At 45.1% G+C, this 143,460-nt stretch overlaps 3 protein-coding genes across 3 annotated transcripts; 2 read left to right on the top strand and 1 right to left on the bottom strand.

The window, feature by feature from the left end:
* Positions 1 to 44,625: 44,625 nt before the first annotated feature.
* LOC116625462 (oncomodulin) lies at positions 44,626 to 47,826 on the top strand. The gene is made up of 4 exons (XM_032394009.1): positions 44,626 to 44,686; positions 45,449 to 45,581; positions 46,257 to 46,366; positions 47,801 to 47,826. Exons 1-4 carry the CDS (start codon positions 44,626 to 44,628, stop codon positions 47,824 to 47,826), a joined length of 330 nt encoding a protein of 109 aa, XP_032249900.1.
* Positions 47,827 to 58,135: 10,309 nt separating this feature from the next.
* Positions 58,136 to 89,727, top strand: CCZ1 (CCZ1 homolog, vacuolar protein trafficking and biogenesis associated). Its single transcript, XM_032394086.1, has 15 exons — positions 58,136 to 58,337; positions 59,270 to 59,367; positions 59,467 to 59,560; positions 59,846 to 59,923; positions 60,288 to 60,335; positions 61,243 to 61,326; positions 62,402 to 62,577; positions 70,436 to 70,517; positions 72,363 to 72,424; positions 72,731 to 72,842; positions 78,944 to 78,977; positions 79,620 to 79,737; positions 86,859 to 87,017; positions 87,290 to 87,417; positions 88,519 to 89,727. The coding sequence occupies exons 1-15, from the start codon at positions 58,224 to 58,226 to the stop codon at positions 88,572 to 88,574; spliced, it is 1,443 nt and encodes a 480-aa protein (XP_032249977.1). The 5' UTR covers positions 58,136 to 58,223; the 3' UTR covers positions 88,575 to 89,727.
* A 2-nt stretch (positions 89,728 to 89,729) lies between these two features.
* Positions 89,730 to 142,569, bottom strand: RSPH10B (radial spoke head 10 homolog B). Its single transcript, XM_032394085.1, has 20 exons — positions 142,434 to 142,569; positions 140,966 to 141,277; positions 134,089 to 134,164; positions 133,212 to 133,280; positions 131,360 to 131,533; positions 130,275 to 130,360; positions 128,612 to 128,732; positions 122,438 to 122,614; positions 121,396 to 121,555; positions 120,952 to 121,073; positions 117,226 to 117,415; positions 115,433 to 115,547; positions 114,361 to 114,440; positions 114,114 to 114,262; positions 111,854 to 111,961; positions 109,679 to 109,819; positions 107,687 to 107,812; positions 106,214 to 106,307; positions 91,815 to 92,013; positions 89,730 to 90,963 (listed from the first exon to the last, which is right to left on the bottom strand). Exons 2-20 carry the CDS (start codon positions 141,220 to 141,222, stop codon positions 90,789 to 90,791), a joined length of 2,619 nt encoding a protein of 872 aa, XP_032249976.1. The 5' UTR covers positions 141,223 to 141,277; positions 142,434 to 142,569; the 3' UTR covers positions 89,730 to 90,788.
* Positions 142,570 to 143,460: the final 891 nt, after the last annotated feature.

Here is a 143,460-nt window from a genome sequence, read left to right as displayed (position 1 = left end):
GCGAGGGCAGTCTGCGGGTTTGGAAGAGGGGCTTTGGGAGTTTCTGGCCGAAGGTTCTAAGGACCTTTGTGAAGTGGGAGGTGAAGCCACTCGCTGAGTGGGAGGGGACAGGAATCAGAGGTTGGGGGAGAGAAGGCAGAGTTTTAAATAGTTATTGCAGAGTGTGGGGGGAGTGACGAGACTTCAGGGTTGCCCCAAAGTGCGGAGAGCCCTTGAGGATGGCCGTGGTGGATGACTCTCCAGCTCCCCCCACCCTGCCCCCCTCCCCAGCTGCGCAGGGCCTGACCCAGGAGAGAGCACATTGTCTTTGCTCCTGAAACCCCTACTCCCACCCCACCCCCACCCCCAAATCAGCCGGCCACTTACCAGCATCACGAAGTGGTACTGATTTAGCAGAGAGGGCACATGTATTGAAATCCCAATTTAAAGAGATGCCAGTCTACAAACGACCAAAATCTCAGCCCAGGGAAACAGAAAGGAACTGTGGGGTGTGTTTTCAAGGCCCAGGGCTACCGGCAAGTGGCTTTAAAAGGAACTTTGCGGTCAGCTCTTTCTGCTTTGGAAGGATGGCCGGGAAGTTGGCTTTGGTCCCACGGTGCAGGTGGAAGGGAACCAGGGCGCTCTCGTCTCTGCTGTGGGCTCCATCTGTGCTTGAGAGCAGCTCTCCCCACGTGGCTGGCTCTGCTCCTGAGAATGAGCCAGGGGATGAAGCATCTCTGATGTGGAACGCACAGGAGCCCCACATATATGAAGCCAACAGACGAAAAAAGGCAGTTCAAAATAGATTCTGTCTACGGCGGAAAATGATTAAATGCCAGAATGGAAAAGATTGGCCAAAATGAGCCATTTTCAAGGCTCCCCCTCCCCGCCCCCCCCAGAGAGAATATGCATGTAGGGAACCGTGAGCCCAGAATCGAGAGCCAGCAGAAGAGGATCAAGAGGCCTTTTCTGGAGCTTTCTCTGCCTTGGTTGGGGTGATATTGGGGTTCTGAACGTCTGTCCTGGGTTGGTCTTAGTGCGAAGCCCATCTCCCAGGCCTCCGTGCCTGAGCACAGTCCAGGAGCCATGGTCCTAGGAACAGACTGCCTTTTTCCAACAGGCCCTACCCCAGAACAGTGATGAACTGGGAAATTTCAGGATCGATGTGGGCCACGGGGTGGGGTGCAGGCGAGCTGCCACCTTAGTGGGGAAGCTTGTATATGCACCGGCCCCTTCCGTGCAGGCCACCGACTCGGTCTCCCAGGATGGACAGAAGGCAGACCCATGGGAATCCCTCAGAAGGAAGACTTTCCTAGGAGAACACAGTGACATGCACGTCAGAACGTCCCAAAGCACCCTAGGGGAAAAACTGTGGTGGTTTCCAAGGAAGTGGCTTTTTAAAAATTAAGGCAATGAAGGGAAAAATAGATAAATTGGACCACCTCAAAATTAAAAACTGTTGTGCATTAAACAGAGTGAAAAAGCAACCCATGAAACGGAGGGAAATATTTGCAAACCATATGTCTGATAAGGGGTTAATATCCAGAATATATAAAGAACTACCACGATTCAATAACAATAAGGACCAAACCCCAAATGATCTGATTTAAAAAAGGACAAAGGACTTGAACAGAGGCTTCTCCAAAGAAGACATACAGGATGGCTCAGTTGGTTAAGCATCTACCTTTGGCTCAGGTCATGGTCCCAGAGTCCTGGGATCGAGTCCCTCATCAGGCTCCCTGCTCAGCAGGGAGTCTGCTTCTCCCTCTCCCTCTGCTCCTCTCCCCTGCTTGTGCTCTCTCCTCTCTCAAATAAATAAATATTTTTTAAAAAAGAAAAAGAAAAATGTTCAAAATGGTAAAATTTATGGTTTGTGTATTTTAATGCAATTTAAAAATAAGAAAAAAATTTAAATAAAAAAAAGCCAAAAAGCTATCAACCTAAAAAAAAAAAAAATTAAGCACAAGATTCCCTTCATTAATTTGGAGGAAATCTCCCAAGGCAAAAGTCAGTGAGTAGCTTTAGGGGCAGACATGGGGGGTGGTATCTCCTAGTGCTCAGGAGACAGGAGCCCGTCTACTGACAAGAAAGGAACAAACCAGGGAATCCCATCCTCTTTTCCTGCGTCAAACATGTGAGTCGACAGTGTTCCTGTTCATTTGCCCTAAAACAGACCACGAGCTGCATGGTGCAGGAATAATGTCTTTCCCAGACGCCGGCCAGGTGGGCCTTGACCCTGGCTCTGTTTGCACACAGCAGGGACAGGTTAGCACATTTCAGTGACTCCCCACTCCCTTCTGCCGCCCGCTTGTCAGCTTGGCTCACCCTGCGTCCTAGGGCGCAGCCCAGCCCTTGTCTTTGCCCTTGGCTCTGGGCTCGTGAAGTTTACACTTTCTGCTTAAATCGTAGGAAATTCGATCTGGCCGAGCACCTCCCCGAGACCGAGCCATTTATCTTGTTTTGTTTGCAAATATCATATGCATTTTTTTTCCTCAAGATAAAAATAGCAAGAGGTGCTTATTCGGAGGGTCCATCTGATGCCGGCCCCATTTGGACGCCAGACCTGGGGTCTGTACTGTGGGGACTCAGCTTAGGGTGTATACATGGGGGAAACCCCGCAGGAGGCAGCACCCCGCTTCCCGGACACCCCTGGGGCCCCAGCCAGGAGTAGCCAGGAGCACCTCCAAGGGCCCTTTCCTGGGGGGCTCACAAGCCTCTTTCCGACCAGACCCCGGGGATGAGCAGATAGGAAGGGGCACCCGTAGGTGCCGTACGCACAGGTGCAACTGCTTCTCTCCACTCCTCAGCACCACATGCCCACCGGGCACTCAAGAAACCCACCTTGAAAGAACACTAAGCTCCCAGATCCATCTTTAGGACCAGCAAGCTTGTTCTTGTGATAGCGTGGCTGGTGGTGAAGAGCCAGATTCCGGAGTCTGTGACTGAGTTTAACTACTGGCCCCGTGACCTTGTGTCCTCGTCTGTAAGATGGGGGACAGCGATGGAATATTCCTTCCTGGGGTCTGTTGTGATGTTTCCGTGGTTTAATTTACATACCAAGCACTTAAAAGTCTGCCTGGTGCAGGGTCATTTCTATAGGATGCGATTATGGTTGCATCCTAATAAATGGAGATGGACTTCCCCCCAAAAGGAAACCAACACGTGAGATAATTTCAAGGACATGATGTCTATGAAGAAAAGCAAACAGAGAAGGAAGACCTTAATTTGAGAACACAATAACATGCAGATCAGGACGTTTCCAAACGCTGCAGGAGAAAAACCATGGTGATTTCCATTTGAGGGGCTTTTTAAAAATTAAAATTTGATTACCCAAGTAATATATAGAATACCTTCCCCCATATAAAAATTGGAAATATCGCACATAAGGCTTATCTGGAGCAGTTCCAGAGAGGGGGTGGGACACACGCAAGACCCCCCACCTTTCATCCCAGGCACCTATTTTGAATCTGTTCCTGCCTACATCATTCTGCCTCCCTGGGAAAGGTGTTAGTTCATGGTAGAAGAGAAAGCTTGTCCTGGCCCAACACAAAGGGATTTATAAGTTCTCTGACCTGTTATTTAGATGGGTTCTTTTGAGTTCCTCCAAAAGACCACATTGAGACCTTCTCCCTGGGGGACCCCTGCCATTCCCAGACAGAACCCTCTTGCCAGCATGGCTATTTCTGGCTTCCTTTGGAAAGAGTCATAATGACAAGGCAAAAAGGCTTTTCCTTACCATCCTCCATGACTGCAAACCTAACACCTACTTCCAAAGCATTAGCTCAGCGTGGTGGTGGCAAGGTCCAGGGATCCACTTTCCTTGATTAAACAGAGAACACATTTGCCAACCAGAAGTTATGGATTGCAGACTTGGGGTTGGGCTAGATTCAGAGTCTGTGGGGCCCCCAGTGCAAGCCAGCCTCTGGGATGGTGACCAAGAGTGCATTTCCGGTCCCCAGACCATGTATGGATCGGCCAGCACAGAGATAGACCCAGAACAAGGGACCCCCCTCCTCCCCCTCCTTCCTATGCCCATTTCTGAGGGCACGTCCTTCATCACCAGACCCCAAACTCTTAGGCTTGGCTTTGGTTTCAAGCGTTAGCAGAGGGAGAGTGGGCGCTCCAGGACAGAGCCTCACTCTTGCGTGTTACTTCTTAGTGCAGCCATGGCCATGACAGATACTATCTCGCCAAAGAACATCAAGGTTGTTCTATCCAGCTGCAGAGGTGACAGATTCTGCTCTCTTCCCCAAATGGGAAGAGTCCTAGGGTGTCAGAGCACATCACTCAGTCCACTCCTCTTGCTTTCACGTGAGGAAATTGAGCCTCAGAGGGGGATGGGTTTATCCAGGGCCATTGCCAGGCTTCCAGAATCCCAACTCCTCCTCCTGGCATGGATACCATGGCTCTTCCTGTACCATCTGGGATGTAAGGGAGCAGAATACCTCAGGAAACCGCACAGGGTCATGGTTAAGGGCACAGGCCCTGGGCTCAGACTGCCCAGGCTCAGCTTCTGCTGGGCTACTTACCAATTTTGGGACACCAAACCATCATTTAATTCCCATTTAATAGCCATTTAGTTTCAGGGAGTTCATTTATAAAATGAAGATAGAAATAGAAGCTGTTTCATACAATAGATGCCCAGTAGCTGACATGTGGTCAGGCAGTCAATAAATTCTAGATATTATTGTTATTAATTTTGACATCTTTCACTGAGGCCTCTTGGTGAATTAGAGAAAGTTTATAATCAGGGGAAGGAAATGAGGGCATTCCTTTGCTATCTGTGGCCAGGTCCGTAAATCAGAAGTATTGCTTTGGGTTGCACTAACATCCAATCATGCCTAGAGACCATATATAAATTTAAAAAGTCTAGGGGTGCCTGGGTGGCTCAGTCGGTTAAGCATCTGACTCTTTTTTTTCTCTTTTTTTTTTTTAATTTTTTTATTTTTTTTTTAATCCCCATACATTACATCATTAGTTTTAGATATAGTGTTCCATGATTCATTGTTTGTGCATAACACCCAGTGCTCCATGCAGAACGTGCCCTCCTCAATACCCATCACCAGGCTAATCCATCCTCCCACCCCCCTCCCCTCTAGAACCCTCAGTTTGTTTTTCAGAGTCCATCGTCTCTCAAAGCATCTGACTCTTGATTTCAGCTCAGGTCATGATCTCAAGGTCTTGAGATCAAGCCCCTCTTTGCACTCCGTGCTGAACTTGGAGCCTGCTTAAGAATCTCTCTCTCCCTCTCCCTCAGCCCCTCCCCCCTCACTCTCTCTCAAAAAATGTAAATTTAGAAAGTCTATTTGTAATAACCGCTTCTAGCCGTAGATACTTTGAATCCTCTAGAAGAGGCTATTTGATTTCCTTAATTAAAATATGCCAAATATATCCCATAAAAGCCCCAAATCCTGGGGCACCTGGCTGGCTCAGTTGGTAGCACCTGTGTCTCTTGATCCCAAGGTCATGAGTTTGAGCCCCACATGTGGTATAGAGTTTACTTAAAATAAAAAATAATTAAAAAAAAACAAACCCTCAAATCCCTTCACACCCACTAGGATGGCTATAACTTAAAAAAGATAACAGGTGTTGGCAAGGATATGGACATAGGACCGCCCCCCCATGCACTTCTCGGGGAAACATAAAATGGTGCGGCCACTGTGCAAAACAGTATGGCGGCGCCTCAGAAAGTTAAACATAGAATTGCCATATGACCCAGCAACCCGACTTCTAGGTATATGACCAAAAGAACTGAGAACAGGTCCTCAAACACTTGTACGCAAATGCTCAGAGCAGAATTGTTCACAAGAACTCGAAGGTAGAAACAACTCAAATGCCCACTATTGGACAAACGAATTCACAAAATGTGGCATACACAGACCGTGGAATATCACGCGGCCATGGTAAGGAGTGATGGACAGATACATGTTACAATGGATGAACCTTGACGATATCATGCTCGGTGAAATAAGCCAGACACAAAAGGACAGATATTGTATAATCTCATTTGCATAAAATATTCGTAGTAGGGAAATCCATAGAGAGAGAAAGTAGGCTGGTGGTTGACAGAAGAGAGAGGAGGGGGTTACGGGTAGCAATGGCTTACCAGTATGGGGTTTCCCTGGGGGGTGATGAACGTGTTTTGGAGCTAGACAGAGGTGGTGGTTGTACAATATTGTGAATGTGCTTGATGTCACAGAATTGTTCGCTTTAAAATGGTTCATGTTAGGGGTGCCTGGGTGTCCAACTCTTGGTTTTGGCTCAGGTCATGGTCTCATGGTTGTGAGATCGAGCCCCAAGTCGGGCTCCGCACTCAGCGCAGAGTCCACTTGAGATTCTTTCTCTCTCCCTCTTCTTCTCCCTCTACTCCTCCCCCCTGCTCTCGCTCTCTCTCTAAAATAAATAAATAAATAAATAAAATGATTCACGTTATGTTAAGTAAATTTCACCTCCATGAACGCATACACGCGTGCACACACCCCCATAACCTAGCCATAAGGAATTTTCATGGAGATGGCAAATCAGGGCCCTAATCACTGATTTAGGCTGGACCACACAGCAAGTTAAAAACAAAAGAAAAAATGACCTTTAAGGGTCTCTGTGTCCCCCAGAACGTGGCAGCTTCAACCACAAAGACTTCTCCTCCCGGGTGGGCTTATCCAGAAAGAACCCCGATGGTGTCAGGAAAGCGTTTACAAGCCTAGACCAGGATAGGCATGGCCTCGTTGAAGAGGAGCTTAGGTAAGAATTCTCCAATATGCTAGTTTGGGGTGGGGGCTGAAAGGATGAACCCAGAGTTAAAGGTCCCTGGAGCTGTAGCTCCTGCATAGATTGAGGACAGCTCCCCAGGGCAGGTGACCTGTCTTTCCAAGCCCCCCTCAGCACCTCTGGGCCTCCCTCCTGGCCCCCAAACCATGCCATGTTCTTATGGGCTCTTCCTGCAGAACTTTTTCCATTCTTCCTGGGGCCTGACCCACAAGGAAACAAAGAGCTTCCTCAAGGGGATTGATCAGATGGATACAGCAGTGTGGGAGTGGGCAGCAAGTGGGCTGTGACTCCCTCCTCCTGGAGCCCATGTACCCATCCGCACCTGCCCTCGGGTGCTTCTCACACCCACCTGCCCTGTCTACCCAGACCCCCCTCCTGGCTCCCCACAGTGGCAGGCAACAGTCCCTGCCAAACCCAGCCCCCCCTTTATTATTATTATTTATTGTTATAGAAGCCTCAGTCTGATTTATTTAAAGATCTTTATTTTCTGGGGCGCCTGGGTGGCTCAGTCGGTTAAGCGTCTGCCTTCAGCTCAGGTTGGGATCCCAGGGTCCTGGGATCGAGCCCAGCATTGGGCTCCCTGCTCAGCAGGGAGCCTGCTTCTCCTTCTGCTTCTCCCCCTGCTCATGCTTTCTCTCTCTCTCTCAAATAAATAAAATCTTAAAAAAAAAAAAAAAGATCTTTAATTTCTCCAGAACTAAGTCTGCCTAAGCAGGGCTGTGATTCTCAGCCAGAGGCAATGGTGGCCCCATTTGTACGCGTCACAACCAGGGGGAGACGGTGCTATGGGCATCTGGCGGGCAGAGGCCAGGTACCCTGTTAGACCTCCTACAACAGCCCCCCCACAATAAAGAACGATCCTGCCCCAAATGTCAGCGGTGCTAAGATGCGAAGCCCTGTACCGGGCTGGTGACCCGTGTGTGTTGGGAGAGAAGATCCAGGCCCAGGGTTCTCCAACCCTGACTAACCTTCAAACCGTTTTGAAGGGAGAGTCTTGGCTGGGACCCCTGAGAAGATACTCACAGAGTCTGAAGGCTCCGCAGATCTCTGTTGGAGAAGGAATGACTTGACAACCTAAACTCTTATTCGACGAAGATCTATCCATTGCGAAGTATTGTTAGAATCAAGGCTGGATGTTGAAACTGCTAAAATAACTGTTTAAAAGACTGGAAAGGGGCCCCAGGGAAGTTTCTGGGGTGATGGAATTGTTCTATAGCTCAGTCTGGGTAGTGTATGCATGAAAAAAATATTCCTCAAGATTTATGCATCTCAACTAAAAACCAACAGCTGAGGAAATTATAGTAGCAGAATGGGATGTGAACCGAATAAGCTTTCTCAAGTAAAAACTGTGGAGAATTCTTGGGATCTCCAGGACACTCTGAAATTCCAAGGATTTCTACTGTTTGGAAAAAGTGGCCGTGGGCTCCACGCCCTGCTACTCCCCCAGGCCTCCAGGACCTGGTGTGTTCATCTGTAGCTGGGGTGAGTGGTCCCTACTTGCTGAATCGCTGTGAGGACTGAATTGTGATGGGCATGTGGGAGGCAGTAGATCACGGTTTAGGGGAGGAACAGGGACGGGGATCCGGCTGCCAGGGTTGATCCCAGCTCCGTGACCGGGGCCCACGACTCTCTGAGCTTTGCTTTCCATCCAGGCGAAACAGTCAACAGTACTCCCTGCCTTGGGGGAATGAATAATTTGCCAATCAACCTAATCAATTAACAAGCTCGAGTGGCTGTCTTGAGCCACCGCCCTCGGGCATCCACGTGCCCCGGAGGGACCTGCATCTACCCTTCCTGTCAGCGGCTTCTACCTTCCGTGTGGAGCCCAGAGGCAGAGGCAATGGTCTGGACTGACAGGCAGAGGATGGACGGAGAGAACGTGAATCAGACGAGGACAGGGACGTGCTACCAGGGTGACGCTCTAGATGCAGAAATGTGGACATGTAGTGACACATCACGAACGCAGGAGCCATCGAAGAACCGAGTATGGAACTTGATGTCTGAAACCCTGGGTTCCCGTCCCCCTTCTGCCTTTTCCAACCGTGGTAACTCCACACAGGCCATTCCGTGTCTCTGAGCCGGACTCGATGTAGCTGTCTGTAAAATGGGCGGCATGGTAGCACCTCTCTCGAAAGGTGGTCTTGGGCATTCCACCTTGCAGCCTACATCCCGTTTTTATCAGAAAGGTTTTGTGTGCAGCTCGGGATGAGATACAGAGCTGTGAGCCCAGGGGTCTGAAAGATGAAGCTGGGGAGGTTCTTCTCCCTCCAGCGACCAGAACATCCGTTTCTCACCCCAGCCTGGAGCTAGCCGGGCACCTGCGCAGAGACATGATTGTATCCCGGCTGGGGGGAACAGTAACTTTTTTCCTAGTCGGTGGCCCCACAACCTGGAGATGATTATACTGATGTTTCTGCAGGTACTTTGTTTCTCTCTCTCTCTCTCTGGAGCTTGAACACTGTGTCCTCATGCGATAGAGTTTGGGGGTTTGGGCACAGGGGGAGAAATGAGATGTTGAGAGGGTAGGCATCGCACACGGGCTCCTCCACACCCCCACTCCCCGCCCGCCCTTTGTGCCCTGGAGGCTGGCAAATATGCTTGTCTTTATGGGATTTTCAGGGACAGACTTCCCGGGGGACAACGCGCTCGAGGGGCAATGCTACGCCTGTGATCCACGGCCCAAATAGGACGTCAGATTATGTAAAACGTCAGCTTATGTAAAACAGATTATAAAACCCACCCCCCCCCTGCCCCCTGCCCCCTGCGTCCCCCACCAGAGCTCGGGCTATAGCGGGGGACACAGCGCCGCAGTCCCTCTGGAGATAGCTCAGGGCCCAAAGACAAACAGCCCGGATCTCAGTCCCATCTATGGGGTGTCACTCACAAGGGAGCGCCTCCTAAACTGCACCCCATCCTTACCATTCTGAGCTCCGTGATTCTGACACCAGGCAAAGACCCTCCGGCTGCCCATGCCTTTGCCAGGCAATCCCCCAGAAGCGCTCGGCTTAGAGGAACCTGTCTTACAGGAGGCGGGAAAGTGCCACAGGCCTAGGGAGCTGGCAGCTGCGGCTGGGGGTCCCCATCGGAGCGAGAGCACAGAAGCCGGGTGGTTGCTGCTTTCTCCCAGGCGCATTAGTCACCTGATCTACCCCCGGGTCTTGCCTGGCTTCCCGGTAATGACCTCCTCCCACAGGTATTTTTAATGGACCACTGCTTCTCTCCCTAGAACTCTAAACGCTGCTAAAGGCTTGGCGGGCTTCCGACGCAAGCATGACCTCAGCATCGGCCCTGCGCCCCTCACGCTTCTGGGCACAGCCGTCCACTCCTTGCTGTCGCTATCGTGCATTGGTCAAAAGTCTGGATATTCTCCCACTCCCCCTGCTTGTGTTCCCTCTCTCGCTGTGTCTCTTTCTGTCAAATAAATAAATAAAATCTTTTAAAAAATAAAAAATGAAATTAAAAAAAATGGGAAACTATGGTTTGTTTTTTTTTTTTTTAAGATTTTGTCTGTTTGAGAGAGCGAGAGAGAGTGAGAGAAAGCATGAGAGCAGGGCGAGAGGGAGTGGGAGAAGCAGGCTCCCAGCTGACCAGGGAGCCCGACGTGGGGCTCAATCCCAGGACACCGGGATCATGACCTGAACTGAAGGCAGACGCTTAACCGACTGAGCCACCCAGGAGCCCCAGAAATCCTGATTTTTAGGTGAAGTCAGGTGGGAGTGATTTCAAAAGGTTTAAAAAATGCTTTGTAATCTAACACTGTGCAGGCCATTAAATAAAACCCATTTGCCAGTTAAAAAAAAAAAAGTCCATTGAGGCTGGACCCATGGATATGAGCTTGAACTAAAGCTATGAAGTTATGAATTCACTTTCACTTCTGACAGTATTTTGTCTACTCTGTTCGAAAATAGAACTAAGTTGTCCGTTGTCACGGCTGCTCCCGCAGCATGTATGGGGAGAAATGGTGCTCTTTGCCCATGTTTTGGGATCTCACCTGCTGTAGCTCTGTCCCTGTGGGGACGAGTCTGTCTGTACTTGGTATAAAACTTTATAACTTGGTGTGAAGATGATCGGGACCCACCTAGACCTGGCTCAGCCTGAGCTCCCCGGCCCATCCCCAGCACACTTCCTATGCCCTTTGCCCTACCACTGAAAGCAGGAATGCATGTCTGTGTAGATACATGCAGGAATAAAGAGGATTTCCTGCCCACATGGTGGTCAGTCACCTGGGCTCCTAAACAGCCTCATTCAGCTCCCGGTCCTTTCTCCTCCCTCTGTCCATGCCCACAACAAGCTCTTCCCTGCAAACCCCTTTCCCTTTCTTTGCTCCCTTGTCTCACATTCTCTCCTCCCTCCTCTGACTCTTTAGCTCCCCTACACAGAACTCCTTCATTCTCCTTAGGCTTTACCCCAAATCAAATGGCCTCATGCATCTCGGGTCTTGCAAACCGAGGCTGGGAAATAGGAGTGTGCCCAGATTTTCCTGCAGAAGCATCAGACACACGACAGCTAGCTCATCCACAGAAGAGGAACGACTTTAAGCTTGAAACCAACAGAATCAGCCATGATGGAAAATAGCAGTTGGTAAGGAAACGCTAGGAAAAAAAAATTTTTTTAAGATTTTATTTATTTATTTGTCAGAGAGAGAGAGAGGAAGAGAGAGAGGGCACAAGCAGGGGGAGTGGCAGGCGGAGGGAGAAGCAGGCTCCCTGCTGAGGAGGGATCCCGATGCGGGGCTCGATCCCAGGACCCTGGGATCATCACCTGAGTCGAAGGCAGACACTCAACCGACTGAGTCACCCAGGCGCCCCTGGGATAAAACTCTTAAATTAAAAAAATACACATATTTTTTGGTCTGTGAACATGTGTATACAGAAAAACACAGAAAAGGAGTACAAACATTTTTAGTGGGTTTTCTTTGTTGTTGTTAGTGTTGTTTGCAATGAGAAGTTTCAAGAATTACTCCCTTAGCAACTGTCCAAAATACAATACATTATTATTAACTATGGTCACCACGCTGTACATTATATCCCCATGACTTACTGATTTCATAACTGGAAGGTTGTTATAAGCTTTATAAACTATGAAAGTTACTTTATAACTGAAAGTTTGTTATAAAATTTTGTAACTGGAAGTTTGTCACTCATTTCATGGGCGTCCCCACCCCCTGCCTCTGGCAACCAGCAGCCTGTTCTCTATACCTATGAGCTTGGTTTTTGTCTTCGCTTCTTAGATTCCACATATAACTGAGATCGTATGGTATTTGTCTTTCTCTGTCACTTCTTTCACTCTTCACTCTCTTTCACTACTTCACTAAGCATAATGCCCTCAAAGTGCATCCATGTGGTCACAAATGGCAAGATTTCATTCTTTTTTTTATGGCAGAATAATATCTCGTTTTATACACACAACACACACACACACACACACACCCCGCATCTTCTTCATCCTTTCATTTGTCGATGGACACGTTGTTTCCGTGTCTTGGTTGTTGTGAATGATGCTGTGGTGAGCATGGGTGTGCACGTATCTTTTTGAGTTAGTGTTTTCAGTTTCTTTGGATAAGTCCCCAGCAATGGAGTTGCTGGATCACAGGGTCATCCTTTTTTTGAGAAACCTTCATACTGTTTTCCACAGTGGCTGCACAAACTTACATTCCCACCAGCAGTGCATGAGGGCTCCACTTTCTCCACATCCTCACCAACACCTGTTGTTTCTTATCTTTTTGATGATAGCCGTCCTGACAGATGTGAGGAGACATCTCATTGTGTTTTGATTTGCATTTCTGGTGAGGAGCGATGTTGAGCCTCTTTTCCTGTATTTGTTGGCCATCTGGATGTCTTCTTTGGAAAAATGTCTATTCAGATCCTCTGCCCAATTTAATTGTTTTATTTTGTTTTATTTTATTTTATTTTATTTTACTGTTGAGTTGCATGAGTTCTTTATATCTTTTGGATATTAACCCCCTGTCAGATATATGATTTGCAAATATATTCTCCCACTCCATAGGTTGCCATTTCATTTTGTGGATGGTTTCCTTTGCCGTACAGAAGCTTTTTAGTTTGATGTAGTCCCACTTGTTTATTTGTGCTTTTGTTGCCTTCGCTTTTGGTGTCAAATCCAAAAAATCATTGCCACCACTAATGTCCAAGAGCTCACCACCTAAGTTTTGTTCTAGGGGTATTATCATTTCAGGTGTTTACATTCAAGTCTTTAATCATTCTGAATTAATTTTTGTGTGTGGTATAAGACAGCGGTCCAGTTTCGTTCTTTTGCATGTGGCTGTTCAGGTTTCCTGATACCATTTATTGAAGAGACTGTCCTTTCCCCACTGTATACTCTTGGGTCTTTGTCATAAATTAATTGACCATATATGCGCATCTTTATTTTTGGGCTCTCTATTCTGTTCCATTGATCTATGTGTCTGTTTTTATGCCAATACCATACTGTTTTGATAATTATAGCTTTGCAATATAGTTTGAAACCAGGGCGCATGATGTTTCCAGCTTTATTCTTCTTTCTCAAGATTGCTTTAGCTATTTGGGGTCTTTTGCGAGTCCATGCAAATTTTAGGATTGTTTGTTCTATTTCTGTAAAGTAAACACCATTGGAATTTTGATAGGGATTGCACTGAATCTGTAGATTGCTTTGGGTAGTGTGGATATTTTAAAGATTTTATTTATTTATTTACTTACTTACTTATTTATTTGAGAGAGACAGAAAGCAAGCAGGGGGAGGAGCAGAAGGGAAGGGAGAAGGAGAGGGAAAGAATCCCAGGCACACTCCATGCTGAGCACGGAGCCCATCGTGGGGCTTGATCTCATAACCCTGAGATCACGATCTGAGTGGAAACCAAGAGTCAGAGGCTTAGCTGACTGAGCCACCGAGGCACCGAGGGTAGAGTGGATATTTTAACAATATAAATTCTTCCACTCCATGAGCATCTTTCCATTCATTTGTGTCTTCTTTAATTTCTTTCATCAATGTCTTGTAGTTTTCATTGTACACGTCTTTCATCTCTTTGGTTGAACTGATTTCTAGGTGTTTTATTCTTTTTGATGCAATTGCATATAGTGGTTTTATCTAGTCAGAAGAATTATGATAATTATTTTTCTTTTTATGTTTTCCTATAATTCCCCCCACCATGCATCTACATTTCCTCAGTAACCAGAAAAAAGATATTTTTTTTTTTTTTAAAGATTTTATTTATTTATTTGATAGAGAATGAGAGACAGAGAGCATGAGAGGGAGGAGGGTCAGAGGGAGAAGCAGACTCCCTGCCAAGCAGGGTGCCCGATGCGGGACTCGATCCCAGGACTCCAGGATCATGACCTGAGCCGAAGGCAGTTGCTTAACCAACTGAGCCACCCAGGCGCCCTAGAAAAAAGATATTTTTTAAAGGAAGGGAAAAGAAAGGAACGACTAGACCCATGTAGGCATGCATAGACACACCTTCATTTGCACACTCAAGCCAGGGCCATGGGGAAACAGGGAGAGCTGAGGATGAAGAGTCTCAAGCAATATTCCCCCAAACACAAAGACTTTCGACAACTTTGAGAGCTAGTTCTGTGACTCCAGGCAAGTTATTTAATCCCTTGGAGACTTGGTTTCTTTATCTGTAAAATGGGTGAATAATACCAGTGCTTCTAAGCCTGCAGTGAGGATCTGAAGCTGTCACGCCCAATGTGATAGCCACTAGCCCCATGTGACTGTTTAAAGGTAAAGGTATTAAAATTAAACTCAGTCCTTCAGTTGCACTGGGCACATTTCAAGGGCTCAATAGCCACGTGTGGCTAGTGGCCGGAGCCGACACAGGACACGTCCATCATGGCAGAGGTTCTATTGGACGTGCCGGCCTGAGCCACATACAGCGCCCAGCCCGTGGTCAGGAGCCAAGAAGGCCAGCTGTGATTATGACTATGATTCTTTGTGAACTCTCACAGCTAGGCCCACTGTAGTGGGGAGGGAAATGAGAAGAGAACCTCTTGCTTAGAACTTAGGAAAAAGAAAAAGAGAAACAAGGTTGGAGTTTTTGCTGGTGAGGACAAAGATCACTACTTCAGCTCCCCTTCGGAACTGACGCCGCTCAGATCCCCGCCTCGCATCAGCAAAAAGAGACCTCGGGGACCAACTTCGAGCTTCTCCCTTCCCCGGACCCACAGGCTCCTTGCCACGAGGAGGCGGCGTGGGCAGGAACTCTGTGGTTAGCTTCACCTCTCTGGAGTGGCGAGGCGAACAGCCTTCTCCTGATTGGATATCAAATTTCTGAATCATGGAGAATGTTCCTGTGATGAACCTCAGCTGTTTCAAGCAGTTGTGTGTGTGTGTGTGTGTGTGTGTGTGGTCAGTTCTTTGGGGAGCTATTGAAAGAGAGAGAGAGAGAGAGGGAGAGAAAGAGAACCAGAATTATCTTGCCCTCGGCTGCATCATCTTTGCTAAAATTTGACTTTGTCACATTCCATAAAAGTTAAGCCTGGGCCAGGGGGTGTGGAATAGCTGCATTCAGCATCCGGCCCTTTAACTTTTCCCAAATTAGGGAAATGGGTCACCTCCTGTGGCGCTTGATCTAGCTGCCTGTTTTGGGGTCAGACACAAAAACAAACTGGGCCCCCCCCCGAGAAGTCTCGTCCCCCGGATGCACGTGGCAGGGGGAGCAGAGCGTCTGGCTTCTCCTTGCATACACATATCAGCCCGCCGTGTGAAATTTCATTTCAGCACCTTAAGAGGCCCTCTGCCAAGCACATCTATTTCGATCCCACAGCCGTGATCACACTCACTGAGTGGGTGTGAAGAGCTGAGCATCAGGACTTTCCAACTGAACCCACAGGGCCACTCTTTCCTCCCAGCCCTAGCCTCTGGCTCCCATGGTTGGGGCTGCAAGGACAAGCCCTCCTTCCCTCCATTCAGAAGGACCATTTGCGCTACCCATGGGTGTCACGGGGTTGACCTTTCTTGGGATGGTTGGGCCATTCCTGTGTAATTAGCAGTTGATGTTTCCTGGGGGGTTTAGGATGCCTTCCTTGTGCGTACCCAGAAATGCCATCCTCATGACAGAGAGGGGACTGTGATGCTCCTTGTTTGTAAGAGCCTGGTGCGGATGCTCTGATTGGGTTATCAAGTGTCTCTCGGAAGAAGGAAGTGAAGCTGGACAGCTCAGGGGAACAGGGCTTCTCGAATCTCTAGGTCACTGGTTTGGCTTGGGTCCTGGGGAAGACAGCCAAAGGGCACTCCCGTCCACCTCCCTGTAGGAGAAGCCAGGAGTCCCAGTTCATCCCTGACCAGTGAGCACCAAACAGCCCCTGGACAGCTTAAAACCCAGGTCATCCCCCTGGTCAGTGTCATGTGGCATTGACCATCATGGGATTCACTGACCACTGTCTCCAACAGGACTCCATCAGAGGCTGCAAAGTGGCTCCCACAGAGGCCAAGACCAGCCTGCAGAGTGTTTTTACTGGCCCACTCCGAGTTTGAAAAAAAATTATAACTAACTGCCAATATTGGGAATTTGGGAGATTTCGTGTAGGGAAAAAAAAAGATGGGCCGCCAAGAGACCCTGGGCTGACCTTCAGGAGCGGTTGGCTGCCCTCCTACAGTGAGCCAAGGTGCCCACTGGCCTCTCACCAGGCCACCTCTGCTCAGGCCCCGAGAACCCTTCAAGGCGCCACACCTGCTCAGAAACTGCAATTATTCCAGAAGGTTGCTCTGACCAGAGAGGACTCCTCGGGGCCCCAGGCCCGAAACTCACTTCAGCTGTCCCAAATGTTTATGATGTACTTTCCCCACACATGACCTCACCTGACCCTCCTAAAGCGGGACATGGTAATTACCTGCAGCCACAGATCATTGCGGCCTGATAAATATGCCCGCGTGCTGACCTGAAATGTATGCAGAAGGGAGTGTCCCCCTGCGGAGGGGGGGGTGGGGTGGGCACAGGTGATCTGGCCTGGATAACTGGGGAACTCCTGCTCGGTTAGGAAGACACAAAGAACTGTAGAGCAGAGACGACTGGGTGAACGGAGCGAGCCCCAGGGCGGCGTGGCCCAGCCACGGACCCGACACCGTGGACAGTGGCGACCCCTGGTGGACGTGCCGAGGAGTGCGCTCCTTCTCTGAATTTTACCAACAACATGATTGACAGCTGGGTAGGCCACGGGCTGCAGTCAGTACACAAAATTTGTGATTTTTACTCTTACGACTATAGTTATCCCTTTTCAGAGTTGAGGAAATCCTTGTCCGGAGAAGTAAAGTAACTTTTTTTTTTTTTTTTTTTTTTTTTTTAAGTAGGCTCCCTGCCCAACGCGGGGGCTTGAACTGAGCTGCAATTAAGAGCCGGCTGCTTCACCAACTGAGCCACCCAGGCGCCCCTAAAGTGACTTCTTATCACATCCCAGCCCTCGGCCGGGATTAGAGCTGAGACAGCCTGGCCCCCCGCACACCATGGACCCGCCTCAAAAACAAAAGGACATCTAGCCGCTCCACCTCTCGGGAGACACCCAAAAGAATGAAAATCAAAACTCGGGGTGCCTGGGTGGCTCAGTCATTAAACGTCTGCCTTCGGCTCAGGTCATGATCCCAGGGGCCTGGGATCGAGCCCCGCATCGGGCTCCCTGCTCCGTGGGAAGCCTGCTTCTCCCTCTCCCACTCCCCCTGCTTGTGTTCCCTCTCTCGCTGTGTCTCTCTCTGTCAAATAAATAAAATCTTAAAAAAAAAGAAAAGAAAACCAAAACTCAAACAGGTATTTGTACACCTGTGTTTATAGAGCATTATTCACAGGAGCCAAAAGGTGGAAGCAACCCAAGTGTCCGTCAATGGATGAACTGATAAAATATGGCCCATGCATACAATGGGAGATGATCCAGCCTTAAAAAGGAAGGAATTCTGACACCTGCCACAACGTGGATGAACCTTGAGGACATGATGCTGAATGAAATAAGCCAGTTACAAAAAGGAAATTCTGTATGATTGCACTTATATGAGGTCCCCAGAGCTGTTAAACTCATACAGACCGAGAGTAGAAAGTGGTTGCAGGGCTGGGGGAGGGAAAAGGGGGTGAGTGTTTAACAGGGACATAGTCTCGGTGTGGGAGGATGAGAATGTTCTGGAGAAGGGTGGTGGGGACGGCTGCACAACAGTGGGAATGTGCTTAATGCCCCTGAACTGTTTGCTTAAAAATGGTGAAGATGCTCAATTTCACATTATGTATATTTGCCACAATTTCTAAAAAGATAAAAAAAAAATAGGGTCACCTCTCTGCCAGGCCTCTGTCCCTGGCCTGGCCCCGCAGGGGAGGAAGGTGGTTCTCTCTGAGGAAAGACCCGGCCCGAGGCCGCCCTCCCTGTACCCACTTATCTCTCTGAAACCCCCACCCGGATCCCCTGTGCCTCAGCCTCACCTCCTCGGGCAGCGGACACACGCTGTCCAGGACTCGGACCTTGTCACGCTCCCTCTCTTGGCTCTGGCCCCTGGACCCTCTGGGTCACCCCACCTCCCTCTTCTCTGAGTGACTGGTTTTTTGGCCAAAATTGTTTGTTTTCTCTCTCACTTTACTGAGCAAGTATCAGATGTCCAGCCTCTCTTTTCTCTCTCCTCTCAACCTTCCTTGCCCCACGACACATATAGAGGCAAAGACTTCTGCTGCTGGGCCTTGTGTTACAATGCAGGTTTTATAATCAGTCAGGTGTGGTGAGCAGCCAGCAGATCGGGAGATGACTGCCATTGAAAAGATAGTTTGGGGGCACCTGGGTGGCGCAGTTGGTTGAGCATCTGCCTTCGGCTCAGGTCATGATCCCAGGGTCCTGGGATCGAGCCCCGTGTCGGGCTCCGGGCTCAGCCAGGAGCGGTCTTCTCCCTCTGTCCCTCCCCCTTCTTGTGCTCTCTCTCTCTCAAATAAGTAAGTAAAATCTTAAAAGAAAAAAAAAATCAGGAAAAAATAAAATGAAAACATCATTAATAGAGGCTCAAGTCAAAGTTCACACTCTAGGCAGCCCTTTCTCCAGCATAGACCCTACTCTGCTGTCATTCCAGGCTCAGGCGCAAGGAGGCTCAGGCTTGGGAGCCTCCTCCCGGCTTGCTGGTCAGCCTCTGACCGGCGTCACAGCAATGAAACAACGTGTCCATACTTACCACCTTCCCTTCATCCCCCTCTCCCGAGAGCGGTGGGGCCCTTCCAGCCCTGCGAGGGCTCAGCGTGGACCTGGGGCGAGGTCTCCTCTGAGCAGGGAGAGCATGACTGAGGGGTTCTCCAGGGCGGCAGGGCGTCGGGCCCTGGTCCCAGATGCATTCACGACTGAAGAGAGGAGACTCTTCACAGCTTCTCAAATATCCAGGCACCGACCTGATAGCTTGATCCAAGAATTCCCTGCAAAGTCTATAAAAATACCTCCTCGGTCTTGCCTGCTCCGATGACAGTCTTTCGTATTTTTGCCTTCACGTGCTTCTCCTCCACCTGATTTGCAAAAGTACTGGCAACTTCTAACACGTCCGACAGCCAAAGCTCCCGTCACCCAGACAAAACTTTTCCCAAGAGAGTCGCGCACGCCCCCACGCCAGCCGACTGAGAACCGCATGCAAAGGGCAGCTACACTGACTTCAGAAAATAATGACGATTTATTGAAACACCAATTCCTGTCTTGTTCCTGCTGCTGGAGCCAAAAGAGTGAGCCGGGTCCCGTTTCCTTTCCATCCCTCACACCTGCCTGGAGGCAGGCAGCCTCCGGGGGTTCTGAGCCCCCTTGTCTCCAGAGGGTAAAGATAAGTATGCTAGGGTCAGAAGGCTGCAGACCAAGCTCCAAGTCTATCATGTACTAACTTTGAGTCAGTCCCCCTGGCCTCAGTTTCCCCATCTGCAAAACAATGGTGTAATGGTGTTAATGATGGTGATTCTCTCCCTCTCCCTTTGCCTCTCCCCCTTGGCTCTCTCTAAGATAAATAAATAAATCTTACAAAAAAAAAAAAAGACAACAGGACAAAGGTAGAGACTATGAAGGGATATCGAGTGAAAAGACCCGGCAGATGGGACCACACCGACTCCTCTCTCTGTTCTGTTGACGCTCCCCCTATTCTTTGCTGACGCTTGAAAGGCTTGAGTTTGGGCCACACTGAAGCCACACTGTTTTGACTCGGTTCCTGGCTCCACTGCTTCCTGCTAAGCCACCTGCCTTGGTTTCCTCATGTGAAAAACAGGGACAAAGCCAGCACCAGCTTTGACGGAGGGTTACGGACGTTCATGCAGGTGAAGTGCTCAGAACGGTGCCGGTCAGTGTAAGAAGCAGCCGATTAAATTTAGCTGTTGTTACTGTAGTTTGAGATACTGACGGCTACTCTGGGCCTTAGTGTGATCATCTGTAAAATGGGAATATTCAGCGGCCTGGCAAGGGACAGAGAGTCGGTCTAGGGTCTTAGCGCTGCCGGATTTGCTAAACAGCTGACTTATTTATGGCTCAGCTGTGTTCAGCAGTGGATTCCCAATGTCTTGTAGCCTACAGCAAGATCACGGGAACTGGAAGTGAAGAGGAAAATGGAAAACAAAGGCATAAAACGGACCCAAGAACGAGGATACAAGAGAACTGGTTGTAAGGTCATCTCTATCCCCCCGGAGTTCAGCTCCAGGTAGAACTTCCCACAGATGGACTCAGTCTGCCATTCAGAATCACCGGGCTCCGAATATGAGCAAGACTGCGGCAAACCTCTCCTTTGAGTAACGCGTCTGTCTTTTCAAGTGAGTGCTACAAGGAAGACGTTCTCCTGTTCCTCGTTTTCCAGCCATGTCCTTGTCACCGTTCCTGGTATTGAAGAGTCACCTGTGTTCTAAGAAAATCAGCTCTTTCGTGGAGAACCAACCGACTGTGGGAGGCTTTCAGCAAGTCGCCCCACTGCTCTGGACCTGTGCTGAGAGCAGGAATCTGCCCGCTCTCTCCGGGGGACCTTTCCAGCCCCTACTGTGCTGAGCAGATTAACCACTGGTCACAGCTTTTTGGCCACTCTGCTCGAGATAGAGTGACCATTACCGCCGCTCTGCTCGAGATAGAGTGACCATTACCGCCACCTAAGGGGCAAAGGAGAGGGTGGGGGAAAATATTCTCTCGGTTGAAGTTACAGTGGTCAGAATACTACTACTTAATCAAAGGGGAACACAGTGGCCCTTGGGCAGCAATGTCGACCCTCACCCCTATGGAAAGAACATCTTATTGTTCTCTTTTATTTTTTTTAAAGATTATTTATTTATTTGAGAGAGAGAAAGAGAGAGCGAGAGCATGAGCAAGGGGAGGGGCTCGATCCCAGGACCCCGAGATCTTGACCCGAGCCGAAGGCAGACGCTCAACCGCTCAACCGACTGAGCCACCCAGTCTCCCCCTTACTGTACTAACTCTTAAAGGCTCTTCCCCAATTGTCTTTCAATGACCCGCAGCAGGTACATCCCATTCCTTGCTCCTCACATCTCCCCTGGAATGCCTTCACTTCCTCCCTGAGGCTAATCGAGAGGCAGTGTAGTGATGAAAGGCTCAGCAAACTCTGGGTGCACCACTTACTAGCATATGGTCCAAGGCAGGGTACCGGACCGTGGCCTGGCCTCCGTGTCCTGATCTGTAAAATGGGATGATACTAACTCACAGCACTGTCCTCGGAGGGTTGTCGTAAACACTGATGATTTCCTACACGCAGGTGGTTTCCGAGCAGTCCCTGTCACGCGATGTACTCACTCGCTGGGCTGCCGTAACAAAACACCTCATCCCCCCCCCCCCCCCCCCCCCCCCGCCCCGGTGGCTGAAACAACAAAAAAGTATTGTTTCACAGTTCTGGAAGCCGGAAACCCGAGATCAAGGTGGGGCAAGGTGTGTTCTTTCTGAGGCTGAGGGAGAATCTGCTCCAGGCTTCCCCCCAGCCCACCCTCGGCTTCTAGGGTTTGCCATCGATCTTTGGCTTGTAGATGCATCACCCCCACCCCGATCTCTGCCTTCCTCTGCACGTGGCCTCCTCCCTGCGGTGTGTGTATGTCTAAACTTCCCCTTTCTAGAAGGACACCGGTCATATTGGGTTAGGGCCCACCCTGACGACCTTCTTTTAACTTGATGACCTCTGCAAAGGTCTATTTCCAAATAAGGTCATATTCTAAGGTATTGAGGGTTAAGACTTCAACATACGTTGTTTTTTTTTTTTTTTTTGAGGAAGAACATAATTCAACCCACACCATGTGGTAGGAATTACATATTCACTAGGATGAGGGGGAGGATAAATACAAATAAATAACGCAGACTATTGATACCTCCCTCTGCCTTTGCCAATGTCATTTGCACCTGTTGACGAGAGCCGGTAAGTTATGTTTTCTTCATAAATGGTTCTATTTCTTGGGGTGCCTGGGTGGCTCAGTCATTTGGGCATCCGACTCTTGATTTCAGCTCAGTCCGTGATCTCAGGGTCATAAGATCGTGCCCTGCGTTGGACTCTGCACTCAGCGTGGAGTCTGCTTGAGATTCTCTCTTCCCCTCGGCCCCTCTCCCTGCTCGTGAGCTCTGTCTCTCTCTCTGAATAAATAAAAAAATAAATAAATCTTTTGAAAAAATGGTAATTTTTTTAATGGAAACCCTTACCATTGTATTTTAAGCAGCTCGAGGACAGGAACCGCATCTTCTAGTTCTTGGGGTTCCCTCCACAGAACTCACACTTAGGACCTTCCAGGAAGTCGGTTCTTAACAGCCTCAGTGCAAACCAAGTCCTTGAGGAACCCTTCATGGTGCCCTCGCTTTTCCAGCCATTTCTGCTCCCGAGCTTCATGGAAGCTTCTTTGGGGTTTGGGGGGGTACTTGTTGAAGCTTCAGTTTCGAGAAACACGTGTTTGTGTACTACTTTCGTGGTGGTTAATTGCCACCACCCACCTTCGGGAGATTTTTTTTTTTTTAAAGATTTTATTTATTTATTTGACAGAGAGATAGAGAGAGACCACAAGTAGGCAGAGAGGCAGGCAGAGGGAGAGGGAGAAGCAGGCTCCTCGCTGAGCAAGGAGCCTGATGCGGGACTCGATCCCAGGACCCTGGGACCATGACCTGAGCCGAAGGCAGAGCCACCCAGGCGCCCCAGGAGATTATTAATATTTAAAACCAGATGTAGCATTTTATAAATCTTTTACGATTCACAGATGGCGGATGCATACACGTGACTGATCACTGTCTGTTCTGAGAATCACGTGAAGTGGGCAGTGCCCTCAGCCCCCCCCCCCCCCACCAAACACGTGCTTCAGAACGATCTTTCTCTCCTCAGATCCGAAGTGACTGGTTTCTGTGCGCACGTCTGCCAATTCTCAGTTGTTCACACTTATGTATTCTTGTCCTTTTCTGAATGATTCTGAGACATTTAAACATTTGTTCGGTGGATATGACAATGAATAAGGAAAGAAAATACTTGACTCTTCCTGTGGAATTAATTTTTAAAGGGGGGGGAAGAAAATGCAGAATGTCCCTAAAGTCTGGAAATACGGATAATATTTTTTAACAGATTGATGTTCTCGATGACATTATGTAGACTTGCCGATGTTGTCAGATGTCATGGACAAAAAAAGGCATCATCTGAAGGAAAGAGTATGTGGTTGCTTTTTTTTTAAATCGCGTGAATTCTTGGAATCCTACATCTTATCCTTGTGAACTTCTTTTTAGCATGGACTTGGCTCCCAACACTATGACATTTAGCCCCAGATTGGGGTTTCAGTCCAGCTCTACCCATCAGAAACTGAATGCGGTGGGAGAAGTAAATAAAAAGTAGAGAACACGGGGTGGCGGGTGAGAGGCTGCTGAACCAGTGGAACTGTCTAGAAGCTGATCAGCCCCATGTGAAGAGCAAGGCTTTTGCCCCCACAGACTGGCCTAGGCTTGGAGCACCCAGGCCTTTCTGTATGGGCACCCCCGAATCTGTTTCCTTGGGAGAAGCCGGCATGAGTGAGATAGAGAAGAGCAGAACGGATGACCCCCAAATCCCCTCTGCAATATTCACAGACAGCGGCAGCCAGGACCAGTCATTGCTTGTGGTTGCCTCAAATTCTGAAATAGCACATGCATCCAGAGTGGCCAGGTGGTCACCAGGCCCCAGCCTAAGGACCCCGCAGTGGTGACGGTGCTCCCAGCCCCACGCCCTGCCAGGACATTCTGCCTTCACCCCTGCCATCCATACTGCATGGCCCCCAGCACCCAGGAAGATAGGGCGCTGGCCCTCAGGACACCAGGAGCTTGGCCCACGACAGAGTCATGGTCCCCAGGGCCCACCTTCACTTCTGACACCCATTACAAGTTTGAGAGGCTCCCCCCAAACCCCCTCGGGTTTGATGTCTCTAGAAGGACTCACAAGACTCACCGAGAGCAAAGGAGGTAGACTAAAGTCCCCCAAGGGAGCCTTCCTTGTCGGAGCTTCCACCGTCCCCTGGAGGCAGACTCCTCGGAGCCCCCCTCGCCACCAGGCCTCAGCCTTGGCCTGTGAGAACTGCAACCTTCCCGCACAATCGATTCTGTCTGCCTCCCGCATGAAGAGACTTGAGCAAACACCAGCCTGATTTCTAACAGCTCCGGGTCACATCCTTGGGATGCCGGAGCCCCCCTTCAAGTTCCTGCCTGGAAAAACTCCCAACTGACAAGGGATTTGCTGCTTGGGACACACCCTGGACTGACCCCCGCCTTGCCTGTCATAAAACAGCCCCCACCCACCCTGGTGGTCTTGCGCTCCCCAACTCTGCTGAGGCCCCGAGCACTCCGTCCTTCCTCCACCTCCTCATCCTCCCTCTGAAAGGCCCAGTGGCCTCTGCGCAGATCAGAGCTGCCCTCACTTTATACGGAAGCCCCTCCTGCAGGAGCCTGAACATTGTCTGTCTTGTCACTGTAACAAATGTCCGGCTCTGTTTCTCTCTGGCATAAATAAACATCAATCACGTGGTTAGACTGTCCGGTGGCCAAAGGCCCGGCAAACAGACACTCCCATCGAGGGGGGCATTCCAGGAGCCTAGAGATCACCCCCTAGGAGCCAAGGGCAAAGGTCGGGCCTCTCCCAGGTAGGGTTACTTCTTCACTGCCCCTGAGGGTGCTGCTCGGGGCTCTGGGAGACCGCGGGGAGAGGAGCTTGGGGTGAGTAGAAGCCATTGAGGGGGCAGCAGGGAGGGGCCAAGAGGGGCAGTGGCGCTCCCAAGTCAGCCAGGAAAGAGTGAGGTCTCCCACTGGGGACCAGGAGGGTCTGGGATGCCACAATTACAAGCAGATACCACCGGCTGGGTTGATGTCTGGTGCTTCTGGGGTAAAAACACCTTATTATTATTATTATTATTATTGTGGTAAGAACGCTTATCACGAGATCTACGTGACAGCGTGCAACACGATGTTGTTAACTACAGACCCCGGGTTGTACAGCAGCCTTCTAGAACTTAGGGAAACACTCCTTCTTTTTAAAAATTTTTTAAAGATTTTATTTATTTATTTGAGAGAGAGAGAGAGAAGAGAGAGAAAGACAGAAAGCTGCAGGGAGGAGCAGAGGGAGAGGGAGAGGGAGAAGCAGACTCCACACCGAGCACAAAGCCTGACGCGGGGCTCCATCTCAGGACCCTGAGATCACGACTTGAGCTGAAATCAAGAGTCAGAGGCTCAATGGACTGAGCCACCCAGGCGCCCCAGGGAAACACTTCTTAGGACCCCCTTCAAAGAGGAGAAAACAGGTTTGGAGCGGGTACTTCGTCTGCTCACGACAGGAAAGTAAAAGAAAAGAATAAAACTCTGTCCTACAAGCACCGCAATGTAGAGTTAATCCAACTGGATTGGTGTTCCAGTTGGATACCCAACTGGAAAGAACAAGTGCTTTCAGAATAGGCCAACTTGAGCTGGGTAGTCCCAAGCCCTGTAACCCTATGACCTCACTGCTCTGCATCTCTCTGCTCTAATAAAATTTCAACACCCTTAAAAAAGAAAAAAAAGTAAATCAATGGTTACAGAGATAAACAGGTAGGTGTGCATGAAGTCGCATGGCGAGCGTTACTTTGTGTGCTCCTTATGAATATCTTGTGGGGTTCTGAGGGGCAAGATCTTGTCACGACCTCCAACCCCCATAGCTGAGGAAACCCAGGCTCAGAGAGGCAGCGGGGCTCATCCAAGATCACACAGCTTGTCGACAGCTGAGCGGGATGGACCCCAGGTCTCCCTGGGGGTGGCCTGGCGCTGCCTGAGTGAAGCAACTGTGCCCGCTCCAAAGTACATCACAGAGGATGAGGCTGGAACCACAGACCCCACCTGGCGAGTCGTCATTCCCGCACAGACACGGGGTTGCTGCGATCACCACATCTCCCTCTGCATTTGTTGGTTGGCTTTTAGGTTGGAAAGAAACTCATTCTCTTTCGCTCTCTCTTTTTTTTTTAATATTTTATTTATTTATTTGAGAGAGAGAGACAGATAGTGACAGAGATAGTGAGAGAGCACAAGCAGCAGGGAGGAGAGAGAGAAGCAGGCTCCCGCTGAGGAGGGAGCCCGATGTGGGGCTTGATCCCGGGACCTCGGGATCATGATCCAAGCCAAAGGCAGACACCTAACTGACTGAGCCAACCAGATGCCCCTTACTCTCTTTTTCTTAGTTAATTTATTTAATTAAGATATTTATTTAATAAATTAATCTTATTTATTTTAAGCAATCTCTGTGCCCAGCATTGGGCTCGAACTCACAACCCCGAGATCAAGAGTCACATGCTCTACCTACTGAGCCAGCCAGGCGCTCCAAGAAACTCATTCTCTTCAACAAGAAACATGTCAAACTGCTTTGCCAAAAGAGATTCAGACACTTATATTATTAAATCTCCAAACTGCTTCCCTAGTGACGAGCATGTGATGTCGTGAGAACGCGAGCTCTTAAGGCAGGAACAGTGAGCCCCTCCACTCGCTGTCTTATTTTCATGTTAGTGTTTATTCTCGCTTATGTGTTTGTTTATTGTCCCTCTTCACGGCAGTGGGGATCTTGTGTCTTGATCAACACTGTATCCTCAGCATCTTGAATAATGGAGCTGTGATAAAGTAATGATATCCCACTCACCAGAACAGATACACAAAGGACCCTCTACTAGATACATGCCCTTAAGCTCCAGCCCGAGGCCCAGCTTTTGAAAAAAATTTGATAAAATTTGACCTCGATTAAACTGGTCCAAATCAGAATGCCTGGGTGGCTCAGTCAGTTAAGCGTCTGCATTCAGCTCAGGTCATGATCCCAGGGTCCTGGAATCGAGTCCCGCTTCGGGCTCCCTGCTCCGCGGGGAGCCTGCTTCTCCCTCTGCCTGCCGTTCCCCCTGCTTGTGCTCTCTCTCTCTCTGACAAATAAGTAAATAAAACCTTAAAAAAAATAAACTTGTCCAAATCCCCGAACATAACCAAATCTTTCCTCATTTGCTCTTCACTTGGACAATATTTTATTTGGTTGCTGATAATATTTGTTTTAATAAGGATTTCACTATATCCTTGTTAAAAATTTTGGTTTTGTGGACTGAATTTCCTGATTTAAAACACAACTCTCTTCCCTGTTTGACATGGAAGCTTCCTGTTCATTATTTGCCCTCTGCTGTAGCAGGTAAGGTTTTCTCTCTGGGACTTTGTCCCCCCTGACTTGCCTTCCTTTGGTGACATCTATAGGCAGCTACAAAGTGTATGCCTGTTACCAGAGAAGGGGTCTGGAGAACTCAGAGCTCCTCTGGAAATAAATATTCTGGTGCCTGCACAACACACACATAATTTTTTTAAGATTTATTTATTCAGGGGCGCCTGGGTGGCTCAGTCAGTTAAATGTCTGCCTTCGGCTCAGGTCATGATCTCGGGGTCCTGGGATCGAGCCCCGCATCAGGCTCCCTGCTCTGCGGGAAGCCTGCTTCTCCCTCTCGCACTCCCCCTGCTTGTGTTCCCTCTCTCGCTGTGTCTCTCTCTGTCAAATAAATAAATAAAATCTGTTTTAAAAAGATTTATTTATTCATTAAAGAGAGAGAGCAGGGGGAGGGGCAGAGGGAGAGAGAGAATCCTTAAGCTGACTCCCCGCTATTACCGGTGAACGGTACATTTAAAAATGGTTACGAAGGTAAATTTTATGTTTTGTGTATTTTAGCACAATAGAAAAGGAGTAAAAACCAAGATGAAGACAAAAATCAAAATATCCCACTTGACTAGCAGAATGAATGGCCAATGTTCTAATAACCTAAGACTTGCACTCTTTTTCAAGATATTTAGCGTTCATTCATTCATAAGTATCTTTTGAGCGCCAACTACATGCAACACACTTCTTTCTCAGTAGTGGGGATGTGGTTGACTGGGGAGACATATATTCACAGTCTGCTTGTCCCTCTCCCTTTGTCCCTCCCGCCACTTGTGTGCGTGCTCTCTCTCTCTCTCAAATAAAATCTTTAAAAATAAAGAAGTGGAGAGAATAATATAACTGCTGTGCATCCATCAACCACAAATATGTTTCTAGTCGTGTTCTATTCTTGCTACCCATCCTCTTTTTTGCTGGACAATAAAGTAAAATCCAAGACAAAAATGTCATTTCGCCTGTAAATGCTTCGGTATGCATACAATGCTCTTTTAATAATACCCAATATCCTTAGACGTTCTTGAGTACAAATCAGGAAAGCCCAGTGTTAGAAAATTTTAGCCCTGGAATTTTGCACAAATACATATAATATTCAGGAATAGCCTTTAAATTGCCCTGTAGTTTGGGAATGCTTTAAAATGTTTATCTACATGGAGAGAAAAAATAGATAACTATACCATTATTAAAAGATCGGCACATCTAGATGTGTGTATTAATTTTGTTTTCCAAAAATGAATAACAGAACTAAAGATTTCAGGATTGTCATTACCTACTTATTTGCATTTATAGCTAGACTCGCTTTCTCTAAATGCACAGGGTATGTGTTGCCCAAGTGCCAAATTGTTCTCACGGGCTCCCAGGGCACTGCCGAGTATGTTTTGTTTCCTGAATTTAATTTTCTTCTGTTAGCATCACCATCTTTCATCTGGGGAGAAACTGTGACTCATCAGTAAAGTCTCGACTCCCTTAAGAAGCAAAACGGGCAAGAAAATTCACTGTGTCCCGGTTTTCTAGACACATGCTGCAAGATCACACCTGGGTGCTTAATAATTTAGCCTTTTGGGCAAAAGTTCTCGTTAGAATAGGTCAAAAACATGAATAATTCAGGCGTTTGCCAATCAAACTGCTCAGTTGTGCTGACACTGGCCAAAATACACCGTAAGCGCTCACAAAGAGGCTCCAGGTGAGCAGATCAGGTGACTGGGTCACGATGACACCAAATTTGGTTAATGGGAATCCCAGGTCAGATCCAGTTGGTATCAAACTACAGACAGGGCATGTCACATTCTGTAGGTCCTCGAAGTCTGCCGTGTGTCCTGCAAGTGACAATTCCTGTCGGGAAACCGTGCTCTACACCTCCCTCCCTTCCTCTCCAACACACTCCCAGATCACCCCAACACTCCTCAAACCTCTTCATTCTCCGCAGATGGGCTTGCTTCCTTCTTAACTGAGAACACAGAAACCATCAGAAGAGAGCTTTTTGCCCTCCACCAGACCCCAGCATCTGCAACCCACACACCTGCCTTTGTACCTCACCTGTAAGATGAACTAGCTACATCCTCTCTAAGCCAGTCTGTCCAGGCGCACATCGGACCCCATCCCCTCTTGCCCATGCAAGGACATCTCTCCACTCCCTGCCCCCTCGCCTCTCCTCCATCACTGATTTTTTCACACAAACATGCTGTCATTGATCCTATCTTTAAAACCAATTCTCAATATGGATGGCAAATAAACTGTCCTATTCAGATTGCTGTAACAGAATACCACAGACCAGGGGGCTTAAACAACAGAAACTTATTTCTCATAGTTCTGGAGGCTGGAAGTCAAAGATCAAGGCGCTGGCAGATCCGATGTCTGGTGAGAGCCCTCTTCCTGGGTCATAGCCAGTCCCTTGTCGCTGCGTCCCCATGAGGCAGAACGGGGAAGAGAGCTCTCTGGGGTCTCTTTTATAATGGCATGGCACTAATCCCGATCACGGGGGTTCCACTCTCATGACCTAAGGAATCACCCCTCAACAGCCCTGCCTCCAAATACCATCACATTTGGGGATTCGTTTTCAACATTTGAATTCGGGGGAAGATACAAACATTCAATCCACAGCATAAGCACATGAAAAGATGCTTACCATCATTAGTTACTAGGGAAATGCAGATTAAAACCGCAACAAAGATGCCACCACACACCAATGAGAATGCCCCAAATTAAGAAGACCGGCCATGCCAAGCAGTGGTGAGGGCATGGAGGGACTAGGACTTCCTGCTGAACTCTTTCTCTGAGTGAATAGGAATGTGTTGCCCAAGCGATAATAGGTTCTCTTGGGCTCTTAGGTTCCTTTTCTATATGTTTTCTCTCCTGAATTTAATATTCTTGAAAAACAGGCTGGTGACGGCTATCTTATGACCCAGCTACTCCATTCCAGCCTCCTCCATTGAAGAACTGGGGTTCTCGAAGCATCCTGTTAAACACCAGCAACAACCAGGACAAGCACCCCCACCTCCTCAGTATGTTTCCTGACAGCGCTGGGGACCAGCCCCAGGGCTCCCACATCTGGGGACTTCTCACCAAGAAGTTCCTGAGCATTTTTCACTAAAAACCTGTCCTTGGAGTTTTTGCCATCCGACCAACTCTGTGGATTATTTGATCAGTTTATTGATTTTTGACCAAGAGCAAAATATTATATATATATAAAATATTATATATATATATATATATATATATATATATATATATATATATATATATATATTAGGAGAGCCCCAAAGTGCTCAGGCGTGTATGAAATGTTAGAGGAGAAGAGAAACAAAATGCTTTCAAAGGCTGATTTTTTCATGAACAAGAAATGTGAGCATCTCCGTCTCCACTTACCGCTGGGCTGGAGGTAAGGTTTAATGAAGACTAAGTGAGTTAATTAAGGAGAAATCGCAACCAAACCCAACATAATGAGAGAGGGGCTGTGTCCCTTGCCCTAGGGCACACGTTCTTCCCGCCGTGATGCAGGTGTTCTGGGGAGCTTCCTTGAATTGGTCAGACATCCCCCCTGAGAATCAGATCCCCAGGAAAACAATCCAATAAGACACACTTGAGGGAGACGGAATTGTCATCCGAAGGTGCTAAAGACCTCAGAGGTCAGAGGCGGGTTCCAATATAGGAGATGGTTCTAAAGCCTCAAGAGCCTCCTCCTGTCCTTATCTAGACATGGTCTTGAATAGAACGATGATCAGAGGATGCGGGAGCCCATCCTCACCCTGATTTTTCCAGCTGTCTGACCTTGGGGTGTCCACCTAAGTTCTTAGAACATCAGCTTACTTGTTTACTTGATAAATTTTTAGGGAGTGCCTATTAGGTGCCTGGCATTAGGAATTAAAGTTATTAGTTAATTGATTGGCTCATCAATTAAATGGCTATCCGTATAGTGTAGAAATAAGAACTATAAATATAAAATGCGTATGTGCATCACAGAGGCCCTAAGGTCTCACCAGGTAGATCTTAGAAAATACATACCGGTCTCTGCCCCCGATTCCAGGGACAGACCTAAAACCCTTGTAAATTCCTAAGTGACAAGAGCCCTAGAAGCATCCTCTGTTCTAATATTTGTCTTTGACCCTGGTTCCTGACACTGAGCTCCTAAATCCTTTGGAATTTCCTGGGTGATAAGAATGTCTTTTGTTCTAACTGAGGTGACTGTGACTGGGCTCCTGGATGGGGCTTGCTCAGCAGAAAGACCAAGCCATTGTTAGAAGCTTGGAATTTGCAGCACCCCACCCCTCCACCCCAATTCTCCGGAGAAGGGAGAGGGGCTGGAAACGGGTTAATGATGGATCATGCCTACATGAGGAAACCTCCATAAGATCCCAATAGTGTGGGGTTCAGAGAGCTTCCGGGTCGGCAAACGCTCAGAGATTTGGGGACAGGGGCGTACCTGGAGAGGGCACGGAAGCTCTGTGCCCCTCCCCCAGACCCTGTCCTGTGCATCTCTTCCATCTGGCTGTTCCTGAGCTATATCTTTTCATAACCAACTGGCCATCTAGGAAGTAAAAAGTTTCTCTGAGTTCTGTGAGCCGCTCTAGCAAATTAGTCAAACCCAAGGAGGGGGGAACCTCTGATTTAAGCCAGTGGGTCAGAAGCACAGGTGACAACTTGTGACTGGCACCCGAAGCGGGGGTGGGGTGGGGAGGTGGAGCAGCCTTGGGGACGGAGCCCTTAACCCGTGGGATCTGACGCTACATCCAGGTAGACCGTGTCAAAATTGCGTTAAATTACAGGGCGCCCAGCTGGTGCTGCCCAGAATTGTTTGGGGCGGGGAACCTCCCCCCTCCACCACCACCGCCGTTGTCAGAAGCATTGTGTATCCTGGTGGGACAGCAAGGGCCACATGGGGGAACTGAGGTTTGTCCTATATGGTGGGGGCTCCAAAGGCGGTACACTGAGCCTGTTGAAGCCGAGAGCAGAAGCTGATCCATCCGAAGCCTTCCCCACATCTTCGCGTCAGCCCTGCAGCCCGCCAAGGCACGGTCAGCTGAAGGTTTATGTCCTAACACACTCATATGCATTTGCCATCAACTCCACTGAGTAATTAAAGCAAATTTCTAAGAGGAAGAAAAAGACACAGATGCTCTAATCTCGCGGATGCCTTTCAGGCATTAGAAGGGAAGGCAGAGAGAAAGAACTGTCCTCTCTCCAGCAACATTTGCCTAAGAAATGGTATGGCTAATGATTTGCTCTGAGTGCCCATGGGAAGGCTGGGGTTTGGGGTGGGGGTGGGGGTACAGCGTGGGGTGAGACCTGAAGCCCGTTAGGAATCCAGAGATACCCAGAAGGCCTGCGGGGCCATTCCTGGAACCAGGAGTGACTGATCCAAGTTCCAAACAGTTGGCAGATCTTGGACCGTTAGCATTCAGACTCTCTGGTCCTTAGAGAAAGCTGGAGGAAGAACAGAGAGGAACTAAAAAACCCAGGGAGCATTAATGTTCCCGCAAGTGGGGTGCTGGGCCCTCTCAGATCCTCTCCTGAACCCTCGCTTCCTGCAAGGTCACAGGCAGCTGGGGTCTCCCCAGATCCTTGCAGCTCCGCATCCCACATCCCTCCCACTGCTCACCACGGTCACCCCCCGCCCACCGCCCCCACCTGCATTACCCGGAAACACACTTGGCATCCCCAACTGCTAAACCTCCCAGATAGCCTCAGGCCTCATCTACACCCCTCGGATGCAGTCGACCCTGCCGATCTACCCTTCCTTCTCTAAATACTCTTACCTTTGCCCCTGACGTTTGCTGGCCCAGGGTAAGAGCACTCACAACACACATGTAAAGGGCCAGCAAGGCTAAGGAGCTGTGGAAAAGTACTTCGGTGCTAGCATCCCACCTGGACAGATACGTTCTCATAGACCAAAACCATACCTACAGCTTCTTTGTTTCTTAGTATTTTGGCAGGCTGATGTTTGCAGAATTCCTTACATACTCTAATGATAGTCTCTCCATTGGCAGAGACCAGGACGGGCTGAGCACATAAGACTTAACACTGGTTTGTAAGTGTATAGGCTATTGGGTGGCTTTTTTTTTTTTCTTTTTAGAGAGAGAGAGATTGAGAGAGAGAGAGCATGTGTGCAGGGAAGGCAGGGGCAGAGGGAGAGGGAGAGAGAGAATCTTAAGCAGACTCCACACCCAGTGCAGAGCCCGAGGTTGGGCTCGATCTCAGTGACCTGAGCCCAAATCAAAAGTGGGATGGTTAACCGACTGAGCCACTCAGGCGCCCCAGGATGGCTGCTTTGCATGAGTGAAATAGGCAGAATATCAAAGATGACTAAACTTTATTATTTTACATGTCTGGTATTGTGTTGCTGGGTCAGCAACGTTTGAATTAATAAAACAAAGACAGATATAATCCATACATTGTTATATGTCGTATCCACACAATTTTTCTTCCCTTAATGTTAGCAAAACCAAATTTATGTAATATGATAATAAAATCATCACGTAATTAATGTTCTACTGTCAAGAATGATCTCAAAGACTAAAAAAGAGAATACGGTTATATTCAAAGTATATGACATTCGAATATATTTTCATCAAAAATGTGTATGAAAGGTAAAAAAATTTAAAAATCAAAATTATCCTTATGCTTTCACAAGATTGTTTTTCTTCCAAAAATTCAAAATCGGCTACCAAAATTAAAAGGTAAAATAGGAGTTATACTTAGGGAATACCAAACGTTTTGACCAAAATTATTTAAATAAAACTAAAATGTTTAATGTTTTAAAATGCCTATGTAATTTTATTAAACTTTTATTTTTCTAAAACTAAGATGATTCATAATCCTAATATTCAATGTTCAACTATCTGCCAATGTAAAAAAATCAATACTGTGCTTCTCCCCCATTACATATATGTACATGCCTACCTGTAAACAAAATTAGAATAACATGAGTCGTTTGATCTTGCAGATTTTCCTAAGCCACACGTGCAACTGTTGTAAATAAGCTAATTTGTGCATACCTCTGGAACTGCACATTAAAACACCGAGAGAAGGGAAAAAACATATTGAGCACGACGGGGAAACAATACTTTGTTATAGGAGAATCTGTCATATTCAATGTGTCTGAGAGAAAGGATTTGATGACTTAGATTTGATGTCTTCCCCTCCCCCGCCCAAGGTTCCCGTCACTCAAATTTTCTCCTGCTTCCCTGTCTCTGAGGTCAGGAGAGCACAGCCTCCACATCCTCACACGCTGTCATCTTTCATTCCGAGGACATGGAGCAAGAGATGTTAAGAAGCATTTCCCTGGGGCCTGAGCAATGTCAGCGTGACCGCGGATGCTCACTCACGGGCTGCACGGGGTCTCAAGGGACAGGAGGGCCCTCTTGTCCTTCAGTACGTTTCAGTGTGTGCTTATGATATTGTCGTGCAAGGGGCTCCCTCCCCGCCTACCCGGAGGGCACGCAGCTCCCTGGGCGTGTCAGCCTGCTCCGGGCACCATCACAAAACACCCCACGCTGGGCGGCGTGAACAATGGACGTTTATTCTCTCACCGTCTGGAGGCTCAAGTTCAAGGTCAAGGTGTCAGCAGGGCTGCTTTCTCCAGAGGCCTCCTCGGTGGCTTACCGTGGCTACCTTCTCTCTGTGTCCTGGTGTGGTCTTCCTTCTGTGCACACCAATTCCTGGTGTCCCTCTGTATGTCCCGACCTCCTTTTTTTTTTAAGATTTTATTTATTTATTTGAGAGAGAGAGAGAGAGAGAGAGAGAGATCATGAGCTGGGGGAGGGGCAGAGGGAGCGGGGAAGCGGACTCCCCGCTGAGCAGGGAGCCTGACATGGGGCTCGATCCCAGGATCCCGGGATCATGACCTGAGCCGAAGGCAGATGCTTAACGACTGAGCCACCCAGGCGCCCCCCAATCTCCTCTTCTTATAAGGACACCAGTCAGATTGGATTGGGGCCCATCCTAATGGCTTCATTTTAATGTAATTACCTCTTTAAAGGCCCCATCTCCAAATACACACTCTGAGGTTCTGGGGGTTAGAGTTTCAACATATGAATTGGGGGAGGGGCTTGCTCGGCCCATAATACCTGTTCTGCTTATTACAGCCCTCTCCCTCCTTCTCTCTCTCTCTCTCTCTCTGGTGGCTCCTCTTTGTCTTTTGTTCAGGTTCACTGTCCTCTTCCAAGACGTCCTCAAGATTCAGGCCTGAGCCCCCCAACATCCCCGCTTCCATCCCGGTGGGCGGAGCCATACCCGTGGTTTCAATTGCCAGCTATTCAACAATGACTTAAAAATGTGCACACCGTGCCTACACGTCTCCTCCGAGCTCCAGATGCACACATGCACGTGGTTGTCTCCCTTCAACCTGGCCAAACCCTGGGCGCCCCGCCTCTGTGAGGGGCAAGGCCCGTCCTCCCGGACCTGTCCCTGACACCTCTCTCCCTCCCTGCCCTGAGCCATGACCAAATTCAGTCCACTTACCCTCCTGATGCCTCTCAACTCCACCTACTCCTCTTCACCTAGCTCTCTCTCTAAAATAAATAAATAAATATTTAAAAAAAAAAAAAGAAATACAAATCTAATTCAGTCCCTCCCTCCTCAGAATCTTTCAATGGATCCCTTTTGCTCTGAATGCCAAGCCCTTAAGGAGGCCAACAAGGTCTTGTGAATAATTCCTCATTTTGTAAGTATACATTCATTAGTGATCAGTGTGATTATGTTTTTCCTCTTTTTTTTTTTTTTAACAGTCCCATGCCCGGGCATTAGGGTATGTGGGCTCTTGAGGGCCATCCCTGGAAATTCTGCCAACCACACCAACCCCTGATCGTGACATTAGATGAACCTAACCGGGCAATCGCTCAGTCGCTCAATCGCTCGTTGTTTAAAACCCAACATCTAGCACAATGCTTGGCCTGTAGAAGGCACTTAACAAATATTGGCTGAATAAATGAGTATCATAAGACATTTCTGGGAATGTAAAAGAAAAAATAACTAAGGATGGACTCACAGATTTTGCTACGGGGATGTTCATCCCTGCACTTGTAATAGTAAAGATGTGAAAAAACCTAGAGGCCTAGTAAGTGGGGGTTGATGATATTAGAGCCCTCCCACCCCCTTACAGGAGAATTATACATAGCTGCTAAAAATCATGGTATATAGATTTATACTTACTGATGGGGAAAATGTTCACAATATATTAAGTGAAAAAGCAGGTTACTGAGGTCATGGCTCCATTTCAATGTTTAAAATATTTTTCAAAATCAATATATGTTAAAGGATCACTGAAATATTAGCATTGTTGTTTCTAGTGGTGAGTTACATCCATTTCTCTTCTCTTTACTCTTTTTCCTTCTCTCTTTTTTTTTTTTTGCTTCTCTGTATTTTCTACAAAAAGCAGGTATTATATTTTTAATAATACTTTCAAAATTACTTAACCTTCACACACACACACACACACACACACACACACACGGAGAGAGAGAGAGAGAGAGAGAGAGAGAGATACTGCATATAAACCAGGCTAGAAGCCTGTTCACTCATTTGCTGAATGTGTCCCAGCCTCGCCATGTGCTGTGTTAACACTTGCAATCGTAACTGTACATGGTAGTCTAGATACATGTTATGCTTAAGTCAAGTTATCCTATTGTTAAAGTACGGTACCCTATCTTGCCCTTACACATTCCCCCTGAGGAAGCAGGTCCAGCACATGCATGATCCTGGATCTGAAGTGAATCATCAAGGGGAACAGGTGGGTTTATGCCCAACTTTCCAAACAACCACCAGCTCCCTAGCTGGAAATGATGCTTCAGGACCACCCTCCCCCAGGGCAGCAGGAGTTAAGGGGGTGGATTGAGGTGATGATTCACCCATGCCAGAGAGCCCATTGTGCTTTGTCTGGTGGCTTGAAAACAAACTCGAGCCTTTTTTTTTTTTCCTAAGGGGAAGAAGGGCTAGTGGAAATCCAGAAGCCTGGGTGTCTTGGGAATTTTTCAGTTGGCACCAGGGAAAATCCTGAGGATGAGTTCAGGCCCTGCCACTTAAGCAGCTAATGGGCCTGGAGTATCTCTTAACCTCCCTTTTCCTCATAGGGATAATAATATTTCACAGATTGTTGCAATGACTAATGGCACAACATCATGTTGGTAAACCAGGCAGTGTTGAACAAACATTAAGTCATGAGCCAGGCCGGCTTTGTGTGTACGACCTGTACTTGGAAGGGCCCCATGCTTGATTTAAAGCTCTGCTGCCGCCATATTGAAATTCTTAATTTGTGAACAAGGGAACTTGCATTTTAACTTTCCACTGGGTCCCACAGATTATGTAGCTGGTGTTGGTTATGAACCTTATTTCATGGCCATACCCATAGGAGGTCACAAGGGATGTATCCTATCCAAGGTTTTGTAAAAACTCTAAATCCAGGGGAGGTCAATCCTTGTAGACACAGACGGTGTCCTGCCATACCTTTGTTACTCATGTTGTTGTGAAACCTGCAAGCTGTCCTTTTCATTCAGCCCTAAGACACTGTATAGATCTTAGTTAGCAAACAGCACTATCTTCTCACTAAGGAGCTTGTTCTAAGCTCCCATGTGAAACCTTATTTAACAAATTTTTGCCAAGTCTCTTTGAGTGGGAAAGGAAATCCTTCACTAGAGAAACATCTCATTTATAAGTAAACATACTCCAGTAACTCTAGATGTCTCCCCATATCAACGTACAGATGCATCAGCTAGATGTTAAAATTCAGATTTTGGGGGGTTTCCTACCTTGTCAGTCAGGAGTTGCTTTACCATGCTCCTTGCTTTTTCATCACTGACATTTAAGAATCTCTGCTCTTAATGTTCTCAAATAATTTGCTATAGTCCTGTAAGACATTTGAGAATCTTTTGCAATTTAAAAAAAATTTTTTTTAAGATTTTATTTTTAAGCAATCTCTCTTCCCAATGTGGGGCTTGAACTCACAACCCTAAGATCAGGAGTCACACGCTCTTCCAACTGAGCCAACCAGGCACCCCTGAGACTCTTTCAGAATAGATGGGGAACAACAAAGCATGGGGAATGGTTTTAATTGTACTAGTCATTGTTTCAGTAAGATTTCAGACTCCCACCAGGTCCACGTTATGACTAGTCATTGCCTCTCAGGTGAGGCCAGGCCCTCTCATCTCCACTGCTGGAGCCTCTGGTGCTAGTAAATGACAAGCCTTGGGGACTGAGGGTGAACATGACACACACAGTCCTTACTTTCCAGGAGCTTCCAGCTGGGTGGAAGGAGACAGACAATAAGCAAGCAAACAAACAAACAAACAAAAAACAAAAAACCCAGATCATTTCACATCCTGGTAAGTGCTCTGGAGAAAAAATTACAGAGGGATGAGATTGATGGGACAGACAGGGAGGTCTCTCTGTGATGGAGCTGTAGGGGAGGAAGAAACTTTTCCTTTAATCTCTTGGGTTCTGTTACTGGGACCTGCTAATTAAACCAACAAAAAAGATAGAGTAACAGGAGAAAAGGTACAATTTTATTTTATTTGCATAGAGTTCCCAGGAAAGAAGTGAAACTCAAAAGAGCAACTAGACTTAGGGGTTAATATACCATTTTAACAAAGAGCAGTAAATTGTGGAGAAGTGGCTAGACCAAGGAAAGGGGATTTGGGCTCTTAGGGGGGTAAGCCATGGGGAAGTGACTAGGAAATATATGGGGGACTAATGGAAGATAAGGGGTATTTTAGAAAGGTCTGTTTATGCAGACTCCTCCCGGCATCAACCCTCCATCCTCCATCCCCAGAGATGGGTTGGCCTCCCCTCCTGGTACAGGGAAGGCACTTTCCTCTTGGGAAATTTATGCCCTACTTTTAGGAAGAGAAGAAGAGAGCAGAGAACTCTTCTTGCATTTTTTTGTTTCTCAGTTTGGCTCAAAATAGTTCAAGTGGCAAATTTTGGAGTGGCAGAGTGTGAAACCCCTCAGGGCCAGAGTGGCTTCTCCTTCTGAGCTGTGAGGTCATTTCCCTCAGTCACAGGGCACAGCCACCTAATGGCTCCTGTGAAACATCTCTTTCTCAGCCCTGCTGTGAATGCCGGCAGCACCACGGCAATGTGTCTGGGTCTCACCTGCTGAAAGTCCTGAGAGCCCTGTGATAATTCGGCCCGGAGGACAGAGAAAGAGGCTGCAGCTGGCCAGTGCCTGGTCCCATGGCCTCCACTCCCCCACACCACAGAGTAGGGCCCTCCTCCATCTTTCTGTGCTCAACCATTTTTTAAAAGTCAACTTTCTAGAGAAGTAAAACACCCATCCAGAAAAGCACCCACTAAAGCTTCATAAAAATGTAAGCAGCACCCAGATCAAGAAATAAAACATTACCAATACAGCAGGACCTCCTCACCCCCAGTGGCCACCCTCCCGTCAAGGGTAACCACTATGCCCTTCGATCACTTTAGATGAGCTTTACCTGGAATATCTTTGTTTTTAAAAGGCTGTAAGCCAACAGCAACAACAATGGCCACCATTTCTTGCTTGCTCACCGCGTGCTTGGCTCAATGCCAGGTGCTTCCCTGGGATTAGCCGTCAACAATCCTATGGAACAGGTTGTACTATTATCTCCAGTGTGAAAGGGGAAAGGTGGGGCTCGGGAGAAGAGACCTGTCCAAGATCACCTGTGCTACAAGTGCAGCTACTGAATTTACAATGTAACAAGGAACGTGGTAGTGAGAGGCTGAGTATAAAAATGGACAATCAGGGGGGCGCCTGGGTGGCTCCGTCGGTTAAGCATCTGACTCTCAGTTTCGGCTCAGGTCGTGATCTCAGAGTCCTGAGATTGAGCCCCGAGTCAGCCTCCACGCTCAGTGCAGAGTCTGCTGGAGATTCTCTCTCCCTCTGCCCCGCCCACTCATGCTCGCTCGCTCTCTCTAAAATAAACAAGTAAATCTTAAAACAAACCAAACAATGGATAAAGGTCAGACCGTATGCAAAAACCGAGCTCTGACCCGCTCTCTGCACAACCAGCCCAGAAGCCAGCCTGCTGTATGTAAGTCAGGCTTGTAGGGAGTCGGACCCCTGTCCCTAGCAAGCCATCCAAGAAGCCAAACACCAATTTCTGTAATGACTGGCCCAAAACAGCAGGGACTTAAATCGTAACTGACAGCTCCCTTCATTTTTATTCCTGCTTTCAACGCAGGACCAAACAGAGGAAGACGATTATGCTCCCTTGCTCAATCACGGAGCATGTTCAGCTTCTATTAGCCTGCCTCCAGCTTTCCCGGGTGGACAGCCCCCTATCAGCGCATATGCGAACCCTCTCTTCTTTCCACTCTAAAGCTTTCCCGCTCCTCTGCCTGCCTTTGAGTCTCTGCCAAACACGGTGACGGTGGCTCACTCCCTTGCCTGAGTTAATAGCCTTTGCCTGTTCTCATTTGGTTGGTCTTCATTCATGTCCACACTGGGGGTGCAGAGTTGTGAAAACACAGACCTCAACCTGCCCTCATGGGTCTCACTGTCCAGTGAGCAGAGAGACACACTATTCAAGCAATCACAGCAAGTGGGCCCGTGCAGCTGTGATTTTGCTGTAAGGGAGAAGCATAGGGTTCAAACGCCATTGTTCATCCAGCGAAGTGGGGGCCTGACTAGTCTGGGAGTCAGGGAAGTCTTCCTGGAAAAAGTGACACCTGAGCAGAGATGCAAAGCCTATGTGTGAGACCCCGAAGTCAAGAGGAAGGAGAATATTCCAGGCAAAGGAAACAGTACAAGGAGACATGGCTGGAGAAAGGGTGGGTAAATCAAGGGGCTGACGGACTTTCCGGGTGGGAGGACGGTGTGAGATGAGGCTGGAGGAGTCCACAGGGGACAGATCACACAGGGCCTTTAAGACCATGGGAAGGACTTTTGTCTTTACTGTAAGAACAAGTGGAAGCCAGTGACAGACTTGTAGGATGGCAGTGGGAGGAGACCGGAGCCTATGCTTGGTGTTATGGGTTGATGACATCTAGGACAGGCCAGTGGGTGAGGAGAGGGGTCGGGCCCTCATGGCTGGAGAGACGTCACGGGGCTGGGCAGCAAGTGAGCAGCGTGGGGGCTCAGTGTAGAGGACGTCTGCGGGATTAAGAGGCACACTGGGGATGTGGATTGAAACAGGTGATTGACTGGGGACAGCATTAGATATCTGAAACAGAAGTGTCATCTGAGCGTCCAGGGCCACTCACTGGCAGTAGCAAAGTCCAAATACACAGCCCAGCCAGGTTGGCCAAGTTCTTGGCTTCACCCTGCCAGCCTTCCTCCCTGCAGACATTGCTAGCTGATCCCAGCGTCCACTCCTTCCTCTCCTGGAAGTCCCGACCAATCGAGTGGACTGGATACACAAGATGAAATTCTCTTGCAATCCCAGGACATGGGTGGGATTCAACGGGGGATTCCGAGACTCCTCCAGAGGTCTGCAGATCTGCACTTGGTCCCCTGATCCCCAAAAGAAGCCCGGGAAGCTGACAGAGCCGCAGCCTGGGTTATTCCTATTTGCTACAAGGGGAAACTGAGGCCTGGAGCCTTGAGGCTAATGAAGGACCAAACGGGGCTCCAGTTAAGGTCTTCTACTTTGAAATCTTCTTTCTACTCTTTCCTGGGAGCAGTTGTGAATTGGTGGCCAAAATAATGTAGACCACTGAATCAACATCTTTTGTGTGTGTGTGTGTGTGTTTTGTGTGTGTCTGTCACTGTCACTATCATTTTAACCATTTTTAAGAGTACAGCTCTGTGGCTTTAAGTGCATTCACACTGTTGTGCAACCATCACCATCATCCAGAACATTTCTCACCTTCTCAAACCGAAACTCTGCCCCTGTTGAACACTAACGGAAAGAAAGGACTCAACAGAGTTTCTATGGCAACTTAATGTCAGCAACCTACATTCTTGCGCCTGGTTTTCAGAAACTGCTTTTTAAGAGCTGGGAAAGTTGGTGAGGGTTGGTAATCCTGCTTTCAAGCTCTTGTTGCTGTTTATTTATCCATCCATCAAATAATTACTGAGCACCTGACTAGGTTGGGGGCTATCAGGCATTGGGGCATATCATGTGGGCAAGACAGGAATGGTGCAGGTCTGACATTTGGTAACCAAGCATGCTGTAGCTGTTCCTGAGAGAAACTTCTCATTGAGGACACCAGCAAAAGTACACTGCTGGGGTGGGGTGGAGGGAGGTAGGGGAATATATTTGGGGACAAACTGAAGATGACCATCCCAATGATATTACCCAGGGAAGAGTCTAAAGCTCCTGAATTGTCTACTTCGAAGCCACTGACTATTTCTGATTGCAACATGGGATTGGTTTTTGACTTTTAAAAAAACTTGAATGCAGCCTTGAAACATAAGGAAATCCTGTCACACACCACCACATGGACGATCCTTGAGGATATTATGCTAAGTGAAATAAGTCAGTCACAAAAAGACAAATACTGCAAGATTCCACTTGTAAGAGGTGTCTAAAGTTGTCTAACCACCAGAGACAGAAAGGAGAATAGTGGCTGCCAGGGGGTTGGGAGGGGGGTGGGGGGTTCTTGTTCAATGGGCATAGAGTTCAGTTTTGCAAGATGAAAAAGTTCTGGAGATTTCTTGCACAACAATGTGCATATAGGTAACGCTACTATATGTATACTTTAAAATGGTTGAAATGGTAAATTTTATGTTACATGGTTTTGTTTTTTGCTTTTTTTTAAAGATTTTATTTATTTATTTGACAGAGACACAGCGAGAGAGGGAACACAAGCAGGGGGAGTGGGAGAGGGAGAAGCAGGCTTCCTGCTGAGCAGGGAGCCCGATGCAGGGCTCGATCACAGGACCCCGGGATCATGACCCGAGCCGAAGGCAGATGCTTAACGACTAAGCCACCCAGGCCTCCCTATGTTACTTGGTTTTTTAACCACAATTAAAAAAAAAAAGAAAGAGTCTAGCACAGTGCTGGCTACATAAGGACTCAACAAATATTTGCTGAAAGCCAAAAACAGACAAACAAAAAGCAAAAAACCTTGAGGTCTCAAATCCTGGCCTCACGTTTTTCCTGCACATTTGAGATGTGGGCTTTGGGAATGGTTGATTGCTTGCCTCCTTTTTGCCTTTTTAGTGCGTGCGATTTAAGAAATCACTGGGAAAATCCAAGCCAAGACTTTTTTGGAAAGTCATCCAACCGGCGCCACCCCTTTGATGGACGAGTCTATGTGTCTATCTGACACTGACTTTGAGTCTGTCTGCTCTGGACCAAGGTCGGCCTCGCACTCCCACAGCTTCAGGGGGTAACAGCAAGCTTGCTGCAAACAGCCGCTAAGACCTGGGGGGCCCTTTTCAGTTTACAGAATGCCCCCATTTGTGTCCACCCCATTTTGGCCACCGTCTCCTCTTAACCAGCTTTCTGGTCTTCTCCACACCACTTGTGGGCTTCGTTCACAGAGCTGAACCCTTAGTTAAGGTTTGTTGAGGTTTGTTTTAAAAATTGGCTGTTCCCACCCACATTCCCTTGTGATATAAATAGAAAAAAAAAAGAGGTTTAATTAGAAGGCAAGACATTCGAGCTACGTCTACTTGATCCTTGAAAAGGAAATCTAAGAGGTTCTTACTATCACTTTTTCAATCCTATATAAGGTAGGTCAGTAAGGTAACAAAGGCACATCTGTTTTGTGCTCCTTCAACTCTTTTTCCTGATTCTTCCCGGGGGAAAATCTAAAACGGTAAGTAGCTGGTGGACCTACAAGACCCCAGACTCTTCTTTCCTACATGCATTCATATTAGGTTGGTGCATGCTGTGTTCAGATTTCTCTTTCCCCAGGGACTTGACACCTGAAAGGAGTCTGTTTGATCTCTGGTAGATGGCCTTTCCATGTCTCTGATCCCCATCCTTCAGGATAGGGAGCATCTTTTCCATAGAAGGTCTCCAAGTAGCCCAAGCTGTATCCTTTCCCACGTGGAATTGACAACATTGCATTTCCAGTGTATGAAAATACCATTGCATTTGTAACATAGTTTACTTCTGGATGTTTGGTAGATGTCTATATAAGTGATCGATTGTGCAAATATCATTTTTATAAGAAAATGGAATCAAGTCATTCTTTAGGCTGTAGTTTTAAATTTTGTCTTTGAAGAATATTCAGGAGAAGGCACTGAGACAAAGGGGGCTGGAATCTTTTCAATTTATGGTTTGTATGTGGCTCTTCTGTCCCATCACTTAATACAATATCACGCTTATCCCATTTAAAAATTCCCCACAAATACACAGTTTCAGTGGGCCTGGGAGAGCATGGTGCCCCTAGATGTGCATCTTCCTGTTGCCATTGACCACATCTCATTTATTCTGTGTGACTAGGTGGAAAATGAGCATCACAGATGTCCTTAGCGCTGATGACATTGCAGCAGCCCTACAGGAGTGCCAAGGTAAAGGGCAGTGGGGTGGGGGGGAGGTATTTCCCAGCTATTCACACCTCCAGCAAAGCCTCAAAGATTAAAATGTGAACTTTGCTGAAAATTCGTGGGACCAGAGAGTAAAACTGTTATCAATGAAATAACTACAATGATAGAGCATAGGATTCCATTGCTGTAAGGGGAAAGAAACTTACTAAACGTGAAAAAAGAAACGTGTGGATACCATGTAGCCTGTTTGAATGCAATGACTGCATTCCCCCCCCCCCCCCGGCCGGTTAGACCAGCACTACTGGGGTCTCGGACACACAGCCTGTCAAAAGGGTAGGGGGAGGCATAGAGGAGAAAGAGGGGGATAGACAAAAGCAAGTGGACAGGGAAGGTGGGGAGGGAGACAAGAGATGTTATCACAAAGTCACCCAGTCTTGGCTGCCTCGAAAGCTTGCACTAGTCACAGCCCTCTTTTTCTTTTTCTTTTCTTTTTAAGAGAGAGAGAGAAAGGGAAGGAGGGACAGGGAGAGAGAGAATCTTAAGCAGAGACCAATGCAGGAATCGATCTCACGACCCTGAGATCACGACCGGAGCTGAAATCAAGGGTCAGATGCTTAACCGACTGAGCCACCCAGGTGCCCCGTCTTTTTTAAAAACTGAGAACAGAGCATCCCTGTAGCTCGATATTATGAGGAGGGGTTTTGATAACCTATGCTTACAGCACCTTGGCCCAAATACAGAATGTGACCCAATGAGCCTCAGAATAATCCTCTCTCTGTCCTTCAGACCCAGATACTTTCGAACCCCAAAAATTCTTCCAGACATCAGGCCTCTCCAAGATGTCGGCCAGCCAGGTGAAGGATGTTTTTCGGTTCATAGACAATGACCAGAGTGGATATCTGGATGAAGAAGAGCTTAAGTGAGTTTTGTCCTGAGCTTGTGTGGCACCCTTGACATTGCTAGGTGGCTTGGAAGCAGCGGAAGCCAGTTGGGTCAGTATTTCTTCAATGGCCAGGATTGACACTGGGTGTTCTGCAGGGCCTCATGAAAGGGCAGACCATGAGTCAGCGGGCCACGCGTCTGTCCTTGTGAAGCTCTAGACACAGGCACTGAAGACTGTAGGTGCAAAAATGCATTCATTGTAGGTTTTTTTCTTTGGCAAATGGACTTATCAACAAAATCTGAAGAATTTTTTTTTATTTTTTAAAATGTATTTATTTTATTCATTTGAGAGACAGAGAGCACGAGCAGCGGGAGGCTCAGAGGCAGAGGGAGAAGCAGACTCCCCACTGAGCCAGGAGCCCGACACGGGGCTCGATCCCAGGACCCCAGGATCATGACCTGAGCTGAAAGCAGATGCTTAACCAACTGAGCCACCCAAGCGTCCCCCTGAAAAAAAAAACAAAAAAACCACAACTTTTTAAAAACAAAATGCCCACCCATAGTTTCTACAAGGAAGGCAAGTTTGGCTTGTGAAGACCTGTGACAGAATATTGCAATGGGGGGAACAGGTGGTTTGCTTCAAGAGAAAAAGTGTAAGCACAGAGACACGTGGTCTTTCAGAAAATTCCCATCAATCTTGATTGTCCTGCAGGTTTTTCCTCCAGAAGTTCGAGAGCGGTGCTAGAGAGCTGACAGAGTCAGAAACCAAGTCCTTGATGGCGGCTGCAGACAATGATGGTGATGGGAAAATTGGAGCCGATGGTATGTTCACACTTGTACCCAGCACAAAAGAATTTAGCTCTGGAAGCAATCCAGGGGACTTGGGCCCTGAGATCAGGCAGACGTGGTTAGTGAAAATCCCCCTTTCTTAACCTTGCTGAGCTTCAGCCTTCTCATCTGTAAAATGGACCCACCGTGAGGATACCAACGATATACCGTAGAATCTGGTTCCGTGAGTCACTGTCTATGACCCAGAAAATACCCTTCACCTGACCGGGGGACTGGCTATGGCCTGGCTAATGATTCGCAAGACACCCTAATGCATCATGGCAATAATGTAAGGAATTTCTACCACTGGGATCTAAGCCCTTCTGAATAAGGGAAGGATTGACATTCTCAAGTATGTCTCCTACCAAAATGTCTACTGACTTGAGGAGGAAAGCCCCTTAGCTTTCAAGGGTTTAAACAAACACGTTTTATTGGACATTAGCCCACTGAGTGGACAATATTAGAGTAGATCAAACACCATGTGTGGAGTGTTTTGTGTGCAGAACCCTATATTCAAATTTAGTATAGCTGCATGGCTGTAGGATTATTTTCATCCCAGTTATGCGGCTTACGTGCTTTTTAGCTACACTGTGCATGCCAACTCAGAAGAATTTGTGCATGGTCTTTATGGTGGTACTAACTGGAAATTTAGAACGCCTGTTTAGATCCTTTTAAAAACCTACCCAAAATTATACCACTATAACTTGCTACACAGGAGTTAATGTAGCTTCTGTAGATAGCTCAGAGAAATAGTTGAGGTAAGAGAAGACTGATTTATTTAAATCTAACCACAAAAAAAAAAAAAATCCAGATAGGCAAAGTGTACCAATAAATATAAAGCAAAACCCCAGTTTTCCATTTCTTTTTTTTTTTTTTTTCCCAGTTTTCCATTTCAATCAGTCACATCCACTCATTTTTATCATTACCATTATCACCATCGTCTTTTAGTAATACAAACTCTTGGGGGTAAGGTTAGAGTTCATCAGAGAAAAGTGAGTTCCGAGGCCCACCCTATGAATTATTTCCTACATCTGCACAACGTAGCTTCCGAAAAGAGGAAGAAAACCCCCCCATCTCGGTCTTAAAGTAGCCAGACAGAGAGCTGAGTGATCCCAGATTGCAATAGGCTATTATACCAAATCCATACACTGCCAGAGACAAATTGCTGGGCTCACAAGTTCTAATACAAGGGGCTCTATTGCAAAGCGTAAGATGTCTGTTAGATTATGCAGGAAGATGGGACACTATAGACCATCTCCATCTGCGGTCAGTGACATTTTTTTTCTCTCCTTTTGTGTCCTTAGAGGGGGCCAAGCCCATCATCTGACAATCTGCTTCCTTTCCTCTTCAGAACCCCCCCTGGCCACCACACGTCTGTAAAAATACCCAGCCATCCCCACTGATGCTTTCTCGCCTCTTCTGTTCTAGAATTCCAGGAAATGGTGCATTCTTAAAAGCCCCAGGCTGTGGAGATAGAGACAATCAGCCGGAAGGCCTCCAAAGCCCCGGGAATGGGAAACCCCCCTTTCTCCCCCTAATTTATTTATTCATTCCCACACACACCCCCGCCCCGAAGTGCTTCTGCAATTTGCTCCCTGTTTTTGTGAGGTAATAAGACAGTCATTCATGAATTTTCGGTGGTCAGTATGCCCTGATGACTCCTGTAAGGCCCTCGGCAGACAATGCCTTTAAAATTCATCCAATAAAGATACATTTCTCATCATCTGCTGATGTGTGGGTGTGTTGTTGTTGCTGCTGTTGTTTTTCTCAGCAAGGTACAGGGATGAAAGCAATTTGGGGGCTGAAGGCTTTTATAAAGACTTCTGGTCCTATTAAGCACTAGGCCAGCCACGGCGGGGTGTGCCAGCAAACAGAAAACAGGTTGGGGGGAAGAAAAAAAGTCACAAACAAATGGCACCGTCAGACTAGGATTTTCTCAGGGAATTTTCAGAGTCTGAAAGTAATATGAAGAGATTTATAAAGAGCATAAAATCACCTTTGCTTATGCGTTAGATGACCGTAAGAGAGATTTAAAAGCCAACAGTACAGAACAGAACAAAGTGGGAGTCTGCAGTGGTCCCAGAGCTAAGGAGACTTGCTCTGCCAGATGGGCACAAACACCCACTTTCAAGCTTGCCTTTTTTTTTTTTTCTTAGAAAAACAAGCTATCTGAGACTTGCCTGCTCTGACCCAACCTCCCGCCACCTCCCCCCTTCTCGTTCTGTCTTCACTTTCCTGGCTCTCCTTGAAATACCAACCTGAGCCAATTACACAGAGAATTGCCTTCACTTGGGAGGTGAGCCTCGGGGTCCTATTACAGAGTTTTCACAAGGGTAGGGCAATCTCAAGCCAGGAAACTCTTACAAGGCTCATGTCCAGGTGGCAGGTTCAAGGTGTTGTCTCCGGCTGACCCCGAGAGTTGAGGACTCCGGGGAGGAACTGAGGCATTTTCCTGGGAGCCTGCTGCAAGGCTCACACTTTTCACTCCACACCCAGGCTGCTAAGGCCCTGGGCTCTCCTGGCTTGCTTCCTTCACACTTAAGCAGCTCGGTGACTTTCGAACCCCTGTTTTCTGGAGGGGCCGTGTTAGGGCAGCTCTTCAAAATGTGGGGTGTATACGACAAGGGGGCCTCCAGAGATCAACATTTTTATTTTAATAACCATGTATGTATTTTAATATGCATTCGGAAGAAATTCAACTAGCACAAACACACGATTGCAATATCGTCGCGTTAGAATGAAGCTAAGGGGAACATCAGACATTTCAAAGTGCATCCATTTGAAGAACAATGTCAAGTAATATTCGAGATGGTATTTGAAGGCTCAAATTCCATAAAGGGCACTCCCATTCCCCCTCCTCGTGCCTCAGTCTTCCTGGCAGGAATCGGGCGAGGTCCTCCCCACCTCAGCTTCCCTCCCTTGGTGTGTGCAAATGTCTCCCAGGTGCATCTGTGAATCGCTCAAAATCAAGTCAGCAAGAGCGCCTTTCTGACCAACACTGGCAAGCTTAGAGCCTTGATTCTTCAGACAATCCACGTGTTGCCGTCACCTCCACGCCACACACGGATACTCTGATCCTTCTGTTGTTTCACATCTCCCCATTAGCTTTACCCAACCAATGGTTCTTTATCCCTGCTACACTCTACATACCTCAAAGCGAGCCTGCCCCACTCTTTCTGGGGGGATCTGGCCACCACGCACCTCGGAGAAGCCAGGTGGATGATGATGTTTTAAAATAAGGGTCATGAGCTTTTAATTGACTAAGCAATCCAACCATTGGAGCTGCAAAGGCAACATCGTCCTAATCTAGGTGAAGATAGTCAGTTTCTCTTATTTCTTTTCTGTCACTTAGGAGGGTATCTGTCTAGGGATAATGACTGGAGGGGTTATATGGAGCACCCAGGGGACACTGTGTCATCAGGTCATACTGATGTCCTGTCTTGGGGAAGATGCTTGGAAGAAGATGGATGTCTACAAAAGGACAGATTGCCACAAATTTTCCACAGACAGGATTATGGTCAGTTATTCATGAAGTTTATTCATTCTACTGTTTCAAAATGACAATCATATTTGCCCATGTCAGGTACATTGCTTTTATATTGTTCCAACCCAGTTTTAGGAACTTAATTTCAATTGAGTCGCTCTCAAAAGACAATAAGTAGCAATCAAAAGGAGCCATCTCTCTGTATTTACCACCCAAGAATTGTCAGGTGTTATGCTTACATGAAACAATCTTGTCTTTACTCATAGAAAATTTAAATTACGTTGTTTGGATGTTTGAGTGTGCTGGTGAGGGGGTGGGCAACACATAACTCCATCCCTGAACGCAGTAACAACTCTGGGCATTTGAATATACTTGTTAATTAGCACTTTTTATTTTTCTGGTTATTTTTCTAAGTTTACATTTTGCAGAGATATTAGCATTTCCAAATCTTTGGTAAGTATAATTTGAAAACAAAAAAATGTTTTCAAAAATTACCCGAGTTTAGTCATTATACAAACTTTGTACAAAGTAATTCATTTTTCAATGCATCTTATTCAGTATGTACCTCACCAAAGAGAGAACGGGTTCATAACAAAATGTTAACACTGGTTATCTCCAGCTGGAAGGATTACAGAACAGTGCGATAAGACTGAGGCCTTTGAAGAAACGGAGCATAGTAACTAGGGAAATGAAAAACAGATGTAGAATTTACCCAGTTTTTGTCACTAAGCCAAAGTAACAATTTTGATTTAAAAAAAAACTTTCATGCCAAAGATGTATCCCACACTCAAATGAATGAAAGCCCTGCATACTATTCTGTTCCTGAAATTTCTACGCATTTCTTTGGACTCATTTATATTTTTACATACTGAGGAAAAATTTTAAATATAACATATCCAGAGTCAAATCAAAACTGGAAACAAAATCCTGAAATTGTAACAATCTGGAAAAGGGATTGACAAGCACGCAAACAACTTTACTTTTGTGCTTGCTTTCTCGATTTTTAGCTAATTTGCCGATGACCACCATCCTACCTCAAGAAGGGGATGTTCTCAGCAGTGGAATGATATATTTTGGCTTTGACAAGAGGGCCTAGAGTGCATGATAGGTTACAGAAGTCTGTTTTTCCTACTTGCTTATAAAATAGGGCTGCGACAGTGGTTTTAATTTGAACTCTTTTTACTTAATTGTAATTTTGACTTACAGTTCGGTAGTTTATAATTTAATGGAATGTGATCTGAAAGCCAGTTTCCTGAATGTGCTTCACTGCTGAAGCTAATAAGAATTATTAAAATACTTCAAACATTATTGGGTATTTTTAAAAAAGATTTTATCTATTTATTTGACAGAGAGAGAGAGCGCATAAGCAGGGGGAGCACAAGCAGAGGGGCCGCTGAGCAGGGAGCCTGATGCAGGGCTCGATCCCAGAACCCTGGAATCATGACCCGAGCCGAAGGCAGATGTTTAACTGAGCCACCCAGGCACCCCTAATTATTGGGTATTTTGCTTCAGCATTCGCACATTACCAAATATTAACATTAATTTTTAAATATATAGGTTTTCACCTGTTATTCCCAGCTCAAAAACAAAGCATAGGAAAAACAGCAAAGTTGGGAAGTTCTGTCTGTTTGTTCATGTTGACAAACCGCATAGTTAATTCTGTGGGACGATACAGTTTAATTTTGTGTAATGAGTACTCAAGAATCCAATTTCAAGCAAAAACCTATCTTATATCGCTCCTGCTAACGTGAAGGTATGGTATTACTTTGCAAACACTTAAGACGACAGATGAAATTGGAATCACGAGGCTCGTTTCCACCTGGCCTGTTAACTTATTCACTGGGAAGACTACTCGTTTACATGAGGTTCTAACTGGTTTCAAAACGTCAACGCTTTCGGGTAAGGAGTAGATTTTTGACATTGTTTTCCTAGGAGTTCTACAATGAAGGGAAACGGATTCACATCCTTGAATTATTTTTGAGTGATAAAATATATTTCAACAACATAAAACACCTGCGTCCCTACCTCCTCTATCAAATCTTAACACCGCTGGTGTGGTGGTTTTGTAATAGGTCAACTTGCTTGGGCTGTAGGTCCCCAGGCTTAGGTGGGTCTGAGATTTGGGGGCGGGGAGGCGGGAGTGAAGCAATAGCCATTGTATGTATGCTCCGGAACTCAGCATGGGGCGGTCACTTATCTGCTGGGTCCCCTCCTTGGTGTGGGGTCCTCCGTTAGCCCCCAGCTCCAGGTGTGTCTTCCCTGCTCTGACAAAGTACACCAGCTTTTCCTGGAGGAACCCCCCCGCCCCATCATCAGGGCTGGAGGCAGGAAGAGACTCAGGTACGTTCCAGTCTGTCCTCCGTCTCCCCCATTCTTCCTGTCCTGCTTCCCTTCCCGACAGCAGACCTCAAACTTCAGCAGTGATGGTGCCTGTAGCCTTACGGAGACTGTTCAGGTCTCTCACTAGCCCCTAATACCTGTAGAAGAGACAGATAGATCCAGGTATCTCCTGCTTTTCAAAAGTTCAAGTTACATCACTTCACTTTTACAAAAAACCTACATTAGTACCTGTTCACTAAATGAAAGGAATCGAAGTCGATTTCACTTTTACGAAAAAGGGGGAAAAACAGAAAAGAGCACTCAGCGTTGGTTTTGCGGCCAGAGCAGTAAGAGTAAGAAGCAGGACAGACCTTATTTATCTCATAGCTGAAAGTTTATATCCTTTTACCAGCCTCTCTCTGTTTCCCCCACCCCCTACCCCCTGGCAACCACCGTTCTACTCTGTTTCTATGAGGTTTGGTTTTGTCTTCTAAGATTCCATCTATAAGTGCTACCACACAGTATTTGTCTGGCTTATTTCACTTAGCATAATGCCTGGCAGGTTCATCCAGTGTTATCTTGAATGGCAGGATTTCCTTTTTTCTCACCGTTGAATAATATTCTATCCTGCACATATAAGCCACATTTTGTTTATTAATTCCTCCATCGACAGACACTCAGGTTGTTTCCATACCTTGGCTATTGAGAATAATGCTACAATGAAGACAGAGGGCAGAAATCTCTTCTAGATAATGCTTTCATTTCCCTTGGATACATTGCCAGAAGTGGGATTGCTGGATCATATGGTAGTTCTATTTTTTATTTTTCTGAGTACCCTCCATACTATTTTCCATAGTGGCTGCTCCAATTTACATTCCCATCAGTGCACAACGGTTCCCTCTTCACATTCTGGCCAGCACTTTTCTTTCGTCCTTTCCTAAAATAGACCTAACAGGTGTAAGGTGATACCTCATTGTGGTTTTGATTTGCATTTCGCTGATGATCGATGTCGAGTGTCTTTTCATGTACCTATTGACCTTTTTCTTTGGACAAATGTCTATTAGGGTCCTTTGTCCATTTTTGAATTGGGTTATTTGGGTTTTTTTTTTTCCTTCTATTGAGTTGTAGGAGTTCCTTGATATTTTTTATATTAACCCTTATCAGATGTGTGTTTTGCAAATATTTTCTCCCATTCCAGAGGTGGACTTTCCATTTCATTGATGGTTTCCTTTGCTGTGCAGAAGCTTTTTATTTTATTTATTTTTTTAAAGATTTTATTTATTTATTTGAGATAGAGCAAGAGTGACAGAGAGAGAGAGAGAGAACACAAGCGGGGGAGCACAGGCAGAGGGAGAAGCAGGCTCCCCACTGAGCAGGGAGCCTGACGCGGGGCTCGATCCCAGCACTCTGGGATCATGACCTGAGCTGAAGGCAGACGCTTAACTGACTGAGCCACTCAGGCGACCCTGTGCAGAAGCTTTTTAGTTTGATTTACTTCCAATTGCTTATTTTTGCTTTTGTTGCCTTTGCTTTTTGGTATCAAATCTAAAAAATCATTGCTGAGACCAATGTCAGGGAGCTTACCCAGGTTTTCTTCTAGGAGTTTTACTGTTTCAGTCTTTACATTCAAGTAAAGTTTTAATTTTGCATTCAAGTCTTTAATCCATATTGAGTTGATTTTTGTGTATGGTGTAAAATAGAGATCTAGTTTAATTCTTTTGCATGGGGCTATCCTGCTTCCCCAATACCTCTTGCATATTCCTGACTCCTTTATTGTAAGTTAATTGACCATATATGCATGGGTTTGTGTCTGGGCTCTCAATTCTGTTCTATTTGATCTATGTGTCTGTTTTTAGGTCAGTACGATAGTGTTTTGATTATTATTGCTTGGTAGCATCACTTGAAACAAACTTTGAAATACATTTTAAATTCTTCAATTGGTCTATTCAGATTTTCTATTTCTTCATTATTCAGTCTTGGTAAGTTATACAATTCTAGCAACGTCTCCATTTCTCCTATGTTATCTAATTGGTTGGTGTGTAATTATTCACAGTAGTTTATGATCCTTACTATTTCTGTATTATCAGTTGTGTCTCCTCTGATTTTGCATCTTCTTTTTTCTCACTCTAGCTATAGGTTTGTCGATCTTGTTTGTCTTTTCAAAAACCCACCTCCTCGTTTCATTGATCTATTGTCTTTTTAGTCTCTATTTCACTTATTTCCATTCTGATTCTTGTTTTTTTCCCCCTTTTCCTACTAAATTTGGGCTTAGTTTGTTCTTTCTTCTTTCATTAATTCCTTGAGGTGTAAAGTTAGGTTGTTTGGGATCTTTCTTTTTTTATCATAGATTTTATCTATTTGAGAGCGCACAAGTGAGCACATGAGCAGGGGAGAGGGATAAAGGGAGAGAAAAAAGCAGACTCCCTGCTGGATGCGGGGCTCAATCCCAGGACCCTGAGATCATGACCTGAGCTGAAGGCAGATGCTGAACCAACTGAGCCACCCTGGAGCAACTCTTTTTTTTTTTTTCTTAATAGAGGCATATATCTCTATACACTTCCCTCTTGGAACTACTTTTGCTGCACCCAGTAGTTTTTGCTATGTTGTTTTCATTTCCATTTGTCTCAAGATATTTTTTTATTTCTATCTTTTAAAGATTTATTTATTTTAGAGAGACAGAGAGAGTGAGCGCACATACACGCGTGCGAGCAGGGAGCGGGGGAGAGGGAGAGAGAATCCTCAAGCAGACTCCCCGCTGAACACAGAGCCCAACACGAAGATTGATCTCACGACCCTGAGATCATGACCTGAGCAGAAATCAAGAGTCAGACACTCAACCAACTGAGCCACCCAGGCGCCCCTCATTTCCATTTTTATTTCTCCTTTGACCCATAGGTTCCTCAGGAGAATGTTGTTTAATCTCCACATATTTGTGAATTTCCCAGTTTTCTTCTGGTCGCTGATATGTAGTTTCATGTCATTTGTGGTCAGAAAAGATGCTTGATAGGATTTCAATCTTATTAAATTTTGTTAAGACTTGTTTTGTGTTCTAACATGATCTGTCATGGAAAATGTTTTGTGTGTGCTTGAGAAGAGTGGGAATTCTGCTATTGGATGGCATGTTCTGCAAATGTTTGTTGGGGCCATTTGGTCTAACTTGTGCTTTAAGTCAGATGTTTCCTTCTTGATATTCTGGTGGGAGGAGAGCTCTCTCTGCGCTAAGCCCAGGTGTATAGCCACTGGAGGGCGCTCCTCTCCTATTTAAAACCTGCTTTTTGCTGCAGTGCTGTGGGGCTCATAAGTGCCTGCTGGCTATCAGAGCCAGGTAATTTTGGGGTCCATCCCTTGGTTGGTGACTGTAAATGTTGGCACTACATGTGTGGACAAGCTTCTTCCAGGGAGATACTGGCGACTTGGTTTTATTCTTCAAGTGAACCAGAGGGGAAAATCAGGTATGGTGCCAACCAGCTATTTTGGGCTCCTGGAAGGACTACAGCCAGCCCCTAAATGTGTGATAAATTAGAAGCCAGACCCTCAGGCAGCAGCTTGTAAAGTATACAGTCAAATTCTTTCCAGGGGAAGACTGACTGGCATTTTGCCTGTTTCCTCTGTATTGAGCCTTGAGGGGATCGCCATGGTGAGCGCTCACGTGCCCGTTAAGAACTACTTCTTTGCTATGGTCTTGTGGGTCTAATAAACGCAAGTCCCATTGACATTCAATGTTAGGTGTTTTGGAGATAGGGCTGTGGGTTGGAGTCTTAAAAGCTGGGGTGCTAGATGTATAACCCAAACCCAGAGAGAGGCTAGGAGTCGAGGGTTCCCTCCTCATTGTATGATGCTGTGCTCGGGTGGGGGTTGGGGCGAGGCGGTGTCTCCGCCCTTCCTATCCATTTCGATTGGGGTGTTTCCTCATTCGACTGATGTGCAGGAGTCACTCAGCTTGCTTCTGGATTTCTCTCAGAAGGAACTGTGCTGTGCGTAGCTATACATTCAGTGTACTGGTGTGAGGAGGGAGGTTCAGGAGGCTCCTCTGTCACCACCCCCAACTTCGCAAGGAAGCAACTACACATCCTCTCTACTCTGAAGTCTCCAAAAACATCTAAGTGTCTATCATCTCTCCTCCCACATCGCATCCATGCACACCCTCACACTATGAGAGAGGGAGATGCATCAACATCTAAGCTTTCTTGCTTCCTTGGCTTTTGAAACTTAAAAAGCACTTGGGTTTCTGGGTTTTTGTTTCATTTTGGTTTTGTATCATCTCTTTCCTGGGTGCAGAGGAGGCAAAGTATACAAGGAAGTAGAAGTGTGCCGGGGAGAAAACTTGACTAATACTATAAAGTGCTCTTGTACCACCTTTGTATAGTACTTTGTACTTTACAAAGTGTTTTCATTTGGATCATCTAGTGTAATTCTGCAATAACGCTGTGAGGCAGGTACTAACCTCGTTCTGCCAAGGAGGAAACGGAGATTAAAGAAGTGATTAGTCAAAGGTCATTCAACTGATAAATGGCAAAACCAGAACTAAAAATTCAGGTGTTCCAACTTCAGCCCTGGGCTCTTTCTTCTACTTTTCCGAGAAGTATTTACTCAGAGACAAAGGAGAGACTTCTTTAACCTGGAGTTTTCAAACTATGTCACAAGGTCCCGGGCAGGTGCCTTAGGGTCCCCAAAGGAGATGGGAATGGTGGGTGGCACCTGGGAAAAGCCAGAAGGTTCTCTTAGACCTCAGTAGATCACAGATGGTAGCTCTGCATCTATTTTATGTATTAGAACTCCTCACAGACTTTTTGGGGATAAAAGAAACAAGAGAGGAGAGGGGATTCTGCTATCTTAAAATATTTTTAAATTACTGCTTTTATACCAAAACACTATATCTAGTGGAGAATTTCATGCACCAGAGCAAGTTAGTTGGAAAAGTCTTTCAAGAGCAAGTAATGATAACCATTTGTTGAATAATGATGAAGTTCTGGACACTGTATGTACAATGCATAGTCTCATTTGATTCTTAAAGCACAATTCCTACTAAGTAAGCACTTACTATTAGCCATTTTACAAATAACGAACCAGAGACGGGAGAAAGGCTAGGTAATCGGTCCAAGGTTTGACACCTTGTGAGTGATAGGGCTAGGATAAGTACCCAGACCCGTCTCACGTCCAAATTCCAATGCATCTCCTCCCTAAACATGAAGGTCTATTCTGCCAGTTTGAATAAGAGGTCCTGTTCCTAAACTTCGTCTGTGACAAATGGGTCAACCTAAGCCAAGGTCGTCTTGAGTTTGGCCAAGCGGTCGGCTGCAAGGGTTTGAACTCCCAATACGAGAAGCCAGAAGTAACGAGCTGTTCCAACCACGTCACAATCCACAGAGCTCAAAAGCAAGTGACTCCACACAACCAAGAAAGGGCGATGCCCTGCTCGCCAAGGCCCGGGACTGGGCACGCCGCGGGGAATGCCACACTCTGGTCGGGCTCTGACCACACACGCCTCGCCGAGCCCAGCGCCTTCGCATCTGCGCGCGATCTCCCTCCCCGGAGCCCCTGGGGTAGGGCTAAGCACAAACCCCGTCGGTTTGGTTTGATCCAGCGGTCACCTGAAGTCTCTCAAACAGGGATCAAGAAAACCCATACACGCCAGGAGGGACCCTGTAGATGATGGAAGGGGGCAAATCGCCCAGCTGAACGCACATCACGCAGAGCCTTCCTTTGCGCCTCCACTCTCCCTTCCAAAAAAAAGAAAGAAACCATGCCCGGTCTCTTTTTCTTTAAATACGCAGCCCTCGCGTCAGCCAGGACAGAGATCTGGGAGCAACCAAACAAAAAGTTTCACTTTCACCTTCACTCTCAAATAAGAAACACCTGCCAGGGAAACAAACGGGAAGGAACCCCCGCGGGGCGCTCGCCAGAAGCGGACGCGGGGCTGCGGGTTCTTTTTCCGGGCCGGCGGCGACCACTTCCGGGGCGACCGCGAGTGAGGCGGAAGTGCGGTCTCCTCGGGGCAGCTGTGTCTGGGCCGGCAGAGGGAGGCTCCCGAGGCGGGGGCCGGCCGGGATGGCGGCAGCGGCGGCCGGGGCTGGGCCCGGGGCGGCCCAGGAGAAGCAGTTCCCGCCGGCGCTGCTGAGCTTCTTCATCTACAACCCGCGCTTCGGGCCGCGCGAGGGCGAGGTACGCGGAGCGGGGCCGCGCGCCGTTGTCAGCCGGCGGTCGGAGGAGGGCCCGAGGGCGGGGGGCGGCCGGCGACGGGCCTGCGGAGCCGTGGGGGCGCGCCCGGGAGGGGACACCGCGCAGCACCTGTCACTCCCCTCCTCGGGCGGCATCGACCGCGGCTTTGTGCCGGGCGTGCTCCCGGGCCAGGGAGTAAGTGGGGGCCAGACAACGCCGGCAGGGTCTCTCTCGGGTCCTGGATCGAAGCCTGGGTATTGAATGAAGGCTCGGCAGGCTAATTATCACTCCACACGGCTTGAGTCTTTTTGCGCCAATCCCGGGTGACTAATATTGAGCTTACGTTTTTGTTCCTGGAAGTCCCCGACTGGATGCGTGGGTCGAGAGTGGTGGCCTGTAACCCTAAAATAACGCAGGCTTGGAGGACCCTAGGAAAGTTGTTTTCCGAACTGATAGATAAATTCCAGGGTTTTTGTTTCATAGGTGAGGACGGTGACTTCCTAAAAGGATGTCCGGTTCTGTTGGCAGCGAATCACGGTCCTTTTAAAAGCTGTCAGTCCAAATGCGCGTGAACCTGCTGAGTTTTACTCGCCGGGAGGCGTACGTATCCGCACGTGCGCACACGCTTATTTCTTACAAATGTTGGTCTTTTGCAAATTAGCAGGAGGAAAGAAACCCTAAGATCGAGTTTTCAGAATAATTGTCTAGTGAGCCTCCAGATGACATGTGACTTACGGAGTATCACAATTGCCTCCCAGGCTGGTGAGCGTTGTTTACAGACGGAGGGGAAGATAATTCTTGATTTTCTGAGAAGGGTTTTTGTTTTGTTTTGCCGCTAGCATGGGTGACGTGAGAGGTTGATGTTAACATTCTCAACAGCCGAGATGAAAAAAAAAATGCTTATGTTAATGTGATTCTGTTTCTTCATACTTTAGGAGGAAAATAAAATTTTGTTTTACCATCCAAATGAAGTAGAAAAGAATGAGAAAATTAGAAATGTTGGATTATGTGAAGCTATTGTACAGTTTACAAGGTAACGCCTTTAAATGCGCTTTTGCAGAGCTCAGTGAATTCTTACACCTCGTACAACTTGGAGAACCGTCCCAAACATACTCTTTTTTAACCTTTTTAGGACCTTTAGTCCATCAAAACCTGCAAAGTCTTTACATACGCAGAAGAATAGACAGTTCTTCAATGAACCAGAAGAGAATTTCTGGATGGTCATGGTATTTACATACACAGTACATCTTTTTGAATTTGTGTAGTGAAGTTATGGGTGATCTTTACTGCTAGGACTTTAGGAAAGTCCTCTAGCTTTTGCAAAGTAAAATCACAATAAAGTGGGTTGCAGTTTTAAAATCGAACTCCTATTCAGTGTATTTGTTCTTGGGGCTGTTTTAAGAAGTTGTGTTTTTGGTGTTGTGACATGTTCACATTTTTTCATTTAAGGGAAAATTAAAAACTTATATAATTGGGTCATTGTGTAATTTCTTTCTATCAAAACTGTGTAGGTTGTTCGGAATCCTATAATTGAAAAGCAAAGTAAAGATGGAAAACCAGTTGTTGAATACCAAGAGGAGGAGTTGTTGGTAATGTGTCATTTTTCATTTCATATTTCTAGAAATGTTGAGTGACTTGGTCACATCTAAGCTATGTCACTTTTGCAGAAGATTCTCAGGATATGCAGAGTGAAATTTTATGTCTGTTTATATTAGCACAATTGTGTAAAACTGTATATCTTGTCTCACTAATGCCTTCTAAGCATCTGTTAAAAGCCCTCATAAAATTGGGCTTACTGGTTCATAACTGAATTTAAATGCATCTGATTGTCCACACACAAAAGTTGTGGGTCCAAGCTTACAAGCATTATATTGTGTTGCCAAGAGTATTGTATATTTGCCGTGCCGTGGACTTTTCCCCCCTGAGTTGAGCTCTGTGTGTGTGTGTCCGCAGGACAAGGTTTACAGCTCAGTGCTACGGCAGTGCTACAGCATGTATAAGGTAAGCCGGACGCGCTTGCTCAGGGTAGTCTGACCAGTTACCCCTGTTTGCAGGAGTTGTTTAAAAATCTTAACTCTTTCGATGACTGCCTGGTGAGTACATATCTGTTTTAGGGGAAGAAGAATGGAGCCTTTGAAACAGCACTGAGGTTTATGTCTCCACTTATTCACTGAGTACTGAGTTTTTCTCTATTCCCAGCCTTGTACTAGGAATGTATCCCTGTTGGTAAAAAAAGAGAGTCCATGTGCTTGAGGAAAGAAAAGGCATACTGCAGATATTTGTGTGATTTAAGGAGTGGCGATATTACTTATGTGAAGTGGAACTTAGGTATGAGTTGAGATTAAAAAAAAAAAAAATGCAGGGCACCTGAGTGGCTCCGTCGGTTAAGCGTCCGACTCTTGATCTCAGCTCAGGTCTTGATCTCAGGGTCATGAGTTCAAGCCCAGTGTTGGTGTCTATGCTGAGCGAGAAGCCTACTTAAAAACATATGCCCCGGGGCGCCTGGGTGGCTCAGTCGTTAAGCGTCTGCCTTTGGCTCAGGTCGTGGTCCCAGGGTCCCCGGATGGAGCCCCGCATCGGGCTCCCTGCTCTGCGGGGAGCCTGCTTCTCCCTCTCCACTCCCCCTGCTTGTGTTCCCTCTCTGTCAAATAAATAAATAAAATCTTTAAAAAAAATGCCCCAAGGGATTAGGTGATTACATAGAAATCTCAATTAACAAAGGGTTGATTTTTTGTGATTTATTTTATAATTCAGCCTTTCTCATGTAAATATTTTGTATGTTTAAAAATAGTAGAGGGGATTAAATAAGGTGAATTAGTTAATCTAAAAGGAAAAGAAGAATCTGTTATACTGGCAAATTGAAGGGTGTAAGAAATTGACTTTTTAAAAAAATCTTTTACATTATTAGCTTTTTAATGGGACATTTCTGAGAGCCATGGAAGATGGAGGTGTCAAGCTCCTAAAAGAAAGATTAGAGAAATTCTTCCATCGGGTAAGTATTTTGAATTTTACTTATAATTTTAGTAGTCTTCAAAGAGACTTTTAGAAATACACATACAAGTTTGTTTCTTGATTTGAAAGTGACAAAGAAACTAAGATACATTGTGGCAAAACCAGAATAGGGAGAAAACTTCCTTCCATTTTGAATCTTTCTGTAACCCTTTGTGCAGGGTCAGAGCATCCTGCCGTTTGTGTGCACCCCTACATCATTTTGGAGACCTTTTGGCTTCATCCTCGTTCTACCCGCGTCTGTGTGGGCTTACTCAAAAGCGAACGTACTGCATGGTGATTGGTTAATTAGCCGAATTTAAACTCTTTCCCTGAGTCCTACATTCTTACAGATTGATTATTGTTCACTAAACAGAGTATTGTTTAATCTGTATTGACGTAAGGTAAAATTTTTGCCATGATAGATTTTATTACTTAGTGAGTTTTTTCCCAAATGGTAAATGAATGTGCTGATATAGTTGTCAGTCTGTTACACTGTAAGTTAAATTTCACATAGCTTACCTCTGGTAGAATTCAGGTTACCTTGTGGAGAAATAATCCTCTATTTTTTTCCCTAAACTACCTTTGATCTGTTTTTGAATTACTTCATTTTTATGAATTACTTTTGTTTCCTGTTTGTTCCTGCACTTTAAGGACCATAATTATTTACTCTTGTGCTGTCTCCTAATTCCTGTTCTTCTTGCCTTCATTACTCTCCTATCTGTCCGCAACTGACTACCTGTCCTTTCGATGTTATTTTAGTAGAAGATGGTACTGTCTGTCCATGATATCACTGTATAGATCCTTAATGAGATTAATATAATTTGAGGAGCACTCATATAAGGAATTAATTCCAAGAAATAAGACGATCTTGAATAATGATTAATGACTTATGTTTGAACTTTATATTTTGAAATTGGTACCAATTTCACATCCAGTTAGATGTGGCTCACCTGCTTACTGGTCCTGTCAGTGTGCTAGTATGTAATCATACCATAAATTGACTGACTATTCTCAGCTGTCAGAGTGTTATATTCAGTGTACTCACAGTAAGTTTAATGCCTTGTTTTTTCCTACAGTACTTGCAAACGTTGCATTTGCAGTCATGTGATCTCCTTGACATTTTTGGTGGAATCAGCTTCTTCCCATTGGATAAAATGACTTATTTGAAAATCCAGTCCTTTATTAATAGAATGGAGGAAAGCCTGAGTATAGTCAAATACACTGCCTTTCTCTATAACGATCAACTAATCTGGTACGTACACCCTAAGGCTTGTCATACAAAAGAAGAAAATCTTTTAGGATAATAAAAACAGCAACGACTGGATTGACAGCAGGTTATCAAACTGGAATGAATAGCAAGGGGGCAAGGTAGGAAGCATATTTATAGGTAACTGTCAAAGTAAAGCAGGGATTATTTAAACCAAAGGTAGGGTAATTTGGGTTAAAATGATCAAGCAGGGGAGTTTAAAACTGGATCCATGAAAGGTGGAGAAAATGTTCCTGTCGAGTTAAGTTTAGGAATCCTATTTTTATTTTGGTGTTCTTCCAAAAACCTCTTTAAAGAAACGGTATAGTAAATGTGGAAAGCATACTTTGCATATTTTCTTTTAAAGCTAGGCTTTTAAAAATACCCCAGAGGTTACGTGTGCTATAATACCAGGAACTTACCCACTGGCAACCAAAGGTGCATCCTGTCGTAAAAACAAAAACAAGTTCTCTGAAAGTGTTGATACTTAAGAAGAAAAGATGAACTGTAACTAAATGCTTTCCGCTACCTAGGACAGCTCCGGAAGAAGCCGTGTGGATAGGCAGGTGACTGACCGCAAAGAGGCTGCGGCCCTGAGAGAGACCTGGAGCCAGCTGATGATCTGAGATGGGCCACTGGGGTTCAGGAGCTGTTCCGGGGGCTCACCGTGTTCAGTTTTCATGTTTACATGGACTGTACCCCACTTTCTGCCATTAAGGATGTGGCCGTATTTGAGCCTGAAAACTTGAGTTCAGCTAACAGAAAGGGCAGTCGTGGTTTCTGGAAATCCATCCTCTCCCTGCTGAGATCTTGTAGCACCATTTTAGGAAGAGAAAGAAGCTAATCCAAAGAAATTTGAATCCGTTTGTGGAACACATTGATGAGTTTTCATGTAGAATTCGTTTTCTCCTGTGAAAACAACATGAAGTCCAGATGAAAAGGTGTCTCCTTTTTTATTTAATAAATTGTTTAGCAGGACACTTAATGCTGTATTAGCTGGCCTTGTTCTAGTTGCTTTTTATGATATTCACGCTGTGGTAGTAAAATGAAATTCTTAATGCTGCCGTGAGAGGTTGAAGGGGAGTTACCCAGGGTTGGAGGGAGTCAGGTCTGACGAGGGAGCGGCCCTCCAGAGGCCGAGCTTCCAGGGAGGTGCTGGAAGGGCTGCACCCAGCAAGGAGATGGAGGGATGGACTAGAATCCCATAGCAGTCCGTGGTCTCAGGTGCCCCTGTCAGAGGAAGGTGGCTCAGATTCCGATCGCCTGACACAGCATAACCCCTGACGTAGGCGTGAACTCTGGGGGTGAGAAAGGGTACAGGCCTAGAGCAAGAGGGTCCCGCTCAAAGTCAGCAGCTCCTGCTGAGAGGCCGTGGAACCAGCATGACCAGTGGGCTTGGGTCTAGAAGCAGAGCTCCCAGGGCTGCTTGTTGCCCAACTCCTGGGGATCCTCTTGGCATCTTTGTCTCTGTGAAGGACATCCCCTGGAGTTAAGCAGTGTCCAGCTCCGGTGGCTCATAGGACTGCCCACCCCACCCCAATACGCCGACGGGGCAAGGGTGGCCCCAGGCAGTCATCGTAAGAAGGAGCTTCAAGAAAAACAACACGTTGTGGGAGGCAACTGTTAGTTACGAAGCTGGTGTGTTTAAATACCAGTGAAGTATTTTATAGTTCACGAACAGAATATATATTTGTTCTTATTGCTTACTATTGTATTTATGTGTGTGCGTGCATGTGTGTATTTAGTTTTGAATGCTTTGTTTTGTCAAGTGGAGCCCAATTTTTTTTTTTTTTAATCATTCTTATTTTTTTCATCTTGATAAGTGTACTCTTTAATCCCATCCCCTCTTTCCCCCATCTTCCCACCCTCCTCCCCTCTGGTAACCATCTGTTTGTTCTCTATAGTTGAGAGTCTGTTTCTTGGTTTGTCTCTCTCTCTTTTTTTTCCTTTGCTCATTTGTTGCTTAAATTCCACATATGAGTGAAGTCATATGGTATTTGTCTTTCTCTGACTTATTTCACTTAGCATTATAGTCTCTAGCTCTATCCATATTGTTGCAAATGATAAGATTTCATTCTTTTTATGGCTGGGTAATATTCCATTGTATGTATGTGCCACATCTTCTTTATCCATTTACCGATTTATGGACACTTGGGCTTCTTCCATAATTTGACTATTGTAAATAATGCTGCTATAAACATGGGAAGGGTGCATGTATCCCTTTGAGTTAGTGTTTTGTATATTTTAGGTAAATACCCAAGAGTGCAGTTGCTGGATCGTAGGGTAGTTCTATATTCAACTTTTTGAGGAAGCGCCGTACTGTTTTCCACAGTGGGTGCATCACCACCAGCTTGCATTCCCACCAACAGTGCGAGAGGGTGCCTTTTTCTCCACATCCTTACCAACACCTGTTGTTTTCTTGTGTTGTTGATTTTAGCTATTCTGAGAGGTACCTCATTGTAATTTTGATTTGTATTTCCCTGATGATAAGTGATGTTGAGCATCTTTTCATGTGTCTGTTGGCCATCTGGATGTCTTCCTTGGAGAAATGTCTGTTCATGTTTTCTGCCCATTTTTTAATTGGATTATTTGGTTTTGGGGTATTGAGTTGTATCAGTTCTTTATATATTTTAGATATTAACCCTTTATCGGATTTGTGCATATCTTCTCCCATTCCATAGGTTGCCTTTTAGTTGTGTTGACTGTTTCCTTCACTCTGCAGAAACTTCTTATTTTGATGTAGTCCCAGTAGTTATTTTTTATTTTATTTCCCTTGCTTCGGGAGACGTATCTTGAAAAATGTTGCTACAGCCGATGGCAGAAACATTACTGCCTGTGCTCTCTTCAAGGATTTTTATGGTTTCAGGTTTCACATTTAGGTCTTTAATCCATTTGGAGTTTATTTTTGTGTACGGTGTAAGAAAGTGGTCCAGGTGCATTCTTTTGCGTGCTGCTATCCAGTTTTCCCAGCACCATTAGTTGAAGAGATTGTCTTTTCCGCGTTGGATATTCACCTCCTTTGTTGAAGGTTAATTGACCATATAATTGTGGGTTTATTTCTGGGTTTTCTGTTCTGTTCCACTCCTCTGTGTATCTATTTTTATGCCAGTACCGTATTGTTTTAATCATTAGTGCGTTACAATAGAACTTGAAATCTGGAGTCGTGATGCCTCCGGTTTTGTGTTTTCAAGACTGCATTGGCTATTTGAGGTCTTCTGTGGTTCCATACAGATTCTAGGATTGTTTGTTCAAGTTCTGTGAAAAATACTGTTGGTGTATTAATAAGGGATTTTGTTAAATGTGTAGATTGCTTTGGGTCATATAGACATTTTAACAATATTTGTTCTTCCAGTCCATGAGCAGGGAATGTCTATTTGTGTTGTCTTGAATTTCTTTCATCAGTGGTTTATAGTTTTCAGAGTACAGGTGTTTCACCTCCTTGGTTAAGTTTATTCCTAGATATTTTATTGTTTTCAGTGCAGTTGTAAATAGGATTCTTTTCTTAATTTCACTTTCTGTTGCTTCATTATTAGTGTATGGGAATGGAACAGATTTCTGTACATTGATTTTTGTGAATTTACTGAATTCATTTATCAGTTCTAATAGTTTTTTGGTGGCCTTTAGGGTTTTCCACATATACAGTGTCATGTCATCTGCAAATAATGAGTTTTACTTCTTCCTTACAATTTGGATGGCTTTTTATTTCTTTTTTGTCTGACTGCTCTCGCTAGGACTTCCAGTACTATGTTGAATAACAGTGGTGAGAGTGGACATGCTTTGTCTTATTCCTGACCTTAGGGAAAAGCTCTCAGTTTTTCCCCATTGGGTATGATGTTGGCTGTGGGTTTTTCATATATGACCTTTATTATGTCGAGATATGTTCCCTCTAGGCCTACTTTGCAGAGGGTTTTTATCATGATGGATGTTGTACTTCGTTGAACGCATTTTCTGCACCTATTGAAATGATCATATGGTTTTTATCCTTTTTCTTATTGATCTGGTGTATCATGTTGATTGTTTTGCAAATATTGAACCACCCTTGCATTTCAAGAATAAATCCTACTTGATCATGGTGAATGATTTTTTTAATGTACTGTTGGATTGGTTTGCTACTTATTATATTGTTTTGAAATTATCTGATTGAAGGTAGAAACGTCTGTCTGTCCCAGGACATGGCCAGAACCTGGTACATTGTAGTTGCTTGGTAAATGGTTGTGAGCTCAAAGCAAATGGTTAGTAGAAAATATCTTCTAGTTCTGTTTGGACTTTGTTGCATTTAATGGATGGATTTGGTATTGCAGTGGCCATGATAGGATTAGACATTACCGCTGTTTGGTAAGAGGATGTCAGTCAACTTTCTTGTCCAGAGTTCTTGGCCTGTTTTTTGAGAGAATTTTCTTTTTTTTTTTTTTTTTTTTTTTTAAGATTTTATTTATTTATTTGACAGAGAGAGACACAGCGAGAGAGGGAACACAAGCAGGGGGAGTGGGAGAGGGAGAAGCTGGGACTTGATCCCAGGACCCTGGGATCATGACCTGAGCCGAAGGCAGTCGCTTAACCGACTGAGCCACCCAGGCGCCCGAGAATTTTCTTTTTAGTGAATTGATTTACTTTCCAGAGGTTAATGCTTTTATGAATAAATGGTTTAGCTATTTCTAAGTTCATCAAAGTTGACTATACCCTTGGATCTTGACTGGATTATTTTATATTTAATACATGACAATAACATCTGTATTGTAGACAAAACTGAACCTGATATGAAGGTTTCTACATTGCATTCAAATGGATCAGTTGAGATTTAAGCTGAAGAAAAGTTTTTTTTTTTTTTAAGAAAAAACTTTAGGGGCACCGATTGGTTAAGCATCTGCCTTCGGCTCAGGTCATGATCCCGGGGTGCTGGGATCAAGCCCCACATCGGACTCCCTGCTCCACCGGGAGCCTGCTTCTCCCTCTCTCTCTAGCCTGCTTCTCCTTCTGCTTGTGCGCTCTCTGTCAAATAAAAAAAAAAAATCTTTAAAAAAAATAAACTTTATAAGTATAAATAAAAAATTATTTCAAAAAATAAGTTTAAATAAAATATTATTCGTATTAAACAACCGTATTTGAGAGACTTTGAGAGAACACTTACGCTTCTGAGCAGGACTAGGCTATTGCCTGTTTGATGTGAACCATTGATGTAGTCCTGAATCATTTGGACCTGTTAGTGCAGGAATTTTTTGCTTTGTGTATTTATTTATCTATTTGTTTATTTGCACTAAGGAAGGAACTTTTTAACTTTTTAACTTTTTTTTAATAAGAACTTCCCCCAATAGTAACATCTTCCATAATTATAATGCATTATTGTCTCATTTATTCTTTGTAGGGGAGCGGAAGTAGGGATGGGGGTGGCAGACACTGGAGAGGGCTGCTGTGGTCCGAGGCCTCGCTGTAGGCCACGTGGGAATCGCCTACTTGGGGTTTTGTGCTCTGGACACCTGGCTGCAACTTAGTATTTTTCTTTTTAAGTTTTCTATCCAGATGACCAATACCAAGGTATTTAATGCCTAGCATTAAATCTGAAGCAAAATAATAAAACAAAGCCCTAGTCACAGTACACATGGTAAGCAGTTAAGTAGTGTTGTCTGCCGTCTCCTCTTACAGGGTTTTTTCTACTTCGTGTCCTATGGTCTAGAATAGCGGCATTCAATAAGAAAATAGTGCAGGGGCGCCTGGGTGGTTCAGTCAGTTAAGCATCTGACCCTTGATTTTGGTCCAGGTCATGAACTCAGGATCAAGCCCCACACTGGGCTCCACGCACAGCGGGGAGTCTGCTTGGGATTCTCTCTCTCCCTCTGTCCATCTCCCTGTCTGCTGGCTTGCTCTCTCTCAAATAAATTCTTTTTTTTTAAGATTTTATTTATTTACCTGAGAAAGAGAGCACACTTGAGAGAAAGAGCACAAGCAGAGGGAGAGGGAAAAGCAGACTCCCTGCAGAGCAGGGAGCCCTATGCAGGGGCTCAATCCCAGGACCCTGAGATCATGACCTGAGCCGAAGGCAGATGCTTAACCGACTGAGCCACCCATGTACCCCTAAATAAAATAAATGTAAAAAAAAAAAGAATATAGTGCAAGCCACACATATAATTTTAAGATTCCTAGTAGCTATGTTCAAATGAAAAGAAACTGGTAAGATTAACATTTTAGCCCCATATATCTAAAATTATTTATTTCAACCTGTAAAGGCTTAAATTATTAATGAGCTATTATAAATTTATTATTTCAACACGTAAACAATGTAAATTATTAATGACCTATTCTTTTCGTGCTAAATCTTAGCAATCCAGCGTGTGTTTTACACTCATTTCAACAAGCCACATCTCAAGTGTTCAGTGGCCATATGCGCCCAGTAGCTGCTCTTTTTTTTTTTTTTTAAGATTTTGTTTATTTGAGAGAGGGAAAGCGAGCAAGTGAGCAAGAGAGAGAAAGAGAGAGAGCACCAGCACAGGGAGAGGGAGAAGCAGGCTCCCCGCTGAGCAGGGAGCCCGACTCAGGGCTGGATCCCAGGACCCCGAGATCATGACCTGAGCCAAAGGCAGATGCTTAACTGACAGAGCCACCCAGGCGCCCCCCACTAGCTGCTCTTATTGGAAGTGCAGCTCCAGAAGAAATTGCCCAGCCCATAGTCATTTAGGTAGTGTCTTCTACCTATCATCGACAACCCCTCCCTACTGGTACTTCTTACTAATGTCTTAAAAGGAAAATAACATCCAGAACCTGTTTTGTTTTCCTCCTTCTGTCTTCTTACCTCAGTTATTTCTGTAAAAGAAAAAAAACGGGTGACTTTTCATGTGTTTGATTTGGAGATTCCATCTGCCCAGTTGGCTGCATAATACTTTGAGAGTTAGAGTTGTCATAGGACAAACAAAACAAACCTGCTTAAGGGGCTGGGGCTCCCCCCCTGATAGTTTTAGTTGTGGACAAGACCTTATGAAAATTGACCTGGAAAGGAGAGAGGCGGTAGAGGAAAAGGAAGAGGTGAGACAGCATTGGAAGAGTCTCAGGAAGGGAGCAGCATGTATTTGCCAAGGAAAGCCAAATTTCTCTAACAGATGGTTTCACTGGGAAAAGAAGAGAGAGCCTCTGGAATACGGTATAGAGGCTTCATTTATAATAAAGTTGGATTTCATCACAGGATTTTTTTTTTTTTTTCTGGTTATCTTGAATAGAAAAAAATCAGACACAAACTCATGGTCTGTTTATATCCCTACCTAGAGAACTGATCTCAGATGGGGTCTGCTGCCTGCTAGTGTCTCGGCACTGTTTCCACATGCTGCTTACTCTTGCCTCATTTCAGATTAGACTTGCCTGAAAGTTTGTTGCTTTCTCTTCCTCCTCTCTGCCTACACTGAAGTCCTAGAATTAAGATCCACATACGTTTCTGAGACTGAGTAGGAGCAAGTTCCCCATCAACAGCAGGCCAGTGTTTCCCGGGAGGCTGGGTGCAAGCAAGTGGCATTTCTCTATAGCCTGGAAAGTGAAGAGAAGTCTGCTACCTGAAGTGGAGTGTTGTGGTTATTAATGCTCCCTGAAGAATCCCACGTGGAATTCAAGCAGGGAATCAAGTCAAATCAGATCAGACCAGTGGCTTCTTGTTTAAAATGGCATGTAGAATGCAGGAGGAACAGTAGTCGCCTTTGCTGGCTCAGGATAAAGTGCTAGTGGCAGACTAGTTTAATTCCTTCCCTTCTGGAACTTCCCAGTCAAGGAAAGGGCTTCTGGCTATAATGTAAACAAGAAAAAAAGAGGAGCTTTATTATGATCAGAGCCACAGGAAGACAGAAGACGAGTTCCAGGCTTTTAACACCATGCTTTTCTGATATTTCAGGAGTGGGTTAGAACAAGATGACATGAGAATTTTATACAAATACCTCACCACGTCTCTGTTTCCAAGGCATATCGAACCTGAGGTACGGCCGGGCACTGGTCTTCCTCCCTCCCACCCCCGCCTCTGTCTCTCTCTATGCACATGTATGTTGTATGTATACATACACGCCCACCGGGCTGGGGGGCTGGGGGGGCAGGGGAGGAGGGTGGAGTATTGCGGTGGTCGGTGGGGCACCTCTGACCTATACATTACATTGCTAGTGTGATATTTATGTGGTGGTGTATCCCTTAGCACAGAAAATCATGTGTGTCAGCTCTTTGTTTTGTTATGTTCAAGTACAATAGCAAAGGTCTGTTTTTAAGAGGAGCAATTCATTGGGTAGCGGAGAAACAGGTTTTAGGTAGGGTTCTGGGAACTTGAAAACACCTGGGATCTTTGACAGAAGAAAGGTGAATCCTGTGGTCTTGTCACCTACAAGCATGAGGTGTCATTCTGTAGATATTCTATTGCCTGCCTGGCTTTTCCACTGTGATGCTTACTTTCCCAGTTTTCTGCAGAGATCTGTAAGTAATACTGCAGCCTTCTCCCCAAAGTGTCCTTTTGCAGCTCTCATTAGGTTGAGGATGAAAAATATTCATAGCCCACGAATCATTTCGGCTGAGATGCATACACACGCTCGCTCGCTCCCTCCCCATTTAAGGCTATAACTTGAAACGACAGGAAAAAAAACCTCTTTGATAAGAAATTGAAAGTCCGGTTTTGAGAAGGACTTGGTCCTGCATGTAGTTCCTTTCTAGGCAGTTTGAGGGCAGTGGCCCATGTTTCTTAGGTACGTACCACGTCCCAGACACTGTCCTGAGTGCCCAGCAAACGTGCATTATCTCCTGGCATCCTGACAACGATCCTGAGTAGGATACCTTATCCCCACCTTACAGCTAGGATACTCAGGCTAGGGGGCTTCAGTGACATACCGGGGGTCCCCTCGCCAGGAAGTGGCAGGGCCACGACTTGATCTCAGGATCTGCCTGATGCTAAAGCACCAGTTTACGTCCACACCCTCAGGAGGCTTTTCCATGTGTGACAGTGCAGCTGCCCCAGCAGAAAACCCTGGTACTTTAGTACCTACCTGCCCAGAGAGCGGGGCTTATAAAATAGGAAACCACAGTATTCAGCACGGCAGTGTGAGTGTGGACGCATGAGGCCTTTTTTTCTCAGTACAGACTGCCTACCTGAGGGTCAGATACCCATTTTTACTATTGGATTTAGAATGTTTTTCAACCTTTTTTTGTGTGTGTGTGGCTACATGCTAAAATTTTATGTAGACTAAAAGAATGTCAGAATTTTTTATAAAGAAGTTTCAGCTAACATGACTATTGGATTTGTTTTTGTTTTTTTTCCTTTTCCTGTGCGTATTGAAATAGTACATCTTCGGCAAAAGAGTCTCAGGAGTGTGCTACAGATACAAATCGTGAGGAGGCATGACGTCCTGGCGGAAGGCTTTGGTGTCAGACAGGCATGGGGTTGGCGCCTGGCCCTGCCGCACAGGAGCCCTGTGTGCTGGGGAACTTACACTAACTTGAGTTTCCACAACGAGACAATAGGAAGAGTGTGCTGCCGCTAGGGTCCTACGAGGTGCTCATTGCCTAGCTTACGTTAACCGCGGGGGAAATTTCGGTTACTGCTATAAAAGGAGCTAAGTCAGTCTGTGGAATATAGGGTACGATGAAGATATGAACGTTCTGGTTCATATCAATGCAGCCTTTATGAAGCTGTTGTAATCCCCCTTCCCTTTTATTAGTGGGGAGGAATACGAGTAAATGATACAGAAAAATGGCATGGAGCCAACTGGTAGGTATGAATGCAGTTTTCAAAGCTTCAAAAGGAGAAAATCTAATAAGTCATTTCTCAATGTTGAATTTGTTTACAGTTGGCCGGAAGGGATTCTCCAGTAAGGGCGGAGATGCCAGGAAATCTTCAGCATTACGGAAGGTAGAACTTCTGTTCTTCGATATATAGTATTGGATTTTATTTTATTTTATTTTTTTGGCAAAGGTAAAATCATCAACACTGAATTACCTTTGTGCTGTTTATTGGCAGTCATCAGCAAAGGAAATGCTGTTGTTTCCAGTGAATTAAAACTTTATCAGACTCTGAAATTTGGTGTTTTCCAAGTAATGTCTAGCTTCCAAAAAAAAAAAAAAAGAATATATATTAAGTGGTAATATATTCTGTCTTACATATTCATGTTTATCATTTACCCAATTGAATTGAGTCATTTCTGTGCTTACTTTTCAGATTTCTTACTGGACCCTTGAACCTTAATGATCCAGAAGCAAAATGCAGATTCCCCAAAATTTTTGTAAATACGGATGACACTTACGAAGCACTGCATTTAATTGTTTATAAGGTAACAACTGCTTTTCCCTCCAGCAGTACAGATTAATGTGAAAGTAAATCTTCCTTGCAGTACACTTGTACACGAGTGAGTGTGCCTACATACCTCTTAAATATTTCTCAGAACAGATGTTGAAAGTTCTACTTGTTGTAAAACTCAAAATGGGTGCTCCTCTGGAATAGTGGGTTTATTTTTAGCTCCTTTTCAGTGCTTTTCTTATTAGTGTAAGAATCACTGTCTGACACTGTCTGAGGCTGTGACTGAGAAGCTTTTGAAGCCCCGTGTGCTCACACATCAGAGGCCAGCAAAGATGGTGGTGCCTCGTCGTTAGATGCCTTCCGGTGCAGGGCTGGCAACACTTCAGTGAGTTCTGCTTTCTCGGATTGGAAAGCACGGGCTTGCTGATTCTATAACGGTAGTCCAGTCATAGCTCAGATATGTTAGGTTGGGTTTTCTAAAGGTGGTTTTGGGTTCAAGAAAGAAGGCTAATAAGCATGTGTGTTTATCTTCTTCCCCACCTGAGAGTATAATTATGTTTTAATTTGTAAAGGCCTAGAAATAGTGTGAGAGCACAGGGTGGAGGTGAACATCAGAGTGGAGGGATCCTTCTCTCCCTGGAAGGCAGGAAGGGGGTGTAAGTGGGGTGCTGATGAAGTCCGGCCAAGGACGTGAGTGGAGGAGGTGCACTGAGGCAAGAGCCCACGTGCCCCCACAGAAACCCAGAGAAGCTCCTGGTTTGGAGACAGCACCTAAGGAGTCAGGAGTGGGAGGTGAGCTTGGAAGGGAGGGGAGTAAGTGAAGTGTTGTATATAAACCTGCCAGCCACCCCTTTTCCCATCCTTAAACACACACAGGCAACTGAGCATGTATCCCTGGGTAAAAGTCAAAGGTCCTTTTTTGTTTTTTTTCCTGGGATCATGACCTGAGCCAAAGGCAGACATTTCCAGGTGCCCCTCAAGGGTCCTTTTAAAGAAAAACAATCTGGGGGATGCCTGGGTGGCTCAGTCGTTAAGCGTCTGCCTTCGGCTTGGGTCGTGATCCCAGGGTCCTGGGACTGAGCCCCACATCGGGCTCCCTGCTCATCGGGAAGCCTGCTTCTCCCTCTCCCACTCCCCCTGCTTGTGTTCCCTCTCTCGCTGTGTCTCTCTCTGTCAAATAAATAAAATCTTAAAAAAAAAAAAAAATCTGGGGAGCCCTACGTGGCTAGTGTGGATGTGAACACCTGAGAAAAGCGGTGATTTAGGTGCCCGTGTAACTGCTGCCCTCGTCCTGCCCCAGAGCAGAGCCTCCCTCCCTGGTCAGCCGCGCACTCCCTCATCCTTTAGTGTGCTTGGAAAAACAAAGCTGTAGATCTTGAAAGAAACAAAAACGACTTTGAGAACAGAGAGAACTTGTAAAAATTAACATCCGCAGAGATTAGAGAAGTGTATCTATAAAACTGAAACAGGACACGAAAGAGTCAGGGCTAGAGTAAACTTAGGTTAATTGAAAACATAATTCTTAAAATTATTTATTGGGGCAAGATACACATAGCATAAAATTTGCCATTTTAACCATTTTTAAGTGTATGGTTTGGTGACATTAAGTACATTCACAGTATTGGACAGACGTCACCACTGTCTGTTTCCAAAACTCGTCTTCACCCCAAATTCTGTACCCATTAAACAATAACCCTTCAGGGCGCCTGGGTGGCTCAGTCGTTGAGCGTCTGCCTTCGGCTCAGGTCTGATCCCAGGGTCCTGGGATCGAGCCCCGCATCGGGCTCCCTGCTCTGCGGGAAGCCTGCTTCTCCCTCTTACACTCCCCTTGCTTGTGTTCCCTCTCTCGCTGCCTCTCTCTCTGTCAAATAAATAAATAAAATCTTTAAAAAAAAAAAAAAAAACAATAACCCTTCAGCCTCTGTCCCCTGAAAATATAATTTTTGACAGGAGAACTTCATTAGAAGGGTTGAAGATAAGTTGCCCTGCCTCAAATACAAGATAAAATGACCAGAGATGAAAATCTTGGGTTCAAGAAAGAAGGTATTGGATTATTTCCAATAATATCGTTGGAACTGATAGAGAAAATCATTGAACACTACATCAAAAACTAATGATGTACTATATGTTGGCTAATTGAATTTAAATTAAAAAAATAATTTTTAAAGGAAAAAATTTTAAAATTAAATAAAATATGGCGAAAAGATGGGAGAGAGGGATTTCCACATCTGATTCATAAAAAGTTGAAGAAGAAATTAGTCAAGTGTATTATGAGCACATGTCTAGCTGAAGAAGAACACATTTCCCAGATTGAAAAGGCCCACTGAATGTCTCACACAGTATCAGAAAGACCCACTCCAATGCACACAGTGGGCAGTTTCAGAAATATAAAGAGAAGAGCCCAGAAGCTTCCAGAAGGAAAATCAGGTCACCTGTAAATAAAACCGGCATTAGCAGCTGTTTCCTTACTGGCAGCAGATGTTAGGTAACAAGGAAGGAAGACTTTCAAAGTTCAGAGAGAGAGAGAGAGTTTTTTAGTGTAGAATTCTTTGCCGAGCTAAACAATCTCATCACAGGTGAGATCGAAGAAAGGTGTATTAATAGTGAAAAGTCTCAGAAAGGTTACCCCATGCATCCATTCTTAGGGTTTGCATGGGGTTGTATATCAGAATCAGTGAGGAAACCAAGAACGAGAATACCTTGGAATCCACAACAGTGGCCGTGACACAGGAGAACAGTAAGAAGGAGGCTTGAGGTGATAGACCTCTGAGTCGGTGACGAAGTTAGCACCTCTCAGGGACTTCCGCAATGGAACAGAGGAAGGGGGGCTCTGTTCTGGGCTCAGGGGCTCCAGAATAAAAGATGTTGCATTCATAAAATAGTATGGCTGCGAGATTTGATTGAATGTTGGGGGTGCTAAGGAATGGCACAGGAGGAGAGAATTCCAGGGAAGGTGTACAAACAGATGTGTCTGAAAATGAACCATAACTGGGGTAGGGCAAAGCCCACTTTTCTAGCAAGTTAAAATCATTCTCCTCTGAATGACACGGGGTAATGACTTTGAACCCTAGTGGAAGAAATATCCTGGTACACTCTGTTGTTTATTGGATTTCCTTTTTTGAGTCAATCAATAGGTAGAATTTTAAATGGGATGATGGCATCACAGTTACTTTAAAATGTTCTTTTTTTCAAAACCGCTTTACTGAGATAAAATTAACATACTGTATAGTTAGCCCATTTAATGTATTCAGTTCAGTGGTTTCTCACTGCAAAGTGCAGGAGTCCCCAAGACCACCCTCGCTCCTGACACACAGTGCTAGCTCAGGGGCCCCCAAGACCACCATCAGGCCCGGGAATTCACTAGAGGTGCTCGCAGGACTCAGAGAAGCCGGCACGCTCCCAGTTACAGTTTATTACAGCAAAGGGGTGCAGAGGAAAGACGGTCCAGGGAAGAGGCGCACGGGGCAGGATCCAGGAGTCACCAGGCCCAAGCTTCCAGGTGTCCCCTCCCGGTGGAGCTGCGCAGACACCACGGGGCCTGTTTCTCCTAGCGGGGATGTGTGACGTGTGCGGAGACTTGTTATCCGGGGAGGCTCTCTCGAGCCTTGATTTCCAGAGTTTTACTGGGTGTTGGCCCTGGCCTTAGGCCCCAGCTCTCCAGAGCTCTGCTGATGCCCCGTGGGCTCGGGGCACAGGGGGTGCTGGCCTGTGGTTTTTCTCTCCTCCTGAAGTCGTGGTCTGGTTTTGGTATCAGGCTTCTACTGGCTGCAGGCTAAGTTGGGAAGTGTTTCCTCATCTCCTGTTTTTTGGAAGAGTTTGTGAAGGATTGCTGTTAATTCTTTGAATAATTGGTCACAGTGAGCCATCTACATCTGGGCTTTTCTTTGTTGGAAACCTTCTCATTATGAAAGAGTCTCGGTCCTTGTTCTAGGTCTTATTGTCTATTTCTTCTCTAGTCAGTTTCAGTTGTTTGTGTCTTACTGGGAATTTGTTCTGCTTGTTATTCAGTATGTTCGTATGTAATTTTTCATAGTGTTACAGCCTTAAAATCTTTTTCCCCCCCATAAATCAGTAATGGTGTCTCCTCTTTAATCCCTCATTTTAATGGTTTATGTCTCTTCTCTTTTTGACTTGGTCTAGGCAGTCTAGCTAAAGGTTTTTCAATTTTGCTCATCTTTTCAGGGAACCAACTTCCGGTATTATTTTTTTCGTATTGATGTTCTGTTCTCTATTTCATATATTTCAGCTCTGATCTTCATTGTATTCTTCCTTCTCTTTAGGTTTAGTTTACTCTTTTTTTCTAAGGTCTGAGGATGGAAATTTAAGTTCTTGATTTGAGATCTTCCTTCTTTTTAATACTGTATGTGTTGACGGCTCTGAAGTTATAAAGACTGATGCTGTTAATACTCAGATGTAGTGGGTGTTCTTAAACATTCCTCCATTTGCTGTCTGCCCTTTGGCCAGTTTCCCTCTGGAAATTTAAAGTATTGTTTTTTATAATTTTCTTCAATTATGGTGTTTAGACTGAGGAGAATCCGTGGAGCTCCTCATGCTGCCATTTTGAACGGGCTCCCTAGTCCTGGTCCTCCGTGGATACCTAACTGATCTGTGTCTGGAGTAACTGTGGCATCTGAGATGAGCATGTAGGTAGGGGAGGGGCGAAGGGTAGGACTGTGTGTCAGCTGACAGTCACTGGGGAAGTGATGGCCTGCAGGGTTCGTCATGCCATTCTGTGTGCTTTTCTACGTATTGGAAATTCTTCAAGTTTTTAAACAAGGACTTGAAAGGCACATTTAAAAAAAACCAACCTGTCAGGGGTCACGCATGCAGATGCCTGCAGGAACCCCGCAGATGGTAGACATAAGCGCATGGGGCTTCAGTATGGAGTCGTGCTGTCAAACACGGCGTCGCTCGAGTCGGAAGGAGGCCAGGGGCCACTCACCTCCACGAGGCAGCGCCTCGGAAAGCAGAGCTGGTGGTCTCAGCTGTGCTGGTATCTCAGGAGAGGCTGGAAGTTGGAATGTTTGTAGGAAACTAGCTGGCATCCAAGTCAAAATTACACAGAAAGAAACACATACTGGATGGAACTCGCCTGTGAGCCACGAGTGTTGCAGCCTGTTTATAAGCAGGTGATCATTACGATTCACTTACAAAATAGTGCAGGTGTGCTTAGGTATGACTGTGTGGGAAGAGAGGTACAGCTGCCGGAGGTTGAGAGGAGGGTGTGGGGAGAGGTGCAGAGACGGGGGGTGGGGTAAGTGTGCTCGTGGGAGAAGCAGCAATCCAGGAGCTGGTGCCTGAGACTGTGGCGTGAGAACTGGGCCATCGGGGCTGTAGGGCGACCCGTGGGGAAGCTGGAGCGGCTCTAAACGGGGAGGAAGAGGGAAGCTGCTGAGGGCTCATTCCTGTCGTGACGTGAGGAGGGATTCAGTGTGACATCTGAAGGCCGCGGCGCTAGAGCCGTGGTATCTACGACCGTGAAAAGTGGCCGCCTGCAGGAACGGGCCTCAGGAGGAGCTCTGTGGCTTTCCGTCCCGAGGCCGTGTGTTCTGTGTGACGGTTTCACCACTGTGCGGTGTATACCATATACAGTGATAAATTTAAACGTGTCTGGTTGTTGGATTTATGGTCTTGGTTGCTGTAGCCAGTGTCCCAACGGCAACATTCACTATCATGAAAGGGGAGACAAGGGGACATTAATCTGCTGGGGGCTTTTTAACTGCGTTCATGGAAATTTTCAAACATACACAAAAATAGAGACTAGAAGAATGAATCCCCAGGCGCCCAGCACACAGCTTAATTTAATTAACATGCTGATCTTTCATCTGTTTTCCCTGTACTTTTTTTTTTGCTAGTACATGTTAGATCATGTCATTTCACTCGTAAATGCTTCAGTTTGCATCTCTAATAAGGGCATCTGTTTCCACCTAACCACCATGTTATTAGCACACCTGGCAAAGTAAACACTTTCCTTAATGTTCTCTGCTCTCCAGTCCGTATCCAGATTTCTCCAGTTGACTAAAAAATATCTTGACCAAGTGATTCAAGTCAAGATTCAAACAAGGCCACTGCATTGGGTCATCGAATTTCTTTTTTGTGCTGTTTTGTAATCTTTGGTTTGTTTTCTCTTTCCAGGCCATGAGTGCAGCTGTGTGCTTTATGATTGATGGTAGGTACACACCTGGATCTGACTTCAGCCCGAGCAGATAAGCCTTTTCTCTTTACACCTTGCTGTGTTCTATCCCTAAACAGTAAACATGTTGTCATAGACGCTCTGTGAAGCACGGCTCCCCTCTGTGATCCCTGCCAGGGACTAGCTCTTCCTCGTATTTTTGACGTCCTGGCCTACCTGCTTCCTAGCGGTGGGCCCTGGGCACCTTTCTGTGCCTCCCTGCCTGTTAAGTGATAATAAGAGTACCTTTATCAAAGGGGGTTTAGGGGGTTAAATGGGGTCGTGTTTGTAAGAGACCAGAGAGCAGCTGGGCCCTGAATGCTGTGTGCTGTGCGTTAAGTATTTGACCTTCTTCGGTCTACTGGGGGTAGCCAGCCAATTTACCAGCCCACGGGGTGTGCTTAAATTGATATGCACAATGAGATAGGTCTTCGACTCTTTTACACCTTAAATATAACTTCGACTCTTCTGTTTCTCTTCTCTTTGGGAGGGGAGGGAGAGCCAGTCATTTAATTGTTTTATTTTCCTGATCAGTAAAGTTTTCATTGGAATGCTATAATTAAGACCATTAGATGAATATTGACCTTTTCGACACAAAGAATTCTAAAACTTACTGGTATTTTTTAAATTACTCGTCAGCCTCCGTACAGCCCACGTTGGATTTTTGCCGAAGACTGGACAGCGTTGTTGGGCCCCAGCTCACAGTGCTGGCATCTGACATTTGTGAGCAGTTTAACATCAACAAAAGAATGTCTGGGTTTGTACTTTGCTTCGTGTTTACTTTCTGGCATTTAACTGGTTTGGGAAGAAGAAGGGTAGTTTTTACTTAAGAATATGGATGGTAATATCATTTGTGTTTTCTCTGAATCCAGAGAACAAACGTGCAGTTCAGGCCTGTCTGAAAAGCTCCCTGGGGACCTGTTCCCTGAGCTTTGCTGCTCCATGATGACGGTGGGGGCTGGGTCTTCTGTGAATACCTTCCCTCAGCTCTCCCCTGACTGTGGCGTAAACGAATGGGGTGGCGTGTGCCAGCCGTGCCTGTGGGCTGGACCTCGTGGGCACCACCTCACATCCCACGTGACCACCAGCCCAGACTGAAAAATTCACACCGGCAGTGGTAATCAGCAGGGCTTGGGCCTCGTGTAGACAGAAAGTACTTTGCCTCTTGTGCATACATGTAGGGGGGAAAGTTAGCTATGATGTTGGCCTTTAGGGCCTTGGGCTAGAATCTGGTGCCTTGAAGGACTCTAGCTCGAGTAGTGTATCAGGAGACTCAGGTTAAACTCATTTTGGTTCTAAGAACACTGGGAAGTCATTGAACCTCTTTCTACTCTCTTCTCAATGTAGTCATGTTATAAAGATTAAGCGAGCATGTGGGAAGTACTTTGAGAAACAAAAGCCCTCTTTATATGGACTTCCTGTATGTTTGAGAAGTTACTAACGTGTATGAATTTATGTATAACCTGTGTTTGTAGTGATCCCATGCTGTGCCTTTATGGTCTTCCAGAAGCACCAGCCCGTAGAGAGGTCACACACAGGGTCAAGGTGATAGTACGTGTAGGTTCTGTATCTGCGTGTGGATTGTTACTGTCAACAGCTTACCTCGCATTAGAAAAGATAAGGCCAAGAAATGAACGTGCCTGACCGCTTTCCCTCTTGAGGTTTAATTTTTTCCAATTCAATTTAATTAACATACAGTGTATTATTAGTTTCAGAGGTGGAATTTAGTGATTCATCAGTTGCATGTAACACCCAGTGCTCATTCCATCAAGTGCCCTCCTTAATGCCCATCCCCCAGCTACCCCATCCCCCCCCACCTCCCCTCCAGCAACCCTCAGTTTGTTTCCTAGAGTTCAGCATGTCTTATGGTTTGTCTCTTGAGGTTTAATTTTTTCACCATGAAACTGTCAGATTTTTCTGAAGGAAACATAAGTGAGTCAGATCTGTTGGGTATCATGCAAGTTATAAACTGCTGAGTGGAGAGAGAGAAGGTGTAGTTCCCTGCGTTTCCCCAAACCCCCCCTCCCCTCCCGGGAGATTGCTGGACATGTTAACTGTTCTGCCTGTGCTTTCCGTAGATGTGACGGATTTTAATTAACTCACCAGTGAGTATCTGAACCAAGTCTTGCTTGTCAGGGACCTTCTATTCTGCAAAAGTCAACTTTCCTTGGGATTGTACGGAGGTCATGTCACCTATTTTTCATTTTTAACTTTGGTTTTATCGGTTTTTATAACATACAAGTTTGGGATTTATATAGTCCATCTTATTAGTCACTTCCTTTAGATTTCTACCTTCGGTGTCATACTTGCGGCTTTCTACCCTGATATAAAAATAGGTTATTTTTATCTCTGGTACTTTTATGGTTTTATCTTCCCATGTTTCAATCTTTAATTCACCTGGAATTTTCAAGGGCTAGAGGAAGGGCTCTGAGATTTTTTCCCTTTGAAGAAAGGAGAGGGCCATGGACATTAACAGTCTAATTTCATTAGAAAGCAGTTTTCTCTCCAATATTTTATTATGGAAATTTCCAAACACAGGAAGGTGGAAAAAATGACGCCGTGAACACACACACAGCCCCCCACTTAGATTCTACAGTTAACCCTTTGCTGTGTATGGTCTAGCACAGCTCCGTCTATCGCAGGGGACAGGTTTTGACTGTTAACAGAACTGCTGTGTAGTATCAGTGGCCCCTGGGAGACGCGCACCTGGAAAACTCGATGGTCGAACACACTAAACTTAGGGCAGAACAGAGACCCTAGAGGCATAGTTGTTTTTGTCTTTGAAAGTTGACCTTAGGGGGCGCCTGGGTGGCTCAGTCGCTAAGAGTCTGCTTCTCCCTCGGCCCCTCCCCCTGCCTGTGTTCCCTCTCTCGCTGTCTTTCTCTGTCAAATATATAAATAAAATCTTAAAAAAAAAAAAAAGCTGACCTTAGAGTTGCTCTCGACGCATCTGAGATTTTATATGTTGTAAGGGGCTCTCGCTTGCCAGGCTGTTAAGTATCAGCTGACTAGAGGAAAACGCCTGAATTCAGTACAAAAGATAATGTGCTTTTCTTCTGGAAATCCTGACCCAGATCAAACCATTTTACACGCTAGTCCTAGGACCTCCAAGACTCATCCCAGCTCCTCCCGGCATTGCCGAAGGGTGAGGGGTGCTGACGAGGCAGCCAGCTGTCCCCGTCCTGACCCCAGAGGTCAGCGCCAGGTGCCCCGCTGTTCTGTCAGGCTCAGTCCTCGGGGGAGAGCAGCCATAGCGCTGGCTCAGGGCGAGAGGTTTCGTGTTGAATCCATACTCTTAAGCTGCAGTTCTTTTATTTATTTATTTTTTTAAAGATTTTATTTATTTATTTGACAGAGACAGAGATAGCGAGAGCAGGAACACAAGCAGGGGGAGTGAGAGAGGGAGAACCAGGCTTCCTGCTGAGCAGGGAGCCCGACGCGGGGCTCGATCCCAGGAGCCTGGGATCATGACCTGAGCCGAAGGCAGCCGCTTAACCAACTGAGCCACCCAGGCGCCCCAAGCTGCAGTTCTTTTTTTTTTTTTTTTTTTATAAAGATTTTATTTATTTATTTGAGAGAGAGAGAATGAGAGAGAGCACATGAGAGGGGGGGAGGGTCAGAGGGAGAAGCAGACTCCCCGCCGAGCAGGGAGCCCGATGCGGGACTCGATCCAGGGACTCCAGGATCATGACCTGAGCCGAAGGCAGTCGCTTAACCAACTGAGCCACCCAGGCGCCCCCAAGCTGCAGTTCTTTTAATGTTCCTTAGAAAATTGAGGTCACCCCTTTAAAGAATGGCATGAAGTAGGTTGTTTGGTATTTGGTTTCTATTACTTGTGTGACACCTTGATTTTTTTCTACTCAAGGACTTAGTTTAAGTATTTAAAAAAAATTTTTAGAGAGTAATTTATGTCCTTAATTTTAATTTCTATTTTTTTAAAACATTTTTTTGAGAGAGAGAGAGAGCAGGAGCAGGGGGGAGAGAAAGAAGCAGACTTTCCGCTGAGCGGGGAGCCCGACATGGGGCTCGATCCCAGGACCCTGAGATCATGACCTGAGCCAAAGGCAGATGCTTAACCGACCGAGCCAGCCAGGCATCCCCTATGTCCTTAATTTTTAAATTCAGAAATACAAATATTGGAAATCTTCTCTCATTTAGCTTGTATGTTTTTAGACTTGTACACATAGGAAAACAGTGACATATACACAGTGTTCTTTACGGATGGGCTTTTTAAACCATGTCATGTTGTAAATCTGTAGCTTTTAAAAAAATATATGGCATGAACATCATTTTAAACCAATAAATATGGATCTGCCTCTTCTCTTTCAGGGTTTCATGGTACTTAATTGGATAGATGAGCTCTGTTTGTTGAATCCTTGTTGCATTTGATGGGTGGTCTGGTTCTGGCTGCTAGCATTAAAACAGCTCTGTATTAAACCATCTGGTGCATACGTGTACTCATCCTGTTCGTAGATATCCCTGGCATGGAGTTCTGGGGCAGAGGGAATGCGCAGTGACAGTGGGTCACCTCCCACAGGGGCCACCAGCACTCATGCACTGTGCTGTGTCAGACGCCCACTAGGTGACACGGAGGTTGGCATTTCTGTCTCCCACGAACCGCCTGTCCGTGTCCATTGGCTCTTCCCACTCCAGTGCTTTATATCTTTGCTTTTACATCCGTGCTTTTCAGTCATACCACGTATTTTTTTGAGTTTGGTTTTACTATTTTTGATAACATGTCTGGGATTCGTATGTAGTCCATTTCATTGGGCATTTCCTTTAGATTTCTCTCTTCACTGGCCTACTTGCAGCCATCTATCCCAATATCATTTTTAAAATGCCATTATCGTCTGTGGTACTTGTATGGTTTTATCTTGTGTCTCAGTCTAATTCACCTGGAATTTTTAAGGGCTAGAGGAAGGGCCCTAATTTAAGACTTTTTCCCCCAAATTGATCATTTTCTGAATTCGAGACATTTGTTTCTGTTTCTTTCACATATTCCTACTCACTAGCCACTTTGAGTGCTAAAATTTGGAAAGGTGTGAGGAGGAGGAGGAGGAGGTACAAAGTTACTGGAAAAGGAGACTCTTTCCTGTGAGCAATTCTTATCATCCTTTTTTATCAGTCATTTTGAATACATTTGTAAACCAGCCCAGTTCCTTGGGAGGTTGACAGCGCTAGGATTCCTAGTGAGGAGCACACCCACTGACAGCAGGTTGCTGACAGTGAGACTCAGGACGGGATGCCAGGCAGGAGGGAAGCGAGAAGGGATGGGTTGGCCCTGCTGGCATCCAGAGGGGGTGCAGGGGGAGCAGGAGCGGGGAAGCCTTCCTTCCAGGGCAGAGTTCACGTGCATATTCCAAGGGCTCAGCTGTGCCCCACGTCCTGATTACCCTAGACATGCAAAGGAACAGAGCTGTACTGTGTAACTCCTAAATTAAGAGCAGTTTTCCTTTTTTACAATCTACACATCGGTCAATTCAGAATCTTATTTTTTAGTTCGGTTTGTTAAGTGAGGAATAGCCATCCTCACCTAGAAACCACGTGTCTGGCAACCTGAGCCGTCTGGAACGAGGCCCAGAACAAGGAAAACCACCAGATGGTCTCGGTGCTCCCAGCCAGCCATTGACGTCCACAGGGAAACTCCACAAGCAGTCAAGCACCCGCTAAACATCTGCTGATTTCCTCCACCGGTTCAGAGCCTTTCCTGGCATGCTCTTGAAGTTTGGATGGGTTTTCACATACCTGGTCCTTAAACACTGAAGTCTCTGGCAGCTCAGTAAAACTGAAGCTGTTTACTCATGGGAGACCTCCCTGTGACTCTGCCAATCACAGATCCTTGGGTTTTCAGCCAGTTGTAGAAGAAAGAGTCAAAGGGATGTGAAGAAAGGGTTGACAGAGAACAGAAAATCCTCTCTAAAAAACAACCACTTAAGACAGGCCCCACCTTTCCATGTTCTTTGAGGATATCGTTACTGTGCTATGATATTTTTAAACCAAACTTTGCAACAGATTGTCAAGAGGAATTCTGCATTTCCCTGTGTTCAGTGTATCTTATATTGACGTAGGTAACTGTATTTAGCATGTTCTTTTTTTAAGAAGGCAAGAAATTTGCATTTCTTTGTTTAGGAAAAAAACACTTTGGTGTATAAAAGGAGTCTGTTTTCGCTCTTTGGAAAAGATACCAGGTGAATGTGGCGGCTACTCCTTGAAAACTAGCACAGCGTTCGTTAGATGTTACTTTCGATAGAACTAAAAGCCTGTAGGATGAATGTTATCCTTGCTGTTTTTATTGTGAGCTGGTCTCTCGTTTTTCTTTTATTAAGAGGACAAGTTAATAGTGAAAAAGCAAGTAGCAATTTTTCTATTCCTGTTTTTATGTTATCCTTGTGGAAGGCGGAGTAGAAAGAGGCCACGTTGGTCCCTGTTGTAACTGCTGCATAGCGTTTGCTCATGTAAATTTCCATCGTGGGTACAAAAGAAATAATTTAGATCTTCTTAGAAGAGTATTTTACACATTCTAAGTGAGGGAAAGAGGGAGGCCACAGAGAATGTTTTGGGGTGAAACGGAACAGCCAGGACTGGAAGCCTGATTGCGGCTGGGTAGAAGTTTGTCTGCCTGGACAGCAAAATTCCCAACTCTTTCCACACGTTTTTGAAGTGTTCCATCCTCCCAGTGTTTCTCGTAGTTATACTTGCTTTTCTTAGTTTTAGGGGCCTACTTAAAAACATATTCTGGTTTTGTTACGAATTCTCTTTTCATTTTCCTGGACACTAAGCCATCCACGTTCTTTCTTTGCCTAGATGTAAAGTATTACAGTAGTAACCCACTTTTCCAGAGGTCGGATTTCCGGCACCCTCAGCCCACCAGAACATGGCTGCTAACCCGGAAGTAAGCAGAGAAGGCTTCTGAGCCCCCCAGTGGCAGGGCTGCTCAGACTGTCACCACACCCGAGTGTACCTGAAGTAAGGGTGCAGTGAGCAGGGAGGGCGGGAGGCCCCGGGAGCTGTGTCCTCGCTGTCGGAGGGGCTCCCTCAGGAGCCCAGACTCGGACCTGGGAGGCAGTGTGGTAGCCTTGGCCAGTCGTTTCAAATAGTAAAAGATGTATTCCAATTAAAATATTCATTACGCTTCAGCAGAAAAGCCTAATACGCCTTAGAACGGTCTCCCTCTAGGGTGGTGAAAGCTTTGTTACGGGAGTAAGCTTCAGTTCTGTGGGGGATGACCTACAGGGAGCGCATTCGTTCCCCAGCACCGTGGGATAAGGGAGCCGTTACTCCCCTAGAACGGGTCAGCAAACAGCTTCTGCAAAGGGCCACATCATACGCATTTCAGATTTTGTGGGCTCTGTAGGTCACAAATACTCAGCTGTCGCTGAAGCGTGGAAGTGGCCACAGACGGCACGTGAGCGTCCGGGTGCGGCTGTGTACCCTAAAGCGTTGTTTAGGAAAAAGGCCACGTTTGGCCCCAGGGCCTCTAATTGTTTGCTGACGCCTCTGCTAGAAGACAGGTGGCCTGTGTGTAGTTTGCATTTTTTTAAAAAATTCAAAACGCGGAGACTAGTCAAGTGATTGCCATTTCTAAAGCACTATTATGGAGAAAATCATCACAAAAATGGTTATAATACTGGTTTTTCAAAAAAAGATAAACTTCATCTATCTGGAAAATTCCATCATATTGATTACTTCACGGTTATCAAGTAAGTTACTAGTGAACAAAGAGCCTATTACATCTTAACTGAGATTCTTGATTTGAAGGCCCAGCCATCGAAAATACAAGGCCTTAGCCACATGGATTTAAGGTTTTAACAATGTAGTGCTATTGTTTGGATAATTATTCTTTGAGAATGTTACCATTTTAATGACATGTTTTCACAGGTCTGAAAAAGAACCCCAGTTTAAGTTTATCTACTTCAACCATATGAATTTAGCTGAGAAAAGTACAATTCACATGAGGAAAACACCTAGTGTGTCACTTACATCCGTGCATCCGGATTTAATGAAGATTCTGGGTGACATCAACAGTGATTTTACTAGGTAATTCTAACAACTGCTCAACTTAGGTGTCCCCTTTCTAAGGAGAGAAGAGGCATTGAAGGAATCCTCTTCAAAGGAGTGGCCCCGAGCCGCCTCAGAGGGCCACCCTTCCAAGGAGATCAGGAGGCCCCGAAGTCGCTGGTCACTTGCACGTGACTCCCCACACTTTTCACGTGACTGGTTTCCAGTTTCTGGTCTTAGAATGTGTGTGTCTTTCACGCTGTAGCTAACCCTATAACAAACTGTTGCATTTTGGAACTCATGTCTTGCAGAGTGGATGAGGACGAAGAAGTCATTGTGAAGGCGATGAGCGATTACTGGGTTGTCGGGAAGAAGTCTGACCAGCGGGAGCTGTATGTTATTCTGAATCAAAAAAACGCAAACCTGATTGAAGTCAATGGTAAATAGGCTTTGGTACTTGAGCAGAACTTGAGTGCTGTCCATTCAGTGTGCCGGGAAACCTGCTAGAGAGTGAGTCACGACTGTGGGGATGTTGAGCAGATGCCTGTTGCTTAAAGGAAACCATGGTTTGATCCATTCTGTGTTCTTCTATAGCACAGTGCCTTGAAAAAGTACATGAAAAACTTCCCTGTGTTACAGGAGACCTGGAGTGGCTGAAGGAAAATTTTCTATAATGCTAAAAGGAAAAAAAAAATCCCATGGCTTTATTCACCGTGTATAAAAATGTCCACTTTTATTCCCGGTGATAAAGAGACATCCCGAGGCAGAGCTGTCAGGTTCACTGCACAGGTTACAGCCCCCTGTCCGTGGCTGAGCAGACCAGTGGCGCGGGACCTCCCGCCCGCCTTCCAGTTGTCTGGTCCCGAGCGCACTGTGGTTCCAGCGATCGCCTCGGCTGATCCTGACAGCTGCTTGTGCTGGAGGAGAGGGTGGTGTCCCCTTCACCGCCTCGGGCTCTCTTGCTGCTCCGCTTGAGCGGGACAGTTGGGGCAGTGCTCTACGTAGGAGAAAAGTTAGGTGTGTGGTTTTGTTTTTTGCACAAATCTGCTAGGACACAGTACATTTTTCTCTTACTAGTACTTGTAGCAAGAGTCGTGTGCGTTAGAAACAGCAGTGAATGCAGCCAGCACAGGGGGATGGAGTCATGGTGGTGCCGCCCCTGCCGAGCACTTGAACCGCGGCCCAGGTGGCAGCCAGGGTTCCTGGAGGGTTGTACCCGATTGTCAGCGTTTAGAAGTTGCACTCCAGTCCCCCAGCCCGTGGGTGTGTCAGGCGCTTGCGCCTCCCCCGGCCCCGAGGAGCACTGTGTGGCACAGCACTGAGGTCTCGGGGCACTCAAAGCTTTTGTTGTCCTTTCTCTTGATTGATGAACATTTCTGACCTAGGCCTCGGAGCTTAAAGGTCAGTAAATGCAGACATTTATTCCCAACTCTATTCCAGAAGAGTTTAAAGTACTAACGTATATCCTATAACCTTTTAAGTGAAAACCTCAGTTTCTCACTCCCCTGTTTTCTGCCTTTTTTTTTTTTTTTTTTTGCAGAAGAGGTAAAGAAACTTTGTGCAACGCAGTTCAATAACATATTCTTCTTGGATTGACCCATAATGGCTCGCCGAAACATCTTTTAAAAAACAACTCAGCAGGCATTTTGTTTACCGCTGCAGGTTCTCGGTCATATTATTGACTGAATTAATGACAATAGTAAAGCAATACTTGCTTTGAAGAATCAAATTTCTACTCAGTCTGATGATCCGCTGGGGTTTTTAGATTTTAAATATTTATGTGGAAATAATTAAAGGTAGTCGGCTACATCTCTTTCATTCCATTCTTTTGACATTATGTGAATATTTTATTGGAAAATAAGACAAATAAATTGTTAAGGTTTTTAAAATTCTGGTTTGGCTTTGAGTCTCTCACCTGTTGCTTGCTTGTGGACCACTCCGCTCAGGGCCCCTGGCTCGTCCTTGGGGATATTCTAGCAGCAAGAGCTTCTTGGAGTTTGGGTCCCTTCCCTGGTCACTAGATCTGTGGTAGCGAACCCAGAGCATTTGGCCAAAGTAATTGCTAGACTTGGTTTTTCTCTTGAGTACGAATGTGATTTTTAGACCACGTATAATACAAAGGACTGAATGGAAGTGCCCCAGTGTGGTCTAAACGGCAAGCATTCTTCATTTGTCGTGTAGAACCCTCAAGTGGCCACAGCTGCTTGTGTCCTCACAGCTGAGATGTAGCCTGGCTGGAATTTTTGTTGCCGTTCTCATGTCTTATGTAATTTACTCTTTCCATTATGAAATCATGAATCACTCTTCACCCATGAGTTACCTGAGACGGTGTCTCTTTCTGGCAATAGAAGGCATTCTGTATCATGTATTCATTGCTGACTTATTAATTGCAGCACAATTAGATCATGGTCTCAGATGTATCCTTTGAAGTTGTACTTTTCAACCTAAAATGCAGTCAGTGTTTATTCTCTATTGCAGTCCTGTTTCTGCGTGTTCAAACTTTTCAGTTTCCTTGCTTATCCTTACTAAATGTTTGTCTTTTTGATCTGTTTCCTCCCTATAATTCTGCCAGCTTTTGCAAGGCCAAGATGTAAGACGTTTATGAATAATGCATCTTTTGAGGGGGTTGGTCCTTTTATCAGTATTTCTGGGTTTATCCCTGTTCAGTTGTTTGCTTTATATTGTTCTTTATTTTTTTTAGAGGGAATGAACAGGCAAGGGGTGGAGGGGCAGGAGGAGAGAGAGAATCCCAAGCAGGCTCCACACTGAGCACAGATTCTGACAGCGGGCTTGATCTCACGGCCCTGAGACCATGACCTGAGTCACCCTGGCGCCTCTAAATTCTGCTCTTTCTAATATTGCTTACGATTCTAGTTATCTCGATTAGATTTTCCTGGTACATCTTTTTTCATATTTTACTTTCATCCTTTGGTTTTAAGAGGTTTCCCTTGTAAAGAGTAACAGTGAAGTGAATTTCGATTTTGAACTCAGTCTAATTATCTGGGGGCTTGGGTGGAGGAAGAGGGGAGTTGAACCTGCTCACGATGGTGAGGTGTATTGGCACTTTTCCCACCATCTTTGGTGATTTCGGTTTCCAGCCTTTTTCTTTGTCGTTTTCCCTTTCCCCAGCTTCATGTTGGATGATCGTTTCCTTCCTTCCACTAGTTTGGAAGCTGTAGGTTGTATTTTCATGCTTTTGGTGGTTACCCTTAAATTTAACACAAATTAGCATAACATTTTCTAACCCAGACTTAAAGTTTCACTTACTGCCGGCTGCACACCTATTCCTCAGCCTTTCCGTCTTGGCCTTTTGTCCCTGCAGTTTTTGCGGTGCTGGGGAACTGGTGGGAGCAGGGAAGGAGTGGATACAAGGCAGCACGTGAGGACAGGTACAATTTGGATACAGGGTGGTGATGGGCACAGGAGGTGGTCCAGGCTCTGGGAGGGAGCCCTGAAGAAATGTTTGAATAAATCTGTCCACCACCAACGGTCTTCTGATGAGTTTTATCAGATTCTAAACTTCATCTCCAATACTGTACTTTGAAAATAGCACACGGGTATTAAATGCATGTGCCTTCAATATATATATTTTTTTAAATTATTCAGCTCTGTTTTCAAAATGCAGGCATTTCTGTGATTCAGCCACATAAGAAACATGAAATGCAGTGGCCCAGGCAGTGGTATTTCAAAGACACTATGACAAGAAGTAAGACACAATTTTATTGGTCAGGAAATGTGTTACCATGCTTCCATTGTAAGCTCCTTTTACATCTGCTTGTTCTTGGGGCTCGTTTCCAAACCCAGTAACCTCTACTTTTTCTTTTTCTTACTTATGACGGGCTTGCTGGATTGGGACACTGCCGTGTCCTCTTTAGGGGGGCTCAGTGTGAAACTTGAGGATGGGGCATCCGCCGGTTCCTTGAGCACAGTGATGTCGACATCATAGTCTGGTCTTCTGGCCTCTTCCTCTCTCAAGGTGTTCAGCCTAACACAGGAAGCAAACACAGGAAGGTACCTTTGATTTTTCTTTGCAATTTCAAAACCAGTTTTATGCTGTATTATGTTTATGCCTAGTAGGCCATACCTAGATTTCAGTAGTTTTTGTAAGCAGAACTGTAAATTGTCCTCACTTTGCCTGAAATATAAAGTGATGCCATGTCTAGACAGTCCAGAAGAAAATTTTCATGTATCTAAAGTGATTTTTGAACCATTTTCCTCTGTAGCAACTTAACAGCTAGTAAGTGGCCTTTTAAAATATTCTTGTGGTCTTTGCCCGTAAGTATAGTTTAATGCTTTCTTCAACAGACCAACAGGCTCGACGTGTGCTTTGCAAAGAGCAGGCTTTAGCACTCTGGCCAGATGTGACTGCACAGTTCTCGACCATGGTTCTAGAAAGGTGGGCGAGCGGCAGGTAGTGGGTGCTCACCGTGTGCCAGGCACTGTTCCGGACACTTTACAGCATCAGCTCACTAAATCCTCACGACAGCCTGATGGGGGATTATCTGCACTTACAGATGGGGACACCAAAGCACGGTGAGTGGTCCTTGCCCAGGGCCACCCACCTGTCAAGGGGCGGGGTTGGGATCTGAACCCGGTCGCCTAGCGCTGGGGCCGCTCAGCTGCTGCGGGGCCTCGCCTCTCTGTGCGCGCTTTGGGGCCCAGATGTTCTCACCACCTGAAAGAACCGGTGGTCACAGGCAGGATCCTTCTGGCAATTCCAGGTTCTCAGAGGAGCTGCCTCCTTTAGGAATTTGTATACTTTTAATGAAAGCATTTGGTCCCCAGAGATGGGAAGGAAAGATGGAGGAGAGGAGCTGAGAGGTTCTGTAAGGTTACCTTGCTTCCAACTCATTGTTTTCGAGTTTCCTCTGGTGGGCCGTGGCCGCGTGATGCAGCCTGTCCTCCCTTATTTTCTCCTTGAGGATTTCTTCACGTTTATGTGCAGGGAACAGTATATTCATGAAAAAGATATACATACTTGTGACCCACATAGCAAGTTTCTCCTTTTGTTCGTCCTTGGATTTTTCTTTTCTCTCTGGAAGAAAGTTTAAAATGAGCATGAATACAATTCCAGTTCTGCCACTTCCCATGATGCCTGAGCATCCTCATCCCCTGTGAGAGGGGATGATGCTGTGCTTCCCCCCAGGCTTGGGAGGGGTAAGGTAACCACAAAGTGCTTCACTGACTACCTGGAACAAGGCAAGTGTCAGTAGACCAGAGCTACGATTGTCAACATGTTGAGTCTCCTGGTATTTTTTTTCTAAATGGATAAGTATTTTGGTTTTCTAAAATTAAAACTATGGAAAATTTGCATCTTCCATGTTTCACAGGGGGAAAAAAAAAACCCTTGGTTTTTGCATGCATTGTCTTTAAAGGCAGTTTTCATTAAGAAAATAATGTAAGAAGATTTTTTAAAAAGAAGATTTAGAGAGTGCAAGTGGGGGGAAGGGGAGAGGGAGAGAATCTCAAGCCGACTCTGCACTGAGCACAGAGCTCCATGTGGGACTCGATCTCCCAACCCTGAGATCATGACCTGAGCCAAAACCAGGAGTCAGACGTTCAACTGTCTGAGCCACCCAGGCGCCCCATGAAAGAGGATTTTTAACTAACTCTTAATTGGTGAGAGCTGCTTCACATCTACTAGGTCCAACAGATAGCCACTGTGGAATATGTTTAAATAGCTGATTCTGGGAAGATAATGCTTTGGACTGTTCTGTAATACCAGTAAGCGCTGAGATCTCTCAAGACAACAAGTGTTTTTAGACTGTCTCTAGCGTGGGCTACTCTGCTGTGTGAGGGCAGGGATGGGTGAGGAGTGTGGGGATGGGGACGATGGAAAGGTCAGGTGCTGTGAATAGTCCACCTTCCTGTCCCAGGAGCCACTGTGGCGAGCACAGAGTGGAACACTAATAGGAAGAACCTTGATACCAATGCCCAATTTTACAAAGACTGAGGGAAGCCTTCATCGGCACTTCCCACATGAGTTCCTAGGTTCTAGAACATCAGTATAACCCGTGGCGGGCCTAGCCTTGAGAGAATGTTGTGCATGGAAGTAACTGATGAAGAACAACTCACCAGGATTGTTGACCCTCTTCCAGGCTCTGGGCACCATGTCACCGGGCAGGCCCAGCCTCTGCTTCAGAAGTAGCAGAGTGCAGTAGTTAAGAGCACAGACATGAGCCAAACAAGTTAGAGTCAAGGCTCAGCTCTGCCACTTACTAGCTCTGCGACCTACAAGTGAATATCTGTGCCTTGGTTTCCTCTTCTGCAAAAAGGGAACCATGGAGGACCCATGTCACAGAGGTGGTATGAAGGTTAGATGATTTAATAGTGGTTTTCCCACAAGCCATGTTTGCCAAAGCAAATTATTATAAAAGATGATGCACCAGGAAAAAATATCTGCCAAATATATCAGATAAATAATGACTTGTATCCAGGTTACATAAATAACTCAATGAGACAACCCAATAAAAAAAATTTAAACACACCACTAAGTGTTGGCCAGGACATGAAAAGACCAGATCTTCTCATACATTACTGATGGCAGATAGAATGGTATGGCCAGTTAGGGAAACAGCCTGGCTAGTTATATCACACAACAATTCCACTGCTAGGTATCTATCCAAGAAAAGTGAAAATATGTCCACCATGCCTTGACACCAGTTTTCACTATTCGTGATAGCCCAAAGTGGAAACAGCCCGGCTGTCCATCCCAACCGATGAAGAGATAAAATGTGGTTTATTCATACAATGGAACACTACTCAGCTATGCAAAGGAACAAAATACTAAGACCTGTTATAGCATGAATGAATCCCAAAGTAATTACAAGTGAAAGACAGATACAATGGACACAATTCCATTTATATGAAATGTCCAAGAAGAGCAAATGCACAAGGAGAGAAAGTAGGTCATTGGTACCAGCCGCCCCACAACACCTGATGCCCCTCACCCATGTAACATCAGTGGGAGTGAGCCCTCACAGCATGTGGGCCAGGGAGAGACCACAAACTTGAGTTTTAGCACCCACCTTGGGAAAGCAAAAGGGAGGCTGCCAGCACTCAGCCTGGTATATCACAGGATCGAGAGAAGGTGCGTGGGCTTAAGAATTCTGCCACAAAAGGGACCAAGAAATGTTGAACAGGTGTATCCTCAGGTGGTCTGAGAAAGCTTCAGAATCCCTAGCAACGCCGAAGGAAGGTTTTGTTAGTGGAGACTTCAGGGGCAAAGATAGCAACACAAGACTTCAAGAAACACAAACCATCTAAGAAACATGACACCACGGCAACAGCACAATAATCTTCCGGTAACCAGCCCCAAAGGTATAGAGAGAGGTCTGTGACTGACCTGACTGAGCATTCAAAGTAGCCATTTGAAGGACACTCAGGGAGCTACAAGCACACACACAATTCCATGAAATCAGGAAAACAACCTACGAACGAAAGTTTATAACAAGGAGATGGAAATCAAAAAAATTGTGGAGCTGAGAAATATAGTGCATGAGATGAAAATGCAGTAGAGCATCAACCACAGAATGGATCAAGCGGAAGAAAGAATCTGTGGACTAAAAGGAACTTTTGAATTAGTATTGTTTAGATTTCATTAACTTAGCATGGTTTAGGCTCTGGGAATTCAGCAGTGATCTCCCTGCTCAGGTGGTTTTTATGCAACCCCCTCCCCTTTCCCAGGGGAGAAACAGGGTTTTGTTTTGTTTTGTTTTAATCTTCGTCACGTTTTCAGGTCTTGGTTATACTGATTTTGTTAAATGAGCTTTTTTTTTTATGCTTGGAGTTTTAAAAATAAGCATGTAAGAACAATTCTTATTGGTACTGTCTTTCAAGTTTTTTGCTCATAAAATTAAATTTAGGAGAGCAACTTTTTGATGGTTTTTCCCCCATGATTATTCAGGTTTTCTGTATTTTTCTGAGTCTATTTTTGTTATTAATATCTTCCTAGAAAATAATTTCAAATTTTTCATATGTATTAGCTTAGAGATGTATATAGCATCCTTTCACTACACTTAAAAAAAAAATCTTGTCTGTGAGGATTTTTTCCTTCCAAGTGAGATGGTATGTGTTCTATAACTCTCATCCTGACTACACTAGGTTGGGGGTGTCTATCTTCTCACATAAAGAACCAGCTTTCAGAATGATCAATTTTAGTAACTTTAGTATTTTTGTTTTATGTATAATTTATGAGTTTATATTTTTGTCAATGCCTTCCTCCTGCTCTCCTTGTATTTCATTACTCCTCCCTTCTACCCTTTTGGGCCAAATGTTGAAGTTACCATGTTTTCTTATTTAATAGTGAAAACATTTAACACTATACATTTTCTCAGGCTATAGTTTTGACCATGTCTCATAGGGAATGTTTCTATTATTTCACTTTTCTAAGTATTCTCAGAAATGTAATTTTATTTTTCTCTCAGGATTATTTAGAATAGAGGAACTCATATTTGGTGGGGCTTTTTGTTGTATTGGTTTTGCTTTTAAGGTCCAAGTGGTCGTGTGATATTTTACTTTTTAACTCAACACACCTGGCCCTTTTTTAATAGGAAGAGCCCAGTGGCATTGGATGACCCCAGCCAAAGGAGAGGGATGAAGCTGGAAGGCAGTGTGGACCGGGCTGAGTAATGACCTGGGAGTTGGGGAAGTGGAGGCAGCAGATAGAATTTTAGCAGGAAAAGGGATCATATTAGAAGGAATATGAGGCACCAAATAAGGGTTTTGTTTTTAACTTGAGCATCTTTAAAGACCATCTTACCTCATACACAAAAATAAAAGGGATTGAAGACCTAACCAGAAAACTTCTAGAAGAGACCATAGGCAGTAGTTTCTGACATTGGCCCTAGTGGCATTTTTCTAGATGTGTCTCCTGAGGCAAACAAAAGCAAAATAAAGCTATTGGGACTACATCAAAATAAAAAGCCCTTGCACAGTGAAGGAAACCATCAACAAGACAAAAAGACAACCTACAGAATTGGAAAAGATGTTTGGATATGATATATCTGATAGGGATTAATATCCAAAATATATAAAAAACCTATCACCAAACCCAAATAATCCTATTAATAAATGGGCAGAGGACCTGAATATGCATTTGTCCAAAGAAGACATACAGATGGCCAACAGACACATAAAAAGATGAACATCACTTATGAGAAATGCAAATAAAAACCACAATGAGATATCACATCTGTCAGAATGGCTCAAGTCAAAAACAAGAAATGTGTTGGCAAGGATGTGGAGGAAAAGGAACCCATGTGTACTGTTGCTGCACTGAATGCAAATTGGTACAGCCACTGTGGAAAATGGGATGGAGGCTCCTCAAAAAGTTAAAATTACCATATGATCCATTAGTTCCACTACTGGGTATTTATCCAAAGAAAATGAAAACACTAATTTGGAAAGATACATGCACCCCCATGTTTATTGCAGCATTATTTACAATAGCCAAACATGGAAGCAACCCAAGTGTCTATCCATAGATGAATGGATGAAGGTCTGTGTGTTTATGTATATATATGTATACACGTGTGTGTATATATGTATGTACGTATTTATACACATGTATGCATACAGTGGAATATTACTCAGCCATAAAAAAGAATGAGATCTTGCCATTTGCAACAGCATAGGTGGACCTAAAGTGTATAATGTTAAATGAAGTCTGTCAGAGACAAATACTATATGATTTCACTCATATGTGGAATTTAAGAAACAAAGTAAGAAAAAAAAGACAAACTTTTAAATACAGTGAACTGGTGATTGCCACAGAGGTGAATGGGGGGATGGGTGAAATTAAAAAGGGGTTCAAGAGTACATTTATCTTGGGGCACCTGGGTGGCTCAGCCAGTTAAGTATCTGCCTTCAGCTCAGGTCATGGTCCCAGGGTCCCGGGACCAAGGCCCACGTCAGGCTCCCTGTTCAGCAGGGAGTCTGTTTCTCCCTCTGCCCCTCACCCCACTTGTGCTCTGTCTCTCTCAAATAAATAAAATCTTAAAGAAAAGCATACACTTATCTTGATGAACAGAGCAATGTGTAAGATTGTTATATTGTACACCTGAAACTAACACTGTGTGTTAATTATATTTCAATTTTTAAAAAAGTGAATGAGACTCCTGAGAAAGACAAATCAACTGTATAAGGATATAGTCAACAGTATCAAGCTTGAGAGATGGACATGCAGGGCCCACACTGGAGGAACAGCTGTCCTAACAGACTGTGACAACTTGGTAAGATCATGTTCTTGGGAGTCAACTCCAGGAGAAGTGACATCACCACAGTGGGGACATCGGCCATTGCCTGACTTCACTCCATCTCCAAAAAAAGAACCAACAACTATTCATGGACAAGACATCACTGAGAGAATCCTAGACTACAGGGGTGAAGCTGAAGCACCCCCTTCACCACAGAGAACAAAACAGCACTGGAAGGGTAAGAGGAACGGCTACATGCTGACCACACTCCCCTCTCCACTCCCAGGCTGCCACAGCACCAAACTGAGGCTTCCCCTGAGCCTGTGGTTCCTCCAGTGGGAAAAGAGAGTCCAGGGTAGACATCCAGCTCCCCAGCATTGTGGGTCACTTCTTGGGGGCCCCCACTCCAGTCTTACCCCATGGGAATTGCTAGGGAATGTGGGGGCTCAACCACTGGGAATTTGATTGTGACAGAAGGGGGAGGGGCTCGCAACAGCACTGAGATCTTGGCAGACTGAGTTCCTACCTGCAGCACCCAAGTGGCAGCCCCCAAACAGCATCTTTGCTCACCTACAGAACCAAGTTGGTGGTGAAATCTGACCAGGAAACTCCACAGGGTACAGGTCAGCCTGATTAATGGCCTCAAATGAAGAGCTGTGCCAGCCCTGGAGCCTGGTTGGTGCCCACTGCCCAGACAGGAGAGCTGAGTCATAGCCTGGCTTATGGCATCTGAGCAGAAAGGCAAGAACACCTGGAAGCTGCATAATCCATCACCACTTAAGCAGAAAGTATGGCAGCCAGTTCCACGTATGGAGGCTTCCACTGCTCAGCCAGAAAGCCTGGCCAGAACATCTGCAAAGCTGTATAGCCCTGCAACATTTCAGCAGGCTGGTAGGCAGAGCTGATAGCCTACAGAGCAAAGCCAGTCGCCCTGTTTAGCCAGGGACTGTGGGCGCATGGGTTGGCTTGAGTCAAGACCCCAAAGAAAGAGCATTATCAGCCTCGGAGCAGTTTTCCCTCTCCACTCAGCCAAGGAAACTAATTCATAACAGTACTTCCCCCCCACCACCTCCACCCCACCTCATTGCTGGATAGTCTTTAGCCCACCCAACAGCCCTGCACTTGAACAGAGAGGACAGCCTAGGACTTTCCCTGTCTGCAGAGCAAAACCAGTAACCTGTCTGTGGCCAGGGAGTTCATTTCACACACTTGCCTGATTCAGGTACCCGAACAACAAGCCATGCAGGCCATGGGCCCTGTCCTGCTGCCCTGCCAGAGTAGGGACACTAATTCGTAGCCTCATCTACAGCTGAGTATACTACTCAACCTGACAAGAATACCCAGGCAACATGAAGCCTATCCTGTAACCGCACTTGGGCAGGGAAGCAAGCCGTCAATCCTACTTAAAACTGCTCTCAGCCAGCAGCACCCTTCCTCCTCCAACCTCAGAGCTCAGGCAGTAGCCTTGCCACAAAACAGACCTAACAACAAGCGCTACCTGCCTAAGAAAGTACCACCAGACACATCCAGAAACCCAAACTGAGCTGATGCGTGAGCAACTGTCTCTGCTAATGCAAACCTGTAAAATCTGAAAGAGGCTACCACTTGCTCAAATGCATAGATACCAAAGCAAGGAATCAAGGATCATGAAAAGTAAACATGACACCACCAAAGGAAACTAATAAAGCTGTAATAGGTGACCCTAAAGAAATGGAGATCTATGAACTGTTGAAGAATTCAGAACAATCCTCTTGAAGAAGTTTAGTGAACTACAAGGATACACAACTACACAAAATTAGGAAAACCATGCAAGAACAAAACAAGAAGTTCAACAAAGAAGCCATCAAAAAACCCAAAAACAGAAATCCTAGAGCTGAAAAATACAATGAACAAACCGAAGAATTCAATAGTAAGATTTAAAAGCAGACTGGATTATGCAGAAGAAAGAATCAGAGACCCAGAAGACAGGGCATTTGACATTACCCAGTCAGAGGAGCAAAAATAAAAAAAAAGGTGAGGAAGGCCTACAGGACTTATGGAACACAATCAAAAGAAATGATATTCCCATTATAGAAATTCCAGGAGGAGAAAAAGAGATAGAAAGTATATTTAAAGCAATAAGTAATGGCTGAAAACTTCCCAAACCTAAGGAGAGAAAAGGACATCCAGATCCATGAAGCCGTAAAGACCCCAAATAGGTTGAACCCACGGGGGGGGGGGGGGGCTACATTGAAGCACATTATAATCCTCAAAAGTCACAGAATTTTGAAAGTAACGGAGAAGAGAGAAGTTACATATAAGGGAACCCCCCTATATGACTACTGACTGGTTTTTCAACAGAAACTTTTTAGGCCAAGAGAGAATGAAATGAACTATTCAAATATTGAAAGAAAAAACTGTCAACCAAGAATTCTACCCAGCAAAGTTGTCCTTCAGAAATTAAGGAGAAGAGGTACTTTTCTGAAAAAACAAAAGAAGGAGTTCATCACCACTAAACCTGCCTTACAGGAAATACTTAAGAGTGCTTTAAGTAGAAGTTAAAGGATACTGATTAACATCATAAAAACATAAGAAGGTAGTGTAAAACTCACTGGTAATAGTAAATACATAAATTCTGTAATATAATGGTGGTGCATAAATCACTTGTAACTCTCGTTCAAAAGTTTAAAAACATAATAAAAATAACTAATTATAATAATCTGTTATTAGTTGCAGAATATAAAAAAATGTGTAAATGGTAACATCAGTAACCTAAAACTTGAGGGGGAGAAGTGTAAAATTTAAGAATTCTAATGAACTTATCAGCTTAAAATAGGGTGTTACAATTCTAAGACATTTTATATAATCCTTATGGTAACCACAAGGGGAAGAAATCTGTAGTAATAACATGAAAGAATATGATTTTTAGAAGTCAGCATACTGATACCAAAGGCATCAAAACATGAAAAAACACAGCAGGATAAAAAGGAGCAGTAGCTCTACAAAACAATCAGAAAACAATTAAAAAGGGCGCCTGGTCGGCTCGGGTCATGATCCTAGAGTCCTGGGATCGAGTCCCGCATCGGGCTCCCTGCTCAGCGGGGGGTCTGCTTCTCCCTCTGACCCTCCCCCTCTCATGTGCTCTCTCTCTCTCTCTCTCAAATAAATAAATAAAATCTTAAAAAAAAAAAAAGGGCGCCTGGGTGGCTCAGTTGGTTAAGCGACTGCCTTCGGCTCAGGTCATGATCCTGGAGTCCCGGGATCGAGTCCCGCATCGGGCTCCCTGCTCAACAGGGAGTCTGCTTCTCCCTCTGACCCTCCCCGCTCTCATGAGCTCTCTCTCTCTCAAATAAATAAATAAAATCTTAAAAAAAAAAAAAAACGATTAAAAAAAGAGCAGTAGTTAATTCCTTACCTATCAATAATTTAAGTGTAAATTAAGATTGAATTCTCCAATCAAAGGCATAGAATAGCTGAATGGATAAAAAGACAAGATCCAACAATAAGCTGCCTATGAGAACTCACTTAACCTTAAAGACACAGACTGAGAGTGAAGGGGTGGAAAAGATATTTCAAGCAAATGGTAATTTTAAAAAAGGCAGGGGTAACTAATATCAGACAACACATACTTTATTTTTTTTTTAAGATTTTGAGAGAGTGAGTGGGCAGGGGAAGGGCAGAGGGAGAGGGAGAAGCAGACTCCCCGCTGAGCAAGGAGCCTGATCTGGGACTCGATCCCAGGACCCTGAGATCATGACCTGAGCCGAAGGCAGACGCTTAACTGACTGAGCCACCCAGGCATCCCCAGACAGCACAGACTTTAAACTAAAAATGGTAAAAAGAGACAAGATCATTATATAATGATAAAGAAGTCAGTCCATCAAGAAGATACATTTATATTTATGCAGCCAACTTCAGGGTACCTAAATAAATAAAGCAAAAACAGAGCAAAAAGGAGAAATAAGCAATATAATAATAGTTGGAGACTTTAATACCCCACTCTCAACAATGGATAGGTCATCCAGACAGATAATCATTAAGGAAACAGCAGATCTGATCAATGCTATAGAACAAATGGACCTAACAGACATATACAGAACATTCTGACAACAGAATACACATTCTTCTCAAGCACACGTGGAACATTTTCTAGCATAGACCATGTGTTAGACTACAAAGCAAGTCTTAGCAAATTCAAGATTGAAATCCTATCAAGTATCTTCTCTGACCACAATGGTATAAAACTAGAAATCAGTAACAGGAGGAAAACTGGAAAATTCACAAACACGTGGAAATTAACACTCTCCTGAACAACCAACGGGTCAAAGATTAAAGGGGGACATTTAAAAGTATCAAGAAACAAACTGAGGGTTACAGAAGGGGGGGTGAGGGGACAGGGTAACTGGGTGATGGGCATTAAGGAGGGCATGTGTTGTGATGAGCACTGGGTGTTATATGCAGCTAATGAATCGTTGAACAGTACATCAAAAACTAATGACGTACTATATGTTGGCTAATTGAACATAATAAAAAAATAAAAGTATCTTGATACAAATGAAAATAGAAACACAATATACCAAAGCTTACAGGTTGCAGCAAAAGTGGTTCTAAGAAGTTCATAGCAATAGACATCTCCATTAAGAAACAAGAAAGAATTCAAATAAACTAACTTAACTCTGCCTTAGGGAACTAGAAAAAGAAACTAGATCCAAAACTTGCAGAAGGATGGAAATAAAGATTAGAGCAGAAATACACAAAATAGAGAACAGGAAAATAGAAAATATTAACAAAACTAAGATTCTTTGAAAAAAATATTGATACCTTTAGCTAGACTAACCAAGGAAAAAAACCAAATCAACAACATTATAAACGAAAACAAACATTATGATTAATACCACAGAAATATAAAGGTCATAAGAGGCTACTAGGAACAATAAAACACCAACAAACTGGATAACCTAGAAAAAATGGAGAAATTCTTAGGAACGTACAACCTACCAAGACTGAACCAAGAAGAAATAGAAAATCTGAACAGACCAATTACTAGTAAGGTTGAATTAGTAACCAAAAATCTCCCAGCAGAGAAAAGCCCAAGACCAGATAGTTTCACTGTTGAACTTTATCAAACATTTGAAAAATTAATGCAAATCCTTCTCTAACTCTTCCCAAAACTGAAGAGGAGGGAAACCCCCAAATTCATTTTACGAGGTCAGCATTACGCTGATGCCAAAGCCAGAAAAGGACACTACCAGAAAAGAAAAGTACGGGCCAGTATCCCTTTTGAATATAGGAGCAAAAATATTCAATAAAGTACTAATACACCAAAATCAACATATTAAAGGGATCATTCACCAAGTTCAACTGGGATTTATCCCTAGCATACAAGGATGGTTCAACATATGCAAATCAATGTGATACATCACATTAATAGAATGAAAGAAAAAACTATATGATCATCTCTATAAACACAGAAAAAGCATTTGACAAAATTCAGTATCCATTCATGATTAAAAAAAAAAAAAACCCTTAATAAATTAGGTACAGAAGGAATGTACCTCAACATAATAAAGGCTATATATGGGGCGCCTGGGTCGCTCAGTTGGTTTGTGTCTGACTTCAGCTCAGGTCATGATCTCAGGGTCCTGGGATTGAGCCCCGCATCGGGCTCCCCACTTGGCAGGGAGTCTGCTTGTCCCTCTCACTCTCACTCTGCCCCTCCCCCTGCTTGTGCTCTGTCTCTCAAATAAATAAAATCTTTAAAAAAAAAAAATAAAAGCTATGTATTACAAGCTCTCAGTTAACATCACACTCAATAGTGAAAGACTGAAAAATCTTCCTCTCAGATCAGGAACAAGAGAAGGATCCACTCTCACCACTTTTATTCAGTATAGTACTAGAAGGTCCTAGCCAGAGCAATTAGGCAAGAAAAAGAAATTAAAAATATCATAATTGGAAAGGAAGAGGTAAAATTGTCTCTATTTGCAGATGACATGATTTTATATGTAGGAATTCCTGAATACTCCACCAAAAAACTGATAGGTCTAATCAATGAATCCAGGAAAGTTGCAAGATATAAAATTAGCATACAAAAATGCAATAGGGTTTCTATACACTAACAGTGAATTATCAGGAAAAGAATTAAAGAAAATGATCCCATTTACAATACCATCAAAACAATAAAATGCTTAGGAATAAATTTAGCCAAGAAGTAAAGATCTCTACTCAGAGGACTTCAAGACATGATGGAAAGAAATTGAAGAAGACAAATATAAATGGAAAGGTAACCTACATTCATGGATTGGAAAATTTAATATTGTTAAGATGTCAGTACTACCAAGAGCCATTTATAGATTTGATGCAATCCCTATAAGATTCCAGTGGCATTTTTAACAGGTAGAAAAAACAGCTCTAAAATTTATATGGAACTACAAAAGACCCCAAATAGCCAAAGCAATCCTGAGAAAGAACTAAGCAGGAGGCATTTTACTTCCTGACTTGAATCTGTGCTACACAGTATAAAAAGCGTAACAGCATGGTACTGGCATAAAAAGAGACACAAAGACCGGGCGCCTGGGTGGCTCAGTCGGTTGGGCGACTGCCTTCGGCTCGGGTCATGATCCTGGAGTCCCGGGATCGAGTCCCGCATAGGGCTCCCTGCTCGGCGGGGAGCCTGCTTCTTCTCCCTCTGACCCTCCCCCCTCTCATGTGCTCTCTCTCTCTCTGTCTCAAATAAATAAATAAAATCTTAAAAAAAAAAAAAAAAAAAACCAGACACAAAGACCAATGGAACAGAATCGAGAGCCCAGAAATAAACCCATGTGTACAGTCAGTACTTGACAAGGAAGCCAGGAGTGTTCAATGGAGAGAAGATAGTCTCCTCAATAAGTGGTGTTGGGAGAATTGGACATTCACACATAAAAAAATGAAACTAAACCCCTATCTTACACCATTCGCATTATCTCGAAATTGTTTAAAAATTTAAATGTAAGATGAGAAACCTTTTATAAAACTGCTAGAAGAAAACAGGAAAAAAAGCTCCTTGACATGGGTCTTAGCAAGGATTTTTTGGCTAAAGCACAAGCAACATAATCAGAAATAGACTAGTAGGATGATGTCAAACTAAGCAAAAGAAGTGAACAAAATGAAAAGACAACCTGTAGAATAGGAAAAAGTATTTGCAAACCATATAGCTGATAAGGGCTTTAAATCCAAAATGTATAAAGCACTACAACTCAATAGAAAAAAAATAAAAATAGGCAAAGCATCTGAATAGACATTTTTTCAAAGAAGATACACAAGTGGCCAATGGGTATATGAAATGCTCAACATCACTCATCATCAGGGAAATGCAAATCAAACTGCAATGAGAGATCACCTCACACCAGTCAGAATGGTGAGCATCGAAAAGACAAGGATAGGGGCACCTGGGTGGCTCAGTCGTTAAGCGTCTGCCTTCGGCTCAGGTCATGATCTCAGGGTCCTGGGATCGAGCCCCGCATCTGGCTCCCTGCTCGACCGGAAGCCTGCTTCTCCCTCTCCCACTCCCCCTGCTTGTGTTCCCTCTCTCGCTGTGCCTCTCTCTGTCAAATAAATAAATAAAATCTTTTAAAAAAAGAAAAAGAAAAAGACAAGGATAACAAATGCTGCGAGGATGTGGAGAAGGGGAGCCCTCATGCACTGTTGGAAGGAATGTAAATTGGTGCAGCCACTCTTGAAAACAGTATGGAGGTCCCTCAGAAAATTCAAAATAGAAGAGTCATATAACCCAGCAATTCTACACCTGGGAACATATCCAAAGGAAACAAAAACACTGTGGAAGAGATATCTGCACCCCCATGTTCACTACAGCATCATCCACAACAGCAAAGACACAGAAACAACCTAAGTGTCCAATGGATAGATGGATAAAGAAGTTGTGGAATATATACAATGGAACCTTATCTGTTAAAAAGGAGGAAACCCTGCCATTTGTGACAACATGTTTGGGCCTTGAGGGCATTACGCTAAGTGAAATAAGCCAGCCGGAGAAAGACAAACACTGTATGATCTTATATGTAGAATTTTAAAAATTCACTAAAAAACTCATAGAAAAAGAGACCAGATTTGTGGTTACTGGAGGCTGGGGTTGGGGGTGGGGGGATTGGATGAAGGTGGTCAAAAAGTATGAATTTCCAGTTGTAAGATGAATAAGTACTAGGGATGTAATCTACACCGTGACAACTATAGATGCTGCTGTATGATATAGACAAACTGTGAAGAGTGGATCCTAAGAGTTCTCTCATCACAAGGAAAAACATTTTTTTTGGTTATCTCTATGAGATGATGGATGTTAGCAAAACATACTGTGGTGATCATTTCACAATATATTTATGTCAAATCATTATGCTGTATACCTGAGACTCGGGCTCTAAGTCACTTACATCTCAATAAAACTGGGGAAAAAATACAAAAACAAAGACAAAAAAACCTCAGCAGGATCAAGCCTTGAAAGTGAACTCCAGGGCGCCTGGGTGGCTCAGTTGGTTAAGCGACTGCCTTCGGCTCAGGTCATGATCCTGGAGTCCCGGGATCGAGTCCCGCATCGGGCTCCCTGCTTGGCAGGGAGTCTGCTTCTCTCTCTGACCCTCCCCCCTCTCATGTGCTCTCTCTCATTCTCTCTCTCTCAAATAAATAAATAAAATCTTTAAAAAAAAAAAAAAAGAAAGTGAACTCCATCAAGCGGGTGGCAGCATTGGAAATAGCACTACCAGCCTAATTACATTTTTTTTTTTTTTAAGATTTTATTTATTTGAGAGAGAGAGAATGAGAGAGAGAAAGCACATGAGACGGGGGAGGGTCAGAGGGAGAAGCAGACTCCCCGCCGAGCAGGCAGCCTGATGTGGGACTCGATCCAGGGACTCCAGGATCATGACCTGAGCTGAAGGCAGTCGCTTAACCAACTGAGCCACCCAGGCGCCCAGCCTAATTACATTTTTAAAAGACAGCTGTACATTTTTATAAACCTTCTATCATTTATAAGCAACAGTGTACAAACTAGAGTTCAATCATTAAAATACTCACCATTTTGGGATAAAAAAAAGGTTAGCCCTTTTCCTGGAGATTTAAAGTTCATTTTGGAAATTCTTTCATCACTTAGAGACTTCTTGATCTTGGGCTTTTACATAAAAGAAAATCACAAAGCAAAATATGACTTCTGCATCATTGTGGACTAAAACCAATTTGCTACATTATAAATAATTAGAAAATTATTCATGAGGCCATTCTCTTTAAGCGAAAGAGACTACGTTTGACTATTTTAACCTGCATAAAATATTGCTATTTGTACAATTAAGGAAATGAATGACAGTTATTGTATCCACTAAAACACTCCTCCCAAGAAACTAAAGATACGAAAGTCTTCCGTGGCTCTGTTGGGAAAGTGTTTAACTACATACAGTTAATCGCACCTACGTTCCGATATTAACGGCATTTTTAACCGGATATGTGCTGTTCACACCCACATTTCTGCTTCCAACTAGATCTCGCCCTTGAACCCCAGGCTTGCGTCTCCATCTATGCCACCTGAAGCCTAACGTGTCCAAAAGCAGCTCCCTAATTTTGCCCCCAAATTCCCGTCCCCCACCCCAGCCTTCCCTTCACAGTAAATGACAACCGTATCTCCTGGGCATTCAGGCCAAAAGGCTTAGAATCATCTTGGCCGTGTCTCTCCCTCTCAAACTCCACAGCCTTCAACAAACCTGCACGTCATTCCGAGAGCTTCCTTACTGGTTTGTCAACAGGGAAGCCACAGGGAGCCTTCTGACCCTCTCTGCTCTGGGGCCTTCTCGTCGCAGAAAGCAAGCCAGGTCCTCACCATGGCCGGGTGCCCTCCTGGTCTGGCCCCACTGCCCCGCCGAGTTCCTGTGCCCCGGGCCTCTCTGATGTGGCTGCAGCTGCTGAGCCACTTGTCTTTCAACAACCCAAACGCCCCCACCTCAGGGTCTCCGCACAGAACAGTCTTCCTCCAGATGATCGCATGGTTGCTTCCCCACTTCATGTGTGCTCGAATGTCGCTTCATCAGAAGACCTGCCACTGCGCAGCCTGCCTCGCTCTTCACCACGTCGCTTACACCTCGTAAGTGTGGGGACGTGTAGCAGTGTGGGGACGGGTGCAAACTCTGGAGTCAGACTGCTGCATACGGACCCCCAGCTCCACTGCTTACTAGATGCGTGACTGTGGGCAGGTACCTAAACTCTTCATGCCTCAGCTCCCCCCTAAGACAGTAACTGTACCCGAAGGTGGTTTGGGGGGTTAAATGAGCTCATACTGGGAAGTGTGTGGCACCTGGTAAACACCCCAAGAGTGTTAGCTGTCGCTGCCGTTCGCGTGTCTCCCCCTCCTCACTGGAATGTGAAGTCCACGAGAGGACAGGTTTTTACCTCACTGCAGATCACCAGCATATAGAAGCGTGCGGATCACACAGTAGGCACACAAAGCCCGTTGATAACTGCAGCCAGGTAACTACTGTTACGTGGTTAGTTGTAAATACGAACCTCTGATCTCCGTATTTTGCTAAGATCAAGCATGAGCCCTAGCTTGCTTGAAGATGACTTGGTGCTGCCGTCCTGCAGATCCGATTCCTGGCTTGTTCCTATACTTGAACTCCTGTTCTGGATGTTCTGAGCAAGGACAAACACATAAGAGGATTTGGGGTTTCCATGGAAACACACACACGATTTTTAAAAAAATATTTTATTTACTGGGGCACCTGGGTGGCTCAGTGGGTTAAGCATCCAACTCTTGGTATCAGTTCAGGTCACGATCTCGGGGTTGTGAGATCGAGCCCCACGTCAGGCTCTGTGCTCAGCAGGAAGTCTGCTTCTCTCCCTCTCTCTCTATCCCTCCCCCCACTCATGCTCTCTCTCTCTCAAATAAATAAACCTTTAAAAAAAAAACAAAAATTAAAAAATAATTGAGAGAGCGAGAGCATGAGTAGGGGGAGGGGCAGAGAGAGAAGGAGAAGCAGACTTCCCACTGATCAGGGAGCCTGACACTCGGGGCTCGATCCCGGGACCCCAAGACCATGACCTGCGCCAAAGTCAGACACTTACCTGACCGAGCCACCCAGGCGCCCCCACACACAATTTTAATGAAGTATAATTTACAGTTAAGCTACACATAAGGTGTACTTACTGTTTGATGATTTTTGACATGTGTACACCTGTGACATGATCAGCTCAGTCAAGACAGCAAACATATCCATCAGCCCCAAGCTTCCTGTGCCCCTCGGGAATCCACCCTTATCCTCAGGCAACCACTGATCTGCTTTCTGTCCCTACAGATTACTTTGCGCTTTCTAGAATTTCATATAATTGCACTTTTTTTTTTGTCTGACTTCTTCCACCCAGCAGAATTATTTTGATTCATCCTTGTTGTATCCTGTATCATGAGTTATTTCACAGCTGAGTCATACTCCATTGTATGTACCGAATAGGATTTACCTTGTTGGACATGTGGAATGATATATTAAAAACCAGAGGTGAACATGGTCAGATGGTTTCTGAGGATGACCCCCAGACCAGTGTTCACACTCGGTTATTAGAGCCCATGTGATGCCATCCATGAAATCATGGACAAATTCAAGGTGGACATCGACTTCCCTCAGAGCAAAGCGCCAGACCATGGCCCATGATAAGGCTCCCAGACTGACTTGGAGAGGCCATCAGTCATATCCTCAACCTGGACAAGGCATATCTAGTTGGTGGGATGGACTGTGAGGTGAAGTTGAACATGAAGCTCTCAGCACACAAGGAGTCTGAGACACATCAGGGGATTTGTGGGAAGAGTCAATCTTTACACAACAAACAGTGACATTGTATGTGCAGGTCTGAAGAGTTTCCCAGCTGTGAGGTTCCATTGGCCCCCAAGACTCTCCCTGTGGCTCCAAATGAATGGCTCGAAAATCAGAAATCCTCCAAGCCTACTTAACCCGAAACCCCCACCTAAAACTAGTTTATGTCAGTTTGCCCCAGCAGCCGGATCCTTCAGTAGGGTGGCTGACACTGCCCCTGCTCCACCGAGGTCTTGCGATGGAGCCTCGTGTCCAGCAGGCCTGTCCTATGAGCTGGCCCCATCCTAAGAGAACCAGCTAGCATCTCATGTACACTCAGGAGCTGTTTATTAGCATCTTCACTCTGGAACAGGTTCTCCACTCTTGTAAACACTAGATTGCATAATGAAACATTTCATAAGAAAATTATCTCAGATATTCTAAGCCTCCTGGTCTACCCAACATGTTGGTAGGCACTCTGACCTTCATTAGGATATCTCCGCTACTGTGGCTAGGAGTCTACGCCCTGGGTCATGACCAAGGACCTAACTTAAAGACAATACACCCTTCCAAAATGTGAAAAGAAGTCTTAAGTTTTTTCTTAAGTCTTAAATTATTTCCTGAAGGGTTATAAAAGCCCAAGATAGTTTTGATCCAGTTTAACCGTTCCAGAATGAAACCATTTCTTGCTCCATAAATTCTAAGATACCTTTACCTGATTTGTCATGTAAGAGCTTCCATGTTTGTTTCCAGACAGGTCATCATTTGGCAAATTTAAATAGGTTTTAGTCATTTGTTCAGTGACAGAGATGAGTGCGAAGCTTAAGAGAGCTTCAAAGAATTCCAGGAAAACCAGCTGAAACAAAGTATAAAGGGTCTTACTCATTTTGACATACCCTGAGGTGGACCAGTGATTCAACTGGGTGTTGGTCTCTGTCTCCGGACAATGCCACCTCATTCAACGCTCAAGCATCGTGGGTACACACCAATTTGAAACAAAAACTACATTTAAAAGATTATGTGTGTTCTGTTATCAGAACAAGAGTTTTGTTTTCTTATTGGCTGTTCTGCTCACACCATTCCTACTCTTCTTACATTTCTGTTATTTAAGCCCCCCCCAAAAATAGCAGAGTGGGGCACAGCAAGTTCAAATGTTCTGAGATAGGAGTGTGACAGGTGTGTTCTGGGGACAGCATGGAGGCAGGTGTGACTCAGTGGTCAGACAGGACTCAGAAAGGTGGCACCATCCATGTCATGAGGGCCTTTTCTCTGAGTGGGATGGGAAGCCTGGGGGTGTGAGCAGGGGAGTGACGTGACCTGGCGGTTGCCCTGGGAAGCAGAAGGGTAAGGGACGCATCAGGAGGATGAGTGAGCAGCTTTCTAGGTGACGGTGGCTCGACCGGGGCGGAAGCAGTGCAGCTGGTGGGAGGCACCACGTTCTAGAAAATACTTTGAAGGTGGAGCCAATAGGATGTCCTGAAGATCTGAATATGGGGGCCTGACAACCAAAGGGCGGGGTGCCATCCACACTCCACACACAGGAGGCTGAGGTACGCAGGTGGGGGATGGAGGTCACAACTGCAGTCTGGGGTGTGGGACATTCTGGGCTGTTCGAAACCCGAGGGGCCACCCTGGCTAGGCCGCCTGGAGCTGGAGAGCATGATTGGGGTCAGAGATACAAACGCTGGCCTTGTCCTCAGAAAGGTGGCATTTAAGATGATGAGACAAGGGGTGAGCACAACTAGAGAAGGGGACCCCGGCCTGAGTCTACAGCACTTGGACAGGGCGGGTGTGACAGAGAGGAGGAATCAGCCAAGTCGGAAGGCACCAGCAGTGAGGGAAGTGGGAGACCAGGGACACGGAGGGAAGAATGTGTTTGAGGTGGCAGAGGCAGCATTTCAGGTCCCATGGCAGGGCCCCCTGGGCGGGTCATCGTGGGGTCACTGGTGACCTGAACGTAAATGGGTTTAGCCGAGCGGGGGGAGCCACACGGATCCCATCTTTAGGACCTCTCCAGAAGAGCCAAATGCACGGGGACAGGGAGCAGACTCCTGGGGAGGGGAAATCTGGAGGTATGGCGGATACTAAAAACCGAGGGATCAACTAGTTGCCCCACTTCCATGTACAGAAGAAAAGACTGAGCCTGGGGTGGCCGACTTGCCCAGAGCCCCTCGGCAAGGCGCGCTGAAAAGTGAAGACACGCAGGCTCGTTCACTGGAGGAGATCAGTCAGTGTCTCTGACAGGCTTAGGACAAGTCAGCCAGAGAAACAGACGCGTGTATTGAATCGCTCAGTTATCCAAGAAATAGCGTCGGACAGCTGGCCCGTGAACAAGGCGGGTATGAACTACGTGGGGCCACTGATGTGCAGGGTTTTTTCCATACGTACAGGACAGTGCTGTAAATGTATTTTCCTTACGACGTTCTTAATGTTTTCTTTTCTCTAGCTTGCTTTATCGTAAGAGCACAGTCTGTAAGACAACACGTGTGTTAGTCGCCTGTCTATGTTATCAGTAAGGCTTTCAGTCCACAGCAGGCTGTGAGTAGTGAAGTACGGGGGGGCGGTCAAAGTTATACCTGCATTTCTGACTGCATGGGGGTGTCGTCCCTAACCCTTGCGTCGCTCAAGGGTCAACTATAGTTTTATATTCTTTTGACTTCATTCGTTATTTCCTGACATCTGGAATACTCTTTTTTATATTAACTCTAGTTTTCTAATACGATCAAGGAGACCCACACAGGTGTACACGCATGAGTGTATACACACACACAGACACGCACATAGTTACATCCTGGGGTGAGAATGCTTTTCGATCAAATCTTGGCTCTCGGTATCCAAGGCAAAACAGCCTACCTTGTATCTGCACTATTTGTGACACCTCTTTACAAACCTCAAGTTCGAAGTTGCTGTCAACGCCGTCATGTATGAAAGGATTATCCTCTGCAATGACCTCCACAAACTTGGTTGCTGTTAATTCTTTATTTATCATTTTAAAGTCCTGCAAAACAAAACAACCAATTAAACCATAATGGCCTATAATTACAAATAGCTACATTTTTTAAAAAGATTTTATTTATTTATTTTTATTTATTTTTATTTATTTATTTGAGAGAGCGTGAGCAGAAACGGGGAGCAGGAGAGGGAGAAACAGGCTCCCCACTGAGCAGGGAGCCCAACTCAGGGCTCGATCCCAGGACACTGAGATCATGACCCGAGCCAAAGGCAGATGCATAACTGACTGAGCCACCCAGGCTCCCCTAAATAGCTACCTATTTTTAATGTTCACTTATATCCGTATAACCCTTTAAGGAGATGTTCTAGAAATGAATGTCTTTGAAACTGATCCGTCTGAAAAGCATTCTAGATTAACATTGATATTTACCTCTCTAGACCTTCCCCCATCCCTCTAAAAAGAAAAGTGTCTTTAGAGACATAAACACAGGACAGAGGGGTTGGGAGAGTGGATGATCCAGATGTGAGATATCAACCCAACTGCACAGGTGGGGAAACGCTGGACTGGGGGCCTCAGGGAGCCGGGGTGCTGTAGGCACTCAGGCAGGAGGCCCCTATGGAAGTAACCCTCCAGGGAGAGCTGAACACAGGAAGACTCGCCGAGAAGACCCTGTCCTCATCAAAGCTGCAAACAGAAGTTTTGCTCTCAGAGATACTGAACCAGAGAGCATTCGGCCCAGGACACACAGTCTCCCCTAAGTTAGCGCTGCTGAAAACAAGGATTAGGTGAACGTGCACCTCATGGGGGCTGGTTCCGCGCTGGCCCACCCTCAGCTCTCTCCTGAGCGCTGTGCAAACCAGGCTCATATGTTCTAATGGAAGGATCGTGCTGACTCCACGTGAACCCGCTGGTCCATCTCAACATCTCTAAACGGGAACATTCCTGAGGCGATGCAACAGAAATACACAGAACCATCTGCAGCTTTGTCAGGGGAAGAAACCTGGAATCCAAACAAGCCTCTGACTGTACTGTGTTAGTAGAGATACGGGGAAAAGAAGAACACGGTGGGCGCCTGGGTGGCTCAGTCCTTGAGCGTCTGCCTTCGGCTCAGGTCATGATCCCGGGGTCCTGGGATCGAGCCCCGCATCGGGCTCCCTGCTCGGCGGGAAGCCTGCTTCTCCCTCTCCCACTCCCCCTGCTTGCGTTCCCTCTCTCGCTGTCCCTCTCTGCCAAATAAATAAATAAAATCTTAAAAAAAAAAAAAGAAAAGAAGAACATGGTAATGAACCTGGGAGAATGCCACCAGCCCGAACTGGAAGTCTGACCCATTTAGGGGGACCTCGTGTCTTCATGAAGAAAGGGGGAAAGTGAACAAATGAACAGCTCTACAATACCCCTCCCCCCCCGCAGCTCACACACTTCTAACAAGCATCTTCCTGTAATAGACACTAGGTGACTTTTCCGTACACATACAACACTGTTAGACTTTTTTAAAGCACTCTATTCCCTATTAGTATTCGGCTCTTCTCATTTTCTCATTTATCTTCCCACAGGTATAAATTAAAACAAAAACTGCCAATAGTTAGTACAAGAATAGTGTATGAATTAGATGTCCTCACTACTTTATAAACTAATAACTTCTTTAAACTACTTTTTGATGAACTTTTTTTTTAAATGACATTCACTTCCCCCCTTCTCCCAACCCCATCTTCTCTTATACCGCAAGGTCTGCTTAGCAAAGGCACTGTGGCCACCCATGCCGCTCCCCTCACTGGGAAACACACGGAGCCGGTGCTCCCTCTGCCTCAGGTCTGTCACAGATCCTGGAATTACTCGCTTCTGCCCAAAGATGCTCAGCAAACATTCAACCGCTATGAAAATCCATCCCGGATCTTCACCTCATTATTTGTGTATCATAGCTGGAATGCTGCCTTTCTTTAATGAAAACCAAAATGCCAGCACATCTGAGTGGCTCAGTCAGTTAAGTGTCTGTCTCTTGATTTCAGCTCAGGTCATGATCTCAGGGTCATGAGATTGAGCCCTGAGTCGGGCTCCATGCTAAGGGAGGAGCCTGTTTGAGATTCCTTCTCTCCCTCTCCCTCCGCCCCTCCCCTGACTCATGCGCATGTGCTCTCTCTCTCAAAAAAAAGTCAAAATTCTTATTAATATAAAACCAGTCTCAGTCACGAGTGGTTACTTTCAACATCCAGAGGAAGTGTCGCATCTTCATGGAAGGCTCGTGGGGAGGAGCTGTGTGTGGTCTGCAGTAAACTGTATAAATCTCCCAGCATTTGTCGATGTAATTCATGGAATAGAGTGTCCGCTGCTGCCCACTGAATAAACTGCCTAAAGACATTAGGGAAAGATAAACCATCAAAAAATGATTACAAAGCTACATTTTGGGGAAAAAATAATAAATATAATGCTGTTGGTTTTGTATTTACCTTTTACACGGCAGGCATTTGGGTGAATGTTCTCAGTCATCAGTTTGGTAAAACACAGAAAGAGCGATGGGCTTCTGTTTCTGCCAAGACAGATCTAGTCACCCCTCTGTCCGGGATGGAGAACCTCATTCTCCTCTCCCTGAGTATGGAGTGGACTTAGTAGTTTGCTTCGAATGATGAGAGCACAGAAAGGGAGAAACAGTATGTTTACGGCAGAGAATCCTGGCTGCCACCACTTTAAACGAGCGCTCGGGGTTAGCATAACCGGTAATAAGACAGTCTAATGTCACGTACCCCTGATGGGATGGGATGCCAAGGGCAGTTTGCCTCCATGGTATTCTTCCCCAAAACCCAAGCCTCAGTGCAATGATGAAAACACATCAGCAGACGACAATCAAGGGACATTTTACAAAATAAGTGACCAATGGTCTTCCAAAGCGTCAAGGTCATAAAAGACGAAATCCGAGAAACTACCACAGGTTGTAGGAACTAAGGAGGTGGGACAACAAAACGCAAAGAACATGGAACAGAAAAGGGACATCAGTGGGAAAACTTGGGAAACCCTAATAAAGTCTGTGGTTTCGTTAAGAGTATTATACCAACGTTCATTTCTTCACTTTGACAAGTGCACCACGGTTGTGTAAGATTGTTAAGGGAAGCTGAGTGACGGGTGTATAGGAATCACTGTACTAACATGGCAACACTTCTGTAAAACTAAATTTATTACAAAATTAAAAGTTTTTTTAAAAAAAGATGTAGTATCAATTTTTCTCTGAGAAAGACAGGAGATTCTGCCCTAAGGTAGGGTTGGTGTTGACCATTTCTGATTACAACTCTGAGAACACTATTCAGGATGGAAACATGACTCACATCTGAGGGGTCTTCCGAATTTTAATCCAGTATCTCATGGTTTTGTGGTTAATATTTGGGAAATGTTTTTGTTTCTGGTCCTTCATTTCAGAAGTATGTAAAGTGATAACGCCCGTTGAAGGAAAGCAGAAAAGTTAGCACTGTGACTACAGCACCGGTGCACTCGGCCTCACCCTCTCAGCGCCCCGGAAGTAGTACTTACTGGTATTCTTTGTGATGGATGTGGTAAGCCAACTGCAGGAGGTAATTCAGAAATGTCCTCAAAAGTATTGTTGTAAATGGAGAATGAATTTCTTCAACTGGAGTGTCACTATTGGCTAAAATAAAGAAAATTGGAAAGGATGCCTAGTAACTTTTTAAATTGAGGTATAATTGACATATAATGTTGTATTAGTTCCAAGTGTGCAACAGGATTCACTATATGTTGCAAAATGACCACCACAGTAAGTCTCATTGACATTGTTCACCTACACAGCTACAAAAATTTCTTTTAGTGGCACCTGGGTGGCTCAGTCGTTAAGTGTCTGCCTTCGGCTCAGGTCATGATCCCAGGGTCCCGGGATCGAGCCCCGCATCGGGCTTCCTGCTCCCCGGGAAGCCTGCTTCTCCCTCCCCCACTCCCCCTGCTTGTGTTCCCTCTCTCACTGTGTCTCTCTCTGTCAAATAAATAAATAAAATCTTTTTAAAAAAATTTCTCTTTTACTCTTGTGATGAGGACTTCTTAAGATTTACCCTCTTACAATGTTCACATATAATACCATATTTTCAACATACCACAATTTCATTCTTATTTTTTAATTTAAATTCAATTAACATATAATATATTATTAGTTTCAGATCAAGATTTCATTCTTGATGCCTAGCATTTTCTAAAACCTTCTATTTTATTTGCTCCTGGTGTACAATTCAAAGAACTGAGCATGAGGGAGTATCTTTTTTTTTCCTAGGGAATACTGTGAACATCGTATACACATCCACCTAAAACTTAGGTTTTAGTTTTAGTTTAGGTTTAGTCTGCTTGAAAGATCTCGATCTGGTCACCTTTCAAGAAACTTACAAGATACCTTGTGCCCATGTCTTTCAAGGTGGTCTGAGCCTCGTTTGATTGATGATTCTAATTCTAAATGGATTCTAAGTCTGTGTCAAACACTTAAATTTCAGGTAAATAGGTACTAGTTCTAATATTTTGTGTTTCAAGTAGATAATCTAAGGTTTTCAAGGCCTGCTTCCCAGAATTCAGCTGAAAGAACTAAAACCTTCAAAATTGCATGAACTTTCTCACTTGAAATCAAGCCCAAGCCCAAGACAACCTCAAGTGTTTTCCCAGCTATGCCAAGCCCTCTTGGCTTCTGATCTCACAGTTTTAGTGAGTTTGATAGATCAGGGGCAGGCAAATCTCTCTGTCGAGAGCCAGCAACACATATTTTATGCTTTGTAGGCCACACGGTCTCTGTCACAACCCCTCAGTTCTGGTGTCTAGGGCAAAAATAGCCACAGACAGCGCATGAGAAAATGGGCATGGCTGTGTTCCAATAAAACTTTATAAGAACAGACGGGGCTGGATTCGGCCCACAGGGCCTGCTGTAGCCTTCACTGCTACCATTATTTTACGGGATTGTCTCAAGTACATTTTAAGCACCTTGAGAAGATGAACCTGTGTTGATTTCTGGAATGTCTGTCCCAGCATGTGCCTTCCTCACTCCCTCCCCATTTCTTGACTGGTTTCATGGTGACATGAGGTTATACTACTCTTTAAACCAAAGGATGTTGGGGTGCCTGGGTGGCTCAGTCAGTTAAGCATCTGACTTTGGCTCAGGTCATGATCTTGGGGTCCTGGGATCGAAACCCACATCAGGCTCCCTGCTCAGCGGGGAGTCTGCCTCTCCCCTTCTTCTGCCCCTCCCCCCCCACTCATGCACATGCTCTCTCTCTCTCAAATAAATAAATCTTAAAAAAATAATAAACTAAAAGACACAAAGGACCTGGAATACTCACTACTTAATATCCTGTCCATATCAGCAAGAGTTATTTTATGGTGATGAAATTTGCAGTCTTTTAGAAACCTCCAGAAGTGAAGCTTTGTCATCAGAAAGGTGTTATCCAGAGAGTGATCACATCCTAGGCTGCTGTAAAAGCTATAGATTCTTCTCAATTCTGTAATATTTCTTAAGACAGCATATTCTACCTACAAAGAAAACCACACGTCTTAATCTTGCCTAATAAGAACAAAAGTAAAAGAAACAACACCTGTTTTGTAAATTAAATGCAATAACACATGTGACGTAATAGCATTTACCTCTTACCACTGTATGAGCTCAACAAATGTCATATTCTTCCCACTCAACCCCAGGTCAATAAAATGCAATTTCTGAATAACATCTAAAAATTTGCTGTTACCAAAAAAAAAAAAAAAAAAAGTGCTGTTATCAGTACAATGAAATTGCTTTCATACTGATATGTATCACATATGCAATGTGATAGCATCCTATTTGAATGGGCAGCAAATTTTCTTCTTCATGGATCAGTATCTTTCATAAAGACAAACACAAAAATCCTCACCAAAATAGGAGTATATGAAATCTAGCAAAATATAAAGTCGTATGTCCACACCAAGCGGGGTTTATCCTGGGATCGCAAGGCTGGTCCAACCAGCCTTGGCCGTTTGTTTGTTTGTTTGTTTGTTTAGAAGGGTCCTTGCCCAGTGTGGAGCCCAATGTGGGGCTCGAACTCACGACCGTGAGATCAAGACCAGAGCTGAGATCAAGAGTCAGATACTTTACTGACTGAGGTGCCCCAGGCTTGGTTGATTTAAAACATACAACGGACATCATCAGACTTCCTGCTGAAAGTCTGAAATAGACAATACTCACACTCGTTACTAACCTCCGACTCTGTCCTCAGTCACCTTCTATAATTCTCCCCAACCCTCAATGCCCCGAGTGCTATCTCCACTTCCCCATATGTGCAAGCCTGCAAGCTATGCAGTGTCCTGTCCTCCAAAACCACTTACCCCGTGCCTCACCCTCCCAAAGGAAATATTCAGGAAATGTGAGCAACGGTGTTTGGGGTCCCCAAGGACATGGAAAACCTCACCTGGGCAGTTGCATCAGGCATCTGTCCCTCTCAGCATTAACTCCTACTTTCTAAAATTCAATTCGATTGGATAAACATGCCTAATCTGCTCTATCTAAAGCCTTGTTCTAGAGTAGAACGCAGAATTTTCTTTATGAAGCTTAAAACCTGGTAAAGACACCGTAAGGAAGTACGACAGGTAGAACAGAGCCAGGGAGGAAGGAGAGGTGGGGTACAAGGAAGAAGTTCCCTGGAGGACGCTGTACTTGAACTCAAGCCTTGGAGCACAGAACAAATGAGCAATTCACGGACGGCAGGCCCCCCAGTGGAGGTTGGGGTGGGGGGAGCAGAGAGGTTGAGATGCTTCTGGAATGCCAGGAGGGCTGTCTGACCTGGATAAAGGCTGTCCCCGCGCTCCACCCAGCTCCCTCCTGGGCAAAGTGGGACAACCACTGTTCTGGCCCCTAGGCTGTTGGGGGGATTTAGCAAAATTAAGGCGTTTGGAAACAGGCCCAGAGCAAAGTGCTTTCTGCGCATGTGCTGCCCATTATCGTCACAAGAGTGCATGGTGAGGAGGCGGCTGCTAGGGGCAGGCTGGCAAGACAGGCTGATGTCAGGTCCTAGGACGTCCTGAGTACAAACAGCTCCCATCGGCATGGAACGGGATACAACTAGACGGCCAAGAGAGCTTTCCAGAGCCCCTCAGGACCCTTCCGAAGTCTGGAAGTCATGAGGGACCATGGAAGGTGGAGGCTCCATCACAGAGGAGGTTAGAGAGATGTGACCGCCACATGCAGCATGGGGTCCTGGGTAGGATCCTGGGGCAGAAAAAGGGGCACTGTGAGGAAAAGTGAAATTCAAATAAAGTCCACTGCTTCGTGTCAGTGGGTCAGCGGGGCCTGGGTCTCGGCTTTGGTCTCTGTTCCGTGGCCATGGGAGATGCTCACGTGCGGAGCAGCCAGTGACGGGGTGCAGAAACCCGGGCTCAAGCCGCTCTTCCGGGAGTCTGAAGTCCGCTCAAAGGGTTAGGGAAAAAATGGAAGTTTCTCTAACTAGATTGTAATATTGTCCATATTGTGAAATACCATGTAGCCATTAAACATGTTTAGAGGCGTTTCTGAAGTGTCAAGTTACAGAATTTCTTTTACTTTCTAGGTCCTAGTTCTGTAATGTTTGAATTTTCTGTAAAGAGCATGTGCTACTTTTGTAATTAAAACAGTCAAGATATATATATATTTTTAAGAGTTTACATATTTATTAGAGTGAGAGAGAGCAGGAGAGGGTAGAGGGTCAGAGGGAGAAGCAGACTCCCCACTGAGCGGGGAACCCAAAGTGGGACTCGATCCTGGGACTACGGGATCATCACCTGAGCCAAAGGCAGCTGCTCAACCAACTGAGCCACCCAGGCGCCCCAGTCAAGATATATTTTTAAATTCATAGTTTTTTAAAGACCTACCTGTTTTGACATGGAAAGAACTCCAAAGTGGAAAGTGAATGATAACATATGTAAAAAAAGAAAGAGAGAGAGAGAGAGAGAGGGGAAGGGAGGGAGAGAAGGAGTAAGGGAGGGAAGGAAGGAAAGGAAGGAAAGAAAGGAAGGAAGGAAAGAAGAAAGAAAGGCAATCTCCTTTTGGGGTGATTCAATGGATGGTTATTTAGTCACCTAAAAATTATATTGTAGGAGAATATTTAATGGCACCGAAGACCTATGATTAAATACACAAAAACAGAGATTATATGAGCAGAACGCTCCAATTCTAATTATGTTTGCCCAGAACAAAACTGGAAAGATGGTCACCAGATTTTGTCTGGGTGGAGATTCTCTTCTACTTTTTCTTATGTGCATTTTCTAAATTTTCTACCAGTATCGTGTACTATTTTCCTAACTAGAGAAAGTCATAGAAGTTCTTTTTTTTTTTTTAACAAGAATCTGGCAGCAGATGAAGTGAGCGATCCCAGGAGCCTGAATGACATCGTTGGCCAGGAGAAGAATAGAGGAGGATGGGGGATGGAGAGTCATCACTTTTGAGACCCACAGAACTGGGGCCAGAGGAGACGGAATAGAGGAAGAGCAAAGGGACACATGACTTGCAACTTCGAGGTACCAGTGGTTCTGCTGCAAGCCACACCTTCAACAGTGCTTTCATGGGAGAATCATCCTGAGCCCCAGTCAAAGCAGGGTTCACGACACTAACATGTAATTTGGTGGATGTGATTTTCCAGATGTTAATCAAATGAAGTCCGGGTACACATAATTTTCTCTGTCTCTAAGGATTTCTAGATTTGTACTGATTTCTAGGAGTTTGAAGTTCTTTGGAATCCCAGCAGCCCATAATAATGCACTGCAGAATTAATGTCCTGCGGTTGGGGTGGCCACAGCCTTGGGCTTCAGACCAAGCTGCGAGTGAGGGTAACTTGAATTTAGTTAATTCACTGAGTCCCTCTATCCGGGCTCCTGTTTCCTCACAAAGCCTGTTCACTAGGGTTGCCTTACAAATTAAATGGGATGGTACACAAACCATCTATGTGGCTTATAAAAGACACTCAACACAGGACAGCCCCCCTCGGCTGTATTTTCCCAAGACTGTGGAGACTCTGTTAATATTTAAGCCTAAAATATAAATGTATAACAATATGAAAGGTTTTTACCTGCTTCTTTTCCTCTGCTTGATCTTTCTCAGGATACATATTCAGCAACAAACTGAGATTCAGCTCAAGGCTCGACCCTAACACAGAATTACTTTCACTGCCATCAAGCTTTCTGATAATCTCTAGCAAATAAAGGCAAATAGAGAGGATCATTGTGAAAAGCAATGTTAAAAGTTTTCAATGTTACCATTTCAACTAGCAAATTAAAATGATTTGGGGAAAAGAAAATAAAATGCTTTTGGAAGTTAAAAAAATTTTTTTCAGTGTTATGAGGAAATGATTTTCCACCCAAGTGGGATATAAGAGTATTCAAAAAAACTACTAAGAAAGCAGTTTCCCCCAGGAAACTTCTGTTTTCTGAAGTAGTCTTTGTATTTTGATGAGTAGATTCCATTGATAATAGAAGCTAATTTGCATGCAACTGACAGGTGCACACCCCCTTACCAGCACTGATGGAGGATGCAGGGTACGGGCTCTTGAAGGAAGACTCTGCAGACAGGTCCAGGTGACTTAAGAACTCAACTTCAAGATTTGGAAACTCCACTATGTGGTCATTGGAAAAGAAGCCATCATACACACGCCCATTTTTGAAAGTTAATCGGCCCTGCACACAGAAAGATTTACAGTTCAGGAAAACCACTGGTAATCTCCATCTGTACCATTTTCAAGGGTTTGGAGGTTTTTGTTTGTTTTTAAGACATGCAGTTAGCTCACATAGAGTCTCGCTCCTAGAGTCTCGAGTCACTGTGTAAATCCTCTCTATTCTTCCTCCTCCTCTCTCTATCGGCTCCACGACCTCTCCCTAGCTACCCCTAGGTCACAGAAGATGTCTTATTAAACTACACTAGTGACCAGCAGAGTGCCCATCACCAAATAGGGACTCTCTTGGTATTGGTCCAACCCAAGCCAATAATCAGTCTGATGGAGAGGTAAGTAAATGACCCAAGTCAGCTCAGCCAAATTAAAGATATTTGTGGAAAGCTCCTCAGAAAAGAGTTTCTTCTCTCCCTCTACTTAGTGTGGTATGTGGATGTGAAGCCTGGAACCACAGCATCCATCTTGTGGTCATGAGGGAGGGGCAGCATAAGGGTGAAGCTGACATCATGGTGGGAGACATCATGGGTAGATCAAGAAAATCCTGACATCATTGAGTTGCTGAATCAAACCAACCCTGAAACCCACTTATTCTTTATCAGTTGTGGATGATTAAGCTAGATTTTCCATTACTTGTGACCAAAACCACCCTAACACACACACACACGTATGTACATAACATAAACTAAGTAAATAACTTCTAAATATACAGGATACTGATGATATGTTGGAAATTATTTTAAAATTCATGTAATCATCTTAACAAAACAGTAAGTTATCATGTGCAAAAATGGATTATGCACTTTACCAGACAGAGAATGAGATGCCTTTTACGGTATTTCAGTTGCTTTACAAAATCTATAAAATGTGCTCTTCACACATCTGCACTCACCATACCATGTTTTTTATTGGAGACCCATTCTCCCTCATAAACGGCCCCACTGGCATAGTAAAATTTTCCATGGCCATGACGATATCCATTTACAAACTCTCCTATGTATTCATTTCTCAAAGGGTATTGGGAGTTGGGGATTCTCTTTAGAAACCAGGAGTGTGTTCCAAAACCATTCTGAAAAGAAAGCAAATTTCCATGAGAAATGCTCAAAATATTTCCTCTTTTTACCTGACTCCATTTAAAATTTGGTCAATAGGGGCGGCTGGGTGGCTCAGTCGGTTAAGCCTCTGACTCTTGATTTTGGCTCAGGTCATGATCTCAGGGTCCTGAGATGGAGCCCTGCATCAGGCTCTGCACTCAGCATGGAGTCTGCTTGTCCCTCTCCCTCTCCCCTCTTGTGCTTTCTCCCTCTCAAATAAATAAAAATCTTTTAAATTAAAATAAAACTCAGTCAATAGATCAAATACAATGACACATTTGAAAGGACAAAGAACATGGATTTTAGAGTCACACAGACTTGGGTTCAGCCTCTGTGCCATCTACTTATTAACCAGCCATTTGACCTAAGGCAGATTATTTAAGCCCTCTGGGTTTCATCTATAAAATGAAAATAACAACTACCCTGCAGGTTGGATGTAAAGACTGAAGACAGTGTATAAAAAGTGCCTAGCTTGATACTGATAAATTATTACCTTAAATTTTATTTATTTTTAACATCCGGATTGATAAAAAAGAAAAATGCCTTCTTCAATCCCACTTTTGCAGAGGCAACCACTACTTGAGAGTCTGAGAATTCATCTGTATTTTCCCCAGGCACATTCAATTATACACACTAAATCAACATATTATATGTACATATAACACATATAAACACACAATTTTTTCAACAATGGGATGACTCTGTATATCTAGACTCTCTATATCTAGAACTTCTGGGTATATGCTAAAAAGAATTGAAAATGGGGACTCAAACAAATATTTGTGCACTCATGTTCATAGCAGCATTACTTGCAATAACCAAAAGGTGGAAGCAACCCAGGTGTCCATCGATGGATGAATGAATAAGCATAAGGATGGTATAAACATACAATGGAATATTATTCAGCCTTAAAAAGGAAGGAAATCCTAACACATACTATAAGATGGATGAACCTTGAAGACATTATGCTGAGTGAAATAAACCAGTTGCAAAAGGACAAATACTATATAATTCCACTTACATGAGATACCGAGAGGAGTCAGATTCATAGGGACAGAAAGTAGATGGTGGGTGCCAGGGGTGGGGAAAGGGGGAAGAGAGATGGGAAGTGAGTGTTTGATGGGGACAGAGTCTCCGTTTGGGAAGATGAAAAGAGTTCTGGAGAAGGATGGTGGGGACGGCTGCACAACAGTGTGAATGTACTTAATGCCCTGAATTGGACACTTAAATATGATTAAGATGGTAAATTTTTTGTTATGTGTATTTTACCAGAATTAAAAAGAAAAAGAAAAAAGAAAGCTGGAGTGGCTATATTCACATCAGAAAAAGACTTCAGAGGAAAAGAAACTTATCAGAGCTAAAGAGGGACATGACAAGATGATAACAAAGGGTCAACCCACCAAGAAGACATAACAATCCTAAACAAGTATGCGCCTAACAAAAGAACTTAAAAATATATGAAGCAAAAATTGATAGATTTGAAAGAAGAAATAGATGAATCTAGAATTATACTTGGACACCTCACCACTCTTATCTCAGAAATGGGTAGAAAAAATAAACAGAAAATGAGTAATGTGGTATAGACACCTGAACAACACTATCAACCAATTTGATCTAATTGTCATCCACAGAACACTCCACTCAACAAAAGCAGAAATACACATAACATTCACCAAGACAGACCATATTCTGGGCCACAAAATAAACCACAATGTATTTAAAAGAAATGTAGTCATACAAAGTATGTTCTTTAACCACAGTAGAATTAAAAATTTCAACAGAAAAATCAACAACAGAAGGATATCTGGAAAAATCTCCAACTATTTGGAAAGTAAACAACATATGTCAAAATAATTTACAGGTTAAAGAGGAAGTCATAGGGACATTAGAAAATATTTTGAGGGACGCCTGGGTGGCTCAGTCGGTTAAGCGTCTGCTTTCGGCTAGGGTCGTGATCCCAGAGTCCTGGGACTGAGCCCCGCATCGGGCTCCCTGCTCAGCAGGGAGTCTGCTTCTCCCTCTGCCCCGACCTGAACAAAAATTAAAATATATCAGAATTAGTGGGATGCAGAGAAGGCAGTGGTAAGAGGAAAAATTTTAGTATTAAATGCTTATATTAGAAAAGAAGAAATGTCTCAAATCAATCAAGCTTCCATCCTACAATTCAAGGAAAAGAAGAGCATATCAAACCCAAAGCATGCAGAAGGAAGGTAATAACAAAGAGCAGGTATCAAATTAAAAACTGAAAAACCCCAAGAGAAAATAAATAACACTAAGACTGGTTCTTAGAGAATTTTCATGACTTGGATATACCTGTAACAAGACTGAAGACAAAAGAGAAAACACAAATCACTGGTTCTGGCAGAAAGAGGGAACATCACTATAGATCCCATATAATATATATTTAAAGAATCATGAGAGACTTTTAAAGAAATTATTTTTTTTAATATTTTATTTATTTGTCAGAGAGAGAGCACAAGCAGGGGGAGTGGCAGGCAGAGGGAGAAGCAGGCTCCCCACTGAGAAAGGAGCCCCACTTGGGACTTGATCCCAGGCTGGGATCATGACCCCAGCTGAAGGCAGATGTCCAACCCACCGAGCTGCCCAGGCATCCCCATGAGAGACTATTATGAACAACCTTGTGCCAATAAATTTCTATGAAATGGGACAAATTCCTTCAAAAATACAAACTTAAAACTTATTCAAGAACAAACAGATCGGGGTGCCTGGGTGGCTCAGTTGGGAAAGCGTCCGACTCTTGATTTCGGCTCAGATCATGATCTCAGGGTCCTGAGATCAAGCCCCATGTTGGGCTCTGCACTGAGTGTGGAGCCTGCTTAGGACTCTCTCCCTCCCTCTGCCAAATCCCCGTACCCCACTCACACACCACACCTTCTCTCTTAAAAAAACAACAACACAAAAACAAACAAACATAAAAAATCCTCATTCACCACAATCAAGTGGGATTTATTTCTGGGTTGTAAGGGTGGATCGGTATTTGCAAATCAATCAATGTGATACATCACATCAATAGGAGAAAGGATAAGAACCACGTGATCATTTCAACAGATGCAGGAAAAGCATTTGACAAAGTACAACATCCATTCATGATAAACACCTTGACAAAGTAGGGTTAGAAAGAATATAACATAACAAGCCAAATATGAAAAACCCACAGCTAATGTCATCCTTAATGGGGAAAAACCGAGAGCTTTTCCTCTATGGTCAGGAACAAGACAGGGATGTCCACTCTCAATACTGTTATTCAACACAGTACTGGAAATGCTAGCCACAGCAATCAGACAACAAAAAGAAATAAAAGGCATCCAAACCAGTAAGGAAGAAGTAAAACATTCACTACTTGCAGATGACGTGATACTATATATAGAAAACCCCAAAGACTCCACCAAAAAACTGTCAGAACTGATACGTGAATTCAGTAAAGTTGCAGGACACAAAATCAATCTGCAGGAATATGCTGCATTTCTATACACCAATAATGAAGCAGCAGAAAGAGAAATTCAGAAAACAAACCCATTTACAGTTGCACCAAAAATAATAAACCCAACCAAAGAGGAGAAAGACCTGTGCTCTGAAAACTATAGAACACTTCTGAAAGAAACTGAAGATGATACAAAGAAATGGAAAGACAGGGGCGCCTGGGTGGCTCAGTTGGTTAAGCGACTGCCTTCGGCTCAGGTCATGATCCTGGAGTCCCGGGATCGAGTCCCACATCGGGCTCCCTGCTCGGCAGGGAGTCTGCTTCTCCCTCTGACCCTCCCCCCTCTCATGTGCTCTCTCTCTCCTCTCATCCTCTCTCAAATAAATAAATAAATAAATCTTTAAAAAAAAAAAAAAAAAAAAGAAATGGAAAGACATTCCATGCTCATGGATTGGAAGAACACTGTTAAAATGTCTATACTGTCCAAAGCAATCTACATATTTAATGCAATCCCTATCAAAATACCAACAGCATTTTTCACAGAGCTAGAACAAACAGATCCTAAAATTTGTATGGAACCACAGAAGACCCCAAATAGCCAAAGCAAGCTTGAAAAGGCAAAGCAAAGTTGGAGGCATCACAATTCTGGACTTCAAGTTATAATACAAAGCTGTAGTGATCAAAACAGTATGGTACCAACACAAAAATAAACACGATGAATGGAACAGAATAGAAAATCCAGAAATAAACCCACAATTATACAGTCAATGAATCTTCGACAAAGCAGGAAAGAACATCCAATGGGAAAAAGTCTCTTCAACAAATGGTGTTGGGAAAATGGGACAGCAACATGCAAAAGAATGAAACTGGACCACTTTCTTATACCGACACAAAAATAAATTCAAAATAGATTAAAGACCTAAGTGTGAGATCTGAAACCATAAAAATCCTCTAGAGAAACAGGCAGTAACCACTTTGAGAGCAGCCATAGCGACTTCTTACTAGATAGGTCCCCTGAGGCAAAGGAGACAAAAGCAAAAATAAACTATCGGGACTTCATCAAAATAAAAAGCTTCTGCAGAGTGAAGGAAGCAATCAACAAACTAAAAAGCAACGTATGGAATGGGAGAAGAAATTTGCAAATCACGTATCTGATAAGGCGTTAGTATTCAAAATACATGAAGAGCTTACCAAACTCAACACCCAAAAAACAAATAATCCAGACAAAAAATGGGCAGGAGACATGAATAGACATTTTTCCAAAGGAGACCTACAGATGGCTAATCGACATGTTGAAAAGATGCTCAACCATCACTCATCATCAGGGAAATGCAAATCAAAACCACAATGAGCTATCACCTCACACCTGTCAGAATGGCTAAGATCAGCAACACAAGAAACAACAGGGGTTGGGTGAGGATGCAGAGAAAAGGAAACCCTCTTGCACTGTTGGTAGGAATGCAAACTGGTGCAGCCACTCTGGAAAACAGTATGGAGGTTCCTCAAAAAGTTAAAATTAGAACTACCCTACTATCCAGCAATCACACTACTAGGTATTTACCTAAAGGAAACAGAAACACTAATTCATAGGGATACATGCACCCCATGTTTATAGCAGCATTATTTACAATAACCAAATTATGGAAAGAGCCCAAATGTCTATCAACTGATGAATGAATAAATAAGATGTGGCAATTCAGCCATAAAGAATGAAATCTTGCCATTTACAAGATGTGGATGGAGCTAGAGAGCATAATGCTAAGAGAAATAAGTCAGACAAAGACAAATACCATGATTTCACTCCTATGTAGAATTTAAGAAACAAACAAGCAAAGGGGAAAAAAATGAGAGAGTCTCAAAGCAAGAAACAGATTCTTAACTACAGAGGTCACCAGAGGGAAGGGGCGGGGGGAGACGAGGGAAATAGGTGACGGGGAATAAGGTGATATTATTAGATTATGCAGATATTATTAGAAAATCTTAGCTATATAAACCACATACACTTAACCATATAAAGCCTTTCTTTTCTGTGCGGGAAATACATAGCTTCTAAGGGGTAGAGAACAGTCTTGCTTCGCACACAAGCTGTGGGAATTATGGATTTGCCCCTGCCAGGACCTCACTTGTGTGTAAGACTTTAGAGAAACCTCAATGATGAAACAGTACTTAAAAAAAGATGGTTGAGGGGCGCCTGGGTGGCTCAGTCGTTAAGCATCTGCCTTCGGCTCAGGTCATGATCCCAGGGTCCTGGGGTCGAGCCCCACATCGGGCTCCCTGCTCAGCGGGAAGGCTGCTTCTCCCTCTCCCGCTCCCCCTGCTTGTGTTCCCTCTCTCATTGTGTCTCTCTCTGTCAAATAAATAAATAAAATCTTTAAAAAAAAATGGTTGGGACCAGTAAATCATACTCTGGGGTTCTAAAGTTAGCAGAGCTTAGGTTTAGGTTACCGGACGATATATGGAGTGACCCATGTGCTGAGGATCCACAGGGTCCCACCTGGGTGTGTTTGGGTCACATGAGGTGGCGCCATACCTGGATGCCCTTTTCCCACTGACCCGTGTACTCCTCATTCGCCGACAGCCACCTCATCCTGCCTTCCCCGTGGCGCATATTGTTTTCCCACTGACCTTCATATATGTTTCCAGACTTGTAACTGGGACAAAAAAAAATTTGAAAACAATCAGTTATTTTATATACCATACTTATCTTTAAGAAGACTTTCTTTTAAACTTCTTCTCTCAGCATCTTTGAAGAAATCCAACCCTTGTGCCCAGTCTTCTTCAATTCAATGGATAGGCATGTGGTTAGTAGAAATCATCATCTTAGGGGTAGGATAAACTACTGTATTAAATCCTCAATCATTTAATAAGGTGACAATAGAGCAGGTATTTTAAATCTTGTAAAACTAATTCTTATGATACTATGATTGGTTAACATTTCACCCCCAAATATTCCAACCTTTAAAATATTTGACTCTATCAGCTCAATCTAAAATCAAGCAAACGGAGCGCCTGGGGGGCTCAGTTGGTTGAGCGACTGCCTTCGGCTCAGGTCATGATCCTGGAGTCCTGGGATCGAGTCCCGCATCGGGCTCCCTGCTCAGCAGGGAGTCTGCTTCTCCCTCTGACCCTCCTCCCTCTCATGCTCTCTATCATTGTCTCTCTCTCTCAATAAATAAATAAAAATCCTTAAAAAAATTATTAAAAAATAAATAAATAAATAAAATCAAACAAACGGGGGCACCTGGGTGGCTCAGTCGTTAAACGTCTGTCTTTGGCTCAGGTCATGATCCCAGGGTCCTGGGATCGAGTCCCACATCAGGCTCCCTGCTCAGCAGGAAGCCTGAGTCTCCCTCTCCCACTCCCCCTGCTTGTGTTCCCTCTCCCACTGTGTCTCTCTCTGTCAAATAAATAAATAAAATCTTTAAAAAAATACTGTCGGGCGCCTGGGTGGCTCAGTCGTTAAGCGTCTGCCTTCGGCTCAGGTCGTGATCCCAGGGTCCTGGGATCGAGCCCCACATCGGGCTCCCTGCTCCGCGGGGAAGCCTGCTTCTCCCCTCCTTCTCCCCCTGCTTGTGTTCCCTCTCTCGCTATGTCTCTCTCTGTCAAATAAATAAATAAAATCTTTAAAAAAAAAAAAAAATACTGTCATTATTTTAAAATAAAAGAGTCTTCCAAAAACATACAGTAATAGATATCTATGATTAATAGAGAACAAAGAAAGACAGTTTCTACCTGTGATAAAGTGAAACTGTATTACTAAACCTCACTTAATATAATGTTTCTCTAAATTTCCATAGAATATGTTCATCACTATGGAGATTACACTGGGGTGAATTTAAGTATTCCACCCTACTTATATAGAAAATGTGTTCCCCGGAATTTCTACTTTTTTTTTTTTTTTTTAAGATTTGAGTTATTTATTTGAGAGCGAGCGAGCGAGCATGCGTTGGGGGGAGGTGGGGCAGAGGGAGAGGGAGAATCTTAAGCAGGCTCCATCCCCAGTGCAGAGCCCAATGTGGGGCCTGATCCTACAACCCCAAGACCATGACCCAAGCCGAGATCAAGAGTTGGACACTCAACCAACTGCACCACGCAGGCGCCCCTCTGCACCTTAAGTTGCCTACGTGAAAATTATTTGGGCCCACACACACACTTATCACCCATATCCCACACGTGGCAGAGCCGATACCTACCATCTGATCCCCCAGCCTTTTTTGATGTTGTACACCCAGTCCCCCTCGTACCAGGAGGTACCCTCTTGATTGTAATAAATAGAGCCCTGAAACAAATAATATCATTTTAAAAAAATCAAGTCTCATAAAACAAATGTTTATTAAAGGTAAAGATTTAAAAATATATGAATTTAGGGAGTCTAAACCGCGAAGAAGTCAATGTCCTACTTGGGCAAGACACCTAATCCGTCGTATGTTTCTGTCTTGGAATCGAGAAGATGGTAAGGTAGCCCCCACGTGAGAGTGAGATGTCACAAATCAATTCCTCCCTGATAATGAAGTTTAAAATATTTGACTCTATCAGCTCAATCTAAAATCACATTAAGGCATGAAAAGTGGCATCACCGGCGAGAGAGTAAGCTGGTGCAGCTGTGGCGGAAAACAGTTTGGAGGTCCCTCAAAATGTTAAACATCCAGTTCCCATACTCCACTCCTAGGTTTATATGCCAGAGAACTGAAAACAAGTACTCAAATAAACCCCTACACACACGTTCATAGCGGCGCTATTCACAGAAGCCCAAAGACGGAGAGAGCCCAAATGTCCATCGATGAATGAGCAGATACACAAAATGTGGTCCATCCATACACTGGACTATTATTCAGCCACAAAAAGGAATTAAGTACCTACAACCTGGATGAATCTCAAAAACCTGAGGCTGAGTGGGAGAAGCCAGACACAGAAGGTCAGTCACATACCGTAGGGTCCCATTCCTAGGAACCATCCAGCCTAGGTAAACCCGTAGAGACAGAAAGCAGATCGGGGCCCGCCGAGGGGTCAGGGTGGGGAATATCTGCCGAGTGGGTACAGGGTTTTATTTTGGAGTGTTGATGAAAATGCTGTGGGACCAGACAGAGGTGGAAGTCTCACAACTCTGGGAGTTCCCTGAATGCCACCGACTGCTGACTCTAAAACGGTCCGTTTCGTGTGATGTGAATTTCCTATCAATCAACAGAAAGTGAATCTACTGTCACAACAGCCCCCCACCTCCCGCCCTCTGTGTTTGTCATCCTATCAGTGGACGGGAGTCCCGGGGCTGCTCACCCACCTTCCCGTGTCTCTTGCCGCGACACCAGTGGCCGATGTGGGACACGGGGTGCGTGCCGCATCTGAACATACCAAATCCTTGCCTCACGCCGTGCATCACTTCTCCTTCGTAGGTGCTGCCATCCGGCCACGTGTACACGCCATGGTTCATGGGGACGTTCTTCACAAACTCCCCCTAGGGCAAAACGGCCAGAGAGTGAGAGAGAGAGAGAAAGCAGGGGAGAGACCCCGAGTCCTGTGGGCGGTCTGAGATGCCTCCCTGACACCTGGATGCTATTCCTGTCTCTCCTCCGCGGCAACAGTGGAGTACCTCCCCTCCGCCCCAGTTTCCACTCTCCTCCTTCCTTCTCTGCACACCCCATCCTCTCTCACCTCCCCTCCCCTGGGCGGAAGCCCCAGCAGAATAAAGCAGCCAGAAGCTGTGTGTAGACAAGGCTCCAAGAGGCAAACAGGGGACATGGAAAAGTGCTGGTTTCCGATCCTGGCCTTGGGCCCGCGAGCGTCTTGGAACCCACGTCGAAGGAGGCTTACTGCCCTGGCTTCCAGTGTTCTCTCCAAGGGACTCCGCTGATCAGCCCGGCTTGGTGATCAACTGATGGAAACCCTTCTTTCCGCCCGTGGTTCATCAAAATATTCTGCAGACACCTCAGCCAACCGCCTGCCCCGTGGGTGCCTTCCGGAGAACCCGCGCTGCTCAGGGCCAGGACGTCAGCCCTGAGCCACCGGATTCTCTCTCGGGAACACGAACTCGGGGGAGGCAGGCAGCCCGCGGGGAGAAGGGGTCAGGGTGACCTGGCCTGGCCACTGGCCGGAATCCACGAGGCCAGCTGACCTCCCTGAAGGTACTTCTGTGACAGCTCAAATCCTGCCCATAAATCCTCCTGTCTAGGCTGGTGTGGAAAGGCCCATGCCTGCAGGAAGGATTCCCACCTGAGAGCTGCCAGAAATAAACCAAGGCCCACAGGCTGGAAGGCAGGGTGTTGCGGGGAGAAGAGTTTCCCTGGAAAGGCTGGCCCCAAACCACCAGATCCTCAGGCTCCCCTGCGCCTCATCATCTCCCACTGGGCAGCCCCAGTGAGCTGCCCAGCTGGCCCAAACCTGCCTCTGTGTCCCTTACTTGGCCGCTACTTGAATATGTGCATTACGGGCACGGGTTTTAAATATTTTCATTACCACTTAAAAACATCACAAGCAGTGCCGCAATCGCAACGTCTGGAATAGCCTTCTAGCAACCCATTTAAAAATATACATTCCCTTTAAACCAGCAAGACGGGTTAAGGGAGACCCACGACCGAGGAATAAAAGCAGCCAGTAAAAATAGCTGGAGCTGGATAGATGGATACGGTTTGATCTCCACAAAAATAAAGGTACAGAAGAGAATGTATAATGAACTATTTATGTTTGTGAAGAGTGAGAGAAACCAAATACAAATACACACACAGAACACACAGAGAGACCCCAGAACATACAGATGAAATGGGTAACGATCACCAGGAGCCCGTGCGGTAATGAGTCACGTTTCACCTATAGTCTCTGGTTCTCTGGACTTTTTTTTTTAAGATTTTATTTATTTATTCATGAGAGACAGAGAAAGAGAGAGAGAAGCAGAGGGAGAAGCAGGCTCCCCAAGGAGCAGGGAGCCTGATGCGGGACTCGATCCCAGGACCCTGGGATCATGATGACCTGAGCTGAAGGCAGACGCTTAACCATCTGAGCCACCCAGGCGCCCTCTCTGGACTTTTTTAACCCATGTGCTGAATCACTTTTATGAAAGCAGTATGTTTCATTGTGGGAAGCTGACCATTAAGTTTCATTAATTACAATTTAACACTATAACATATTACGTGCTTTACCTCATATTTCAGTCCATCAGCCCAAATGTAAGTCCCTTGTCCATGCATGAGTCCTTCTGAAAACATACCCTTCAAAACAGAACAACAACAAGACCTTAGGACCAGTCCTTCATTCGACACAATGCCTGCAACCGTGGTTTTAGTTCTTAGGATGGAGCCTTATCCCCCCTTTCATCTGCATGAATATGCTTGTCCAAATTCCCCAAAACGTACACCAAGCAGTCCTATGCAACGGTTAAACATGAGTTGTAAATTCAGTCTGTGTCTTCCTCTCCTAATTAAGCGGTGAAAAAGGCCGTAGTTAAAAAGAATTCATATGCTTTTAGTTGTGCACGTCACGGTGTAAGGATTTCTAAAAATTATTTAAACTAGGTAGACCTGGGGCACCTGGGTGGCTCAGTCGGTTAAGCGTCTGCCTTTGGCTCAGGTCATGATCCCGGGGTCCTGGGATTGAGTCCCTGCATCAGGCTCCTTGCTCAGCAGGAAGCCTGCTTCTCCCTCTCCCTCTGCCTGCCGCTTCCCCTGCTTGTGCTCTCTCTCTCTCTTTCAAATAAACAAAATCTTGGGACAGCTGGGTGGCTCAGTTGGTTAAGCATCTGCCTTCAGCTCAGGTCATGATTCCAGGGTCCTGGGTCTCTCTCTCTCTCTAACAAATAAATAAAATCTTAAAAAAAAAAAAAAATCTTTTTAAAAATGACGACTTCAGTTGTATGGAGCCGTGTTTTTACCTTGGAGTAGGTGGTCAAAGTTAAATCAGCATTAAGTACTTCCAATTTCTTCTGAAGAATCAATGGACTTTTCTGAAGATACAAATCTAAAACTCTCACAGAACATTCTAAAACTTCCTCCCTGCCCGTTCCCAAAATGTGTCACTCACGTGGTAGGTGCAACCTCCTTGAAAGACCGCAAAGCCTTCTCCCTCATATAGTCCACGGACTTTTTCCCCTTCGTAGCTACAAAGAAATAAAGCTCAAGGCAATGAGTGGCATGATCAAACCTAAGTGACGGTGGGTTAAAGTCATAATTAACATCAGTGAAGGTGTACAAGCATTATGTCACATTCATTCACTCAACAAACGTTCCCCGAGGGCCACTGTGCCCCTTTCTAAGCACTGGGCTGGCGCCATGAACAAGACTAGAAAGTTCCTGCCCTCGGAACCTCATAGGTCACTGAGGAGACACAGACAACACACAGGGGACACATGAACAAGGTAATTCCAGATCATGTTCAAGTTTTGAGAAAGACATGATCAGGGAACGTGGCTGAGAATAAGGAGGCTGCTGTGTACAGGTGGTCAGGGCAGAAGCCTCCTGGAGGACATGGGAGCTGTACTGAGACCCACAGGTCATGAAACAAACAGCCCTATGAAGAATCCTGGGAAGAGGGAACAGCAAGTACAAAGGCCCTGGGGCAGGAAAGAGCCCTACAGCTCAAGTTCAGACAACAGAGAGGAGGGAGGCCCAGCTGGGGCACAGGACAGAGGGAGGATAGGAGAGGAGACAGAGGCTCGGGGGCGGCAGGAAAATCCAGAGCTCTAGGAGGAATCTAGAGAGGGTTCTAAGAGGGGAGTTGGCCAAGGTCAGATTTATGTCATAAAAAGAGCACTCTGGCTGGCTGCTGTGGGAAGAGACTGTGGGAGAGCCAACAACCAGGAGCAAACAGTGAAAGGGGGTGGAGATGGAAGATGACGGTTTATTCTCGACAGTTTCTGTCTGGAATGATGAAAAAGTTCTAGAAACTAATAGTGATGGTTGCACAACAGATGAGCGTACTTAACGCCACTGAATTGTACACTTAAAATGGTTAAAATAGGAAATTTTCTGGGTATTTTTTTAAGAAGCACTTTCCACACCCAGGATGGAGCCCAGCACAGGGCTTGAACTCATGACCCTGAGATCAAGAACTGAGCTGAGATCAAGAGTCACTTCACCCACTGAGCCACCCAGGACACTTCACCCACTGAGCCACCCAGGCGCTCCCTATGTTATGTGTATTTTACCATGATAATTTTACAAATTTTTTTTTTTCAAGATATATTCTAGACATGGGACCAAAAGGTCTTGCTGACGTGCTGGCTTTGGGGAAGAGGGAATCAAGGACAGTGTGCAGATTTTGAGTTCAGAACTGGGTGGATAACGTGTGATTTGGGACCTCACTCAGCTCTAAGGTCTGGGGTAAGTGAGGTGAAAAACAAAAGAACAGGTGACAGCCGTGACAAAAATGGGCTTCGTCCAAGAACGCAAGGAAGATGCAACGTTAGAAAGTCTATCACAACTCATGACATCAGCAAATCAAAGGAGAAAGGCCACAGGTTTATATCAAGATGCCAGAAAGGCATGTGATAAAATTCAGCAGTCATTTCTTTAAAAATTCTAGTCATGCGGGCGCCTGGGTGGCTCAGTCGTTAAGCATCTGTCTTCAGCTCAGGTCATGATCCCAGGGTCCTGGGATCGAGCCCCGCATTGGGCTCCCTGTTCAGTTGGAAGCCTGCTACTCCCTCTCCCACTCCCCCTGCTTGTGTTCCTGCTCTCGCTGTCAAATAAATAAATAAAATCTTTAATAAATAAATAAATAAATAATAAAAATAAAAATGAAAATTCTAGTCATGTTATAATGCGAGGAAACTACCTAAACATAAGAGACTGTTTATGAAAAAGCGATAGCATATAGGATTTTTGCAAGTGAAATACCAAAATCAGCTCCCTTAAAATCAGGAACATGAACAGGATGCCTGATCTTCCCACCAATTATTCAACATGATTTCAGAGGTTCTAGGTCATGCAGAGAGTCAGGAAACCTAAGTAATCTGCATAAATATTGAGAAGAGTTAGGAAATTATTCTACCTTGAAGATTATGTGATTATTTACCTGTAAAACCCAAAGACTTTCTTCTAATTCATGAGAGATTGTGGCAACCCATGGGAGGGGCAGGGAGGGCAAAATTGGAATACGGTGGAGGGAAAGAATGAACTCTTCTTTTTTTTAAGATTTTGTTTATTTACTTGAGAGAGAGAGAGCATCAGCAGGGGGTGAGGGAGAAGGGGAGGGATAAGCAGACTCCCCACTGAGCAGGAAGCCCAATGCAGGGCTCGATCCCAGGACCCTGGGATCATGACCTGAGCTGAAGGCAGACATTTAACCGACTGAGCCACCATGGCACCCCCAAGAATGAACTCTTCTTTAAGATAACTTGGCATCATTTCATTTGTCATGAGTATATAGCACTTTGGTAATGAAAAGCAATAAAGAAACTGTCAAGGATTTTTAAAAGTCACAATAGCTCCTTTCAATGGTATCAACACCTCCCCTCACTCCCAAGACACATACATGTTTCCTGGGGCTCTTGGCCTGGATCCAGACCAGCTCTATGTCAGGATATTCAATTCGTCTGGTTCCCACATCAGGGCAACCCCAGGCTCTACCTTCTCTGAACTAAGTCTGTGTACATTGCTGAGAAACTCTGTTGAGTTTCTCTAGAAAGAGCCCAGTGTAAAACATAACTACGCACTACGCACATAGACCCTATTTCCTACTTTTTGATATCCTTCGACAGTGCTCAACCCAGAGCTGGCACATAATAGCTCATTAATAAATGGCTGCTAACAGAAATTGGGTGGTGCTTCCATATACTAGTAATAGAACAATTAAGAAAACAATTCCACTTATAATTGCACCAAAAACAATAAAATACCTGGGAAAGAACTCCAACCTAGGGGGTGAAAGACCCGTACTCTCAAAACTATAAAACACGGATGAAAGAAATTAAAGGCGATACAAACAAATGGAAAGATATTCCATGCTCATGGATTCTAAGAATTAATATTGTTAAAACGTCCATACTACCCAAAGCAATCCACGGACTCAATGCAATCCCTATCAAAATGCCAACAGCATTTTTCACAGAACTAGAACAAATAATACTGAGATTTGTATGGAACCACAAAAGACGCAAAATAGCCAAATCAATCTTGAGAAAGATGAACAAAGCCGGAGGTATCACAATCCCAGATTTCAAGATCTACTACAAAGCTATAGTAATCAAAACAGCATGGTAGTGGGACAAAAACAGACACATAGATCAATGCAATAGAACAGACAGCCCAGTAAACCCACACTTAAATTGTCCATTAACCTACAGCAAAGGAGGCAAAAATATACAATGGGGATAAGACAGTCTCTCAACAAATGGTACTAGGAAAACTGGAAAAGAAAGAAACTGGACCACTTTCTTACACCATACATAAAAATAGACCGAAATGGATTAAAGATCTAAGTGTGAGACCTGATCCCATAAAACTCCTAGGAGAGAGCACAGGCAGTAATTTCTCTGATATCAGCCATAGCAACATTTTTCTAGATATGACTGCTCAGGCAAGGGAAACAAAAGTGAAAGTAAGTTATGGGGACTATAAAATAGTACATAATAAAAATAAAAAGGTTGTGCCTCGCAAAGGAAACCATCGACAAAACAAAGCAGTTTATTGAATAGAAGATATTTGCAAATGATATACCCAATAAGGGGTTAATGTATAAGATATATAAAGAACTTGTAAAACTCAACACCAAAGATACAAATGATCCCATTAAAGAATGGGCAGAGGACCTGAATATACATTTTTCCAAAGAAGACATACAGACGGCCAACAGACACATGAAAAGATGCTCAAGATCACTCGCCATCAAATGCAAATCAAAACCAAAATGAGATATCACCTTACACCTGTCAGAATGGGTAGACCCAGAAAGACAAGAAACAACAAGTGTTGGCGAGGATGTGGAGAAAAGGGAGCCTTTGTGCACTGTTGGTGGGAATGTAAATTGGTGCAGCCACCGTGGAAAACAGTACGGAGGTTCCTCAAAAAATTAAAAATAGAAAACCATATGATCCAGTCATTCCACCAGTGGATATTTGCCCAAAGAAAATGAAAACACAATTCTAAAAGATAAATGCACCCCATGTTTATTGCAGCATTATTTACAAGAGCCAAGATTTGGAAGCAACCCAAGCGTCCATCCACAGATGAACAGAAAAAGAAGATGTGGTATATACATACAATGGAATATTACTCAGCCAGAAAAGAGAATGAAATCTTGCCTTTTGCAACAATATGGATGGACCTAGAGAGTATTATAAGTGACATAAGTCAGAGAAAGACAAATACCTGATTTCACTTCTAGATGGAATCTAAAAAACAAACAAAAAGGGGCGCCTGGGTGGCTCAGTTGGTTAAAAGTCTGCCTTCAGCTCAGGTCATGATCTCAGGGTCCTGGGATCAAGCCCCGCATCGGGCTCCCTGCTTGGCAGGAGGCCTGCTTCTCCCTCTCCCACTCCCCCTGCTTGTGTTCCCACTCTCGCTCTGTCTCTCTCTGTCAAATAAATAAAATCTTTTTAAAAATAAATAAATAAAAAACAAACAAAAAGCAAAAACAGACCCATGAATGCAGAGAACTGATGGCTGTCAGAGCAAAGGGGGCTGGGAGGATGGGCAAAATGGGTGAAGGGGAGAGAAAGATACAGGTTTCCAGTTATGGCGTGAGTAAGTCCCGGGGATAAAAGGCTCAGCATAGGGAAGAGGGTCAAGGGCGTTGCAATGGCGTTGTATGGTGACAGATCACAGCTACGCTTGTGGGGAGCAGAGCATAATGTATAGGGTGGTGGAATCACTATGTTGTACACCTGAAACTAATCTAACATTGTGCAACTACATGTCAACCAAGAAATAAAAATAAAAGTGGCCACTGATATGCAGACGGTAAGTCCTGACTGAGCACCCACGAGGCCTAAGGTCTGGTGTTTGATATTCTTGGGTGTGTCTCTGTTGGGATGGAATATTCCACCTGAGAGGTTGAGCCGTGGAAACAAATTTTAGTAATTCATACACATTAGATACGTATGTTATAGGGAGGAAAAGATCCTATGTATACAGTGACACATAATAGAAAGTGAGAAGTATGATAAACGACGTTTTGAGCAAAATTACTTCCTATTGGAAAGCAGCAACGGAAAAGTTTGGACCAGAAGAGTAGGTGGGATTTGGTCATTCAGAAACGCGGGACAAACCCTCCAGCAAAGCGAGCTTTGCAAGCAAAGGTAAAAACAAATGGGATCGTGGGCAGAAGTCTAGCTGGGCTCCTGAGTTTGAGGAGAGAGGCAGGCTGGGTCAGAGCGTCAGGCTGAGGGGCTTTTTGCTGTAGACGATGGAAAGAAATCAAAAGTTTCTAAGAGTGTGGGAGCCAGCCTCAAAATGGCTCCCAGAGATTCTCACCTCCAAGTACTGGCACCCTTGTGTAAGCCTCGCTCACACTGAAGAGGGCTGACCTGTGGGGCCACCAGGATATTACAGAAATGACAGAGAGTGACATCAGAGACTGGTCATAAAAGACACGTGGCTTCTGCCCTTGCTCTCTCTTGGATTACTCTCTGGGGAAGCCAGCTGCCAGGTGGTGAGGACAGCCAAGCAGCCCTGTGGAGGGAGTCCGTGGGATGAGGGACTGAGGCCTCCCACCAACAGCCATGCCAAGGAGCCGCTCTGAAAGCGGACCGAGCAGCCGGCCAAGCCTTCGGACGATGGCAGTCTAGATTTGCATCTTGGCTGCAACTCCAGATGTCCTAACCCAATGCCATCCAGCTAAGCTGCTCCCCGATTCTTGACCCCCCATGAACTGTGTGCGATAATATTCATCTTAATTATCACGTTCTGGGGTGACCTGTCACAAGGACAGATAACTGATCCAGGGAGTGATGGAAACAATTAGGAAGGCAAATCTCAAATCTTTAAGAAATGAGGCCAACAGTCCAGTTAAGAGATAACGAAGAGGCGAAGTAAGCATTCGAGAAAAGGACTAATGAGAGAAGCCTAGAGGAAAAAGAAATATGAAATCATAGGGAAGGAGGCGGACAGTCTGGAGAGGGAGGAAATGGTAGCCCCCTTACAGAAATCAACAGAGATCAATGGAGAAGCCAATGGCTGGAGAAGTAGTAACATGTGGAGGAACCTTCTATGGGGTGTGTTTTCCCCAGTTAAGAACCTGAGGCTCAGGGGTGCCTGGGTGGCTCAGAGGGTTAAGCATCTGCCTTCGGCTCAGGTCATGATCCCAGGGTCCTGGGATCGAGTCCCACATCCGGCTCCCTGCTCAGCAGAGAGCCTGTTTCTCCCTCTCCCTATGCACCTCCCCCTGCTCATGCTCTCTTTCTCTGTATCTCTCTGTCTCAAATGAATAAATTAAAAAAAAAATCTTAAAAAAAAAAAAGAAGAACCTGAGGCTCAGGGTACCTGCCTGGCTCAGTTGGTGAAGCATCTGCCTTCGGCTCAGTTCATGATCTCGGGGTCCTGAGATTGAGTTCCGTATCGGGCTCCCTGCTCAGCGGGAAGCCTGCTTCTCCCTTTTAGCCCCTCCCCCCGCTCATGCTCTCTCTTGATCTCTCCCTCTCTCAAATAAAATCTTAAAAAAAAAAAAAAAAGAACCTGGGGCTCAGAAAAGTTCAGTGATGGTGTTGATGTCACAGAGCTAAGACCCCAATCCAGATCTCATTTCAAGTCCTGCAGTCTTTGTTTCGGGACACAGGAGCTGAAAGTCCAGTGGACAATGTCCAGTAGGGAGTTAAAAATTTGAACCTCAAACTCCAAGAGAGAGACCTAGATTTTTACAGTCATCTAGGAGAGGGGCAGGGAAAGCCACAAAAAGAGATTGCAGAGAGAGAGAAAAGAGCATAGAAAGGGGAACATGGAAGATGCAGCCCATTAAAAATCACCTTTCAACTATGAGTTTGGTGAGAATGGGCTCTTCGTAGTGAGTGGCATCTTCATTCTGCTGGTTATCATGTTTGGACTCTCTTCGGGGCCCCAATTCGCTGGGCTGCATTTCCAATGGTGGGACGGCACCGGGGGACATCTCTTGCCTAGCCACACTGCCATCTTGTTTGGCAAACTCTGGATAATCAGAGAGAGAGGAGGGAGAGCGGGTGGACTTATCCCCTTTTTTGTCTGCTCTCTTCTTTTCTTTCACCATTGCCTTTAGAAGTGTTCAAGTTTACTGTTTGTTTCAAGGCGCTGATCAGTCTCATCTGAAAAATAAAAATTCTCTCTCTAAATACTTGCAGGTTTCACTTGTAGTTAAAATTTCAGCTTTGCAACCCAATGTCATGGTCGTTCTCCTCCTAAAGCTTGAAAAATTACAACTATCAAGTATCACCAGTTTATAGGAAGATCTCCTGGGTTGTCCCTAAAAATTTTTTTAAAACTGGAACCACCACCTACCATTTCTTTTCAAATAGTGTCCCAGCAAGAAGGTAACCTGATACATGAAAAATGGCTACTTAATCCCTAAGGTTTTCCATGCTGCCAATCCATACTTTAAAAGCCCATCTCTCAATACACCTGCACTGCAGAGTGCTCAAGAGCTGGATTCAGGCTCCTGCAGGGCGCCTTACCAGCTGTGGGTTCTTGAGCAGGTGAATCTCCTTCTGCTTCAGATATCAAATAGAAATAACAGTGCCTCATCTCATTTTAAGAATTACATGAAACGATGCACAGAAGCCCCCTAAAGTATGGGATACAGCACACTATCCATGATGGGGTGATTATCATGTCACTTTCCTGTTTTTGAACTTGAAATCTTTGGCCGCCTACTCCCCATGCCAGAAAAGGAACGGTGTGATGTGTGCCCAAGGTCACAGATCTGGGGGGCAGGTCCCCAAAGCCAGGAGTTTTCATGGCCTCCCAAACTGGCCCCATTGAAAACATCTCAGTCCAACAAGCAGGACACACAGACGAGTCCTGGGGTGCAGGGCAAGGTCTAGTCCCTCCTCACATCCTAAGGGGTGCAGTGGGCACCCCACAAACCCACGGCTTGGATGGGATCCTTTGGACACCCCACCTACCAGCTCAACCCACCCCTAAGCTTTGCTCTCACCAACAGGATGCTGCTTTTCTCTTCCTTCAAAGCCCCACTACTCTTCCCAGCCCCCACCCCATCACGGTCTCTCCAGTGAAGCCCAGGTGAGTCTTTGCTATAGATAAGCTTTCTGGTCCTCGTCAGTGAAATCTGACCTACAACAAAGGCAAATCTCGTTTCTCATGGCGTTTTCCCCCACTAACTTTGATGTTCTGTTCTCCCCGGGCATGAGGTCGTATTATCATAGTGATTTATTCATTAGGCAGCACAAAAGGGGCGCCCCTTCTCTGAGCCTGGGGTTCCCCCGCGCCTCCTGCCCACCGCACCTGCTCAGGTCCTGGGGGCCGCGTCCGCCTGGCCGAGGAAGAGCCGGACCTGGCCGTCACATCTGCGGCGGCGCACGCAGGACCACCGGCAGGACGCTCACCTGACTCCGGACTCCGGGGGCTCAGCCGGGCCTCGGCGGAGGTGCTGCGCTGAACGCCGAGCGTCCGGACTCGGGCCGGTCTCCAGGCAACCGCGGGCTCCGCCCCGCCCGCCCCGCCCTTAAAGGGACCGCCGGCTTCAGCCGCTGAGCATCAGGGCTCAGCCCTTCTGGTCCTCAAGGCCAACCTGGAGCTGGATGCACCTGGACCCGGGTTCTCCCAGCAATTAGCTCTGCTAATTGCCGCGTGGCCTCGCAGCCTTAATCTTCACCATAACACAAGAATTCAGGCGGCTTTCCAATGTCCTAAACAAATTACCCCAAACTTAAGTGGCTTAAAGCAATGCAAATTTATCATCTTAGGATTCTAAGTTAGGAGCCCAATAGGGCTGGTTCCTTCTGGCAGCTCCAGAGAACCCATTTCCTTGCCTTTCCCAGCTTCTAGAGGTGGCCTTCCTACATCTTCGGTATCAGCTGAGCGAGGTTCTCCAACTTTTAAGACAGGGGCTAGACTGGGTGGGGTAATCTACCCAGCCAATCCAGGATACTTGCCCCATTTTGTGACCCCTCCCTCAACCACATCTTCAGAGCCCCCTCTGGCCATTTAGGTCACACATCTGAGGGTTCTCAGATTAGGCCACAGCAGTCTTGGCGGTGGAGATGGAGGTGGTGCCTACCAGACCCCAATTTGCAGAGTTCCTGCAATTATCAAATGAGAGCCTGCAGAAGGGCACAGCTGCAGTGTTTGACACATGACAGTGATTACTTGATTGTCTCATGACATCTGAAGAATTCTACGTTTGCAAACGGAAGCTGGGAGGGTGGGTGAGCACAGGGCAGCTGGTCCACACTGGTCACCGTACACCAACAGCCTTCTGGGTCCACAGAGGGCACTCTGACCTCCGTCTCTGGCTGGGTTCAAACGGGAC

The sequence above is a fragment of the Phoca vitulina genome, unplaced genomic scaffold (genome assembly GCF_004348235.1).
Source record: "Phoca vitulina isolate PV1807 unplaced genomic scaffold, GSC_HSeal_1.0 scaffold79, whole genome shotgun sequence".
Lineage (NCBI taxonomy): Eukaryota > Metazoa > Chordata > Mammalia > Carnivora > Phocidae > Phoca > Phoca vitulina.
The sequence above is the reverse complement of the archived record's forward strand: the minus strand, read 5'-3'. Positions and strand labels throughout refer to the sequence as shown.

What these genes read in the sequence shown, in the direction of transcription:
- LOC116625462 (XM_032394009.1), top strand. Translation starts at nt 44,626, where the DNA reads ATGAGCATCACAGATGTCCTTAGCGCTGATGACATTGCAGCAGCCCTA. An exon ending in CTGGATGAAGAAGAGCTTAA is followed by an intron (nt 45,582 to 46,256) that starts GTGAGTTTTGTC and finishes ATTGTCCTGCAG; the next exon opens with GTTTTTCCTCCAGAAGTTCG. An exon ending in TGGGAAAATTGGAGCCGATG is followed by an intron (nt 46,367 to 47,800) that starts GTATGTTCACAC and finishes CTTCTGTTCTAG; the next exon opens with AATTCCAGGAAATGGTGCAT.
- CCZ1 (XM_032394086.1), top strand. Translation starts at nt 58,224, where the DNA reads ATGGCGGCAGCGGCGGCCGGGGCTGGGCCCGGGGCGGCCCAGGAGAAG. An exon ending in TAGAGAAATTCTTCCATCGG is followed by an intron (nt 61,327 to 62,401) that starts GTAAGTATTTTG and finishes TTTTTCCTACAG; the next exon opens with TACTTGCAAACGTTGCATTT. An exon ending in CAAGGCATATCGAACCTGAG is followed by an intron (nt 70,518 to 72,362) that starts GTACGGCCGGGC and finishes ATTTGTTTACAG; the next exon opens with TTGGCCGGAAGGGATTCTCC.
- RSPH10B (XM_032394085.1), bottom strand. Translation starts at nt 141,222, where the DNA reads ATGGTGAAAGAAAAGAAGAGAGCAGACAAAAAAGGGGATAAGTCCACC. An exon ending in ACCAAACTCATAGTTGAAAG is followed by an intron (nt 134,165 to 140,965) that starts GTGATTTTTAAT and finishes ATTTCTTTGTAG; the next exon opens with CTACGAAGGGGAAAAAGTCC. An exon ending in ACTTCCTCTGGATGTTGAAA is followed by an intron (nt 111,962 to 114,113) that starts GTAACCACTCGT and finishes TTTGTTTTGCAG; the next exon opens with GACTTTAAAATGATAAATAA.